Here is a 122,959-nt window from a genome sequence, read left to right as displayed (position 1 = left end):
GTGTCCGTCTTAGACCACCGCCCTACCTACCCGCCCGTAAAAGAGACTCTGAAGGTTAGAGAGTGTGAGGAAATAACTTCAGTGGTTACCGGTCACACCTACAGCGTGCTGCTGTATCCCTCATATGGCAATTTCCACCAAAATTTGACTGGAAACACTGTTGATGATGTTGCTCACCTGAAACTGCTACCTGTGAATGATTTATTGTGTAGAATGCTGGTTTATTGCGTAGAATGCAACCTTTGTGTTTCGAAATTGATCTGTGGAAGTAATAGGAAAATATTTTTTAACCCAGTTTTGGTTTTCATTGCCTACCAAAAAAGGCAGCAATATCAGTAGGTCTGAAATTAATGTTACTAACTAGTTCTTCACTAATAGCACAAACACTAAGTTTTCAGTATCTCTTGCTAAATCAAGCACTTGATACTTGGAAATCTGAACCAGATCTAATAGTGCAACAATATATTCTATTAAATATTACTGTTTAGCTCTCCTTTTGACACTAAAGGCTAGAGCAGGTCTGCCAGCACTTACTCGGCAACATAACCTATTTGGCAGCTACATGAATTGCCAGTTGCAAAAACCACCTCAGAATGTGACTAGTGCTGTGAAGTCAAAGCTGTGTTTGAATATCAGTCAGTTGGACTGCTGTGTCTGCAGATCCCCACTGCTTTTCAAATAAAGAGCCGCTACAGTTAGGATCCTGCCTAGTGGGTTGAAAGGTATAGGATTTGGAGGTGTGAAATGATAAAAAGTTCCTCCTCTTTCAGACATCACAATAAGCTTTGTCTATAATGGATTGGCTACTTAATCACTGTTTTGTTGTTTTGTTTTTTTTAAACCATCCAAACTTTTAGGAAATTTAGATCAATTAAATTCCCTTTAATGGGAAGAAGATAAAAAAATGCTTAACTGTGGTTAAGCTTTTTTACATTATCCAGCATAGATAATAATAAATATTTTGGCAATTTTGTCTGCAGAAACATCCTACAACACAACATTTTCTTGTCTACATGTAATGCAGTTGGTGCAGAAGCAGCACAGATTTGGACTTGCCAAAACAAGTGGATGAAGGTGAAGTATACAGGTAGAAGGATCGTGCTTTCCAAGTCCCTCTACAAGAAGTCCACAGGAAGGGAATGTTATCTTTTACTTGGTGATGATTAGCCATATTTATGGATAAACATTTTTGTGTTTCACACATACAGCCAAAGTAACTTCAGAACTATTCAGCGTTTCCTTCCTGTAGAAAAAAAAATGCACCTTTGAAAGCTTTAAGTATAAGTATGGTTGCAAAAGCTATTGTGTGTCACATCTGTGACTGTAATACTCAGATGCTCTCAAAATCTTTTCAGCGGAGTCTGCCTTGACCCCACAGCAAAGAGACAAGCTGCACCTAACAAGTGTGAGAGAATGCATCAGGCAGCTGTAAAACAAGCAGCATCTGGGGACATCTCCTTCATGAAGAAACAAGATCCAGGAGATAGGTTGGAGCATTAGTCCAACAGTTAAGCAACACCGTGACCAGCTTTCCTACTTGCTGTCAAGCCAGCAACCTGAAACAACTTCAGCAAAAGTCATCCTCTCTCTTCCATGGGCCAGTAAATTCAATGACCGAGTTGCAACTATACAACTCTTTGTGATCCTAACTTCAATCGATGTGCTGTTATGGCAGCTTCTTCAGCTGTTTTCTGCAATCTGTTCATATTGGTGGAAAACAATACAACCTCAAGTTACAGAACTAGCAAAGGACCAGTTCACAAACCCTTCTGAAGTGCATACTTAACAGTATTCACAATATTACCAGTAGCTCTGTTAAACTGTGCTTTAACATCTTGAAGTGTTGTAAATATGCTTCTACCAGTATTACTTCATGAAGGAAGATAAAGAGTCTGAGCACCCTTGAGCTTTTCAACAAGTTGTCAGGACTTTCTAACCAACAAATGTTGACAGCAGCAGACACAGCACAGACCACTTTTAGCAGCAATTTGAGCAAAGGTGGCTAAACCAGAACTGTGCCAGGACACCATCCACTGTGTCCAGTGTGGCTCCACTGTGGGGAAAGGTAACATCCAGCTGCAGAGAGAAAACAGCTTGAGGCTGCAATTTTTTCATACCACTTCCAGCTAGATTACCAAAAGTATATCCCAGTTATTAACTACTAGGTATTAAGTAAGTACTGAACTACTACGTCTGCCCTAAACTCTGACAATCAAAGTGGTGGAAAAGAACTGATCTTGTGCAGTGTGTCAGTGGAAAATGTCTGTATGTTCTTACTAGCAACAGTTCTGCTTATAAATATGCTTAGATTAAACTGTCATCAGCAGCACACTGAGGTCAAGAATGGGTTGGGGTTTTTTAACAGAGAAGTCCTACTGGTTAGGTTAATTCAGGTTCTGGGGAAGAACATAGATTGGAATTTAGCAAAATTTGGAATGAAATCTGCAGAACCAAGTCAGAATAAAAACTCTGTCTAGTCTACCGTTAACAGTGCCAGAAACTATTATAAAGGTTCTTCCTCGCTTTGGTCAGATGCCTTTGTAGAAAAACAACTCACATATTTCAAATTGCTTTTGGCATAGACCTTGATATGGAACTAAACAACTGATGCACACTGAATTGCTGCAACCTACATGATATTTTACATTATTGAAGTTAATGCTTTAGATAAATTAAATACACTTAAAATAAGCAAATACAGAATGTATCTCATTTGATATCACTAAGATTGTGCAGAAAATAACGTTACAGAAGTAATAAAAATAAGCTTCACTTATTACTCTTCTTATACGTGAATTCTCTTACAGCACCACCTAGTATTTCCAAACCGTTTCTCCTACATGTCAGCTGTGCTTCATGCTGTGAGGTCTGGATTATGCTGAACTAAACTTTCACTGGTTAACTAATTAAACCACTTTAATTAATATCAACAGCAGCAGAGGCTGAATTCTGCTGCGTCTTCCTGGTAACTGTCAGTGGAAAAGAACTCTGTAACATAGCCTGCTGGCTTTATCAACTGTTGGCTGATGTGAGAACCCTCTAGGGGTAGATGTTCCTCTACAGATTGTTTTCCTGTGTATGTGTGCTGGAACAAGACTTACTTAAGTCTTAGCAAGTCATCAGCTACGAAATTAAGTCTTAGTCTTCAGAGTGAACCAATTACGAGTATTCTGTAAACACAGGTGTGGCTAGCCATTGGTGTAGAAAATTTACGCTCTTGTTTGATAGAATGCATTGTAAGAACCAGCATTGTACTAAATCAAGCTTCTGGTCTTCATATGAAATTAAAGGATAGGCAATGTTAGGACCATAGCTTACAGCTGAATTTCCTAAGAAAAATAAGCTTTTGGATGGAGCTTTTTTGTCTTTACCACAGTTTTGAGTGGTATCCAATAGTAATTTTGATATTCTAGCACCTACTACGCAGTGGGTCCTCCCCAGTTAAAATAACATGCATTTCTTTAAATGAAACAGTGCCTCCAGCACATACTAAAGACCCATAAGAGATATGACGTGATAGGATTAGGCCTTTGTCTACATTTTGTGAAACTACCAAAACATCAATGCATTATTAGCATATTGCAGAATATTTTGAGCAAAACTTGCAGAAGGAGGTTATGCTGGTAATAAATTGACAGCACTGATTCCTGGAGACCAAAGTCCACATGCCCACCCCCTGCCACTGACAGCTGTTAATAAGCTGACTCTGTAATGGGAAATTACTGTTAATATTGAAATTATTAAGTATATTACTATCTGTATTTATGGCAATGTGATGGGTACGTAATTAACATTTCAAAATATTAGATTCTTTTGCAGTCTGAGACACACTCATCACTTAGTTTCACTGCTGCTAAACGAAAAATTAGTCTTATTTAAAAGGCATAATTTGAAATAAGTTTTCTCTCAAAATCAACAATACCACAATGCAATGTATCTGGTAGTATAAAAAGTGAAGCAATTCAGATGTGTTTGTAACAAGAAAACAAATTTATTGATTTTAAAAGACAAGACACAATTTCGTTTTGAAAAACACAAGAAAGCTAGCCTGAGTTCAAGTCTGAAATATTCAGAAAAATCCTACTGTCTTTAGTATGTTCCAGTCATTTTTTTAAACAACACACTAAAAGTTAATATATATTTTTATAATTATAAAAGGTCCCCAGTTGTTGTACAGTACACAATACAAATTGCCCACAAACTATTATTTAGCTCCTGCCAGTTTTGAGAGGACATGATATACTAAAAGATTTAGCATTTCTCACAAAAATCACATCAGGAAATACCTATTTACAAAATCAAATACATTATACAAAAAAACCATCACGTTATTCTGTAAAGATGTCTTCTTAAATAATTAAAAAGTATATCCAACTGTAGTCCAAAAACTGGAAAAGAACATTACATTATCTCACACATACAATCTACAAAAAGTTGCTTACCTCATTTACATAATATATTCAGTCAACTGGAAAATAAAGGTGTGAATATGTCCTAGTGTTACGATGTTTCTGTGCTGTGGGACTGAATAATGTAATCTGCCACTTACTAAGTGAAATTTAAATGATGGCACTTAAAAAAAAATACAGTATAAAATAAATTCAACAAAGGAAGTTTCCTAGAAGGTAAGAAAGCCCTGAGTGATGATAAAATTACTGATTGGTAGTTCTAGAATTAACCTAATTAAAGTTTACCACCTCAGGCACAATTTTCCAAGGTTTTCAAAGGCACTCAAAATTTCTTCAACAGCCTCATTGGTTATTAACTGTAAATCCAAATTTTCAGTGAAGATGAGTGGAGATGGGCAACTTACTTTGGTACAAAGTGGTATTTTTCTAGCATACTTTAAATTGTTTAATTGGGTTACTTTACGATGGATATTTAATATTTAAATACAAGGCAAACGTTAATATTGAAGGAAACTTGGGAAACCCTTTAAGCAGTCTTCGCGTAAAAAGCTCTTGCGAGTTTCAGTGAGTCAAAAAGAATTGAACTAAGTTCCTGGTAAATACCAATCTATGCGAGGTCATTCCTCTGAAGTCTAAATTCCTCTTTAAAAGATATTTATTATTTCAGAGTAAAATTAATCCAGAACTGAAAACTCCTGTAAGGTGTTTGCACCATAACCAAGAAAGTGCATAAGAACATAGAAAGAACATTTTCCTGATTTAGATTTAAGTGAGGCTTATTTGATGCTCATTGGCTTGTATCGGGCCTTCGTTTCTATAGTGAATTTCAGCCCTAATGAGCAATCTACAACAATAGTTCTTACCATATATTTAAGTACTCAGGGCTTCCAATCCTAAAACATTAATTTCTTTTTTTCAACACGAAAAGGTGGGGGGGGGGGGGGGGGGGGAGGGAAGAGAAGTTAAAATGATCATTTTCAAACTAAGGCATATTTTACTTCAAACAAACACTAGCAGTCACTTTGTAAGTGGCTTTTACTATTTCTTAGTTAAACTGGTAAATTAAACTCAGGTCTACTGGCACATAAAATCACTAGCAGCAATGATCAAGGCATGCAAACTCAGAAGCATTTACAGTAAATTATGAATAAAAAAAGATGTTAAATTAAAACCCTTTGAGTATTGCATTTATGTTAATCAATTATGCATAAATTTGCATTAACTGACTAAAAATGTTTACAACTTCCTTGCACTATACTACTGACATAATTCCATTGAATAACTTAAAATGAGACCCTTTTTTGTCCTCAGCTAGACTTAAAAGTCTTCTAGCTGAGACTAGAACAGCTGCACTTGGTGTTTGCTGACTGATTTACATTGCAAGAAACCACTAGAAAATGTATTGTACTCTTACTTAGTAAGGTGGTATTTCTATCTGTAAGTTTGAAGAATCTCTACTTGCTACTACACGTGTTCCCTTGTTCTTGTGAGCAGTATTTCTAAGAACAAAGGCGTTTTTTTAAATGGCAAAAGGCTTGTGCATTTTCTAGGTTGCTTTTAAAATTCTAACATTCAGTAGGGGCTGTCCAAACTGTACCCCTCTAGGCGAAAATGAATAAAATACCTTCATCTTTTAGCTAGCCATTACTGCAGTGACTTTTAGAAGGGATATCAATATAATTGTGCATTTTTTGTTCTAGTTTATTAATCACTGCCAAAAATTTCAATGCAAACATACCAAATATTCTGCAAAATTATTCTTCTTCACTAAGCCTTCTTTTATTTCTAAAGATTCTCTTTTACAGTACCAGAGTATTCCAAAACTAACCTACACCAGGAGATTTTCTGAATATATTTACTAAACCTTTATCTCCTAAAGGCATCTTATAGTAGACAACTTCTTATCTGTAGAAACATAAGTTTTATTTTCTTTATATATTTATGCAATTACGAAAACAAGAGAGCTGAAGTACTGTTTTCCATACGACAGTACACGTCAATGGCAGTGAATATTTTGCCTACATCTACTGAGCCTCCTATAACAAAACCATCCCCATATAGTATGCAAGTATTTACTTTAAACATAATTAAAAAAAAACCCTACACTATCAGCTATTTCAAAGTATATGCTCAGTGGATTAATTAAATTAGTTAAAAAGCTTTGTTCCCATCATGTTCCTTACAATGCTCAAAGGGTTAATGCAAGGCATTACATCAAATTAATTTCCTAATACTAGAACTAAGCACTGTGTGTTTATGCTTCTATTCCAGTTTTTATTGTTTGTTTGTCTTAAATCACCAAACAATTAGCAGAGATACTAGAATTCCACTTATTGATTTGTTTTAAACCATATACAAAGATGTCCTGTTAGAGAGACAAGGGCCCAATTTTCAGAAGTTCATACTGCTCTCTTGAATGAATGCTTTAAACTCTGAAATTACTGTTGTATCTTTATATGACTAATGTAACTATTTTTGTCAGCACTTTTATGGCTATCAGTAGTTGTTTTTGTTTTGTAAAAACATTCTGAATTAAACTGGACTGCAGCGCATCTCTAATACAATTTTTTTTTAAACAGTGCAGGTGTCAATTGGTGAGACTGAAAAAGACATGAGATCATTTCTCCTAGGGAAAACAAAGTGAACAAAGAAGTGTTCTAGATATTTTAAAATACCTCGCTTTAAATTAAATTTGTATATAGACCTATATATTCCTGAATGACAGAACATTTCTATTTTCTTATTTTTGAACTAAAGGCAGCAATGCTGTAAATCATCATTTTATAGGTAAATAATTTTAAATGTATTTTCCAATTTTTTATGGATTTTTTTTTTTAAAGAAGGTGCTTAGAACATGGTACAGTACAAGAGCAAAACACAGAAATAGCAACTGAAAACAGAAAAAAACCCCTTTCAATCTGATTTATCATGAGAAAGATGAAAATGTACCAATGAATTTTAATAAATACAAAACTTTTGAAAACTGGGCCCTTTTAAAAAGGTAGTTCAATTACCCATTCCCCCACAATGTTCACTGCGCTATTTGTGCTAATGGGGGAAATGCCTATAAAATAATTATTTTGGATCCTATGTCAATATCAGATAAAACACATAAACCATGTCAACTCTCATAATGTCTACCCTGTGGATACATGCTACACCTCTCAAGCACTAACAAAAGACTTCAGAGCTGGTGTGGCAATGCAACCGCATGCTATACATTACAGAATATGGACTGAGGTATTCGTATCTATGTAGTGTAATGATTACTAAACCCCAAATATTTAATAGCAAGAATGTGCAAAATGTTTTATCTAAGTGTTTGACTAAAATTTTACTAAATGTAAAACCAAAGCAGAAGACCCCCAAACCTGTAAGTATACAATGCAGTTTACGGTAACATAATATTTAAAAAAAAAAAAAAAATCTGGTAAAATGTCTAGAATTTAAGCACAGAACTACAGACTCCATTCAGTTTTCTGAACCCAGGATAGTTCCAATTTGTTTTGATAACTCACTGTTTTTTAGAAGCTATGAGATATGTTTAATTTTTGTATCAGATTTTTGTTCAGTTTTGTTTTGCACTTTGTGAACAGTGAACAACTGAGTGGAGTGGGGAGCTAAACAACAAAAGATAGTCAGGTCCCACCTTTTTTACTACTCTAGATTTACCTATTGAAATCGTACTCTTTTTCTCAGCAACAGCAAATCCAACATTAAACCAAAAAAGGACAATAATAAGAAAACATTACAGGTCAATCAACACAAAAATTGAAACAAGTACTACAGTACTAAAAATGCTGAAAATTAAAAAAATGTTGAATTACTTCACTTTATTTTACTTGTAAACATCTTATAATGCACAATGAAGGGGAGTAAATATTTATCACAGCTTAGTTTTAGCATTTTTGGTGAAGGGTACAGATGTGCTGATTTCCAAGGAAAAATCAGGACACACTGAGCAATATATGTGACAACAAAATCTATAACGATATTCAGTGCATTTATGAGTTTAGAAATAATGAATATAAACCTCACTTTCACTTCTTATTGAGGCAGAAGCCACGTACCGACATTAGTAAGGATTATGCCTACATAGAATGAGCAGGATGGGCTCACCTCCCAGTTCTGCAAAGGCATTAAAATTTAACTTTGTACACCAATAATCTTAGGACATTTCAGCTGATGTGCAGCTGTATTTGGAGCATATATAAACTCTAGCAACAAACTTGTTTGCTATAAATATGCTGTTCATTTTACAAGCTCTTCTCCCATTTGGTATATATGACTTTAAAGTCATTTTCAGACACAATAGATAAACCAAAATAAAAGAACCCTTAATTTTCTTACACAGTCTTTTCTGCAAAGTTGATCTTTTTGTGCTCTCCTTCACTTTTTGGCTTTTTTTTTTTTTTTTTATTTAATTCCACTATTTTAGTGTAGCAAATTCATGTGTCTGCATAATGAAGTGTTTAAGAAGAAAAATTTGAGTTTTTAATGTCAATTAATATGGTCTCTATGAACTGTCATTATTTAACCATTAAAATGTAGTATCTCGCTGATACGCCACAAAGTACAGAAATTGAAAACATGCACTGCATTATGTACCTGCTCATTTTTTATTTTTAGTTTTTAAAATTAAAAGTAGGCAAGGGTTTAGAAAATATATAATCATGCTTGGGACTATGGTCAATCTATTTTGACATTTTAAGTTGGTATTAAAGCTAGTTTTGCTTTCCAAATTCCCAAGCAAATTTTATTTGTAATAAAGTGAAATCCAGCTAGAAATGAGAAAAAATAGGTTTATTGTCATTCTAAGAGGGATATTAAAATCATTTAATAATAAAAAAGTCCTTTTATTCTTTTGAAGGCTATGTAACCTGTCCTTCTTAGAGAATTTGAAAATGACAGGCATACGTTGTTGAATTAATTTAAGAGTTAAGAATAACAAAAAGTTCTAAGTCTTAGCTTCAGTTCTGTTTAAGGCACCATGTAATAGCCGAGGTACAATGATCCCTGATGTACATTCTTAAATGGCAATGGTCCATCTAGCCACCTATTCAAATTCTACACAATTGGGAATAAGTACAAGTGAGGTGTGCCAGTTACACTGCCTTATCTAATTTGTAAAAATTTAAATCCACTTTAACAAGGTAATATTTCTGAAAGGAAAATGATGCAGGTTGCTACATTCCTTGCATTCTATAAATCATCTTTTCTAAGAGCAGCAGATTGAACCACTAGTAGGAAAAGACCTGGAATAGAAGAAAGTCATCCAAATGGAATGTTTTCCTGTATGTCCAGTTCAGCATAAGTAGCACATACACTTAAAATTAATAATAATAAAGTCACTTCTTTTTTAGCTTCAGTTTCTAACAACTACGGTACCACTCAACAGCCAAAAGCATCTGTTCAGTGGCCCTACATATAGAATCAGTAGTCTTCAAAACAGAGGACCTGGTATGCAAATAATATCTGGAACTGTTGATTTTAAAGGAAGCTTGCATTGTTTACATGATGGTCAGATAGTTAGGTAAGTTTATGACGTACACATTACCATATTCTGTTACAATTCTGTCATTTAAGCTTGCTTCTTGCTCACAGAAAGAAACTAGGAGATCTCCCCAACCCTCCAGCATTATTACAAAAAATCCCCCTGTGAATGCTCACAATTTTATCAAAATAGTGTCTTCTCGTTGTCCAATGAAAAGCACCTTTTATAACATATTTGATACATCTGCTGTCAAATAAGTATGCCTCCAGTGTAAATCAAAGAAAACAGTTCTTTTGATATTTCACAGAAGCGCATCAAATTAAAATCCCATCTATTTTAAATCATCATTGTAACTAATAATTAACATTAAAATATTTTTAAAAACTATGAAAAAAAATTAAATTATTGTAAGAGGACAAAAACATTAACATTAAGCTCTGCAAAAATTGTCCTTGCATTTGATATGAAGAAAACTCTTCATATTGAGCGGCCAATGTAAAATGATTGTTTACAAAATATTTTTTTTTTTTTTTTTTTTTAACAGATCTGGCAAAATACGTACACCCATTCCATTTAACAACTCCAATAAAATAATGTTCAGCACAGCTAAAATTTGACAACAGTCGTCCTTCGGACTTACTATCTTTATTTTTTTTATATTAAACCCAAAGGGTGTGTTGTGGGAAAAGGAGAGGTTTCATATTAGACTGCAGTATATGTATTTCCAGTAGCACTGCATTGTCTGATAGTCTGAGTAGTTGCAACAATGTGCTCATTATGAATTGGGTTCAGGAGGTTCTGCTGTACTCCACTCTCAAGCACTGGCTGCATGCAGCCCACCTGGAACGCTTGGTTTAGCTCTGTTTTCTCCCTCTTGGCTTGTGGCTCTCCATTTTCATCCAGCTCTTCATCTATTTCACTTTCAACTTCACTGCCCTCATCTGTACAAACAAACCACCATGAAACTAGCATGAAGAAAAAAGTCTAATACAAGGGCCTTTATTTTGCAAATAATAGTTGAAATACAAAAATACAGGGAAGATTAGGAATCTGGCAAAGTACAATCTGAAAAGTAAAATTTTAATGGAAAAGGTCAACGATTATCTCAAATAGGTAAACAAACTTTTAGCCTTGATCACTTGAGTTACACATTGTTGAAACAGTATGTCCGTGAAACGTCTGCAATCTCAAAAACAACCTCTAACAAACAATGCTAACTTCATAGTGCTAAGTGCCTCTCACCTCTAAGACATGATGAATAAAAAAGCTATTACTTTTAGTTACTGATATGGAAACTGAAGAGATTTGGAGCAACTTGGACGCAAATTTTGACAGACATTCTTATACTCATTAGTTGTGTGATCTGTGGTCAAGTTACCTCAGATCACTCAACTAGACACTCTAGGAACGCATGTCAAAATATGACATGAAGAAATTATAATGAACTGATTTCATTCTGTCCTTTTTACTGACAAGTTATCTGACAACTACGTGCATGCAATTCTGCCTTTTTCACTTAGCAAAACATTTACTACAGATAAAAGATATAAGCATACTCCTGTCTTTCTTCCCACATTACCCTCCTTTGTCCCATTAGATACAACTAAACTCTGTGTAAAAATACGAGTATTTCTTCTGTCAATTATAAGCATTTTTGAAATATCTTTATTTTCAAACAAATGTATAATATTCTAATGATTATTGTATGCTGCACATTACATAGGTAATTGTATCCATATAATTTATTAATGAATCCATGTAATATTTATATGTTCTTTAAAACATGATACAGCTCTAAATTCTGTTTTACTGTATTTTTAAAACATAAGAACTTATTTTGCTCATAGACACATTAGCTTTACACACAGGAGAGATTAAAATCCTTACCTTTATCCATATTTCCAGGGGACACAGCATTTATATCACCAAACTGCAAAAGAAATGATAAAAAATACCTGGACACAGTCTTAAGCAAATTGTGAACTTAGAGCACCCATGAATGGAGCAGATCTTCTCTGCAGCCACGTCCATTCTGCAGCAATTCATTTTCCATTTCTTCCTAGTCTTGTAGTTATTAAGACAATTATCACTAAGTAAACCCTCAAAAGTTAGAATGGGGGATGACAAATTTTTTTAAGATTACTTCATCATGGCCTTTGTTGCTTGAAGTGAGCTATTTATGCGTTGTATAAAGCCATAAATGATGATGGATATCCATTCTGAACTGTCAATATTTTAACAAAAACCTCTTTCTAAAGTTTCCCAGAGACAACTTTAATTGTCCTGGAACAAAAATGAAGGTATGTCAGAGTGTTGCAAATCTACCTGTAAGGCAGATGAAAGGTACTGCTGAAAAACGATTTGCAGTCTGGTAAGTGATTTTCCTTACATTAAAAAAACACGTTTTCAAAAAAGTTGCTCATAATCTAGATATACAACCTTCCTCCCTCTCCTCCCCTGAATCTTTTAAGTTTCTTTTAACTAAGAACTGGCAGAGCAAAATGCCATCAATGAATCTCAAATGAAAGGATTACATTATTTAGATAAATACATTTCCAACCATACATGATGATACCGGTCTTTCTCAGAGTTTTGCCAATATGTGCATCCAAAGCTGGGAGAAGAGGAAGGAAGACAAAGGACAATGTTTTGCTCAGCTGCAACACCAGTTTATACTGTCTTAACATGTTTGTTGGACCACATTCTTACAGCTCCTCATTTATTTCAATGTCAGTTATTGAATACACAGAAACATAAAACCACTAAATATTTAATGAATATTTATTCTGCCCCTTTCACATCCAAAAATTTTATATTACTTAATTCCTCATAATATTTCCACCATCAACCTATATAAACTTTTTAGAAGACTCTACACTACATTTATGTCCAACATATACAGTGTCTCTTAAGAGGACATGAATGTAGTAACTGCAGTACCGTAAACATAAGGCAGATATTCAGCAGATATACAATTAGTGGGTCACTAATGTTATCTAGATTTTCTGAAGCATGTTGTGACACAGAATATAAAATCTTTTGACAAATAAAGCTGAGATTTCCAATCTCTCTTCAAAGTATAGCATCTATTTACAGTATAAAATGAGCCTATCAGTGTACCTTGAGGGAAGAATGATAACCTGATGCTAAGTGAATCCACTATATGACTTGCAATTTAACAGTAATATAGAATAGTGACTTTCAAGTGTAAAAATTTAACAAATCTATGCCATTAACTATCTAGTGTATTTTAAAATATATCAATTTTCCAGCACTTTTGAAATGTAATTCTTCGATGACAATTCATCTATCACTCAAAATAAAAGGTTAGATGAACTAATGGAAAAGAGGGATGAGATGAACTTTGCCTTGCAGATGCCATAGATAAGTATGAGAAACTGGTTATGAATTGAATTGTTTTTTAAACCAATAATCTTTGAAACACATTTCTGAATATCAACTGTGTTGCAAACCTTTATGTAGGTCTGTGCTGGTTTTATTACATGTATGTAAACAGTACTGTACAAGCCAAAATTCTGCACGTAAGCCATCCTTCTGAAGTCAATGGGAGTACTCAGCTCTCTTGCAGAAATTCAAAATGTGTGCAAATACACATAAACAGATCCATGTAAGCAACAGTTTCCTACTACTTTTTTTTTTTTTTTTTTTTTAAATTTTCACATAAAATATTCAGTTCTCAAAAACTGGAAAAAGGTTGAATGTTGATCAACATTTTTCAAACTGTGTGTATGAATCTCTGTGCAGATTTGTAAAGGAGCAAGTTCATTCATAAATTACTATTAGAATCCAGTGTGATTTTAGGAGTCTGACAATCAACCAACAAGACAAGTCTGTAACTGTTGTTATGTATTTATAACCCAACCTACTGTTATATTGCAGAAAATCCTACAGTTCCAGATAAATGTTTAAAAAATTTGCAAAGACACATACCCAAATTCATCACTACATCTATGAACCTAGTCTCTTACATATTATCTTACCTCTCCCATAACTGCAATAGGTGTCTCTCCGGTTGCCTGAGCAACACGATGTTCTACTAAGTAAAACATGTATTCATCGTAAAGCAAGCGGATCAGATGAAAAGAGCCAAAGCTAGCAGCGCTGCGCAAGGTTAAATCTCGAATCACCATTGAGCTATTCAAAAATAGAAAAAAATATATATTTATGTATTATATGTCATAGTTATTTTAAGACTCATCCATGTAGACAGTTCAACTCAAAACCAATATTCTCAAAAATACTGTTACCCACAAATGTCTTATTTATAGTGTCTTCCGAAAGAGATGTTCAGGAAAGACAATTGTTCGCTTCTTTCTCTGAAGGAACTGTCAGACACCACATTACATAAGACATTACCAGACTGGTTTGTGTTTTCAGTTTTCCTCCATTTTTCCATTTTCATTTTCATTGTGTAATACTTGAGCATGTGTAAAACCTAACTTGAAGAAAAACTTTATTGAAAACTTAACTAAAATGGTAAAACAATTTACTAATGCTTAAGTACTGTCCATTGTGTCCACCTTCCCAGTACAGAGGTTTTAAATGCTATGATTTTAAAACTTTGAAACTTACGATTACAGAAAGATAGGCTGTGTGTACATATTATACTGGCAAATTCTGGTATCTTCAGCAACTAGTTGCTACAGTCATTTTTAACGAACAAGGTTTACTCTGGTAACTGTTTCAATATGCAGCTAATATGGAATGCTTGTCTTAATGTTCTTTTTACATATTAAAACCAGGTTTTGTTTCCTTATGTAAAAAACATAGATAAAAGAGTGTTTTAGTAAAGTTAAAAGTAGTGTATTAATTCTGTGCCCACAAAAATTAACCCTAAAAATAAATATTATGCTTCTAACTCAGGTCAAAATTCTACCTGCATTCATCTGCACATGGCCTTTAAAACAATAAGCAAGAATCATGTAAGTCCCTGTTGATTTGCAAGTATCCCCAAGTTCACAAGCACAGTGAGTATTCTGAAAAAAACACACACATTTTTCATGACCTAGTGACCCACTGTTTGATATTACATCTGTCAACGTTACTAGTGTGAAAAATGCAGCTAATAATAGAACAGTTAGAATATTTTAGAAGTCTATTAAATACTACCTGTAGAAAGACCATTTCAACAGAAACTGCCGTGCTGCTTTAGGAAAGCTGGGTCTTCCTTCATATGGTTTCAACGCTTGCATCATTACGTTATCAAGCCAGGCAGCCCACTGCTCCAGAGTGCTCTGCTGTTGAAGAGTCATCTTGAAATCTGTTTCTAATCTCTGAACCATGTTGTCATCACACTGGCATACCCAGGAAGCCTGCTCCTGTTACAATACATAGCAACTCTTGACTTAACAATACATAATCCAAAGCACAGAATGCAATTCTCTCTCGAAGATTAACCAGTTCATTGGATGAAAAGGACAAAATCCACTCACTAGACAAACTAAGAAGCATTTTTTATGTCTGTCATAATTTTGTTCAAAGCAAATGGGTGGGAAAAGCATAACACATAAGAGCATCAAATAAAGAATTGAGAACAAACAATAGAATGGACACAAGTATGTTGTCATTTTCCACATCAATTTTCGAAAAAGGTTTCTGCTTTCCTAGTTCATAATTTTTCTACTGAAATATTCAAGACCTGTCACATTTTTCTGGGACTAAAGGCAGAGCAAGCAGGAGGACTAGCTAAAAAAACAAGTAGCAAGTAATTAAGTGCAAGTTTCCTTTCATTCTGGAGAAGCTAAGCTTAGAGAAAATTTCTGTAACGCCATCTTATAGAAAAAAGCTTTGTATGTAAATATAGATTGTTCTGTTTGCTGACTACAGTCATTGATAAATTTCAGGTTACTTAAAGTACAGCACAAACATCACGCAAATGGAGAAATACACTTTGCATGACATAAAGCAATTTAGTCAGTGTTATCTAGTTTAAATAAGGCTAGCTTGTTAATTCAGAAAGTAAGAGACAAAAACAAGACTCACAAACCACAAGTTTTTTAAATTCTAGGCATCATCTGCCAAGTTAACACCTCACACCTCATTCACAGATCCTGTACCCATGTTAACATACTACAATTCTTGATATACTGTATCTTTGGTCAAGTACTCTTCACTGACTTTTGTTAAGATTTTTAACAATTATGTTGAAACACTCATTCACATGGCCAAACACAGAACTACCAGTAATCTATAACATTTCCCTTTCCTGGTCAAAAATTAAAAATACTTTTACCTCAGAGGAACAAAAACATGTGGAGGCTTAGTGAAAATATAAACTTCCATTCTCTAGCTAACTGGAAACTAGTTATAATCTGTACTAACCTAATCAATTACTCAGATCTTGTAAATTCAAGCATAGGCAATTAGCTGAAGTATACTAATGGTATTGTCTTTGAAGTACTGAAACAGTCTTTACTAAAACCAATGCTGTGCATTTAATAACTTTTAGAGACATTCAGAACCTATGCTATTATCTGAGATCTAATTCTAAAATATTATTTATGCTAAATATTATAAAACATTGTTATGTATTACTAAGACATCCTTCATGGTACCCATTCTAAGAATCTAGTTGCTCTGTATTTGCATAGAAGTTGAAAGAATATGTGCACTTCAAGACTGGAAATGGAAATGGATAACGGTTCTGACCTTTTACTTCCCTAAAGTGTAAGCTGCCATGGTTGGGCTGAATCACTGCATATATGAATCAGCAAAAAGTTCTCACCGCACTTTCTTGATAGAATAATGAGAACTAAAAGTGAAGTTCAAAATCAAAAAAGCAAGCAAGTTATTTAAAGCTAATTTTTACCTGAACATTGGCAAAATCAACACGGTTAAGATCGTTGAGCATCTGGTTGATTTGAGAAGTATTTTGAAGCACAGCACGGGCTGCTTGAGCCAGGTGATTAAGAGATGTGTATCTTCGCAGAGTCTGGGCAAAGGCACTTACAGCGGCAACCTATGAACAAATTAACTTATTTTTAAGTATTGTACTCTTTATCTGTAGATTAACTCTACAGACCTTCATTTTAATATTCTATATTAACAAGTGCTCATATACAACTTGTCCATGTAGCAGATCAAGTGTGTTCCTTATAATTTTTTTGACAAAACTACGTTATTTTCTCTTCCATTATTTGATACTTGATGCTAAACATGAAATTTAGCTTTGAAGTTAAAATGCTACTTCTTTTAGATGCTACTGCCCACTTGGTTTGCCACTGCAAGAACAATACTGAAACAATTTTAATTTTGTCTACCTTGGTTTGTATCATCCTCTGTGGAATATTGTTCATGGCATTTGAAAGCCAACCTTCAAGGCTTTTTGCAAAATTGCGAATGGCTTGGGTCAAGGCACCTGTGCATTAAAGAATAAAAACAGAATGAAAAGAAAGCAATGTACCTGTCTTGAAATGCTTTGCATCCTCAGGACTTACATACTCAGTGTTCAGTGCTTTTACTTACTAAAACACAAATCCAGCATAGGTTCAAAACGCCTTATTCAGATACAGATTATGCAATAATCATTTTAGGTTTTGTTTAATAAGAAGATCTAACTTCCTCATCTAACAATCTTTCAAGAAGTTTGTGACCAGCAATATTGTTTTGGGCACTCCTACAGAAGAACATCAGTAATTGCAGCTGTTGTCATAATGGAAATTTCCACCACAAACTTTCAGCTTTCCATTTCATGCAAGCACCTCTATTAAAGAGCAAAAGTCTGGAAAGAATTCCAGTTACTGAAATACTGCAGTTTCCTCAAATAAGCCCAAAATAACCTTAAGCTGTGCAAAGTATTCTTAAGCACATATAGTGCTTAAGTATATCACCAAGAAGTAAAATACAGGAGTGAAATATGGGATTCACTGACTGAAAATGAGAATATTCAAATGGCTGTGGAATCTGTGTGCATTTTTGTTTCTTTACTATAGCACTCACAGAACCAGTGAGTGGCTGACAGTGACTTAGAGAGAAACTGAAGTCCTTACAGCAATCTGCACTACTCAAAATATAAGTTTTAATTTTTCAAAGGAAGAGGACAGGCAGTATTTTCCCAAGGAACTGCATCTGGAAAAAAAGAAAATCCTACCTCCTGAGTAATAGAATCCTCACTTGGCATACCTGCCACTTGCTCACTGACATACTAGCATCCACTCAAACCATTGAAAAAAGGAGATAACCAAAAGAAAAAAACTATGTTTCTAAAGACTAGTAGAAAATGAATGCAACTAAAAAAAGTGAAGAATAAAAAAACTAGAAAGAGAAATATTTATTTTCAAACTATTTTAGCTACATGTGGGAAGAAACAGTCCAAGTAAAGATTGTTTATGTGGCTGAATACTCTGATAGAGTAAGAAATTGACACTGATAGACCTTATCTTTGATAAATGCTTTTTTCCCATTTGAATTATTGATGATCCCTTTTTAATGAAGCTTTCTACTAGCAGAGTAAGTTTACTAAAAGAAAAAATGTATTCTTTACGACATCTTTTTCACATCTTCAGTTTTGCATTGATAAGCAGTAGAATCCATGTCAGTAATTTATGTAACTGACCACACATTTGGATACTTTGTTGAACACAATTTTATCTCGCAAAGTATCTGTTTTAGCTGAACACACTATGGTAACCACTCTCCTCCTCCCTCTGCCTTGAGGTTTCCACATGAAGAATAAGCTTTTTCCTTCAATACTGTCAATCACCAATCAGCTCTCTTGTGCTGATTTGTAAATTATTTCTGTGCACTCACTAATTAACTACATATTCACTCACATTTTCTTACCTATAGAACATGAAAATGCAAAGCGGAAGGAATAATATAAACACTATATGAATGACACTTAGACATTTAAGGAAAATATCACTGCTTTTTTACTTTTAATTTCCTTTCCTTACTCTTTTTCACCCAACTATCTATTGGCATCACTGTAATGGTGATCTCCATGAAAAATAAATATGGAAAAGCAGCTCAGGCCTTAAGACCAGCCTTTAACTAGGAAGAAAAAGGAACAAATGAAAGAAATACTAAATTGAAGAAATAAAATAGCTAAACTAGTTAATCAGGCATCAGTATTGCACAGAACAACTATGAATTTCTAATGAGCTTTGGAGATATCATATTAAATATAGGTTTGTTTTTTTTCATACTCCATCTTTAAGCACATATCTAGCCATTACCAAAACTTCAAGTATCTACATCCTCAAAGCCTACTTTTAAATTCATCTGGTTACCATACAAAACCAAAAAATTACTTTCAAAGAATCACATGATGATACCGTGCAAAGTAAATGGCCTGAGATAGGTAAATGTTACTAGACACATAATAAATAATGTTGCAGTGGCAGTTACCAATAGAAAGTTTGATTTGGAAAGCACCTAAAAAGCTTGCAGTCCCAGCTGAAACCCCTTTAACATGTAAATCTCATGAAAAGAGGCTTTAGAGTCTTTCAGTACTTTAAAATTTTGTCTTCCTGGAATTGTGGAAGTATAGTATAAATTTCTCCACCTATGATACATACTAAGTTACAGGCAAGTTTGTTACTGTCCATCCTATCACTTGTAAAGGTGCAAAAAATCCATTCTAAGACATAATAGCTGTAGTCTATTGCCAAAGACATCAGATAATTATGGCCTTTATTCTGACTCAAAGGGACAGCATTTCATTTTTCTTAGCAAAAGGAATTTTGCTGTTTTATATACAGCAATTCTTGCATTCAGCGGGTGCTAAACATTTCAGATGACAGATTTCAGACAGGTTAAAACATAACAATTTTTCCTCAATGGTCATTCTTTCTCTACTCCAATAATATTTATCACACAGCTAGGTAGCACAGTAAGACATTGAAGATTTAGAAATGAAAAAAGATAAAACTTTAAAAATCATATGTTTACTTCAAGCTCTTTACAAATCAATGTATTTCCCTATTTTGAGCAGCTGCTCATGGTATCTTTCCATTTATTCAGGAAAAAAAATTATACGCATGCCTTTGATGAAGCATTTATAATCCCCTCTCCACTAAATAGTCCAAACTTCCCTATGAACTCCTATTTTCTCACAAAAGAGGATGAATTTGTCTACTTTACCAAGCTCCATAACTGTCAGACTCAACCATTAAGCACAACCAGTCTTTCCCTTTGTCTCTTGTAATGGCTGGAGATACTTGAATTCAAAATCAGGAGTTAAAAAACTACTATTATTTTAAATATTTAACAGTGAAGAGAGAACTTGCATGAACCGTCATTACAGGAAAGCGAACTGGAAAAAGCCATTTACTTAGGTAGTCCTAAAGATAAAATAAAAAAATAGATTAGCTGTCATCCAGAGGTAACTCAGTGGGTGTACTCCTGAGCAGAAAACAACTGCATGTTTCAAAAAATAGAGGCAGAAGTCTTTTGGGATGAATTTGTCCTGGGATTAGATGATATATTTGCATGAAGAAGTCTGATAATCATCCCAAAACCAGGAATGTCAAACACAGTAGGTATCAGCACTCAAATATGAATGCTAATTTACAAAGAAAGAAATAACATGAAAAGGACCTGATGCCTGCAATTACTGATATTATTTATTTGTGTCCCATTTTCTTGAAACCCTGTAACAAGGCAGGTGGACACCACACACTAAGGAAATATTATACAAAAATGCTAGAGACTGCTAGGCTGCGCAGGGGAACCAAGTGAAAAGAGCAAGGTGACAGCAGGTCTGATGAAAAATCATGTCGTACTGTCTTTTTATTAAGAAAGTGATGTGCTCTTTGAAGACGGTTTTAATTCAACCTATTAAATATTGTGATTAAATTTGTGGGGTTTTTATCATTACCTGTTCACTTCTGATAGATTATATTACTCTAAAATTAATATCCTACTTACTGGCATTGTCATTAGGCAGAAATGTAACACATTAAATATAAATCAATGCAAAATAATTTCTATAAGTAATGGTTGTCAATAACTGCATGTTTTTTGGAAAACATTCTTCCTTTATTCTGCTACATAGATGAAAGATAAATTATGTCAATCTTTAAGAATTTACTCTCTCCTTAAAAAGAGGTAAAACTAATTTTCAAATGACCGACCTTCAGATTTTATACATTTCCAGTTCCAAATATTTTTTGTATCACATGTCATTTACTAAAGCCTAATTTCATTTCACTGACAAGCAAAATGTCAGTAACACTTTTCTGCAAGGCAGTACCTGCAAATATTCTTATGGAGTGTTTATTACTGCTGGAGTCACTATATCAGAAGGGGTGTTCACAGCATAACAAAACAGCTTTGTTAGTTGCAAAGCTACTTAATGCCCTAATTTATTTATTTATCTATTTTTTAATATTAATCTAACTTTACAAAGTGACTACTGTTTTTTCATGGAGAGGATATAATATGTAGGAGTTATGAGGTGTATAGTGGGCTGCTAACATGATTTATTTTTAACATTTAGCACAGCAAGTGTGAGACAATAAATGCTTTACAAAGGAGTTAACTTCCTTCACATAGACTAATTTTCTACCAAAAATAGCCATAAAAATGCATTGCTGGAGTAATGATGGATTCTAACAAGAAAATAAAAGAAGAAAGTTGTTTGAATGGCAGGGCAGTTACTGACTCTTTCATGCACGTTGTATGTCAGAAAGAACAGTTAGATTGGAATAATAAATTGGATTAAAAATTTTGGAGTTAAGTTTTAATTGTCTAACAGTAACTAATATTGATTTCAGCACCTACTGATAAGGAACAAAGGACTTTTGTTAGTCCAAAAATGGAATTATAAAGATCATATACATTTTTTCCCAGAGTAATCAAAGATTAATATGTAATACTTTATGTAAAACCTGCTGAATTTAGTGGAAGGATCAACTGACATTAGCACACACTGGCTCAGGGCCACAGGGCTTATGTCTAAGCCTATCAGATAGCCTACAGCCAGCATAAAAGGAAAAACATTTTTATCCGGAAATGTAACATTCAAAGAAATACCTTTGATATAAAACTATACCTTGAAAACTAGATCTTCCAACTGTACTAATCTTTTCAGTTACTTTTAAAATACAAAGCATACATCAACTCTCAGCACAACTTCCTACACAATAAAATTAAGGATAATTGATACATAATACTTTCCGAACTTTCAAACTAATGCTGCCCTGTGAGGCAGAAGACCACCATCAGCATACCACACACACACACAAAAATCCTTATAAAATATTTCAAGTGTTCAACTTACTAGGAATAGGTCTAAGGACATCAGGAATGAGTATCTCCACCAAAGCCTGGTACATGACATGGTCACAGTTACACATCCACTTGAGAATAGATTCATTCTTGCACAGAGTAATCAACTTTGTTTTTGGAAGTCGACTTTCTATTTCACTCAGATTGCTGGTGTGAAAAAAATGTAGCAAGCATATAAACGATAATGCATTCACAGCAGGTAAAAACCTCCAATGCGTGTTAAAATGTATTTTTTTTAATTAAGATGTCACAGATGTCTCAAACGCACACAACAGAACTTCTTTACATCTCGTGTCATATGGAAATGGATTTAAAAAATGCCTCCATAGCTCTGCTATAGCTCAAAAATTATGAAAAGGTATGAATGATCTTTTTTGCATGGCGGGCTGGACGAGATGATCTCTAGAGGTCCCTTCCAGCCCTGACAATTCTATGATTCTGTGAAAAGACATTTTTAATGTAGCTGTCCAAGGACATTAAAATATGGATGACACAGCTGCACTTTGGCATACACTCCATCTATACAAAAATGCCAGACAAATTTAATTTGAAAAATTATAATATGAAACAAATTATTACTTTACAGGTAAAACAAGATTTATTCTTTTTTGACACTTATCATGGGAAGCAGTAAACAAAGAGAAATATTTACTGACCTTGTTTCAGTAATAGTGCCATCAGGTGGAGCAGAGGGAGAATAGCGCCAGAAAGTTTGCCACAATTTTTCAATCAGGCTGAATTGAAGATTCACAACCACATCCAGTATTGCCTGAGAAAATAAACCACAAATACAGGTTATCTCCCACCCAGGTTTCCCCCACTTCCAACTCGATCTAGACCTACAGCTTTTTTTTTCCTTCATCGATTAGTGGAACAAAGGCAAACTGTACATTCCTCAAGTTATAAACAATGTCCATTTAGATATCTTTGATATCCATAAATTATCCAGCAGTATAAACTAGCGTGCACAGAGACTTAAGTAAGGCAAAGTGCACATTCATGGAAGTCTCTAGAAATTAGCATGGATATCCAAACACACCAGAGGATTCACCAAAGAAAATATTCAATGCTACTGCAAATACAAAGGAAACCTGACATTTCATTAATAATTCAGCACAGATTTGAAAGCACCTTCAAAAATAAATTTTAAATAAATTTTTCAGTATCAAATGTGGCTTTAATATCTCAATGTTTCCTTCTAATTGAAAAAAAAAAAATCGCTGTTTTTAATATAAAATAAGAAATCATAATTTAACCTGATTTATATTGCTGTACTAGTTTTGGCTGGAGTGGAGTTTATTTTCTTCAAGGTAGCTGGTATGGGCTTATGTTCTAGATTTGTGCTGAAGACTGTTGATAAGACAGGGATGTTTTCATTACTGCTGAGCGGCACTTACACAATCAAGGCCTTTTCTGTAGGACTGTTCGGCGCCCAGATTTGAGGCCAACTTGGGCTTGAAGGCTTTTGAGATATCAAGTTTGACTGGAATTTGCTAGATTGGATTTACAGCTCTTACTGCTATTTAGCTATAAATCGGCAGGCTCCTGTGCTTACTTGCCTTACTGTGTATTAAGAGTCTACTGCTCATTAGTGGCTACTTTTTGCTTTTGGTGCTTGCCATACTGCTGATCATCCCACTCTGATGTGCCTGGGAACACTTTAATAACAATGGTGATGTAACTGGGCTGGCAGATGGCCAGGGCATCGCTGTTGTTTCTGCACTGATGTATTGGACAGGATGGAAATCCAGTGCAAACTGGAGTCAAACTGCGGATGAGTCCACATGGGAGCAGGGCACCTAAATCCTCTGTGGCTGTGAATCAGTCCACACCAGCACAGGTACATCTCAAAGCATCTGTGGCCGTGGTTACGTCTGTGCTGCAGAATGTATACCACTGAAAGACTGTGACCCAAGGATAAGGCCACAGTGGAGGAGGTACACCTCAAAGCAACTGTGGCTGTGGGTTAAGTTTACGCCACAGCAGGTTGATGAGGGAAAGGCTATGGACACTGTCTACTTGGACTTAAGTAAAGCATTAAGTAAACTTAAGTAAAGCAGGTCCTCTCCGGAAGCTATCAGGAGAAATGGCTACACAGGATTTGGAGAAGACTGAGGTTCTGAATGACTTCTTTGCCTCAGTGTTCACTGGCAAATGCCCTGACCACACCACCCAAGTCCTGGAAGGCAGACGCACGGACTGTGAGAATGAAGACCTTGGGCCCACTGTAGGAGAGGATCTGGTTCGAGACCATCTTAGAAAACTGAACGTACACAAGTCCATGGGACCTGATGAAATCCATCTGCAGGTCCTGAAGGAGCTGGCAAATGAAGTTGCTAAGCCACTGGCCATCACATTTGAAAAATCATGGCAGTCAGGTGAAGTTCCCGATGACTGGAAAAAGGGAAATATAACCCCCATTTTCAAGAAGGGGAAAATGGAAGACCTGGGGAATTACAGACCAGTCAGTCCCACCCCTGTGCCTGGCAAAATCTTGGAGCAGATTCTCCTGGAAGGCATGCTAAGGCACATGAAAAACAACAAGGTGCTTGGTGACAGCCAGCATGGCTTCACTAAGGGGAAATTCTGACTGACCAATTTGGTGGCCTTCTATGATGGGGCTACAGAACTGATGGACAGGGGCAGAGCAGCTGATGTCATCTACCCGAACTTGCACAAAGCGTTTGACACTGTCCCACACAACATCCTTGTCTCTAAATTGCAGAAACATCAGTTTGACAGGTGGACCACTTGGTGGTCCAGAGGGACCTTGACACGCTTGTGAGGTGGGCTGATGACAGCCTTACGAAGTTTAACCATGACAAGTGCAAAGTCCTACTCCTGGGTCGGAGCAATCCCAGGAACAGCTACAGGTTGGGCAAAGAAGAGATTCCGAGCAGCCCTGCAGAGAAGGACTTGGGGGTGCTGGTCAATGAGAAACTGAACATGAGCCGGCTTCAGCATGCACTCGCAGCCCAGAAACCAACTGTATCCTGGGCTGCATCAGAAGCAGCGTGACCAGCAGGTCAAAGGAGGAGATCCTGCCCCTCTACTCTGCTCTCGTGAAGTCTCACCTGGAGTATTGTGTGCAGTTCTGGTGTCCTCAACATAAAAAGGACATGGAACTGTTGGAACAAGTCCAGAGGAGGGCCACGAGGGTGATCAGGGGACTGGAGCACCTCCTGTATGAAGATAGGCTGAGAAAGTTGGGGCTGTTCAACCTGGAGAAGAGAAGGCTGCGTGGAGACCTCATAGCAGCCTTCCAGTATCTGAAGGGGGGCTATAGGGATGCTGGGAAGGGACTCTTCATTAGGGACTGTAGTGACAGGACAAGGGGTAACCGGTTAAAACTTAAACAGGGGAGGTTTAGATTGGATATAAGGAAGAAGTTCTTTACTGTAAGGGTGGTGAGGCACTGGAATGGGTTGCCCAAGGAAAAAGTGAATGTTCCATCTCTGGCGGTGCTCAAGGATAGGTTGGACAGAGCCTTGGGTGACAAGGTTTAGTGTGAGGTGTTCCTGCCCATGGCAGGGGCTTTGGAAATAGATTATCTTAAGATCCTTTCCAACCCTAACTGCTCTGATTCTGTGATTCTATGATTTGATATTGTCTCCCAAAGCAGTCCCCTGGAGAAATTGGCTGCTCATGGCCTGAATAGGAGGATTCATCCCTGGGCTGGAAACTGCCTGGATGGCTGAGCCCAAACAGTGATAGTAAATGGTATCACATCTAGTTGGTGACTGGTCACAACTGATGTCCCGCAAGGCTCAGTGTTAGGGCCAGTGTTGTTTAATATCTTCACTGATGATCTGGATTAGTGGTTCGATTGCAGACAACACTGGGAGTGTTGATCTGCTGAGGGTATGAAGGCTCTGCAAAAGGATCCAGACAGGCTGGATCAATGGGCTGTGGCCAGGTTCAACAAGGCAAAGTGCTGGGTCCTGCATCTGGGCCACAACAGCCCCATGCAATGCTCCAGGCTTGGGGAAGAGTGGCTGGAAAGCTGCTTGTTGGAAAAGGACCTGGGGGTGCTGACTGATGGAGCTCAACATGAGCCAGCTTGTGCCCAAGCAGCCAAGAAGGCCAGTGGCATCCAGGCCTGTATCAGCACTAGTGTGGCCAGCAGGGCCAGGGCAGTGATCATCCCCCTGTACTGGGCACTGGTGAGGCTGCACCTTGAATCCTGTGTTCAGTTCTGGGCCTATCACTTCGAGAGAGACAGCGAGGTGCTGGAGTGGGTCCAGAGAAGTGCAATGAAGCTGGTGAATGGTCTGGAGAATATGCTTTATCAGGAACAGCCAAGGGAACTGGAGTTGTTTAGTCTGGAGAAGAGTAGGTTCAGGGGTGACCATATTGGTCTCTACAACTACCTGAAAGGAGGATGTAGAGATGAAGCAGCTGGTCTCATTTCCCTAGTAAACCAGTGACAGGACAAGAGGTAATGGCCTCAAGCTGCACCAGGGGAAGCATGATGGAGCCCCGTTTTCCTGGGGATGGCTGAACACTTGCCTGCCCTGTCATCTCACTGGAGGCGGTGAATGGATTCCTTCTTTTGTTTTGTTTGTGTGTGTAGCTTTTGCTTTACTTATTTAATGTCTTTATCTCAACACATGAGCTTTCACATTTCCACCCTTCTGATTGTCTTCCCTAGCCCACTGTTGGGGAACCAGAGAGTGGCTGTGTGCGGCTTAGTTGCTGGCTGGGGTTAAACCACTGCAATTCCCTACTGACTAAACCAAAAATCTGTATGTATAATCTGAAGACTAGTTGCTCTAACATTCTGAAAACATACACATAACTACATTTCATTGTCAGCGTCTACTATATAATACTTTTTCTCCCCTGTAAAGAAAAACATTTTTATGAATGTTAATAACGGGGGGGGGGGGGTCGGGGGGGGGGGGGCTGGGCGGGGCGGGGGGCGGGGCAGGGAGGGAAGTCACATACTACCAACATGGCTGTAATAATATATGGCATTACTGTCTTGTACTTCACTAGAAGAGATGAACTTTAAAAAAATAATGATTTCCAGGAAATACCTCACAGTGCTCTCGATAAAGACTCTGCAGTGACTTGATGTCCTCAAAGGTAGTACCATCTGGGAGAGAAGATATTTCAATTTCTCCAAATTCTGGAAGTACTCGAGATGCATCTGTTTCCATGACAACACAATGAAAGAGGCTATTGTTAATAGTGCCAGATACAGTATGATTAAGGAAAAATTAAAAAAATTAACGGATGATACAAAGAAATAATTTCCAGAAGGTCATTATTTTCTAAGAGAAAAGTTTTTCATACCTGTCATTTGTTAAAAGTTATAAAGAATTTCAGCCACGTTTCTTAATGAGAAAAAAAATACAATTATTCTTAAAGACTTTAAAAAGATTTCATGTACATACCACACCTATAAAAAAGCTAACACACGTTTTCAGAATATTCTAGGATGGAGGAAAATATCTATGTCAGTGTATGAAAGATTAATCCTTTAACAGTTTTTTCTTGTTCAGCTGAAGAGTTTCTATGTAGCCAGGTATGATGGGGCTTAGTAGACTCAATATACATTTTTATTTGAAATTTACTAGACTTTCAAGTAGAGCCAGAGTCACAAATTGTTTCCAAGAGACAAGCTGATAAGAGAAAAATGCTGGACTGAAAGATACCTGGAAAGGAAGATGCAAAACATTTTAATGCTACCCTTATGTTCTCAAAGATTTCAATAACAACAAAATTAGGGCAGAAGATTTGGCACTTGAAAACCCAACCAAATAACCCTACATCCTCTCCAGTAGCACAGCCAAAGAGTCTTGCTACATAAACAAAGAATTTGCATATTTTATTCCTTTTATAGTTTTATGGTGTGTAATAAATATTATATAAAGCTCACAATATAGAACATGTAATTTAACTGCCTTTTTGAGCAGTTGTAAGAATTTTAAGGTGGGCATGATAACTTCAGAAGCAACTAATATACTTATGTGACTTCATATTCAAGTGATAATGAAGTTCATCTTACTTAATTATGCAGTACTATAAAACCTGCTTTCATACCTAAAAACTGTTGATGATGTTGACTTTGGGCAATTACAGTTTGTTCAACAGATGTGCCTGTCTGTTGACCACTTCCTGTGAAGCCATCTGCAACTCCATCCACTTTCTGCATAGGCTTATACCTATAAAAATATAATGTACAGAATTATCCCTTCTGTTCACTTCTTCATAAATAAGATCATACAATATATGTTCACTCTGATTTCTCCATCAGAATTTTGAGGAAAAGTAAAAAGAGAATTAAGACATTTTAATTTATTTTGTAAATAACAGAAGCAATTACTAAGGGAAGCAAGACCATTAACAGTGCATTAAAGAATACCTAAAGGTGATATTATAGCACCACTACCCATTTCCAATTTATTGCAGAATTTAGCATAGAAGCAGTATAACATAAGACCAGCTAATTTACACTTAAAGGAAACAAATGCTTCCCTTTCCAAACAATCTGGCTTCCCAGTAATTATGTAATTCAAAAATAATATTTCATTGCCGTAAGAAAAAACATCACTGTCTGAGGATAGTAAAGGCTTTTCAAACCCAACAAACTTCTCCCATAAGCACAGAAGGCTTCAGAAAGCTATTTGGAAACTTAAATTCTTCATTAGTCAGTTCTCACAATCTTTTATAGAGGAGAAAAATCACAGTGAAACAAACAGGAATGCTGATTTGGGTGGTCAAGTGTGGACAATCAATCTTACAGGCTGAAGAACATGCCTGTCACTTCCAACACAACTGAGAATTCACTCTGTTCCAGGTCTTAATGGCTACATCTTGGACACTGTAATTCTGGAAAATCAGTGTAACCACTGGAAAAGAGAAGTAAGAGAAACCCCAAAGCTGAGGTGTGTTTTAACAATCACTTAGATTGGAATTGTGCAGGCTATAAAAACTCCATGTTAACTTCAGAAATGTGACAAGAAATTTCACTCTTTATGCATTACTTTGGGAAAATTTCATTTTCTTTCCAGTAAATATAAACCGCCACTGTCTCATGTAATTACTGAGATTTTACGTTAAAAAGAAGTTCCTATGGAAAACATCCGTTCTAGGCATTCCTGACATGAACGTATGTATACAACAAAAGACAGACAGAAAACACACTTTTTACAGAAAGACTGGCCTGATTAACAAATAGTTTTGTAACTGCTGGAATTTCAGTGCTTGAGAAACAAGAAGACACCTATACCTACCCTATTATCTCTAGGACATTTGTAAAAAGTTTCACCTTCTGCAATGGCCCAGTGCAAAAGCCTTTGATGTTGAAGACAACAGTGAAACCCTCAGTAACTTTTCTAATAAAGAAAAAAATTACTCTCTGGTGTCACTGAACTCTTCTGGATAAACTCATTATTACTTGATGAATGCACCTGCAATCCAGGCGGTTCATCTGGGAAAAATGTTTAACCTCCCTCTCATTATACATTACATTTACAAATACCTGGCAGAAGATCAGCTTCTGGGAATATTTGTAAATCTGAACCTAGATTTTAATATAGTTTCAGTACTTTCTGCAAAATGTGCTATTTTACTGACCCTTCAGCTCCTGAAAGAGGGATTTGAATGTTTTGAATGCATCAGAATAATATGCCTCTAAGAGGTTCTCAGTTATGAAAAAAAAAAAAATATTAATAAATTAAAAGATAAAAGCCAACTTAATCCTTTGGTGCTAAGAATCAGGATTATCTACCTACTTAATCCACTGTGCTTTATATAAAATATGCTGGGCAAAATTCTTAATTCTGGCACTGTAACAGGTAACTTCTCTCAAGATCTAACCAGTTCAACAGCATTAGAAAATCACTTACAAAATGAAACCAAAGAATGAAAAAAAAGAAAAAAAATCTTTTTCAGGAACTTCAGATTAAACATAAGGAGATGGTGGTTAACAACTTTAGATCTGCTGTCTTTTACGTACAAGTAGAGCTTTGGCAGTTTAGACATCAAACAGTCCTCCAGAATTCTTTAGTTAAATTTGAGCCATATTTGGTACATGAAAAAAAAAATTATAATTTCCTAACTGATAAGAGTGACCAGATTTTTACTCTGTTTCTCTATTTTACTCACTACTAACCTATACCTTATTTAATCTTTCACCTTTTTATTTCAGATTACTAGGTTCTAGGAAACCGGGAGAAGAAAGTAAAATAAACTGACCTTCCATGAATATTACAGCTTCCTAATCATGCCTGACCCAGAAAGGACACCATTTGAATATTATATAGGTTAGCATAAACACAGCAAAAGATTGCAAAGTCTTTTATTAACAACATACATTTTTTCCATTTGTGCAAAGCTATAAAAATGAAAATAAAAATCCCTAACACTAAACCACTGAATTCAGAACACGGAATCAGGAAATTCAGAAATGACATTGAATGATACACTGGTCTCACTTTGCAGTTAATTTAGAATACAACTTAATTGAGTTCCACAGTCTAACTGTGACACAACTTCAGTAACAGAAACTTTCTCTCTTACTGCACAACAGATTAACCACTTCCCAGTTAAAATTCATGTGCAGCAAACAATCCATATTCCTCAACAAGTTAAAGCAGAAAGACAAAGTATAATAATGCCTGCTTGGTTTGAAATGCATACATGAAGTTAGTAAGGAAAAGAAACAGGCTGAAAACTACCAAAACTATGAGAGGTCAAAATGGATTAACTAAATCACAAGACAGCCAAAATCCAGACACTAACTTTTTCAGTCAAATTTTCTTCAAATTTTGTTGTTTGCTTGTACTGCCGCCACACTGACACTACTTGGATTTTACTCTAAATCTTAGAATTAGTATTTTTCTGAAAAATCTGACTCATGCTTTTATCCAATTTGTAATATTGTCTCTTTTCCTTAAAAACTAGGATTTCTACAAACAAACTGTAGGGGCTCTAGAAAGAAACAGAACTAAGTTCTTAAGCTTCTGTTTTATTTTTCTCTTAAATCTATTAATGTGATTTTTCACAAGGAGTTCACTAATATCTGTGAGAAGTGAGTTAATGTACCAAACTATGTAACAAAATGGTGACTACAATGCATAAAGTACGCTAATGCATTTTATTATTTTATGCAAATAAAATGTTGCCATTTACGCTATTAGGGGAGAAAAATCAGCTTTGAAAATCAGTAGACAGCAAAAGTTGATTCAGCTTGCAACACCACAGGCAACACATACTAAAGCTCTTAACTATAGGAAAATTGAAGAAACTCAAATGCTTTAAAAATTATTGAGAATGGAAAACCTGCAAGTAACGAAGATATACCTGAGAAGAATCTGGAAGCTATCAGAAAGTTTTGATGTGTAGATCAGATTTTTACTAATTACTTTCCAGTATATGAAGAAAATAAAGCCACTTCTAAATATACCGCTGTGAATACATCAGAACACCTCAAAAATAACGTAGAGCCTGTATTTCAACAAAAACATGTTTAACTGAAATCAAATATGGTAAAACCATAAAAAGATCTAAGGAATGCATATTTCATATGTGTGTGTTTTTAAATCATCTCTCCTCAGTCCAATAAGCATTGTTAAGATACGTCTAATCTAGAAGCCTAAGTAAAACCTATTTTTTTAAGCCACAATCACCTCACCCTAACCATACTATACACTAAACATCTGTTACAGACAAAGACTATGATTTTTTCCATTAGGAAGTTGTTTAGTAGTATATCATGTAAGTTATTATCATTTTAGGATATTGTGTCTTAAGAAACCTGTAGCCTGGTTTTATAGATGCCAGCATTTGTTGCTCTGTATCTTCAAAAAGAATACCATGATAAAAATGTGTAATTTCCATATTGTCCATAAACATAAGCCCCTTTTAAAAAGTTCTATCAATACATGATGCTTTGGACTCATAGTGTCTTGGTTTGAGGGTAAGGTTTGCCTGAAGAGTATATCCCAGAAACAGGAGAATATGGGAGAGAGAACAGTAGAAAAATACAGATTATTTTCTACAGAAGATAAATACATAGGTTAAACAGCATCCACAGGAAGTAGTGGTTCATGATTTCTGGTTAGAACAATAATATATGTGTTAGTTGAATGTTATAATGTACAGATTAACAATAGAGTTATTGTACATACTAAAAAGCAAAAAAAAAAAAAAATCTTAGCTGAATGTTTGTCCCCCATGAATGAAAGGAAGAAAGTATAATCATTATGTGCCAGAACTGGAAGATATATTTAACACTGGAGAGCTGGAGGTTTACTTATGGAAGTAGAATTTAAAACATATTGTTACAAACTCTCAAAAGACAAGTGTATCTGTATCAATTTCCCTAGACTAAGCTGTAAAGATAATTCAGCTTCTGAGCTATAAGCTTCTACTCATGAAGAGCCAAATAAAAACAGGCTAAAAATGGAACTTGACTTTAGGAGTTATATCTCTGATACATTTCCCTTAAATGGTCTGACAAGGAATGCTTATGGGAAAGAGGTTTCATAGTAAGATTGTACTTTAAAGTGTCAAGAGTTCAGTGCCAGACTTAAAACTGCAAATATATTTGGCACAGCATCTGGGTTGGTTGTTAAATTTATTTCTTCCTACCGATCTTTGTCTGACGTCCATTCACTGTTAGTCTGGCCCATGTTTGACCCAGAACTGCTGGATAATATAAACATTTAAATATCCTGGGTTTTCCTACCCTGGAAAACACAGAGGATCAGGATAACAAAGGCAAGCCAGGCCTTCCCTTGCAAGTCTAAGCCTCGCAGCAGGTCCAGCTGAAAGGCAGAGTGTTAGCTATTATCTTCCATCCAAGACAAGTCCTTAACTGTTAGTTTCTTCAGTTCAAAGATGCTTTAGGTCTCTTAATTGTCACCAAACCACTCTCAGATGGAAGATAGGTCAGCATCTGTGCTAACTTCTTACTAGAAAAAAAAAGAAGTACTCCCACAGCTCACGCTGACCACAGCCAAGACTAAGCAACTATCCGCAGTACCTTCTAACGGAAATTTATGTCTGATAAATCTCAGACCCTGGAATTCAAGTCCCAAACAAACTCTGAATGTGAACACAAAAAAAGCACTTTGGGACATCCAAGTTATGAAAATAGAAAAGGTGTGTGACCATCAAATTATGAAAAGGAATGAAAAAAAATTATTTGTAGCACACGTTCTAGTCCTTTTTTGCTAAAAAAGATTAGAAGTCTTTATCCAATTAGATACATCTGATAGAGGTGGTACAATTATATATAGAGGTGGTATATATATAGAGAGAGAGAGAGAGAGAGAGGTGGTAGAAATATATATATATATATATAGTTATTGGTATAACTACCAATTCTACAAAGAAAATATACAGACTGCAATTTGCAAGGTCAAAAGCCGCATTAGAAATATTAATAAAGCTGAAAAAAAGCAATGTTACTCTAATCATGCAAATTATAGTATTCGGATCTCTAGTTACCTTTTAATAAATCCTGCTAGAATTCTCCAGTATACTAGGATAATTGGCAAGAAATACATACAGACATATATAAAATATTGAAATTAGATACTAAGAGTACTACAGTATTTTTCCTGTAACAGCTATACACTCAGCATAATTATCCAGTGCCTTGCAGTTCGCATCCTTCATCAATATCTTTACAGATTCTTGCAGCAAAGCTTAAGATTGGTATGAATTGAGTCTGAATGGGAATGTGCTTACGCATGTATGTCTCTGCATGTGCAAAGCATGGTTAAAGGAAGGTATCCACTAACTGCTACACAATGCTGTACATGTGATTTCGTTCAAATATAATCAGGGAACATACTACATGAAGATAATGTTAAGGAAAGATCACCAAACACAACCTAGCTAAGGAAAATAAGGGAAACACGTAAGACATATGATGGTGCTAAAGAAAATAATAAAGCAAACAATAAAGAAAAGTAATATCCACTTCTAAGAATTCTAATAAGAATACTATGAATTCTAAAATAATTTTTTCACTGTGAATCAAGAAGATGACAAAAGAGGTGATTATGATTATATAACTGCAGAAATTTCTCCAGAGACAAGTTCATAGAAAATATTGTAGTCAAGACCATTGTGGCATACATCTTGGTGCATACATGTGATTTTGAATATGAATGAATGAAATCTCTAAGTGAATGAGTATAAGTGGGTAAAATAAGCTTGCTTGGACATTTTCTAAATATCTATCACCTTTTCTTACCATATAATCCTCTGATGATTTTTGTAACAAGAATTTCCCACATGATCATACTGGGACACATCTCATCATTTCCACACAAGATAGTAAAGACCATAGAATTTGCCACGAATATGTAGTTAGTGCTGTAACTACCTCTGGAAGTGATAGTAAAATCATTTCAGGTTAAAGTGGTATCCGAGTTTGAATTTAAAATCTAAGGTTGTGTTTTCCATGTCCCAGTTGTGCCCAAGGCCACAAATTATGCCTAGTACACTAATTGGATCTTTTTCAGGGGGGTAAAAGCTCTAAAGATGTCTTGCTTCATACACTACTGTTCTACATATGAGTTTTGTGAAATGACACATCTTAGATATTTCACTTTAGGGTAATATTGGAGGCTAGTGATATCAGCCTAATGAAAAGAAATTTCAAATAAATGCACTGATTTCCACTTCTTTCCTAAAATTTTCTGTTCAGGATAGTTTTTCATATGCATATTCATGTACTCTTTCACCACCAGAATAGCTCTTCTGTGCCACTGCTTTTCAATACTTCTGAGCTTTCACAGGATCCTCAAGAACAACAGATGCTGAAGGAAAATACTCAAAATCAACTTAGAGGAAAACCATTATGGTCACATTAATTGTTTGCAGGGAGAGGGGATAAACACCAATCTGAAATTAATAACAAGCTGTCTTATAAGCAGTTTATAAATAAAATTATATAGTAATTAAAACAAACAGCAAAAGTTGAAATTCAAATTCTCACTGCTTTTCTTCATCTTGTGGGATAAGAATTCAAGATACTGGAGTCTGTTCATACATCTCATTTTATTATTATTTATTCCAAATGTATGACATTTTCTAGGTACACAATCTTTCTTGTTGCCTGACACATAACTTCAGTGACATCAGCTGGCTATCTATCAAATTTTTGTTTTTCACAGCAGAGAAGCTTAACAAAAGTTGCATTAGAATTTCAACTTTTCATGTGAGGAAAAGTAAGGCACTATAATCTAGAAATATTGATAAGTACTCATGTCCATTTCATACTTTACCTCTGTTTCTGCTGCATCGGCTGCTGTCTCATAGCCATATATTGCATGTCCTCTTGTAGTCGATTAAGAGGAGAGTCTGGCTTGACGCGAATCCCATAATAATGATATTTGGAGTTCCCCCTTTATGAAAGAGCAAAAATTAAAAAAACCAGCAACACTAGTTTTATGCATCTACATCACATTAAATTCATAATTTACACTAACTGGAAAACATTATCCACAAATCAGGCCTGACCCTCTTATTACATCGGTTTTACATGGGTGTCATTTTACCGCCTTTGGGAAATTCATTCACTCTGTTAAACAAGTATTTTCCAGCATTATAACTCATAATCCACTTTAGTAAGAAAAATCAAATTCAAATACATACAATTTACATACCTAGTTATGAAGAAACACAATTCTTAGCAATTTCCAAACAAAACCCTACATTTTATTCGTACTGATAAGAATCTGCACTGCATTTATCAAAATGTAAACAGTCAAAACATATACAGAAGTACAATAACATGTGGAAAAGCATACAACTGTCTAACATTAAGAGACAGAACTAAGAGAAAACCACTGTAATATTTTATTTATTTTTTCAGTAGCAGACAGGTTTCTATACTCACAATTATTACTTGTTTTGTCTATTATTTTCATTATTTTCATTTGATTAACACAAACCTAGTTCCAAGTCTTCTGGTCCGTAATCCCATGAAGATTGATCGTATGAGTTTTCCAAAGGAGGCAGCATTTACTGGATCCAATTTGTGTTCCTGACAATGTCGTAAGTAATGGTTGTATAGGGTACTTCTTGGAAGGCTCACTCCTTCTGCAGTTTCATAGTTGTCTAAAAGCCACTGAAGCTATATCACATACAAAACAGAGAAAAAAACCCAAACATTCTTACTTTATTAAAAATATCTTAACCACACAACATGAACTTATGAAAGTTCTGAAAACACTCTTCAGGTCTATTAAACAATTACTTCTTCCTTCAGAGGTTCCTTAAATGCTAATTCTACCATATTGCTTTAGGATCTTTAGAATTACCAGGAAGTAGCAGAACTCACTGCATTTTGACCTCAGATAAGTGTCCACTTCTTAAAATATTTTTGATTCAGTAACACACACCAATATTTGATAAAGGTATCTATGCTTTGGAAACAAACTGTTGGCACTGCGAAGAAATACACTAATCATGTATGTAATTCACATAAACTGCAGAAAAAAAACTCCAAACTTTCTTTGCTTGATGCTAAAACACATTACAATACTTAACTGAATAGGATATTTTTTACTCTCAGATTCATATAAAAGTTATTACATATAAGTGAAAGAGCAACCTAGATAACATTGAAAACAGCTGGTACCTCTATGAGGCATTAGGGGTACCATCCCTTTTAGTTGTAGCCTGTTTGCCTTTGACTTCCAGAAGGAACACAACTATATTCTTGGAAAAATATTATCTTTCCATGTAACTGTGGTAGGTGTTTTTAGATACACACATGAAAAGTAGTGCACACTCATGTAACACCTCTAGTTGTCACTAATTTACAAAAAGATAAAAAGGACAATTTAAAACTTCTAGATTTAACATTATAGGAGAATGTCAAAATAGATACAAAATAATATAGGTTGAGGATGCATTAAAATTCCACTGTTTTAAGGTCTTGATATGCTAAGATTTTCCTTACGTTCCTCCAGAACTCGCCATGCTTTCAGTTCCCTGTAATTTTCCTTTAGATATAGCTCGAATGATTCACAAATCTAATTTTTTGTTTACATTTTTTTCACTGTTTTCCGAAGTATTTATACCAAAATCATACAGTGTTAGCATTCAACCTTGCTAGCATCACAGATCTTAACAAAACCTGGGATTTAACTCGATTATCCAGTGGAAATGCATACTGAGGATATTTTGTCTCCAAGACTTGCTACAAACTTTTAACCTGATGAGCTAGACATTCATACATATTTGTCATAATTTTCAACTTAGTCCACCAAATCAGTAACTAGTATTACCAGAACACAAATTCTTAAGCGACAATAAAAGATAAGTATGTTCCATGTATGTTCATTGCAGAAATATTTTATTTTAGAGCAGTGCATAAATTCTGTACTATCAATGTTTAGTGTAACTTACCATGCAAAGAATATTAATATTTTAGTGTGCAATAGCCATGAAATGTTTCAGTCCTGATCTGTATCACAAAACTGTTTTGTACTGAAGTACAGATGATAACAAATATATTGAATTCACAGCTATGTTTTAGTCAAAGTGAGAAATTCATCACTAAAAATGTAAAAAATTTTTTTACTATACAATTCACTCTAGAACATTCAAACACCATTTCCATATTTACTTTTTCTTGAAAACATGCTCATAACTTTTCCAAGTTTCTTAAAAGCAAGCTCTAGAAGAGGTATAAGTAAGATATAAATGCTTCCAAGGCACAAAATTCTTAGCTCGGTTTGCAGGTAATTTTGCATTTTAAATATACAAAATTTAAAAGTACACCTAATCATCTTTATATGAGTTATCATATTATTTTTCAAGTCTCAGCATTCACAAGTGCTTCCAAATTAAGCATCTGCCATTTTATAACAAAACTGAAGAAAAATAATAATAATAATAATCATAAACATTAACTTTTATCTGAATGTACTAAACTCACTCCACTAATGACCTGCAATAAGCCTGTCTGGGCTTAGAAACAAAAGTAATTACATCTTTCAACTATTTCATTTTATCTGTATTTAAAGATAAAAAGATGTATTTAACTTATTACATCTATATCTATATCTATATTATATGTATTTTAATAACATTTGTCATATATTAATAAATCTATAATTTAATCAGACCAGATACAGAATGTGAAGTATCACTGCCTTCCCTAAAGGGACAACTCTGTCAATCCTGAAACACTGACAAACAAAAAAATATGATTTTCCAATTAAGTTCTTTATGTAGCATTAAAGATATTTCCCTCCAGATGGCTTCTAACCTATTACGAATCACTTTAAGTGTACTTTAATAATGATATGAATTTATAAAAGATGCTATTTAAATCATAACTTCCATTACTCAATACCAAAAAAATCACAAATGAAACAAACAAAAACCAAAAGTACAATATGGGATTTTTTGCCTCATTCTATCGGGATGAAATATAATTCTAAAACTGAGCTGCTCAGGTTTGAATCCCAGCTTTTTAATTCATAATACTGTCCATATTGTATGGGTAAGATGGGTAAAGGTATGAAATATTTACAGAGTCAGACCTGTTAAATTGACTATGACCCCAATTAAGCAGCAGTGTTTATAAAATACTCAACTAGCAACTAATTAAGTAAATTTCATGCAGAAATAAATCAAGAAAGAAAAGAAAACAGAGGAGAAAGAATAAACTCCTTAAAATGAACACAGACGAATTAGGAAAAAAAAAAAAAATCCCAAACAACCTCACAGAGATATCATAGGCTGGAAATCTCAATTCCAAGCCCAGTATTAAAAAAAAAAAAAAAGAAGATAAATAATAATTATCAGTCAAAATCTAATTAAACACGCAAATTAAATTCTATTTTCAAGCCTATTAAACCCAATTACTGTTATAAATGCCTAACCAGTAGAAGAGTTTCAAGAGACAAAAAAACTTCCTCCAGACAAAAAACTTCCTCCATACTCACTCAGTTAAAGACAATAAGCATTGCTTTAAACACAGGTAAAATATCCACTAAGTTTGATCTAGATTGCTAACTTCTTCCAAAATGACCAAGCGTAGGAAAGACTTATTGAGACAAGAACCCGTACAGGTACTTCTGAGTTTTTTTCCCCCAGGGTCAAAGCTATAACACAATCAGAATGAATTTGAAAAAGACAGTCAAGAGAGAAATATCATGTAAAATTTCACAGTTGGATGTGACTCTCATTATTAGAAACACATTGTGAGCAATGCATAGCACCAGGTATGAGTGGGACGCAATTTACTGCAGCACAGCAGCTTACCTTGCAATTCTTCTTGGTTTTATACCAAGATTCCGGACTTCATATAGGATAAACACAAACTTAACAACAGTTCAAGTGTTTAAAGTCTTAACATAAATTTCTGACAGTTTGCCAAAAAATGTTATAGACCTTTAAAAAATTACATTTAAAAAATATTTTTTATATTATCTATTTCTATTTTCATAACAATTTTGATACTATTTCCAGAACAAGCATTTTGTAAGCATCCAAGGTGGAATTTAAAAGACTTTTTGTGTAACATTTTGTATGACTTTCTGTAATTTGATTTTCCTTTTTAACTTTTGGTGTTTATTCTAAAGAAAAAAAGGTAAGTTCGCTTAAAATTTCCAGAAAACAAAACTTTGACATAAATAGACCCATACAGAAAAAAGATCCAAACCCCAAACCTGTCAAAACATGTATTTTTATTTTGATTTCTGAGATACAGCCTCTATGACCACATTCTTACATTAAGACCACAAACCAAATCTAAATTTCTTCTGTAAAACTATAAAGGAATTTGAATGTATATAATTCGTAAACCTGAGAAGGAAATAAGAGGTAAGATGAATACAAACTAATCAGAGTGGCAAAATACAAAATATAAACCCACAAATACTAACAGGAAAAAAAAAATTCAAGAAAGACTAGCAACTTACAAATCAATATTGTTATTTATATATTAAAAATTAATTTGGGGCCTTTTTCAGTGATTTTAAAGTTACATATAATGGATTTATCACTGTATTACTGGGGATCATGTTTTTACCCAAATATATTTTGGCTTTGTATATTGAAAGTTCTTCACTGTAAGATTTGAGGAGTAAGAACAAAGCAAAAGGCAGCTGGATAATACATTTTTTCTGTACTTCAAATTAAGATAATGCATTCAATTTTTTTTCCAGTTCATCATAAAGAACTTCAGGACTCTTACGTAAGTCATTTCATAATAAACTCTCTATTCAGAATAAACAAAGAAACACCTAAAAATAAAGATATTACTTAGGCATGCTGTCTATTTCTTCTCTTCCTCTTCACATGCTCTAAAATTTTTATAGGGTACAGAGTCTTTGATTTGTAGATAACTTTATTTAAAATGTCAAAAGCCACTATTTGAGCTTTATTTTGACATTTACACCATAATCCGCAAAACAGTCAAATGTATTAACTTGTCTTAACATAGGTGTAGAGCATGGGAAACAGGTAACACTATGCAATATACCATAAAGACATTTCATCTGACAAAATAAAGCCATGGGAGATGTAGTAGAAATTACAAGCAACTAAGATGAGAAGATTAAGAACAAAAAATAGTAATAAAATAAAACAAACATTTAGAGGCAGGCTAAGCATGCAGAACAAGCAAGAGAGAGTGTATGTGAAGAAGAGACAACTTACATGGCTGTTGAGAAGAGAGCTTCTGTGAGTGGACAGACCATCAGACTTTTGCAGTGTCTCAATCGCCATTTCAATCTGATAATAGATGTCATTAAAAAAAGGACTCAAGACGAGATAGTAAAAAAGCCTGATCAGAGAAGTTTTGACAGATTGCTTACAGATCAATAGAAATGCCTGCGTTATGCCTAGCCAGGGCATATATTCTACCAAAAGGCTTTATTCCAGAGTCCCAGTAAACACAAACCTCCCCAATGAAGCTGGAAAGGCATTTTGCTTGCATATATACTGCAGGATCACAGCATCAAAGTCCATTTTACCTTTCAGCCTGCTCAGGAAATTAAAAGAGTAGATTTACTGGTGAGCTGCACTGAAACAAAAACAACCCCAACTGAACAAAAATATCATTAATGAAATTAAAAAAAAAAAAAAAAAAATCCCTAAACAGAATTTTAAGAAAGACCTCGTTATCTTTTCCCTTCAACTATGTTAGGAAGAGACATCCACAGCTTGCAATAAGAACTGAATTAGAAACAAAACTTCAGCTTTTTGGAATCAGAGAATCAAATCCTAAATCCAATTAATTCAACAGTTTTTTCACCATTAACTTCACTGGGACAGGACACCACCTTTACTACTGCCAGCACCCTCTGAACAACCCCAGCTGTCAAAGTAAATGGAAAGTCAGAAGTTACACAGACTGCAGGATCCAGCCTTTGGAAAAGCAGATTTGTTCAGATTTGCCTTTTAAAATAAAAAGCGAACACAGCACTGCTAAAATACAAAGTAGTATTTCTTCAAATACAAATGTATGAATACTATAACATCCATTCCCATTCTTTTCTTTTTTAATATCAATGGATATTTTGATTAGTTTGATAATGACAGCGTAAAGAAAAAAATTAGAACCCAAGCATAATTTAACTGTGCAGCTAGGAGAGCAAAAACAACAATGAAAATGACAGACAACAGGATGTGCAGTAAAAAAAGGGCATGCAATTAATTAGCTACATTAAATGGCCGAAATGAAAGCAATGGAAACCACCACTTACACTTTTAAAACCACTTATCATTCTCTGTGTAAACCTTTCTTTAATAAGCCCTTCCTATCTTACTTCAAATATCACACAGCAATATTAGTGTCACAATTTACCAACATTGGCTGAATTTACTCTCTGTATAGCAGAAACTGAAAAACACTACAGTTGATATTTGAATTTACTGCACATATGCAGTTAGATTCTCCCTTTTTTACAGGGCAACTGACAAACATTTTATTGTAGTAACTGTGAGGAATCACTTCTTATTTCTCTCTTACAGCTGTTCATTATTACCTACGGAAGCCTATTTAAAAAAAAAATACATTATTAAAAAATTAGTATGTAAAAAGTAAGAAAAGATACTCCTACATGGTAATATGATTTGGTTTTCTTCTTAATATTCTGATTTTGTCTTGCTTTGGTGGAAAATACTATGAGATCAAAGTAGTCAATCACACAAGATCAAATTTTAAGAACATGCCGCATGTTAAAAACTACACAGCTTAAAACTTGTAAAGTCAACTTACAACCACAGCCATAGAATTTCCCTTCTTAACATAATAGTAGGATCAAACTATGAATACTGTACATACATTTAAATCTTAATTCTGAATCTTGGATTACTTGTTCCACAATGCTTAGTCCACTGCACTACTACAGCACTGAAATTACATCCCCCACTGCGCATTTCCACTACTGCACTACACTCATTTTGTTGTTGCAGCTTGTGGCCTTGATTGTTCAGAGAATCAAACTGTTAAAAAGTAGTAGGAATTGCTCTTAAAAAGTGGCATCACGACACTCATTTCTTGCTGCCATACTGATTCAATGCATTTTGGTGCTAAACAGTGAGAATAAAAATACACAAACTTTCTTTTTCTGCCATCCAAGGAATTTTTGTTGTTGGGGTTTCTTTTAGATTTCACAAGTAGGACCACTGAACACAATGAATCTGTATTCACTTTTACAGCATAGCATAAGCCAAACAGTGTTAGTTACCACTAAAACATGTTAATTCTTCATCAAGCTCAAAAAAGTATGTCATCTATATTTAAAAGGAGTCTTCACCATACTGTACTATGGCAAGCTTCAGGAGAAATTGTTCTTACTACTAATTATTTTATTGGTTTTAATCTAAACTTTGACAAAACGAACTTTCTGCTTTATTTAACAGATACATATCTCTTAATGACAGAAACCTTCCTATGTAGGCTATATAATCACTTTTAACTATTTCTGAGCAGAAAATATATTTGATTTGATGACAGATTTTCTAGGGACTTAATTATTCATCTTGTCCTTTCTAAAAATTTCTGGCTACTGCTTGTTTTCCTCTATTGGTGATTTTCAGTGATCAGTTCTAGGGTCAGTTCTATTTAATATTTTAATCGATGATCTGGATGCAGGATTTGAATGCACCATAAGTAAGTTTGCTGATGATACTGAACTGGGAGGTGCTGTTGACTCTTGAGGGACAGGAGGCCTTGCAGGGGGATCTGGATAGACTGGATCATTGGACAATCATCAGTGCCATCAAATTTAACAAGAATAAATGCCAGATTCTGCAGATGGGACAGAGAAATGCCATTTCTCTGTTGCAAATCTAAATTGTGAGAGGAGTTGCTGGAAAGGAGCCCTGCAGAAAGGGATCTGAGGGCTGTGGTTAACAGCAGGATCTACACAAGTCACCAAAGTGTCCAGGAAGCCAAGAGGACAAACTGCACCAAACACAGCATGGCCAGCTGGTCAACAGAGGTGACTAGCTCTGTATTCAGCCTTTAGTGCAGCCTCATCTGGAATACTGTGTGCAGTTCTGGGTCCCACAATTTAAGATGGATATGAAGGTCCTTGAATGTGTCCAGGGGAGGGCAACAAAGCTGGTGAAAGAGTTGGAAGGCATGTCCTGGGAGGAATGGCTAAGGACTTAGGGCTTTTCCACTTTGGAGAAAAGGAGGCTGAGGGGCAACCTCATTGCTCCGTACAGCTGTTTCAGAAGGAGAAGTGGAGAGGGAGGTACTGAGCTCTTCTCCAGGTATCCAGTGACATGATGCATGGGAATGGTTCAAAGCCGCACCGGGAGGTTTAGACTGGGCATTAGGAAGCATTTCTGTACTGAGAGGGTAGTCAAACTTTGGAACAGGCTTCCCAGAGAGGCAGTTGGTGTCACAAGTCTGTCAGCATTAAAGACAATTTGGACAATGCCCTTAACAAACTGCTTTTAACTTTTGGTCAGCACTAAGGTGGTCAGGCAGCTGCGCTAGATGATTGTTGTAGGTACCTTCCAACTGAAGACTGGTAACGCAGTGGGCTTTCTTATGATATTTTGTAGATAGAATATGAGAGTAATTTTACCACTTAAAATTATATTCTGCATAAATACAAAAGGTAGACTGATGCCCTTGCATTTTTAGCAACATGCAGTGAGAGATTCCAGGCACAACTAACTACATGTACATCTGAAATGCTAAATGGCAACAAGAATTACACATTCGTTTATTTGAATATGTGACTATTCTTCTCTTAACAAGACTGAAAACTACTAAAATGTTCTGACTGATAACTGAAATGTGCACCCCCACTGCAACTCCAAGTAAACCATGACAAATGTTACACTATTTGTAGGAACAATAATCAGTTTGTATGGCAACATAAACATTATAAAATTAGAGCATGATAACTGAAAACTATGATTTCAGACTTCTCTTTCAATTAACTTGCCAACTGAAATACTGCCTTATACTCTGACACAGTTGTTAATAACTAAGGGTACTTCCTGGGGTTAAAAAATTCAACAGAATTATCCCAGTATACGCATCTGAAATCATACAATGTTCAGTCTTTAAGTGATCTACTGATTGGGAAGTTATTAACTGTTCCTAGTTTATATCTTAATACTCATTAACATGTTACAAGATAAAGAAATTATGCATAATAGTCTCTGATGTGTATAGCTAGGTGTAGCAAATACCTATCCCAAAGCCATGCTGAAAAAAGACCTGCCTTCCTTTGTGCATGAAGAAAGAAACAGTTGTGCTAATTAACTAACAATTCAACTAAATAACACAAAGTATTTACAGTATGTTGTTCTGAGGAGGTCAAGACGTAAGAAAACAATCTACAGAAGTTTACTTAGAGGGAAACTTAGAGGCAAAAAAGAGGCTTATAAAAGGCAGAGGCAAGGACAGGCAGCCTGGGAAGAATACAGGGATGTTGTCTGGGAAGCTAGGGACCAGGTTAGGAAAGCTAAGGCCCAGTTAGAATTAAACTTGGCTACAGATGAGAAAGATAACAGGAAGGGATTCTATAGGTACACTGTGAATAAAAGAAAGACTACAGACAACGTGGGCACCCTCTGGAAGCTATCAAGAGAACTGGCTACCTTGGATTTGGAGAAGGCTGAGGTTCTGAATGACTTCTTTGACACAGTCTTCACTGACAAATGCTCTGACCACACCACCCAAGTACTGGAAGGCGGATGCACGGACTGTGAGAATGAATACCTTGGGCCCTCTCTGTAGGAGAGGATCTGGTTCGAGACCATCTTAAGAACCTGAACATTGCACAAGTCCAAGGGACCCGATGAAATCCATTCGTGGGTCCTGAAGGAGCTCTGGTGAATGAAGTTGCTAAGCCACTGTCCATCATATTTGAAAAATCATTACAGTCAGGTGAAGTTCCCGATGACTGGAAAAAGGGAAATATAACCCCCATTTTCAAGAAGGGGAAAATGGAAGACCCGGGGAATTACAGAGCAGTCAGTCTCACCTCTGTGCCCGGCAAAATCTTGGAGCAGATTCTCCTGGAAGGCATGCTAAGGCACATGAAAAATAACAAGGTGATTGGTGACAGCCAGCATGGCTTCACTAAAGGGAAATCCTGCCTAACCAATTTGGTGGCCGTCTACGAGGGGGCTACAGAGTTGATGGACAGGGGCAGAGCAGTTGATATCATCTACCTGGACTTGTGCAAAGCGTTTGACGCTATCCCAAATGACATCCTTCTCTCTAAATTGGAGAGACATCAATTTGATAGGTGGACAACTCAGTGGATAAAGAACTGGCTGGATGGTGGCACACAAAGAGTTGTGGTCAAGGGCTCAGTGTCCAGCAGGAGACCAGTAACGAGTGGCGTCCCTCAGGGATCGGTGTTGGGACTGCTCTTGTTCAACATCTTTGTCACTGACATGGACAGTGGGATTGAGTGCGCCCTCAGCAAGTTTGCCGATGACACCAAGCTGTGTGGTTCGGTTGATATGCTGGAGGGAAGGGATGCCATCCAGAGGGACCTTGACACACTTGTGAGGTGGGCTGATGCCAACCTTATGAAGTTTAACCATGCCAAGTGCAAAGTCCTACACCTGAGTCAGAGCAATCCCAGGCACAGCCACAGGTTGGGCAGAGAAGAGATTCAGAGCGGGCCTGCAGAGAAGGACTTGGGGGTGTTGCTCAATGAGGAAATGAACATGAGCTGGCTTCAGCATGCACCCGCAGCCCAGAAACCAACTGTATCACAGAATCACAGAATCCCAAGGGTTGGAAGGGACCTAAAAAGATCATCTAGTCCAACCCCCCCACAAGAGCAGGGTAACCTACAGTACATCACACAGGAACTTGTCCAGGCGGGCCTTGAATATCTCCAGTGTAGGAGACTCCACAGCCCCCCTGGGCAACCTGTTCCAGTGCTCTGTCACTCTTACAGTAAAGAAGTTCTTCCTGATGTTAACGTGGAACTTCCTATGCTCCAGTTTACACCCATTGCCCCTTGTCCTATCACTGGATATCACTGAAAAAAGCCTAGCTCCATCATCCTGACACCCACCCTTTACATATTTGTAAACATTGATGAGGTCACCCCTCAGTCTCCTCTTCTCCAAGCTAAAGAGACCCAGCTCCCTCAGCCTCTCCTCATAAGGGAGATGTTCCACTCCCTTAATCATCTTTGTGGCTCCGCGCTGGACTCCTTCAAGCAATTCCCTGTCCTTCTTGAACAGAGGGGCCCAGAACTGGACGCAATATTCCAGATGCAACTGTATCCTGGGCTGCATCAAAAGGAGCGTGACCAGCAGGTCCAAGGAGGTGATCCTGCCCCTCTGCTCTTGTGAGATCTCACTTGGAGTATTGTGTGCAGTTCTGGTGTCCTCAACACAAAAAGGACATGGAACTGCTGGAACAAGTCCAGAGAAGGGCCACTGGAGGATGATCAGGGGACTGGAGCACCTCCTGTATGAAGATAGGCTGAGAAAGTTGGGGCTGTTCAGCCTGGAGAAGAGAAGGCTGCGTGGAGACCTCATAGCAGCCTTCCAGTATCTGAAGGGGGGCTATAGGGATGCTGGGAAGGGACTCTTCATGAGGGACTGTAGTGACAGGACAAGGGGTAACCGGTTAAAACTTAAACAGGGGAGGTTTAGATTGGATATAAGGAGGAAATTCTTTACTGTTAGGGCCGTGATGCACTGGAATGGGCTGCCCAGGGAACTTGTGAATGCTCCATCCCTGGCGGCGTTCAAGGCCAGGTTGGATGAAGCCTTGTGTGGGATGGTTTAGTGTGCGGTGTCCCTGCCCATGGCAGAGGGGTTGGAACTAGATGATCTTGAGGTCCTTTCCAACCCTAACTATTCTACCATTCTATGATTCTAAATAAAATCTCATCTCAAACTATTATCCAAATGATAACCCATCCACTTCTAATGGACTATTTAAACATTTGTTACTTTTTGTTCTTAATAATAATTCTTCCACTAGAATTATATTATCAGGATATTATATTTACATTGAGGCTTGCTGTTGTTGCTGTTCTCCCTCCTTTAATTACAACACATCTTGAACAAGTACCATCCCTCCCTTAAAGTTAAGAGCAAATTTTGCACACTGTGCTTACTACCAGAAGTTATAACTTGTGTTGATACATTATGCCCATATTAAGTTTGCTTTTAGTCTCATGCACATTTAGATTTGCACTGAAATAGGGTAAATTTCTCCAGCAGCATGATTGGAGACCTCCTGTGGCTGTTGATGGTGGATGAATGGCAACTGTAATTGCAGATCAGTTGTAAAGCTTGTTAGAAAACAAGACTAATAGATGGGAGCCTTTTACCAGCTGACAAGTACACCACCACATTTATTATTAGAAACTAAACTATGTGAATTTTTAAACTTTGTGATATTATGAAATATATTGATTAGATAAACCTGTTTCATGAACAATCTTTAGACATTTACATATGAAAAAAATTAAAAAAAAATTAAGGTGGTTTAGATTTCACTATTAACACAGCAGTCCATTCTGCAGTTAGTCTTTTAAATATAGCTACCCCTTCTTTATTGATAGCTGCCAATAAACCTAACAGATGACTCTTTTATAGAGGTTTCAACATGCAAAATCATTTCAAATAGACATCCAGCTAGGGTAAATCACTTGTTGTTCAATGCAATTACAATTTATTCTTATCAATCCACATATATTTACATGAAAATGGTTGTTTTGGAAAGCTATTTATCTACCTAATAACTTATACAGAATGCCTTAACATCTGAATGCCTTTCTGTTTTAGTGAAAAAATCCTGTTTAGTAGGTAGAGAAGTAGTTTAATAGGCTAGCAAAGGATATCGTACAATTATTGTATGAAAAAAGGAAGAAGCAATGAAATCAATGGAAATGAAGTAAAGAAAATACTAACAAATGTTCTAACATAAACCATGACTGTATATATGTTGGAATAGTTTTGATAGTGCACCATTCTTAATATTTTGGCTATAAATATGCTGCTATTGCCTGCTATAGCTTAAGCAGGACAGCTTTCTTGTATGAATGTTTGACAGAAATTGAAATTAATTAAATCTTATGATCAAAGTATTAGCTCTTTATTAAACCCGAAGCTGAACTCAGAATTTCATTAAACCATGAAGACAATGAAGACTTAAAAAGTCTCCGAGTCTCTTTTATTGAATTCTGTATAAACCAAATAGCAAACCTGGTGAAAAGTCAATTAATTTTAAATTCTGGGTTTATCTAAGACAAAGTTAATGAAATTTACTTATTTTATATATTTGACCTGGAACTGTTTTGCTTGTTTAACTTAAGCTAGATGTATCAGAAATAGGTAACATCAATAATATAATTAATTTACTTGTTACAGAAGGCAATGATTTGATCAGTAAAGGTGAATAACAACAAAACAAATGAAGCTAGCAGTTGAAAAGACTGAAAAGGACTACTACCTCTATGGCAAAAGAAAAGAAAGCTTACGATGATCACAAGTGTTAATAAGTAAATTCTTATTAATTTCTATAGTCTTTGTCTCCATATGAAAATTCTCCAAACTAATTAAAAATTTAGAAATATTTTCAGAGTATTATAATAGCAAACCAGCCTGGATACATTATTTTGATGACTCCAATAAATCTGCTGTACAAAAATGAAAAATACTGTGATGGTTAAGATCAAGTGAGAATCACAAGTGAAACAAGCTCTACTTATCTAAAGTGCAATCCGAGTAAGACACTATGTTGCTCTATTCTGTTTAATTATGCCATCTAGTAAAATGAAAACAGACTTGGTTACCAAAAGCCTAAAACTATAAAATCTAAAATCATGTTGTGTCCCACTTCCTTAACAAGAAACGTATTTCTAATATATTCTAATGTCTCATACTTACAGAACTATACCATATATAAAATAGCACCTTAAAAAACAGAGGATGCTATTTTAATATTAAAAATGCAATTTAATACTTGTAATTTAGTAAGCAGTATTTTTTCCTATCCTAAAGGCAAGCTGATACAGCAGTATAAAAGTTACTTGGAACGACTAAACCAGGTTGTTTCATTGGCACATGAAGCAAGAGAAAGATGTTGCTGAAAGCATGAACCTTAGATATTGATAAATTTTGATAAATTGTAACTCTATTTTGAAAAAAAACCCAACATTTTGAAGTTGAAAAATATAGCTTGGAGTTTTGATATAATTCAAATAATTCTAGGACACCCAACTTCAAGGTACATCTACTGCTCTTCATTTGTGTTTACTTGGGGCATTTAAGCCTCACTTGATTTCATATTCAGTTAAGTATTTCCACTGACTGAATTGTGTTGCTCATGAATAAAGGAAATCTTAGAGCATGGTAATCAAAACACAAAAACACATTTGTTCTTATCTGATTGAGGAGAAAACTAGCATGATCTCTAAACCAGGAAATATTTGTACTGAAATCTAGAATAATTTAAAACAACTAAGAAAAATAGGAATATTGTTATCATTTAAGTATGGTAATTTCAAATTTTTAAGAATGGCAATTTCAAATTTCAGCCAAGACCTATTCCTTACTTAGAATCATAAAAATCACAGAATGGTTTGTGTTGTAAGGGACCTTAAAGATCATATAGTTCCAATCCCCTGCCATGGGCAGGGCCACCTTCCACTAGATCAGGTTGCTCAAAGCCCCACCAAACCTGGCCTTGAGCACTGACAGGGATGGAGCATTTACCACTTCTTTTGGGCAACCTGTTCCAGTGCCTCACCACTTCTGCCTATAGAAAATTATCTGTTTTGCCTGCGCTTGGCAATCATAAAGTCAGGGGAAAAGCTACTGAAATATCTTCCAAATAAGTAAAATGACAAAGTACTTTAAAGGAAAAAAAGAAAACAATCAACTTAAAATCTTGGTTTTCACTGAACAAATCTGAAAGAGGAATGATTTTTTTTTTTCAGCAACTCTGTTCTACTATTAAAATAATGTAAAATACATCCAGAGGTTAATATACACTTTTTTTATTTTGTAACTTTAAGATAAGATTCTCTATTGCTAGCTGAAAGATCCCACTATGTTACTGGTTTTTATACAATTCATAAATTGCAACCTTTCACAATATATATTTTCAGAAAATAATGTTACACAGGTTTTGGATTAAATAATACTTTTTATATTGTACAGAAACCTTGTATTTATCCATACCACCTTTGTATTTATTCATACCACCTTAAAAATCAAAATAGCGACTTTGTCTGATCATCCAAATTATCCAACGCTATCATAAACATTCATCATAATTACAAATAGAAGAACATTAGATTTTTACTCATTACCTTTGGTAAAAATAAAGTCCCCTTTGGGCAGTCATGGATCTGTATTGTTAATGACACTTTATCCCCTCACTATGTTTTCCAATTCTTCCTACCATTATGTTTCACAGTTCTCTTCCCTATTACTTCCAAGTCTCTACATTGAGACTAGAATACCCAGAAGAATTAGGTAAAAGTATTCATTAGTGCTACGCAGCAAAGCTAGCCTAGGTATAAGCCCATTTTCCTAACTGAAATACAGGCTGACTGATTAAGTAAGCTTTTAAGGGCAAGTTTTGTGTTTAAGTGATATTATCTATCACAGTTTTAACAGAATGCATCTTCCCACAGTACTGTAAGACACTTCCCCCATAGATTTTTAATCTGGAATAGACTTTGGAGACATACCATAGGTTAAGTAAGAACAAATTGTTAAAAGGTAGTATCTGAGTATTCTGAACAATTGGAAATATTTTGGAATAAGCCACCAAGCCTACACTAATATTATGCAAGCAAACCAAACAAATGCAGGGGAGTTAGGCATGTAACATTCATGATTTATCATTTACATCTAACATAGTTGTACTCAACAACACAGTGGTTTTCTTAAGTTTCCAGAATAAATACAAAATCTTAGTTCCTAACCTGCAAATATTCAGCTCAGACAAACTATTATGTGAGCATTCCCAAAGCATTCACTGATATTACATGAATGTAAAAATTTAACCTGTGAAATGTAAATATCTGCAAGCTGTCAAGAGAAAGGCCTGCCTTCATGTTTAAATTTGCACAATATTTTTACTCCTGTATCTTACTTTATATTCATAATATTAATTTTACAAAAAGTACTATGTACTACTTATTCTGAGAACTCAATAGTGCTATACATTCTGTCACAAAAACCTTGACAGTCTGCAAGAACATCTGAGTAGCTAAGAAATTAGTCTCAAAGATTTTGCATTAGTCTCAAATACTTACTGTTGCTGGGGAGGCCCGTGTTGTATGAGTCACTGAATGACCAGAATTTTCCATTGAATTGCCAATCAGATAGGTCCCTCCTGAGCTGCTAATGAGCTGTCCTCCTGTGACACCCATTTGAATCCCTCCAGTGCCCACCATGCTATGAGACGAGACCACTGTTGTCACCTGTGCAGAACTTCCTTGAGTATCAAAATAATTTCCGCCAGTGTTTTGGCTGTACATCTGGGTTTCTGTGTAAGGATAAGTTGTTGATCGGCTTCAAGAAAAGAAAACAAAAGGAAAAGAAGTTATTTGTATTGTTCATTTAGCTGAGAGAAATGTTATAATTCTAGAAACGTGTGTAAAATAGCTATAACCAAATTAAGTAAGATTGGCAAACAATCCCTGCCTCCTCAGAGAAAAACATTTAATCAAGTCAAAACACTAAATAAATAATTCAGTGTCAATGTTATACCATGTATCCCCCAAACCTTCCAGAAAAATTTGTCAGTCTTACATTGAAGTGAAGAAGGTAATGGAAGTATGACAAAAATTGAGGACACTGTTTAAGAAAGAGCTCATATGACTACTAATATACTGCAAAGCAATTTATAAAGTCCCATACTTTTTATCCAACAATAAAACTGAATTTTAGTCAGATGTCATATATTTTGCATACTGTGCATGTTGCAGCATTTCAAAAAATTGATAAAAATGTCAGCCAAGAGAACCAAATGTTCGAGCATCCTACATGATCTATTGTTTTTAAATTCATGAAAGTTCTTGGCTGAAACTTGAAATTCTGAGTTCACTGGTATTTTTGGAAATGCAATTATTTTTACAAGGTGAATTGAAAATAGGATATGAATTCACGTTGTGATGAAGGAAAAGAAAATATTTTAGAAATAAAACCAAACCAGAACTATGACTTAGAAAAAGGTCACAAACATGAAATAAATTAAGAGTATGCATTAGTAACATTTTTAAATCACTTTAAACTCTGAAACATTAATGCCACATTAAGCAGTTTACCCTAACAAACTATTCAGCTATTGAAAGCTTCTATCATTCTTTCATATTCTTAATCATGTATCTCGAATCACTACTCTTCATAGTTTATAATCAATTTACAGTTTTTGAATGTGTATTTGTTGCCATGTACTAAATTTTTATCTTCAAATCAACATATTTCAGATTTGTTAAGTAAATAGCATTCATTATTTCAAAGGCCAAATTCCTCATTTTGGAAAAGCCTGTTTGAAAGTTTTATCCTGTTTTGTGACTGCTAAGCTTTGTATCTTGGCAAGCATAATGATAGAAAGGTCAAAATGTAAAACAAGTCAGTTTACTCGACCAACAATTTTCTTTTTTAAGCATAAAAACCCGTAATACTGCTTGCAATCAACAGGTAACACCATTTTCAAATTCAAAGTTTTCTAAACTTGGAGCTGCATATGTTGAGATGCACTTAGTCCAAGTAAATAAATTTTAAAAGTATGATTCAGAGAAAACAGAGAGGTGACCAGTTTCTCTGTAAGTCTCCATTTTCTTTAGTATAACCAAACAAAACACAAAATCACGCCACACCATGCAATTCAACAAGTTCAACAAAAATTTCACTTTTGTCCCAAAACACAACAAAAGAAGGAAGCAGCACCCAACTTTTATGCAGTAAGCTCGTGATTAATATACCTATCCAGGAATTTGAAGTCAGTCTTTTTCTTTTTTCCCTTTATATAGACAGGGATTAATTAGTTTCTTATCTATATATAGAAAAGGCCATGGCAATTTACTATTTGTTGTTATGGCTTTTTAATTATGAAAACTTACACTAGAGTAATTAGTACACAATGGGCTCAGAGAGAACAATTACTTCTTTAGCTCTAGTAAACTTTTAAAAAAATCAAGAAGATACAGTACCTTATCAACAACCAAAGTCAGAACTTTAGTTGTATTCACATACAGTTTCTCCCTCTCTCTTCAGAGACTTTTGGAATGTCAAAAACTTTAATCTTAAAATACCTAAAAGTTTCATAAGCACCATACTACATTATTTGCTCTCAGCCCTCCTCAAGCTACTTAAAAATTTTCCTTTTTATTCTGAGTATTTCAGAAGCCTCAAGGTCAGATGCAGAAATGCCTTTCAGTCTACTGAAAAAAAAAAGGGACTAATGCCCAAACAGACAGCTTAATTCATTAACATTTACTTAGGAGAGTTAAAATTAGTTATCTGTGCTTTGTAATAACCTCTGTATACATTTGGGTAACTTTCAGGTTCCAATTAATGTGTTTTATCGAGCCAAGGTATCATTGTGATACCTTTTGATATCATTGTGGTATTGTTTATCTTATGATGAGCAAGGTAACTGCTAGCAAAGCTGGTGTTGCATCTGTCTCAGAATTACACAGTATATGGAATGTGAACAGAGCTATGCAGCAGAGGGCAATTTAGGAAAATGTAATGTTGGAAGGTCAAGGGAAGCAATTCATGCAAATGATTATCAAAGGACTGTACATTGTAATTTCTGCCAAAAGAGGAAAGAAAAACTTGATATCAGTATCAGGTATCATTAAGGAAAGGAGCAAAAGACAACATATCCTATGGCTTGAGATACAAGGTAGACAACAGAATAATTGTTTTGGTAGAGAACAGGTAGTTCCTCCCATCAAAATGCTGTGAAAGTTAGTGTTTACTAGAACATGGCATTAGAATGTTCATCACAGTTATTAATAAGTTTGAAATCTAAGTAATTAGGCTGCAAAATCCTAGGTTTCTAGAAGCTTGCACAAACCAGATGATGTTTACCCTGAAAACAAGTCAAACAAAGTCAGATACTGTGCAAACTCAAGATTAAGCAAGCCCAGAACATGTGTCCAGTGTTAAGATCCCCCACTGGAAATTAATTGGATCAGCATGAGTTGGGAGTAGGATTGCAAGGCATCACCTATTATGCCTTATTGCTTACATACATTTTATAACAATGTGACACCCCAGCACTACCCTGTAAATTAAGTGCAACATTTTGCGCTATATTACAGACATTAATGTAATGTTATGGAGCTTAACTTTTAGATATACTTTTGACTCTTCAAAGAAAGGTGACAAAAACAATGGCACAGAGTTAACCTTGTTGTTGCCCTCCCTTAGTTTTCAGTGTGAACATGCATACATTCACACAGAAGAAATAATTCACAATCTATGTAAATGTAAAGAGTCTGATTTGTTGACTACTATAAATCAGTCTTCCTGCCATGCCACCGTGTCTCTAGCTTTTAACATAGGCTGATCATGGCCACAGATTTTCTCTGAGCAAGCAGTTGATGGGACACTTACCTTTCCTATATTTATATTTGCCTAGTCCCCTGCAGGCTTAGGGTAGTTTTATTCATGTCTTAGAAATATTGTTGAAATGCCTTGTTGAAAAATTTTTGCATCATTCTGTGTTTTAGACAAAAAAAAACAACCAAACCCTAAAGAGATTTATTTCCTTTTCCAGGAAATTCATTGAGAAATTCAGAGTATATTTAAAGAAAAAATCTCAAATCAGGTTAGAAGTTCAGGCAGTGCAGTTTCTATTTGTTTTAATTAGGTTTTAACTTGAAATTATATTCTAGTAACTTCTGTGTCTTGCAAAATAAGTAATTAACTACTGAATTCTAATCACTAGCTGTAGGCACTGACTTGGAAAATTCAAGTCTTGGGTAAAATGCACATAAATCTATTTTTTTACTTGAACTTATATACATATAAGTACGTATATACTTATATACATGTAAGTACATATAAGTACGTATATGTATACGTATACGTATATTATAGTGCAAGTTGAAATACCAGCATCCGTTTACAGTGGCTGTACAAGAAGAGCATCTTAATTCAAACAATAAAACCATTCACCATAATTAGTGTGATTTTTTATTATTTTTCTGTAATTCTAATTCAAACAAGCAAGTTACATAATAATTATTATCTTCTTCCTCAAGTAATAACCTCAGAATTACTCTTGTGGGTTTCAGTACGGATTACCTACATAGATCAGCAGGCAGGCATATAAGTATTTTTTTGCTGTCATTTCGGTATTGAAAGTTAGCCTTTTATGATACTTGATTAACTGAGGAATTATTTCATGGAATATAAATATGATAAACACTAGATGAAAACAAACATTTCCAGGAACTCTGTTATTTATATGCACAGTAGCTAATGCTCATGATAATGCTGTGTAGTATTGGAATATGGTAGAAAATCTCCATGCATAAAAACCAAGAAAAGTCTTTCACAACAGAAAAACATCCTTGAACTCCTTTAAGATTTCGGTTCAACCCTGTCGGCATAAAGCTGATAGTGAGCTTCACAGAAACTAGAGAGAAGAGAATCTTTTTTCTAATATTGACTGAAGGCCTTATCACAGCCAATGCATTGGTGCAGACTCTGGAAGTGTTATATCATAAGCAATGGGAAGAAAAGGAAGTGCCATATGCCCTAACACTGACACAACAGAACATGATAAAGCAGTCAAATGATAATGGAGAAAGCTAAATCATCTGTCTCACACAGCCCCCTTCCTCCCACAAAGAAATCTACTCATGCACCTAGAATATTTATTCAGGGCTTTTTAATAACAGATTAAATCCCAATAAAGTAATAACCTTCTTCCACAAAAGCCTCCTCAATTGACCTAAAGACAAAGATGGAAGAACTGTCAAGACAGCAAGTCATTGTTTCCTTTCACTTATCCTTGCTTATCAACTGAAACTGCTAAAATCAAAGATCAAAACCTACACTAAGAAAGGGCAATTGATGCATCTATAACCAGGGAACAAAAATTCAAAGTAAGTAATTTCCTTCATAACAGTGAATAGCTGACCTGCCTTATACATACACATTTTTTTTCTATATGGACAACTTAAAACATATCAGCCAGAAAAAATGCTTTAAAAAAGCTTTCTAAAATTTACCTAAAATACAGTTGCATTATTCCATACAAAGAAACTCTTACTAGTCATATTCAAAAAATTAAAGTATGTTACTGACAGTAATTCATGATCAATAACAAAGAACTGAGATCTTCAACACTCAGTCCAAAATATTTTTCCACATGGAAACAAAGCATTAAAAGCACACTCAATGCACAGCTGCACGAAAACCCAGTAAACCAAGGAACAAAGTAAATGACAATAGAAGAGAAATCTTATGAATTATATTCTCAGGACCTGTATATTAGACAGGTAAGTGAACCTTAGCAACAGACCTCTAAAAATTCTGCTGAAGTACTGCAGACCTGTAATCCAAATAACATGGTATTGCTACTGTTACGAACCTGTTACAGCGTTTGTACTAAATCTGCAAGATCTCAAGACTTGGGTTTGTCAGGCTTCCTTTTTTCTAGACTTGTCTGTGCTAGCCTAGAGCTTTGTCCTAGCTTAGCTGTAATAGTAACTGTTGAACAATCACATAAATGTTACTTAAACTGTCTCCATTTTAGATCTGCTTTCTACGATTGTGTGGTATAAAATGCCTTGTTAAAATGCTAATACAGTCTTCTAACTAACAGACAGTAATATCAAATAGCTATTATGTGCAGAATAAACAATGACCCTCGATTAAAAATGTAGCAGAGGTTCATGAGCTGGAGTGACAGTATTCAAGAAGTGCCCAGCAAATGTAAAACACGCTATATACAGTAAATTCAAATGTAACATGAAAATGGAAACTAGTGAAGAATAATGTGAGGACTGTGACAGGAAACATATTAACATAGCTGCAAGTGGACATAGTGTGAGTACAGAAACCCCCAAAACACATCATACTTCTCCAGGCACAAGACCTGTGATGGCTGTAACTTGCTGTAACTCCTTCTCAGATGGAAGCTATTGGCCTTAGTAAAAAGAGGGGTAGTAAAAGGGTAAGCATAATGTCAGAGAAAAAGAGATGGATACTAGAAGTCCCAGGAAGATAATAACTTTATCGACAATGATTCTTTGATTTGACTGTTAAGATTTTAATTAAAGTAATAGCAAATTCTTGGTTCAAGATGTCTTTTGCCACATAAACCACACAAATGGTAGCAAAAAAATCTGTGAAGAATGTGATTTGGGCACAACAGCAATTCTTGGACAATCTCAGCAATTAAAATCCTCTTGGCCACACCAGAATTATCAAGTAAATGGCTACATTTGACTAAAAGATTATAATTAGAAGAAAGTTCATGTCTAGCAGAGGGGACTCACTTGGCTTCTTAATATAGGTACAGCCATAATACTATCTATTCTGAACTGACAGATAAGCCTGTACATGCCATTGCAATAACGGTGCGTTTTTGTTTCAGTATAGGGTGACATGCTTGACAAGTAAAATTGTTATTAACCAAGGAACAAATGTAGATAACATAATTCAAATATCCTCATATTATGCAATAAATGTGACAAGTTGCAGGTTACACCCCCTGAATTACCATTATGCCTCCAATAGTACTAACAACAAGTAATTTTTAAGTGTAGACAAATTATGCTATAAAATGCGTGGGAAGATTTGTGTTACAAGAATGCAACAGTTACATTTGATGAAGACTGTGAAAACAGACAAACTTCATATCTTTGGGCTCAAAAGATTCAGGTAACTTTCCTGATATATATTGTAACTGCATCCTTTGTTGCTATCATATATGGACTTTTATCAGTGCTGGTTTGCACGTGCTTTTTTGACATTAAAAAATAAGCCTTTCATTAGATATGCTGTAACTTTTATTCCAGAGATGCCTGTACACTGAATTAACGTCTTCACCCTAACTATTGGTCGCAGCCTTCTTATTCCATTGCCAGAGCTGTACTGTCAACTTTATAGATTATGGAAGCACCCTATATCTGATTTTGAGTTATAATTAAGATTTTGATTTAGCATTATCATAAAATAAATCAAATTATAGGAAACCAACCCAAAAGAGAAACGAGTGATCACTCTAGTCAATCACATAATTTACAAACCTAATTCTATTTTCTGAAAGTGAAACAGACAATTTCTGGAGTGGGAGTAACCGGACAAACTGCCTGATATGCAATTCTGTGAATCTGTCAGGATCTACAAGGCTCATCGTTCACAGATTTCAACATGAGGGGTCCCTGCCCATGGCAGGGGGGTTGGAACTAGATAGTCCTTTCCAACCCTAACTATTCTATGATTCTATGAAGATTAGAAAAAGATGAATTGCAGTCTGAAAACTTGCCTAAATATTTAAGCATGAGAGTCTGGCCTCTGTGTTTTCTATCACAACAGGACTCAACAGCAAAAAGAAAAACAATTCTTCAATTTCTGAAGGAAGCTAGCCATCAGCAACCTAAAAGGACATTCTCCTTCACCTATTAAATAAATACCACTATGGCATGTAATACATAGAGTCAGAGAATCATAGAATCATAGAACGGTTTGGTTTAGAAGGGAATTTAAAGATCACCCAGTTCCACACCCCCTACACCCCACCATAGGACACCCTCCACTACAGCAGGTTGCTCAAACCCTCATCCAACCTGGCCTTCAACACTGTCAGGGATGGAGCACCCACAGCTTCTCTGGGCAACTTATGCCAGCAACTCACCATCATCAGAGTGAAGATTTTTTCCCTAATGTCTAATCTATTCAAAAACTTCAATTAATTTATATAAATTGATTTTTTCCATTATTAATCTGGAGTATAAAAGTATATGAGAAAATGTTTCACAATATATAGTCTTCAGAATTCTGAGTAGAAACACAGACTTGTCTGATTCTCCACAAATGAAACTATAATCTTTAGAGAGGTTAATGTTCTCAAAATAATTAAACAATTTGGCTGTTCACAAAGTTGCTGTTCACAACAACACAGGCAAATTTTTCTTGTATAGTAGGGAAAGACGAAAGCAGCTCACTTGCTAAGGAGAGCTTTCTTACTGTCTTTTGTATCCCATTGACTGATTTTGAGGAAACTGACAAAGTGATTTCTGATTTAGATTTAGAAACACATTAAAATCATTGAAACCTGAAGGTTTGTACAAAGCAGCCAGTAACATCTGGTTCTAGTTTTACGAAGGACTGTAAATAGTCATGTAGTTCATATCTCAAACAGTGCCAAAAGTGTGTGGGTCCCCAGCTCACATAAGAACTTAAAAGTGGTGACTGGAAAGAGAAACCTGAATAATAGCCTTTTTAAGAATGACCCCTTTTGTAGGCTAACTGTTGTGGTCACAATGAACTCATGCTGCCACTGAGCGCTGTTTTGTGAGACATGCTAAATTTCAGTCGAAGTCAAATGCAGCAAATGGTATATTATGATTGATACCCCTAACACATTCTTCTTCATCCCTTTGGCAGCAGCAGAGTGCAGGCTGCAGTTTTCTTTCACTTGGAGGGGTATCTAGTATACCTGGAATTGACTGGCCCCGGAATGGAAACAGCCCTAGTATTTGCCATGCTCCCTTTTTTCCTGTACATGTTAAAAACCAGTTTTGGCTTTTGCAGTTACAAAAATCAAGTAGCAAATACTCTAACCAGGAATAAAGGGGCCCTGCCTCCAGTCAGGTGGAGGAAAGGGACAGCTGGGTTTGCTGTACTGTGTGAACTTGACTGCCTGGCATATCAGCCCCACAGGACACAGCTCAGACCATAGCATTTGAGCTGGTCTGAAAGGGTCAAAGTGTGAAAAAATAAGCTTTACACCACAGTCAGGGACCACATTCCCATACTGGGTGCCAAAAATGACTGTTGTGGTTTAATCCCAGCTGGCAACTAAGCCCCAAACAGCCGCTTGCTACCTTCTGCTCTGGTAGGATGGGGGAAGAATCAGAAGGGTAAAAGAGAAAACTCATGCACTGAGATGAAGACAGTTTTGCAAGTCATGCATGTAAGTAAAGCAAAAGAAGGAATTAATTCACTGCCTCCATGAGGTAGGAGGGGCAGGGCAGTGTTCAGCCACTTCCAGGAAAGCAGGGCTCCATCACATGTAATGGTTACTTGGGAAGACATCACTCCAAACATTCTCCTTTCTTTCTTCTTCCCCCAGCTTTCATTATTGAGCATAACATCCTGTGCTCTTAGACACCCCTTTGGTGTATCCCCAGGATATCACTTCCAGGGTAGTATGTGAAGCAGAAAAGGCCTTGGCTATGTGTAAGCAGTGCTCAGCAAGAACTAAAACATCGCTATTACTATCAAGGCTGTTTGTAGCACAAGTCCAAAATATAAATACAGTACAAAACACAAGGCCAATAGCAAGGGCTATGAAAAAAATTCTCTCTGTCAAAACCAGTACAACGAGGAAGTCTAATGCCTATTTAAGATACATTGTTTAGGATTTAAAAGTTAAAAGAAAACAGACAAGAAAGTAAGTGAAAAATTCAGTATGCAAAATGTGCTAGTAGAAATGACCAAAGTACGCTTCCAGTGTTAACATCAGAAGTCTCTGATCCAAATAATATTGCTCCTTTGAATCACTTTTGGATTACCATCAACAAATAAGTACCTGCAGAGAATAAAGAAGCTTTCCAAATTTATTTCTTTCCAAAGCCAGTAACAAGGCAAAAATGGTAAACGAAAAAGAGAGGTAGAGAAGCTTCTTCCAAAGCAACACAATCCTACTTTGATGTCTGAGCCAACTTCAAAGCTGGTGCTGCTCCAAGTTAGGGATTAGACTAGATAATCTCCAGAGGTCTGGTCAAGACTAGATTATTTAATATTTCTAAGCTTGGATATTGGAGAAAGGAACATGATTATTCAAAAGCATGTTCAAGGAAGCAGGAAATGCACAATAATGTGCAGAAAAGAGGCTACTGAACAGCAAAAGGAGACAGCATTACTCTCCTTCTGCCTCTTCTCCCTGCTTCGGAAAAAAACAATTATATTAGTACTTTCTTTAAAGAATAATAACAGCTGCTGCACCTTTCTATGCATTTGCCACTAGGATTGCAGCCAGGAAGACAGAAGGACTTGCCTTCTGTCCTCAGGACAGAAGTTAGCAGAGTACATCCTACAGGCAGAATCACAGAATCAACTAGGTTGGAAAAGACATTTAGGATCATCAACCGTTCCCCAGCATAGACAAGGCCATAAACTGAAAGGTACTGTTGTATCTTTCAAACACAATGCTGTACATGTAATTTCATGCAAGTACAATTAAAACAATCACAAGAATTCTACCTACACAAAAAATACGCCTCAACAAATTAATATTAATAAACACTTCATAAACAGTGTGAATTCATGTTTTCATTCAAAAAATTATTTTGACAATAAAAGAGCTTTGATTGAGTCATTTTTACTTCCACCTTAGAATACACTAGTTGGTAGAACGTAACTGAAAATACATATTTAACTTCACAGTTTAATAAACATTCAAATTCTGATCATTTGCCAACTTACATAGCTCCATTAGTGTAGACTGTGTCACTTCCCTCCACATACTGAACCTGGGCTGGGTAGACATGCTGTACCTGTTGCACAGGCTGCACTTGCTGTACCTGAAAAAAAAAACAGCAGAAATTTGGACTATTGTAAAGAAGGACTGATGCTTCAAGTGCACCTAATGGCTTCTAAACAATATAGAATAACCCTGTTCTCATAATTACTAAATGTATGTTATAGCAATAGCAAAGAAAGTTAACTTTTCTTCCACAATATCTGTGCCATAAGACTGGTAAATGGAGCCCTAACACTCAAGATGCCCACTCATGGAGCATACACACCTTCAGTGTCAAAGACACAACTGACTGGAATGCATAATAAGGATGAAATGAAGTATAGCTACGTTTTGCACCAAGCTGAAGAATTACACTTACTACAGAATAAGGTATTACCTGGCCACATGTGTGACTTTCCTTTCATTTCAGTCCTGCACAGGACAAACCTTAAACTAAGTTAAACCTTAAATTAAATTAAAAACGCTCAGAAGTGTTGTAGAAAGTTTAGAATAAAGGTTTGCATTAATATAATTCAGGTCTTGTGTAAGAGCTTTTGACCTTTGTACACTACAGTGATATGAGCTTTTTGTCCAGTAATGTTTTGATCCAATGTAAAATTATGGATCATAGCATTACAGAATCATAGAATCACGTAGGTTGGAAAACACCTTTAAGATCATCAAGTCCAACTGTTACCCTAGCAATGCCAAGTCCACCACTAAACCATATCACTGGGGGCCTCATCAAAACACTCAAACTGAGTAACCACTTCCACCAAATATTATCAGCTATAACAAACTCTGCCAACACCTGGTTTTACATCACTGAGCTAAAGAACAGAAGGCATTAAGGGATGAATTATCTTCATATATATTGCTGAGATGGCACACCTGTTTTGTAAAAGCACACATAGTCATAAACCATAGAATCACAGAATCATAGAATAGCTAGAGCTGGAAAGGACCTTAAGATCATCAAGTTCCAACCCTCCTGCCATGGGCAGGGACACCTCACGCTAAAGCATGTCACCCAAGGCTCTGTCCAACCTGGCCTTGAACACCGCCAGGGATTGAGCATTCACAATTTCCTTGGGCAAACCATTCCAGTGCCTCACCACCCTACCAGGAAAGAATTTCCTCCTTATATCCAATCTAAACTTCCCCTGTTGAAGTTGTAACCCGTTACCCCTTCTCCTATCACTACAGTCCCTAATGAAGAGTCCAGCATCCTTATAGCCCCCCTTCAGATACTGGAAGGCTGCTATGAGGTCTCCATGCAACCTTCTCTTCTCCAGGCTGAACAGCCCCAACTTTCTCAGCCTATCTTCATACAGGAGGTGCTCCAGTCCCCTGATCATCCTCGTGGCCCTCCTCTGGACTTGTTCCAACAGTTCCATGTCCTTTTGATGTTGAGGACACCAGAGAACTGTGCACAATAATCCAAGTACAGTCTCACGAGAGCAGAGTAGAGGGGCAGGATCACCTCCTTCCACCTGCTGGTCATGCTCCTTTTGATGCAGCCCAGGACACAGTTGGCTTTCTGGGCTGCAAGCACACACTGAAGCCGGCTCATGTTCATTTTCTCATCAACCAGCACCCCCAAGTCCTTCTCCACAGGGCCACTCTGAATCTCTTCTCTGCCCAACCTGTAGCTGTGCCTGGGATTGCTCTGACTCAGGTGTAGGACCTTGCACTTGTCATGGTTGAACTTCCTAAGCTTGGCATCAGCCCACCTCACAAGCGTGTCAAGGTCCCTCTGGATGGCATCCCTTCCCTCCAGTGTATCAAGTGAACCACACAGCTTGGTGTCATCAGCAAACTTGCTGAGGGCGCACTCAATCCCACTGTCCATGTCACCAACAAAGATGTTGAACAAGACCAGTCCCAATATAAATCAGTTCCTTTGGTTTATGTACTACATAAGGAAGCTCCAGGTTATGCAGATTTTCTCTCCATTATTAATGTTTTTGTCTTCTGCCACTGTAACAGTTAAGAATTCCATATTTTACCCTGCCATCACTTACAGACACCATACTTCTGTTCAAGAGCAGGCCAGAATCTGGAAATATAAAAGGACTTCAGAGATTTCACAAACCAGCACAATTCTACCCAAGGAACTGAATTAAGAAAGTGACAATGCACATATTTAGTAAACAGATTTAACATAAACTACTCTTACATGACTGTCACTGATTTTCTTATCAATTAACTTCAGCATTATCAAGTTGGTCCTAACAACTGCAAACACCCAATGAATCTGAGTTTCATACATTTGATGGATCATCTCCAAGACCTCTTTGGGAATACCTTGTTTTAATATCTTCAATTTTGCTGTATTTTTAAAAGTTCTGTAAATAACCACATTTTTCCTAGTCTTATACAGTATTGACTGAGACTGTGAAAGAAGAATCCAGATTTTCATGGAAAGCCTGAATTCTGAAAGAAACCCAAAACACCCAAGGTTTTGAATGCAGCTGTACCGGAATGATAGAAAACCAGATTTTTCTATCCATTAACAGCAATGAAACACAACATGATGGTTGAAATATTTATTAAAATCCAAAGTTTTATGATTTCCCACATGAAGCACTACATGTGTTGGGGGCCTACAAGAAATCTGGAGAGGGCCCTCTTACAAGGACATGTAGTGACATGACAAGGGAGAACAGCTTTAAACTGAAAGAGGGGAGATTTAGATTACGTATTAGGAAAAAATTCTTCTCTGTGAGGGTGGTGAGACACTGGCACAGGTTATCCAGAGAACCTGTAGATGCACCATTCCTGGCAATGTTCAAGACCAGGTTGGACGGGCTTTGAGCAACCTGGTCTAGTGGAAGGTGTCCCTGCCTGTGGCAGTGGGGTTGGAACCTCAGATGATGTTTAAGGTCCCTTCCAATCCAAACCATTCAATGGTTATATGACGAATCTATATCATAGAATAATAGAATAGTTAGGGTTAGAAAGTATGCAAGCTACTACCATTTCAAAGCCAGGTTCAGCATAGTGCAAGACCCTTACCATAGAACTGAGAGGATACTGCAGGGAAAAAGTGGTATAAAGTGTTATCAAATCTCAATGTCTATTGGACAGGAAACTGAAAAATTCCAAAATGTGTTTAGTCTCTGGTTTGGAACAAGAAGAATAAATTAATTTCATCCACCACTACTACTGTAAAGGTCATGACTCTTTATGCAAATAAAGTAACCCATCTTTTAAGGCAACATTCAAGAATGGATAGACTAAGTGCTATTATAGTATCTTATAATACTTCTGTAGATCAAAATGTTTTTCCTTAAAATTTTAATGATGAAGTTCAATACAAAAAAGCCACTGAATTAGGTTAATTTTTCCAATAATAAAAGAAAGCAGTTTATACAAAAAGTTATTTTGCATCAGCTTCTCTGAAACTCAGTAATGCTATAGTTAAACTGATTATAGTGCCCAAGGAAGCTTTAGTCAATACATTGTATTGCAATGTACATAACATCCTTAAGGTAGAGAAAGTTAGAGGCAAAGCTATGACAAATAAGTTAGAGGTAAAGCTATGACAAATTAAAAAAGTGGCCTTTAGGATGGCCTTGTATACGAAAATTCTCCCATGTGGAAAATCTTTGTTATATCTCCATTACTAATTTTATTTCCTACTTTACTTCATCTGGGGAAAAATATTTTAATGGGAATTATTTCTACTGCCTCTAGATTTTCTTTTTATTCTCCAATGTCAGGAAGAAATTAACTGCAGCTATCTACTTTCTTTGATTATACAAATTACTTGAAAAGAACTTGGTTTTGACGAAACAAAACACCACCAAAAAACCCCCCAACATTTTTTGTGGAAATTGTGGGAAAAAAATAAAATTCTTCCTTCCTGTTTTATTTATAATTTTCCTTGCATCTTTTGTTAAACTGTTAAAGAAATTGTATGAGGTATCTAGTTTTGGTGGCAAAGCAGAAATTTGAGACCACAGAGAGAATATTCAACAGAGATCTAAATCTAAATAGCCTTCTTGTATTAAAAAATACAGCAAGAAATAAATGATTTGGGGTGAAAATACAATGAATCAGTTATTAAAATGGACAGTATGCAAGTTCAAAAATTGTATGGTTTTGGGGAGACTGATGAGCTAGTCATGGTAAGTGTTGTTACTGTTTGGCTGGAAAACATACTGACATGTATAAGAAATGAGTTAAGTAGGGTCCGACAGCAGATTTTTTGTTACTTTTGCTTCAGTGATTGTAGCCTGAAACAAATAACTACAATAGGATTAGAAGTAAGCAGCTGAAATGTTCCAGAAGAACAAGAGGCAAATGAAAACTCATTTCACTATACATGTGTAATTATAATTACTAGTTGAAGGGGAAAAAAAAGGAAAATAAATGGTATTATTAACTATACTACCTCAGAGGAGAATTGAGGAACTAAGATAATTTGTATCAATGAGATTTTGTAAACAAATTAAAGTGCATAAAAGCATACTGAAATGCAAAAATTGCATTGAAGCACAGACAGAAGATTTAAGATAGAATTTTGATTTGTAATAAAAAGTTTTTATATTCAAAGCAAAGAACAGAACAAAGGGCAAAACATTTAAGGATTTTTAAACTCAGTTTTAAAAAGAACATAAAATTATCCACAGTGCAAATGATGCAAATGATTTAGATGTGCATTGTTTTCTGTTCTCAGAGATGAAAAATAATTTTTGTAGCTTCATTAGTCTGGATTAGTTTTGCCAAGTAACATATAAATAGCACATGCTGTAATACTCTAAGCACATTCATATTTATATTATGGCTAATGTCAGTTCATGATTATGTTTTTCATATGCTAAACATGATTTTGCATTAAGGACAATTTTGATTAGCAGAAGTGTCTCCATCTCCAGCAAATGAATGCTTTGTGAACGTGATGGCCATTATCTATAGTGAATACAAAGAAATGATTTGCTCAACTTCCGATGCATGGATATATTTCTATGAAATAAATTATATGACTATTTTTAGTTTTATTTCTCCAATTCTTCCACATTGCATGGCACAAAATACAAACTGAGTTTTGAATCCTTAGAAGTTTACTGCACTGTGTTTAAGAGTGCTTGTGGAAAAAGTGATGATACATTAGTGGAAAATCCTTGTATCTGAGGAAACAAACGACTCGGGCTGTTAGAACGTCATTAAATTATACTTCCACATTTTTGGTCTTATTCTTGATGCTTTTTGCTTACATGTGGATGTGTTTGTTCCCTTACCATTCCCATCTATCCCATCTCAACACTGACAGCTGCTGCGCTGCATGAATCCCACTGCCAACAGCGCCATTTTTACAAGAGGGGAAGCCCAGGTTTTCATCAATAGTACCCTTTTTTCCCTAGGCTTGAAGTATCACAGCAGACTTTTATGAGCTCCATATTTATATCAGCTATATGCAAATTAGAGATCTGTTTTATCTGAAAATATCAGAAGTTACTCTTTCACTGTTTGCTCAGAAGACAAGATGCTTCAGTAGAAACACAGCTATAGAAAAAAGGCTCTTAGTCCACCATTCCACTTATTCAGCTTAGTCTTCTTCAGGGCAAAACGGTTTCATTTTGAAAAAGATACAACTTTTGTGCGAATAAATAAAACACTGATGCCTTGTAAACAATCCCAAATTGATGCTTGCATTTAAGTATGGTGCATATACGGGAATGGAAACATAGGAAACAAAGACCTCACTAGGAAAACCTAAATACTATACAATACTTTAATATTAATATATAAAAATTCCCTCCTAAATGGCATTTTTCACTAAAAAGTACTAATAAACTACTGTAAATATCATATAGATGTTTCAGCACATGCAAATTTGCATGTGCACAGACATTTGCGTTACAGTATCTTTGAGTTTAACCAAATTCAAGAAATGCTCTATTGTTTTAATAAATCATATTCACAAGAGAATATAACCCTAATGTGAGTGTTCACAGGTATTTTGGATACAGCTGGCATTATTATGTCTTTCATAAACAACAGAAAAAAGTTAAAGCGTATGTTTTACACTATGCACCAAAAACTTTCCCTCCAACTTTCTACATTGGTAACTTTTAATGTTCAGAAATAGTAAGCTCCTCGTCTGCCATCAGAAGAATGACTTGATGAAATTACCACTCTTTCTCCTGATTTTCTTTAGGCAAATTAGCCCTACCAAATCTACATAAAGCCGATATTAACATCAGGCAAATGCAATCTATAAGCACATAATTCCTGAGGGCAGATCACACCTACAGTTTCCTCAACACACTGATTGTTTCAATGTTTAATATTCCTTCCTTTTTTTAATCCTACAATTAAAATTAGCTATCCCACCCACATTCTTCATCTCATTTCCTGCTGGCATATCGCATTCACATCTTCACACTTCCTTTCCTCCTTGCCACACATCCACTTCCATAATCTGTCCTCTCTCCATATAGATCTCCTATGCATGCCATGTTTTAATCATTGCAATACACTCTGCATTGGGTTTCCCAACATTCTTGTTGCATCTTCAATCCCTGCAAAATTTCATAGAATCTCCTCTTCCTTGGCTGGGTTGATCCCTTAGCTTTCCTTTCTGAAACATTATTCTTAATCCTATGAGCAATGTTCAGAGTCGAGAGATATAATCTAACATCCCCACAGGGACAATAATAAAATAAAAAAAGTCCAGAACAATGATAGAGTATTCAATGAAAGGGAGTACTCAGAAGCAGCAGTACTAAAAGAGATGAATGCAAGGTTTTACAGGGACAGTTTTACATATTCAGTGCAACAACAAAAAAATCAGTTTTCTATTCTCATTAAGTTGTAATCAAGCAAGAAAAAAACCACAATATAACCCTGGGCTTCTGTGTTTTGACACAAGTACTACATTAATAAAGGACAACTGGAATACCAGTCTTCAATGAGTCACACTTATCAGTACTTCACATGGATAAAACTCAATATGTAATATTAGACCATCAAAAGTATATCCTGTTTGCTTAAAACAAGCAAATGTGCAGCATACCAAATTGCCATCTTTTATCTGAAAAGCTAAAATACAGGAAACACAAAGAATAAATCACATAAACTACATCTATTAAACATCTGTTGTCATGAAAGAACATAAAAATCAGATAAATTATCCAAATGGTATTTCATGAAGAATTTTTCAGCTTCCTAAATGCTACAAAATAGTTAACCAGACAAAATTTCCTACAAAGGCTAGCTAAGTTAAAGGAAGCTGCAATTAAAACCTAACATAGTATTCAAAAGCCTTCATCCTAATCCGCATTCATATAAAAAGACAGTAAGCTATTTAACTCTCTGAACTCAGGAGAAAATATTTCAGACAATTCTTGATTCACTAGTGGTACATTCTGAGCAAATACACAAAAGCAAGCATTTAAATAAAATTTTAATTCAATTTCAATGCTTTTCTGAATATTTATTGTTTTTAAAAAAGCTTGCATCCTAAAAGATACATGAAGATATAAGCAGAAATGATAGGAATGAAACTACGAGACATTCTAAATTGAGTCTGTGCATCAGGGAAATAATGTTACTGAAATGTATGAGACCGTGGAACACAGCGAAAAAATAAAAATGTATCACCTGGAATTTTAGAACTGAACTTAATATATGCTGAAGAATTAAATTTAGAGAAAAGTGCTTCACTGGCACAGAAACAAATACATTATTTAATAAACTATGTACTGTTCTCATACCCTTCGGAAACTTTAAAGGCAGTTTTTGATTAAAAACAACATCAGATATCACCCAGAGTACTAAACACATGGACAGCTGATTTCTGTGTATTCCAGAAAAGTCTTGGGACAGCTGAAATCCTGTTTTCTACCCCTATACTTTTCCTTTTTTTCTCCCTATTTTCTTCTGCAACCACACCTTCCAAAGCCTGTGTGTGGTGCATACATACATGAGTGACTGTGTCATGTAACAGGTGTGAACTGCTACAAAACTCTTCTTACATCCCTGGCAAATTCACATCATGAACTACACCACAAGCACTTTCATGAGATTATGCAAAGATCTACAGGGATTCAAGCCTAGTGACGCAAAGGACAGTGCTTTTCTTTTTACATTTGTATTGCACTTACTTAGATGTCCAAATGAAAGGAGGAATTATATAGCTAATAATATCAGAAACATATTCATTGCTCATTGCTTAATGAAAAAAAATATTCAGTAACATAAATGAAAGTAAATTTCTATGAGCTATTATGCAAATTCCACAATAACCTACATTAGAATCATGTATGTGTACTACTCGTGCTTGTCAGATGCTCTAGGTAACAAACAGATCCTGAAAAGAGCTTGCCTTTCTAAGGCTACTTTAATTCCAGGTAAATAAAATTGATAAAAGCAGAGCAGAAGAGTTCATTTAGCAGCACTGTACAAAATAAGAGTTCTTTAATACATTGTGAAGAATCATCTGTCCTGATTTTTTTCCCCAAAAATAACAGCCACCTACCTGTTGCTGAACTGGTACTTGCTGAACTACCTGTGTGGGCACTGCTGCCTGGCCAGCCACAGATGTCTGTAAAGTCACAGTTGAACTTGTATCCGCCCCAGTCTCTGATGTCTGCATTGTGATCTCTGAATAAAATTAAGACATAAAATTAAAATGTTAGTGCTTTGGTGGTTGGTTGTTTTTTTTTTTTTTGGCACTTTTATTAGGGTACTAATTTGTTGCTTATCTCTATTTGGATCTTAAAATTAGCTAATACCAATCTTGGTATAAACCAAAGGGTTTTTACCCCTACTAGCATGTGAGTTGGTGCAAATGGATCTTTATTTTATCTTACTTATATTCAACATTTTTATTTACATGTGCAGAAACACATCATTTCTCTGAGTTTCATCACTTTAGGAATAACTCAAAAAATCAACAGCAAATCTTCTCTCAGTGTGAAAATAATCGGTCATAATTCAAAACTTTTTCTCTGTCCTACTGAATTATGCTAAAAACATCATACATTCAAATTCAAAGTTAAACTTCTAGAAGGCCACAGAATGAAGGGCTGTAATCTGGAAAGCAAGCTCTGAAGAGCATTTAATGAGTCGTGAAAAAGCAACTCAAATAACTTTCAGTAAAAAGTATTAAAGCAACTACTAAAGTTAAAATCTGAGAAGAAACTTTTGACATAAAACCTTATAGAAATACGCAGATGGTAGACAAGTGTCTAAGATCCTGACCCTGACATTTGAAGGGAACAGTGGAAACCTAAGCAGAATACAGAAATGGTTCAAGAAACAAGGGAAATGCCTTACAAAGAAAACTCATCAGAAAGACAACCAAGGATCACTTCTGATTTCGTAGGAAACATAGACTGCGAACTACGGGATTCCTCAATTTTACACAGGAGAAATGACAATAAAATTGACTGGGTGACAAACCAAACTTAATTCAAAAACAGGAGTTAGACTTTTAAAATTATTATTATTACTTCTAAGCAGTGGATGATTAATCAGTGAAAAGGATAGTCAAATTGAGGCAGAGTCTTCTGATTATTCTGCTGCAAAAATTGATTTCTGGAAATTTTTGTCATCTTCCCGGTCATTTATAATAGTCTTAACTGAGTATATATGAATTTACAATTTTGTATATGAGCAATATTATTTCCTTTGCTTTTGCTTTTACTCCACATAGCTCTAGATCAGGTTGTGAGAATGTGATTTACTCCACAGCAGCTGTGGGGATGAATACAGTCTGATTTAACACTGCCATTAATTAATAAAGGCCTACAGAGAGGCACAGATAGAACTGAATCTGGGTGGGTTCCAATATTTAAAAAAAAAAAAAAAAAAAAAAAGTCAAAAGAAGTCACTAGTGGGAAAACAGGCAAAGGAGATGAGACTCATCCTAGAAAAACTCAGGCTAGTACCACACGAGTAAAATAATTGGAGTTATCCAAATGGAGACCAAGGATGAGTGGTGTTCCGCAGGGGACCATTTTGGGACAATCTCTGTCATTCATCAGTGACAGAAACAGTGGGATCAAACACACCATCAGCAGGTTTGCAGACAACACCAAGCTGAGTGGTGCAGCTGACGTGCTTGAGGGACAGGACGCCATTCAGAGGGACCTTGATAAGCTTCAGAAGTGGGCCCAGGGTAACATCATGAGGTTCAACAAGGCCAAGTGCAACGTCCCTAGTGCACCTGGATTGGGGCAACCACCAGAATCAATACAGGCTCGGGTATGAAGGGACTGAGGGTACCCCTGAGGAGGACTTGGGGGTAGTGAGTGATGAAAAAAGCTGGAGATAGTACAGCAACATGCACTTACACCACAGAAATCCAACCATATGCAGGGCTGAATGACAAGAAGTATGCAAGCAAGTCGAAGGAGGTGATTCTCCCCCTCTACTCTGCTCTCATGAGACCCCACCAGGAGTACTGCATTCACTTCTGGAGTCCTCAGAACAGGAAAAATATGGACCTGCTTCAGTAAGCCCAGAGGTGGGCCACAAAAATTATCAGAGGCCTGGTGCACCTCTCCTATGGAGACAGGATGAGACAGTTGGGCTTGTTCAGCCTGCAGAAGAGAAGGCTCAGGGGAGACCTCGTTGTGGGCTTTTAATAACTAAAGAGGCTTATAAGAAAGACTGGGGGAGACTTTTTAGCAGGGCCTTTTCTGACAGGACAGTGGGTAATGGTTTTAAACCAAAGGAGGGTAGATTCAGACTCAATATAAGGAAAAGATTTTTTATTATGAGGGTGGTGAAATACTGGAGAACAGGTTGCCCAGACAAGTTATGGATGCCTCATCCATAGAACCACTCATGGTCAGGTTGGCAGGGGTTCTGAGCAACCTGCTTTGGTTGAAAATGTCCCTGCTCATTGCAGGGGTGTTGGACTAGATGACATGTAAAGGTTTCTTCCAACCCTAACTATTCTACAATTCTGTGATTCTGTGTTTACTGTAAAGTAGTAAATTTCCTACCTTTTTTTTTTTTGCCTATAGAAAAATACTGTATATAATCCAGAATAAAGTTATTTCATGCTAAAATCAATATCACAGTTCTGGTATCAGACCGCCCCAACTGAAAACCAACAGTTCTTCCCTTCATTCCAATATTAACAGGAATATTCAACTTCCAGTAATAACATCCTGAAAGAGTATGTTAGTTACTTTCCGAGTAACGAATGATATGCAATCATCTTAAATTTCTGTAGATAAATTAACAAGACATTTTTCCACATAAGACATCCTTAAATGTGCTAGACCAAAGTCATGCATGACGTAAATGTGTGAGCTTAAATAAATCGAGTCAGATTCAGAAAACTACTTTTTTGCAAACAAAGGCAAAGGGGGCCTATACTTTGTACATCTATGAACAAACATATATATATGGAAATAATAGATATATAAAAAATAATAATCACCATAGCATATATTTCTTTTACTGCGATTTTGAAGGAATTTTCTTGGTCAAAAGTAACAGATTGAGAAAAAAGTAAAGGTGATTACTTAGTTAAGGTGAAGATATATACATAAGAAATAATAATCACCATAATAGTGATCATTGTACGTTTTATTGAAGAGTATCACAGCACAGCTCAAGGAGATATCAAGTACTTTCTGGAGTCTCCAGAACATAACAAATGACATAAACAATGGTAACTAACACTCCTAATGTTATACGAATGAGACAGCATTTTAGTTTTCAACTACATTTGAATAATTCATGTTTTACTCACTTCTTACCCAGCACAAAGTCACTGCAAAGAAAACCTAAGTTGTAAAAATACTAACACTCTTAAAGGAAGAAATGCAATGAAACTGGCTTTTAAGTGAAATTGTGAACTTCAAACTACATTTAACTAACTTGTAAATTATCTTTCACTTGATGACATTTTAATAAATAAATACGCTTCCTATTTAGAGTGCAAAGCTAACTATTATTTAAGAAAGGCTAATTTCATCATATTGAAATTGCTGGGAAAATAATCTCCTTTTTAACTGCTATTTTCCACAATCACACATAAAAGTCATTGGACAATGTTTCATGCACAAATATCGAAAAATACAGAAAAGAAAAAAAGTGCAGTCTCGACAGTGCTGTTTGGGCAGCAAAACTTTCAAAAGCATAAGAATAATCCTACGTATATGTCTACTTACTTGGGCATGTACCTTCACCTTAACTAATTAATCACCTTTACTTTTTTCTCAGTCCATTACCTTTGAAAATTCTTTCTAAATTGAAGTAAAAAACCAACCAGTTTTAGCAAGCCTGCTCTCACTTGTATATATAACCCTGACAAAAACATTGGCAAGCTGGCAGAATAGTGGAAATCAAAAGCTAAGCACTGAGTAACTTCCTAAGCCACCTCTTTGTTATAAAACCACTTCCAGTCAGTTTCAGAGCACAATTCAACAGGTTATTTTAAGCCAGCAATTCCAACAAACTATCATTTAAGATACTATAGCTCCTATGCAAAGCAAACCTGAACAGCTGAAAGGAATTAAAAGGCTTAGTTTTATACCTGCCCTTAGCTTTACTTGACTATATATTGTTTCATGGTTACAGTGTACAAACATGTCAATCACTGCAAGGGGAAGAAATGCTACTGCAGTCAAATACACTTTTGACTGGTGAGAGACTGTTCCATACTGCCATGTATCTGTTAACTGCTCTGTCATACTTCAAGCAGTACTTGATCATTGCAGCTGCAATTCAAGACGCTTGAGATACCAGAGCCAGGTACTTTCATCTAAGTGAGGAACAGGATGTGTTCATTTCCTTGCAGCAGTCATCATGGATTGTGCCTGGCTGACACAAGCACTAGCAATTTAATAAAAAGGGAGCAGCTTCATTGTAAGAACAGAGGATACTTTGGCTGAAAACCAGATGTCAGTGGTGTGGAGAAGCTTTGAGAAAGGCAGACCACCAGTGCCCATTGTCTGCTGCTAGGCACTGAGGGGTGCTGATAGGGATAGTCAAGGAATCAGATATTCTCTGCCCACTCCTGGAACTGACAATGTCCAGAGACATATCATAGAATCACAGAATCAATCAGGTTGAAAAAGACCTTTAAGATCTTCTCCTATGAGAAAAGGGGAGAGTTGAAAGAGTTGGGTTGTTGAGCCTGGAGGAGACTCTTGGCAGACATTCTTGCGGCCTTTCAGTTCTTTAAAGGGGCCTGTAAGAAAGATTTGGAGAGACTTTTTATCACAGTCTGTTGCAACAGGACAAGGGGTGATGGTTCTAAACTGAAAGAGAGGCAATTCAGACTGGATGTGTGGAAGAAATTCTTTACAATGTGGGTGGTAAACCACCGGCACAGGTGGCCCAGAGAGGTGCCATGCCTGGAGACATTCAAGACCAGGCTGGATGGTTCTGGGCAACCTGATCTCATTGAAGATGTCCCTGCTCATTGCAGGGGAGTGGACTAGATGACATTTGAAGATGCTTCCAAACCAAATTATTCTATGAATCTATGCCAAGTCTGCTAAACCATGTCACTAAGGGCCTCATTGTCACTGTTTGTGAACACTGCCAGGGATAGTGATCCCACCACTTCCCTGGGAAGCCTGTTCTAATACCTGATCATGCTTTTGTGAAGAAATTTTTCCTAATATCCAGTCTAAACCTGCCCTGGCACAGCTTGAGGCCATTACCTCTTGTTCTATCACTGGTTACTTGGAGAAGAGACCAGCCACCTCCTCTCTCTATCCTCCTTTCAGGTAATTGCAGAGACCAATATGGTTGCCCCTGAGCTTCCTCTTCTCCAGACTAAACAACCCCAGTTCCCTCAGCTGCTCCTCATCAGACTTGTGCTCTAAACCCTTCACCAGCTTCATTGCCCTTCTCTGGACCTGCTCCAGCACCTCAATGTCTCTTTCGTTACGAGGGGCCCAGAACTGAACACAGTATTCAAGGTGCAGCTTCACCAGTGCCCAGTACAGGGGGATGATCCCTGCCCTGGCCCTGCTGGCCACACTATTGCTGATACAGGCCAGGATGCTGCTGGCCTTCTTGGCTGCCTGGGCACAAGCTGGCTCATGTTCAGCTCTGTCAGTCAGCACCCCAGGCCCTTTTCCTCAGTGCAGCTTTCCAGCCACTCTTCCCCAAGCCTGGAGCACTGCATGGGGCTGTTGTGGCCCAAATGCAGGACCCAGCACTTTGCCTTGTTGAGCCTCATACCACTGGCCGCAGCCCATTGATCCAGCCCATCCAGATCCCTCTGCAGAGACTTCCTACAGTTAAGGTGATCAACACTCCCACCCAAATTGGAGTTGTCTGAAAATTACTGAGGGTGCATTCAAGTCCCTCATCCAGATCACCAATAAAGATATTAAACAGAACTGGCCCAAATAACTGAGGGGTGCCCTGTGGGACACCACTAGTGACCAGTCGCCAACTACATGTGATACCATTTACCACCACTCTTAGGGTTTGGCCATCCAGCCGGTTTCCAACCCAGCAGTGAATCCTCCTATCCAGGCCATGAGCAGCCAATTTCTCCAGAAGAATGCTGTGGGAGACTGTCAAATGCTTTACTTAAGTCCAAATAGACAATGTCCACACCCTTTCCCTCATCAACCAAGTGGGTCACCTTATCATAGGAGATTAGGTTGGTCAAACAGGACCTGCCATTCATGAACCCATGCTGACTGGACCTGATCCCTTCATTTTCCCACATGTGATTTATGATTTCATTCAGGATCATCTACTCCATGACCTCCCTCGGCACTGCGCTCAGGCTGACAGGCCTGTAGCTCCCAGGGTCATCCTTCCTGCCCTTTTTGTAGAGAGGTGTCATGTTGTTCAGCCTCCAACCCTCTGGGGCCTCACCACTAGATCAGGACTGATGATGGAGAGTGGCTTAGCAAGCTCCTCTGCCAGCTTCTTCAGCACTCTTTGTGGAACCCATCTGGCCCTATAGACTTGTATATGCCTAAGTGGAGCAGGAGGTCGCTAACCATTTCTTCCTGAATTATGGTGACCTCTATCAGTTCCCCATTTGCCATCCAGCGCAGAGAACTGAGTAACCTGAGGATGTCTGGTGTGACTATTAAAGACTGAGGCAAAAGCAGCATTAAGTACCTCAGCCTTTTCCTCATCCTCTGTCACTAGGTTCCCCTCAGTGTCCAGTACAAGACGGAGGTTCTCCTTGGCCCTCCTTTTGCTGCTAATATATCTGTAAAAGTACTTACTATCTTTTATGGCAGTGGCCAGATTTAGTTCCATCTGTGCCTTCACCTTTCTAACTTTCTCTCTACATAACAACATCCTTGTACTTTTCATAGGGTGACAGTCCCTTCTTCCACAGGTGATAAATTCTCTTGTTTCTCCTGAGTTCCAGCAGTATCTCCCTGTTCAGCCACATTGGTTTCTTCCCCGCCAGTCTGACTGTCAGCCCATGGGGACCGCCTGCTGCTGTGCCTTAAGGATTTCGCTCTTGAAGAGTGTCAGGCCTTCCTGGACCCTGTGTCCTTCAGTAATATTTCCCAAGGGATTCTGCCAACCAGCATCCTAAACAGGCCATAGTCAGCCCTCCGGAAGTCTAAGGTGGAGGTTTTGCTGACCTTCTTCCTGACTTCTCCAAGGACGGATAATTCAGTCATTTAGTGACGGGTTTGCCCAAGGTGGCCTCCAACCATCTATCACATCACCCACCAGTCCTTCTCTGCAAACAGCAAATCTAGCCAGGCATCTCCCCTAGTCGGCTCACTAACCAGCTGTGTTAGGAAGTTATCTTCCACACCTCCAAGAACCTCCTGGATTGTTTCTCCTCTGCTGTGTTGTGCTTCCAGCAGACATCTGGTAGATTGAAGTCCCCCATGAGAACAAGGGCAAGCGATCCTGAAACTTGTCCCAGTTGTTTGCAGAGCACTTCATCTGTAGCTTCATCCTGACCAGGTGGTCTATAACAGACTCCAACCAGGACATCAGCTTTGTTTGGCCTCCCCCCTGATCTTCACCCGCAAACATTCAGCCTTCTCACTCACAACATTGAGTTCCAGGCACTTGATGCATTCCCTGACATACAACACACCACCACCACCTCTTTCTCCTTGCTCATCTCTCCTGAAGAGCCTGTTGCCATCCACTGCAGCACTCCAATCATGTAAATCATTCCATCGTGTTTCTGTGATGGTGACTGTGTCATTGTTTTCCTACTGAAAAATGGCTTCCAGCTTCTCCTGTCTGTTGCCCTGCACAGATGCATTTAAGTTGCCCTATGGATCTGGACTCCAACAGTGACACGCTATTCGCGGCTTATGTCTAGCGAGCTTGGTGTTATCCCCTTCAAACCTAGTTTAAAGCTCTCTCTATAAGCCTTGCTAGCTCTGGGGCTAGAATCCTTTTCCCCCTTTGGGACAGGCATACCCCACCTGCTGCCAGCATGACAAGTGCTGTGTAAACCGACTCATGGTCAAAACCCCAAAATTCTGATGCTGATAGCAGTCACGGAGCCCGGTATTAATTAGTGAGATCTTCCTGATGTAACCATTGTCACTGATTGTGACTTTGTCACATTGATTGTGAAATTGTCATTAATTGTGACAAAAGAGAAAACTATTTGGGCTCCTGAACCCTGAACTAGTCACTCCAAGAACCTGAAGCTCTTCTTTAGTCCCCTCAGGTTTCTTGTTGATGAGACTTCCTCCTTGCCCACCTGAAAGTCTAGTAAAGGACAGTAATCATTAGGCCATATCAGATGAGAGAGTTTTATGGTGAAATCCCTTACCCTGGCCCCAAGGAGGCAGACTTCCCTGTGAGTTGGGTCAGGTCAGCACATTGGAACCTCTGTTCCTCTCATGGTGGAGTCACCAATCACAACCCTCTTCTGTTTTTCCTAGTAGAGTTGGTCATGATACAAGGCATTGTCTGACTCACGTGGGGACGGACTTCTAACCTGGATGATCCCTTATCTATTTCATCATCTTCCTCATACTCAAATACCAAGGCCTCCAAAATTGTACCCCTTGTAGATACCCTTGTAGAAAGATACTTGGGAAAATGACATAAACTGGGAGATAATACACCATCTAATCTGAGGAGTAACCTGTTTCCAACCTCTCCTGTCTCTTAGGTCCCATCCATCTGCATGGTGGCAAGAGGGTAAGGGACTCCTAATTTATTTTAGGTAGCTGGCTTGCTTCACCCAGGGATGGCAGAGTGCAGCTCCAACAATCAGTCTTCTCCTCTGATTCCCTTAAGTTCGTTAGGTGTCCCACTTCTTCCTGTAGCTCTGCCACCATGCAGAGCAAATCATCAGCCTGGTCATACCTTGCATTACTACCACCTAACATCACTGACAGGCTTTGGAACTCACTACAGCCAGATGCCCAAACAGCTACATATTTTGCAGGATCTCTGTCTGGGTCACCATGTACTTTTCTCTGACAGAGAGAACTTCATTTTTTTCGCCCTTCTGCCACAAGATTACCACTCTTGAGCACACTGAAACACATGAGCAAGAATCCAGGGTTCTGTGGGAGAGAACCCCCAGAGAGAACTGAAAAGAACCCAGAGGACCCCATGGCCCAGCCTAGAACTACCCACTGTTTAGCTGGCACTGCTACACTGACTTACCAAACTTCAGACTATGCTGTGCCATCCACAGGACAGCAAAGCCACATTATATGTAAACCTCACATACACTTCTGACTGAAAAGTTTTGGTGACTAAGTTCACTTTATTTCCACACTGTTAATTTGGTGACAGCCCTATATTTAAGCATAGAATCCAATGTGCTTATCTACCTCAGAACTGTAACACACTTTTATTATCAATCTGATAGGGTAACTGGCTGCTCTATAGACTGATTTATCATTGGTTAAACTAAGATAGCTCAAGTATGGTTGTGAAACATTTTTAAAACTTTACCATCAATTTTGCCTAAACAGAAATAAACCAAATGACCTAATATCAATGTATTCTAGTGTTTAGGTTGCTTCTATTATTCTGCTTGAAATCAATAACCTAAACACAATTATTTTCTATAGCTTACTACGCAGTATTGATTTTTCCTTGTAGATGCCATACAGTACGTTTGATAGTCAACCTTTATCACCTTCATATTCACTGAAAGTTTTTCTAGAACCACATTAGTGAGGCGTCAGTATTGAGCAGTTACATTGATGCATTTTTATAAGCTAAACAAAGCCTCTCAATTTTTCACTGGTACTGCATATGAAATAAAAGAACTGCATATTACAGCAGAAAAGACTTCATCCTTGCCTAATGGGACTGTCAGGTGTATCTCATGCAACAGATGAATGTTTGATAAAGATCCTTTTTATTCTGGCTAATTAAGCAGTTGGGCACACCCATCTGTTAATGGATTTCCTTTGAATAGCCAGTGCTTGTTGCATGATGTGAATCTAAGCTAAACAGGCCACATTCTGAAAGAAGGCTAATTAACCCCTCCAACTGGGAAGAAGATATTGCGAAGCCCAGCTGCTGCATGTGAAAAGATTAATATTTCTTCAGTCTAACTGGCAGAACACAGGCAAAGTTCTGATTACCCCTTTCCTGTTCAATTAGCCCTTTCCTGTACATTCTATGCAATTTCGTATTGTCTGTTAAGTTGCCGAAAGAGTTCTTAATACACTTAAATTCTCAGCTGGAATCCTTCTGTTTCCTAGACTTGAAATACCAAGACTGAATGGTTTAAGTCTAATTTGATCAACTACTTATCCAATGAGACTGTTAAAATGTGTCAGATTAATGATTACTGTATTTTTTGTTCCTGGACTACTTCACCCTGAACTAATTTACTTTTTTTAAGCTACCACAGTTTGCAAAGTTTTGTTCAGCTACATATATCTTATTGTCTAGATCAAAGAATGCAGCAGGCTTTAATTCAACGCAGAAAATAAACTCCTGTAATTTACTTTCTATTGCAGCAGGAAGCTTCTTTTTTCTCTTCTAGAAAGCTAAACAAAACATCACAGAAGGTAAAGTGATGTAGATCTCGTAATCATATGCAGTAATGGCAGGCTTTTAATAGTCAGAATAAAAGGCTAATCTTAAGATCTTATTTATTTATAATGATGAATCACCAATACACTCATTAAGAATTTCTGGCAACATAATGTGTTTCACAATAAAGGAAAATTTCTTAGAACATCAAGTTTCAACAAGTAATACAGAATGCTTGGTTCCTGCACAACAGTATAAATGGAAACAAGTTTCAGTAATACCTTAGTTTCAAATAAGCATTCCTTTTCAATTTTTATGTTAACAAAAGTTCAATAAATAATTGCCTTAAAAAAGTATTGTTATGAATTTGAAGGAACCATTTAGATGTGCTAGCAGTAAAGCAAAAGGCACATGATATTCTGGGGAGGGGAAAGAATAATACAAACAGTTTCTAGATATAAACATATTTTTATGTTAGAACACCAGTTTCGCACTAAACATTATTTGTTTGTCCTGTCTCAAGGTTTTTAGGAATACCAAAGCAGGCAGCTAAACTTGGCTGATACAAGGACTAGTTGATAAATCTTTCAGTTAGCAACATGAATTTAATTATTTATTTTTTTTTTAGCTTTTCACAGATTTATGGGATGAAGAACAGTTAACTGAATGGCACAGAATGAAGTATAGAAACAGATTGTCTGGATTCATATATACTCTCCAACAGCAAAATTTTACAACAGCAGAAAAACAGAAGGGGGAAGTGCAGGGAGATACATGCTGTAACAGAACAATGCAAGTGGTAACTCCGTACTCCTTCAAAATTCATAGATCAAAAAGCAATGTCTTGGCAATAAAATTATTAAGTACCTAAGAGCAGTACTGGTCAACAACTGCCATAGTTGAATTCCATTATTTTCAGATCACAGACAGCACATGGATGCTTAGTCTGAATGACTACTTCATGACTCTCTTACTTTGTACTATTTTTACCTGCAAAAACTTAAAAATTCTATTTACTCTTGGTGGACAATGTATCAGTACTACGTATCAGCCCTACCTATCAATACACATCAGTAACAAGATTACATTCACAAATAACAGGACAAAACAAAACTTCTGAGGTTTTGCTGTGACAAGACTAGCAACTGCAACTGTTAAATGAAACAAAACTAGCAAACCATAAAACAATTCTATCCATGCCATTCCAAGGCATGAGTTTGACTACTGGAGATTCTGCAAGTGAAAAAGCCCTGGTGATGTTCTTCATCCTGGGTGAAGGGGTGTGAAGAGGAGGGCACTGATACTATGTGTCAATAATTGTCTGGGGAACTGGCACCCGCAACAGGGCTTTGGTTTCTATGACCACAGGATCTTCTTTGAGTGTAATGTCTGCTTAGGAGAGGTAGTATCCACCTGACCAAGTGCAGTAGAGGTTCCCTTTGCCAGCAGGATGGCTGCTGCCTTAAACCAGGAACAACGAGGGGAGGGAAAGAGTTGACAGCAGCCCTGTGAAGGAGGGTGGACAGCACTGACAAGCAAAGGGCCTGGGGTCATGTGACTGAAAGAAGAACACATAATCAACAAAAGGAGGCTTAAGCACGGTCACCTCAAGCATCTGTATCAGAGCAAGTCAGTAGCTACAAGGCATCGTATGAAGTGAACACCCAGCCCCTCTCTGGGAGATCAGTATGCCAAGGTGCCTCTCTAAAGCGCTGATACATCAATTGGTGTACAAATGGCTCACACACAACATGGTGAATAAACAAAAATTAGAGACCTGTGTACATTTGCATTTACAGGACCTGTAATCCTGTAGGGATCATAGAGATGTGGTGGCATGGCTCACACAACTGGAGTGCAGCAATGGACGAATACAAGCTATCTGAAATAACAGTGTGTTCCTTTTAGAAATTAAAATGCCTTCAGGAAACAATCTTCACATGGAAAAAGTTCATGGGACCTTCTTTGTTGGGATGGATAGCTTCTTGTGTTTAACCAGAAACAAGTATGGATAAAACAAATTACAGAACATTTCTGTAAATTCAGTGTGTTTTCTAAGTTAATGTTTACACTGCTAAGTCAAATACATTGTGACTTTTAAGTCAGTTATTCACATCTGTCTACCTTAAATGACATTCAGGTACTTTTCCTATACTGAGGCACCTGTTTTCAGTATAGCAATATAACTTTCATGGGCTGGGACAAGCATGTTCACTAACTCCCGAAAGTATCTCCATGCAGAATGATAACTACAATATCAAACGAAACTTCTAGCTTGAGTCAAGATCTTAACTCTACTGCACAACTAATATAAGCAGAATTAAAGTCTAACATGTATAATGCTACTTCTTCACACTTTTCAAAATACCTGATGTCCTTCCCAGTATCTGGTGCAGTGCTGTGTTTTGGATTTAGTCTGAGAACACGCTGATAACACACTGACGTTTTAGTTGTTGTTCAGTAGCGCTTACTCCCATTCAAGGACTTTTCAGTCTCTCGTACTCTGCCAGTGGGGAAGGCCACGAGAAGCTGGGAGGAAGCAGAGACAGGACACCTGACCCGAACTAGCCAAAGGGGTATTCCACACCACAGCACGTCATGCCCAGTATATAAACAGGGGGCACTGGCTGTGAGGGGCTAATCAACTGTCTCAGGACTTGGCCTCCATCAGCAGAAGGTGAGCAATTATACTGTGCATCACTTGTCTTTCTTGAATTTTATTCCTCTCTTTCTGTTCTCTCACTTTTCATTACAATCATTATTAATTTTTACTTTATTTCAATACTTAAACTGTTCTTAATGGCCCTTTTTTCCAGTTCTCCCCATCCTATGGTGGATTGGAGGAGGAGGGGGGGGGGGTAAGTGAGCAGCTGATGGTACTTAATTGCTGGCTGGGGTTAAAGCACAACACAGCAAAATGCTATTTTATGATTCATTCTGGATTTGCCTGTTGGTACAAGCCAGAGTGGAAAGAGGACAAAGTGCAATAGTTGAAGCACCGGCAATCACCCCTCAAGGCACTTTGCTTAATAGCCAGTGCTTTCTAAGGAGGAACATGCAAGCAAGGACCACCACCTGTACAAAACATCTTCTGTTAGTTCTGCATCAGTCATACAGTTCTGAAAGTAGATCTAGATTTTGCTTCAGAAGTGAGTTCTGTTGCTTGCATTTTGTTGTTTGCTCTTTTTTCCCCCTAAGATTATACTGTGCTACAGTTCTTTCGTAAAAAGAGTAACTGTGAACTCAATACTAACAAAACAAGTTAAAACATTACAGCTGGAGACATCTGCTTTATTAATAGAAAGAATAATATTTATAGAAAATATTTTCTGTTCTCTGTATGTTACCCCTGTGTTACAAATTTTCTGTTTGTGATGCTTCCTGGGTTACTTTCACAGGATCACTGTGAATCACAGTTGCTGTCCCAGAGGTTGAAAGGGAACTGGTCAAGCAGGGCTACTACCCACAGCCTTCTGCCCAGGACCATGTCCCGAACTGAGACTCACAACCTCTCTGGACAATCTGCACCCATGCTTGGTCACCCTCACTAAGAAAGTTTTTGCCCGTGTTCAAAGGGCTATTTTCTCACCAGTTTCTCCCATTACTTTCTTTCTCAACCTGCAATGTTATTTTGCAAGACAAGGATGTATGTCATTTTGCTCAGCGAATGAGTTAGTGATTACTCCTGCTAAAGAAGGAGAGACTGGATAAACCTTTCACTGGAGCTTTCCTTTTCTGTAGGAAGACCTATTTGTGAAACATACCTTTTAGTCTCGCTCTCAGACATAATGCTGCTGGCTTTGAAAGCTGTGTTAAGAAAACCAAAATAATCTTGTTTGCCTTACACCCAGGCACCTAAAATGACTATTTGAATTAGATTTAGAAGTATAGTATTTTGTCATATTTGCTTGCTTGGCATAGTCTGCATCTATCTGAAGGAAAAAGATAACTGGAAAGCAGTCAGCAAAAAGGTAATATCCCTCTGAAAAAAAAAAAAAACCAGAATGACCAACAGCCATGAGGTTACTGTTGGACCAGATTGAGCTTGGCCCACCACAAGTGTTAAACTCTAGTGACACCCAGTGGAGTGAAAAAGCAGTAACACAGCTCATGGCATTCCCATACTTGGAAGATGTTCAAAAGCCATCTCTGCAGGTTTCCCACTACAGACAAGGGGCGAGCCCTTCTCCTCTGGCAGCTCTTGGAGGAGCCAAGTCAGGATGCTCTATTGGCACTAAGGATTCCTCACCTGCGTTGCTGCGCTGCCCATTGCTGGGTCTTTGTGCTCAAGCACAACAATCCCTTCCCCAGAAATCACCAAAACATGGCAAACAACCCATTAAGCAGGGGCTTTCCCAACCTGGGGTGCTTGCTGTCCTCACTAGGTGCTGGCTAGGGTGCAGCCTGGAGACTCCTGTAATGACCCCAGTGTTACTGCTCTGCAGCACCTGCAGGCTCTGTCCCAATGTGCTTGGTCTAGGTCCCCTGAGCATGCAAACACAGAGCATGCAAACAACCTCCTGTGTGTGGTCTTCCACCTGAAGTGCTGTGCTCCTGCAGAGACTTGGCTAGCATGGGTGCTGCAAATCCTGCACAGCTGCTGACCCAGGTCTGTTGGCTTGAGGGCGCAGGGGCTCTTGATGCCACTGAAGGCTCCCAGCCAGTTCCTCCATGTTCTGCTTCCTGCAGGTACATTATTAGCATGAGTCATGCTAGCTGTCTGGGGGAAGAGTGCAAGGGGTGGAGATCCTGGAATGGGGGACAGCATGCTTGGGAGATGGTGGGAGAGGCAGGCACATGTAGAAGGCAGCCCATGGGGCTGGCTGGCCGGCCACTTTCCAGCCTGCTAGGAGACCCTTCAGGGGGCACTACCTCCCCTCTCTCACCACTCTCCGGGCATTTCTTTGCTGTTCCACTCCTGGTGCATGAAAAGTCCAAGCACTTCGTATGTCTCTTGGCAGGACATAGCGTCGGGTGCTGAGAAGGACAGTGACTCTGCTACAATGGCCGACATAAAGCTGCCGCAGCAGGAGACTGAAACAAATGGCCTGTGCCCCATCTGCCTGGACCCCATTGAGGACACAGCCTACATCGACCCCTGCTTTCATGCCTTCTGCTTTCACTGCATCAAGCAGTGGGCTGAAACGGCAGCTACCTGTCCACTCTGCAGGTGGCCAATGAAGACCATCCTGCACATGGTGAGGTCGGACGACGAGGACTAGGAGTCCGTGGCCAGCTTGCACACCTGCTGAACGCAGTGGCCGACCACGCAGAGGGCGTACAGCAGGTCCTCACAGCAGCGCCATCACCTACTCCCAAGGCTCAGCAACAAATACCCTGCCACCGCTAAAAGGGGGCCCCTGACAAAGAATTATGCTCCAGGGACCTCCACTCCCACGCTTCTCCCCAACAGGCCGCAAGGGGTGCACCTGGCCAACGCTAATGATAGATATGCTCATCCTCAATGTGCTAGAGATGGAAACTCGCTTCACAGATATTGAATAAAGATACAACAGCTTTTAGAGTTTGTTTTTAAAAAAAGATCTGGTACTCTCAGTATGTGAACATACTAATTTTAGAGAATGTGTAATGTTATCTCCCCTTCTAAAGCTTCTAAAGGTAAAAGTTGGATTTGCGCTATGTAAACTATTGTAGAAATAAAAGCTGTTGCTTTGCTATGAGAGAGACTGGGAAAAAAAATCACCTTGCACAGTGTAACTCTACACCTTTTAAAATGAGTCATAAAGAGCAGAATCAACACATGCAACAGTCCTAATGCTTGTAACACAGCAACCTGCCAAGATCCAGTACACTCTGCAAACTCCATAGAGTCTACTGCTTTTATGTGTCCATTCTGAATGGGAAGTTTATAACAAAGCAGATACGTAAATTAAACCAGGTTTACAAATGCACCCATTTTATCAGTGAAATTAGTTATTGTAATGACCCGTGAAAGCCATTTGGCTCAGGCAGTGTGCAGTGCACTACTTCTAAATCAATAAACATCCCACACCTTTAGCTTGTCTCCTTCACACAGCAGCCACGTGGTCAGGAAAGGCAAGACAATGAAATCCCCTTGAGGGGGTCAGGGAAGTGCCAAAGCACAACTCCAGGACTGTACCCAAAGAAAAGCATGACAGCCAGCATCAGGGAGTGTCCTGAAAGCTCAGGAAAGGAAAAGGATGCAGGAGGGTTGGAGAGACGTATACAAGCAGTACAAGGATGGTGCTCATCCTGGAACAGACATACCGCACCACAGCAACCCAAAAGGAGATCTGTCCCCTCCACCTGTCACCAGCACCACTTGGCCCAAAACTCCCTCACCTTCTGTGAATGTCACTAGCTTTTCTCCCTCCACCCTTTTTGACCACAATTTTGCCATTGCTATCTCCCTGCAACTACGCAGAGCACCCTGGGTGTGTCTGGAGCAGCTGCACCCAATGGTTTGCCCAAAGCTCCTTTAAGATTGAAAATAACAATGTTGAAATGTTTTACTAATACCCTGGCTGTAGTGAATGTAACACAGGTAACACAGCAAAACAGGATCTCTTAGAACAACTAAGGTGAATGAGAACTGAGAAGCACCATACACACCATGTTTCAAAAGAAAGCTACCTAAAAAGCTCGATGCCTTACCCTGTAGTATTTAGTGTAATACTTACCACAAAAACTTTCAACTTTGATGTCTATATTGCCCATTTTTAAAACAACTGGAGGAATAGTTGAAGAACACACACATAAACTTTGAGTCGGGTTCTAAGCTTTATTCACACCATGCACTTATGAATAGCATTACAAGAGATAAAGACAAGGATTTTCATCCATTTTATGCTGTTTTCTTTATGACATAATACAGGCAACGGTAACAGCTGAAGAGCTGATAGCTGAAGCTCTATTGTGGAGGTTAGTAAAAAGGTTAGTACACTACACCAACACCCGACGGATGGCAATAACAGGATTTCTGCAAAGTATGCTGCCATGCATTATCCAGCCATGTCTTGCCTTGCTATTTCAAAGATGTTGTCCTCACTGAGGTTATTCCTTCTGTGCACGTACTGCATTTTTGCCAACTTCCCATCCTACTTGCTGAAGAGTCCAGGAGCCCCACCATATCTATGGTGAGGTTACTTCTGTGAGAAAATTCTGATTTTTGGTGGCTAGCATAAGGTAGAAACTGCCACCTGCCACCCTTATTTTACCCCCACTCCCAACTCTAACCACTACATGTCCTGGATATGGGCTGCTGCTTCTTTCTTACTTTCAACTTTTGCAGCAATGATTTTGTCAGTTTTGTAGATTCTTGTCCTCCCTGTCCTCCCCTGAAGTTCTTCATGGTCAAAGGTCCCCTCCATTGCTTTACAACCACAGCATATAAAACTGCATGGGTGGCTACCTACTCCCTTCCCACAGTTTCTGCTATTGAGAAGACTTGACTCAAAAATATCTGATGACAGCCTCTCTCAAATATCTGTTACAAACACTGTGATATAGTCTCACTTTTTGAGCAAAGGCACATATTCTTTGATTTTAAAATAAATTTTGGGATTTTCCAAACCTTCACAGAGTTTAAAGGGGTCACATCCACAGGCCTGGCTCTGATAGCTGTGTGGAAGCTATAGTTATATAGGCCTTTAAAAAACCTGGTAACATGTCAATCAACAAAACACAATGCACACTAAAATATTTCCATATTTTAGTTTTAAGCAACACTCTCAGCACACTGCAAAAAGTAAACTTTTGGTTTGTTGCTAGTAACAAGATGGTGACCACTGAACAAGCTGTTAAAGCAGTATAAAGGCTGGCTTAAAAAAAAAAAAATCTTTCCACCATCAGTCTATAATTTCTGACATGTGCACTGCCTGCTAAAATTCACTTTAAAAGCCCCCGGTATATCAGAACTCATTCTGCCATGGCAGAGACATTCTTCTGTAGTATGTCTAGCACAGTACTTAAGGTGTACTTAACAGCAGTGTCTTGTTTGGAAAACTACTGCACATACACCAAGTCTGCTAATACTGAGCAGCCACCTCTGCCACAACCACCTTGTCTCATAAAGTATTTTCTTTGGTGGCTTGCATACGGTCCAGGTATCCTGGTTTGCAAAATAAGTTGTCACTTAGCTCCAGTTCGTATCAACAGCTGGGCTCTTAGCAGCTTCTAAAAAGGTATTTCTATCTCTGAAGCTTCCCACCTCCCCAGGAGTGTAACAAATGCACTTACAGAGAAGTGGTATCATGGATATCTCTATTGACATACCATCATTACACACACAAGAAATTAACACTTCACCATGATTCAATTAATGCAAAAAGATACTTTATTAGCTGGTTATGATGGGTGTCAGTCATTAGTCAGGCTTTTCTAAGGATTTTGTTGTTTGGGTTTTTTTACCTCACTCTTCCACGAAAGCCACTGTCCTCCCTCTGATCACTCTTTAACTGCTGCACGCCTGTATGGGAACACTTCTGTCTTCTACCTCCTCAGCTAGTCGGCTGGAGCTTTTTAAATGTCCTCTAAGGACATTAACCTAAGGATAAAGAAACAGATATAGCTCAAGCCTGTACCTCACAGTGATACAAAAGGTACTGCAAAGTTTCCCCAAAGCAGTGGGCAAAGGCAACTCCCACTAGCACTTCTTTTTCTGTGAAACTTACTTGGTAACTGTTTCCTGATTCACAGGCCTATCAGACGGCTGTTCTGCTTCATGTGGTCTTTTTTCAGGAGTCCTGCTGGGGTTTGTCCTCATTGTCTCCACACCCATTTCTTCTGAAGTCGGACATTTGTTCTGGATTTCCACTTTTGCAGACAGCAATGCCTGTGTCTTGCAACACAGTGGAAAGCCTCAAAGCTGCACCAGCAATAAACAGATTGCTTGATGCCAAATGTGGGGCTCCACGATTGGGCTCCTCTTTGTACTTTGCAGGGGACACACAGGGGCCCCTTGGTGGGCAATCTCTGAAGACAGGCAAGTAGTTCCACTTGACTGTACCCCTGTCCTCACCCCCCCCCCCCCCCACCTTGTCCTCTTGTACCTCCCTCCACCCAAACATGTCAAGATTTGTTTACTAGACTTGTGAAGTAGAGGGTGCCAACCTACTTTACCAGAGAATCACAGAATGGTTAGAGTTGGAAAGGACCTTAGAGATCATCTAGTTCCAAACCCTTTTCATACGCAGGGACACCTTTCACTAGTTCAGGTATGTTGTTACTGAATTACTTTATATTCACATATAAATTTTAATTTCATTAGCTCTAAATATTTTTCATACATTTCACACATACACTTTTAGGTAGAGAGATATATATTTAATTTATGTATCTACACTATATGAAGTATATAGATCTATATTGTATATAATACTTCTGTAAAGCTACATATAAGGTTTATCAAAGTATAACTAAAATACATAGTTTTACTTCTTCATAAAGGATTTTATATCTAGATTTACTACACATATACAGACATAAAAATGCACATATATTTGTATCTGGCAATTTTCTGGTCCAATGGAAGTTAAGCAGCCAGCTGGAAAGTATGCTCAGGTCATGTGCCTTTGATGCTGTCAGTGCTGGTTGCCAGGTGCAGGGCAGTATGTAAGCATGTGGGTTACACAGTAGCCAAACATGATGTCTTCCCACCACCAGATGACAGCCAAAGCAAAATGGCCCCAACTCTGCAGTGGGAGGTGACCTCCAGTTCCACCCTGCGTTAGACAAATCATTGCGGGTGGCTGCTCCAGCTGGTCCCAGGGTACTCTGTGCGCATATGGGGCACAACAGCAATGACGAAATGGCGGCTCCCAGGGGCAACAAGGAGGGGTGGGGTAAAACAGTAAGCTAATTTTTAGAGGGCACATTAATCCTTGGCAACAATTTTGGTCTGTCTGCTAAAAGAGCTTCCTATGGACTCCAGATACTGAAACTAATTGCACTTCAATGACAACTTTTCTCTTTTAAATACATGCTCTTTCCTTTGCATTACGTTGCTGCATGCAGATAAATGACACAGTTTAAAAAGCACTCGGATGGTTTTTATTGTTTTCTGGTTTAGTGAGTTTACTATACAAGATGCAAAAGTAGAAACTGACCTCAAGAAAATAGAGGTACACTCCCTTTAGCAAGCTATCATAAATTAAATGGTTTCTGTTACTGTTCTCTGCAACAAATGCCAGATAAAAATACATTCAGGAGTTATGACATCAGTCACAACATATTAACATTTTACCATTTCAACTTTTGAGAGTTGTCTAACTTTTCTATGAAAATTGATGTACCGTTATGATAATCAAATTGTTATTGTTGTGTATTAGTTTATGACAAGCAGTACATTACTTGAAGCATTACTCTTGTATTACAGCCAGAAAACAGACTGAGATAACAGAAGGAGAAGGTAAATATCAACAAACACAGATTCTGAAACTGGCAAGGAGCAATGCATCCTTTGCAGTGTGTCTCATGTACTAAAGAACACAAAGTAAACTTTACCCAGATTCTTCCAGCTTGTACAGGCAGAACAAAGGCACAATAAAATATAACAACTTAAAGAGTTGATTCTATCATCATGTTTCTAGGATGTTCGGTCACTACCAGCAATTTATTGAGACTGGACTCTTCTCAAAGCTTAGATCCCATCTGAATTTGCGATTCACTCCAACATGATGTAGTGAAAGCTTCCAAAATAAGAAATGGGAATGAGGTTGAGAAAGAATTTACGTAATTCCACTCATGATTTTAAAGTACATGAAAAAAATACCTAATAATTAAACAATAAAAAAATTGGAAAAATACTACTACTGACAAAAGCATAAGCAAGGAAAGTGAAAGTTAATTAAAGGGCTCTGTCCAACCTGATTAGGAAATGGATTTGCGTACTTAAAAACTCGTCAAAAACCCAAAGATTTAGGACTCCCTGTTCCTGTCCTGCCCCAAAAGGAAACAGTTACTTTGGTGAAACACCTGAAACTTGGTGCCACCACACTATCAGAAACACAGTAGCATAGCCATCATTACAGAAAAAAAAAAAGGGGGGGGGGGGATTGTTTCAACAATTGTGTTGCTTAGTTAAAAGGAAATCTCTTTTAATCAAAAGCATAACAGGTTAAGAACTGCACGAATAAACTAATCTGTGGCATATAAGAGAGACAAATACTATGGGAAAAGTTAATGATAACAAGACACTAATTCTTGAGTTGTAGCTCAGAAACTTTTCTTACAAATTACACATAAGGTTCAGATACCCATAGATATCATAACTGCCATGTTTCTTTACTAAGTAGTTCTTTATCTGTTTGAAGCATCTCATGCTACTATCCCTAATGGTCTGCAGTATACTGTTTTATGTCACTGAAGGCTAAGAGGATTTAGCTAACAGAATCATCACAACACATTATTATAAACGTTAACACATTTATAGAGATGCCCATCATGCAATCCTTATGAACCAGTCACTGAACCAGAACGTAAACACACCTTCAAGTATCTCCTGTGGGTGACAGGTATTTTGTGTAAGAGAGGAGCAACAGTAATGCCCAAGGGAGAATCCTGCACTACTAATGACCTCTTATGACTAGAAACTGTGTCTTCAAGTCTGCAAAATTCTGAAAGATGTATCTGGTGGTACACATAGTTCAGAAGAAGAATTCTAAATGATTTTTTACAATACAAGAGGGTTGTCATCAATGCCACAAAGTCCGGCTGGAGGCAAGTAATTCGTTGAGTACCCATGAGGATTGATACTGGGTACAGTACCATTTAATGTCTTCATTATAGATCGTGGAACAGAGTACATCTTGGCAAGCTTGTAGGTGATACAGAACTGTGAGAACTGGTTGACAGAGCCTACAAGCCATAATACAATCTATCTGCTTCTGAATTACTTTCAAAATTTACATTCTTCCATTGACCAGCAATCGTAAGGATCAGTGTTTGTGAAATAAATGGATAACTGATACTCAAGTTCCAAAAACTGATATATGCTAAACAATTTCAGTCCTCAGTTTAGCCTCATTTCTTCTCTATTGATTAAGCTGTTGTCAACTTTGTGCCAACATATTATTTTCCTCAAATGGAAGCTCTTCAAACTCATTAAAAAAAAAAAAAAAAACCAAAACAAAGCAAAACAAAAAAACCCCACCATGAAATAAGTACCGAAGAAAGAAAAGGTGGTGATGCAAGACACATCTCTCAAATCCTAGCCATTTCCTTTTAAATTCAGCAACATGTGAGCTGCTAAATCACAAAATGAAATTATGTCAAGTGTATTGACAAAATTTAAAAAAACAAAAAAAGAACAAAAAAAAACAACCAACCAACCAACCGAAACCACAATTATTTTTATTTTTGTCTTCTTTTTTTTTTTTTTTGGGGGGGGGGGGGGAAATCACAAAAAACACTAACTATACTAATAATCTGACTGATGATTAGTTAGCTAAAAGCAATTAGATACCTAAATACTTTTGGGTACATAGGCCTAACATTTTGTTCTAGACAACACAAAATTAGCATAACAGGGAACAGGCTACAAGTTCCTAGACTAACACCCTTATTTTGGATCTTCCTTTGTCTTCAAATAGACGCAAAACATACTAGAGCTAAGCTCGTAACTCACAAACATACATCAACGTAAAACCATTTCTCACAAAATAAATCCACAAGTCCTCAATTATTTAATTTCAAAATGGGATGTTTTTAATACATCAGTTTACGTTCCTGTGCTTTCCAGAGTACATATCTGGATTAGTTTTGACTTTGCTATTGGGTTTCCTTCAAATGGGGTGAAAATGTTATTTCAGAGTATAAAATACATACTCTTTATTCTTATAATTTCCATTACTGGGAGTGCCTATGAATTTCTAAAAAGAACTAATTTTCAAAGTTTTATTTTAACCATTGTTTCCACACTGAACTAGAACTAGAGCTGGAACTAGATGATCTTTAAGGTCCCTTCCAACCCAAACCATTCTATGATTCTATGAAAAACAACTGAAGTGGTAATCTAACTAACTTCTAAAAACTAACTTCTAAAACTAACTTCTGAAGTCTGAATTTTTAAGGATTATACATTTAGAACATTTTTTAGGCTCTGCAACACAGCTGTTCCTTATAGGGAGGAATGTAGCTGTCAATCATTCCTTCTCTTGCAGCACAAATATGCTTTGCAGCTTTTTACTTGTCACTCCCATTACATGTAACTTAAAGTAACTTAGCACTAAAAGAATGCAAGAAACTCCAGAAGTTAAACACAAATTACTGTGATGATGACAGAAAAGGGAATGAATGTCTTGCAGCTCCATTTGCTTTCTTTGTTAAGGAAGAAAAAGCTAATTATCTGCAGCTGTCAACAATGAAGACCTAGACCTACTTAGGTCAACATAAGCCCTGGACAAGCTAAAGTATTTTTCAAGTTTAAACTCCACATTTTTTTCCCCCTTTGTGGAAAACAGAGTCAGTAAGTAGCTACACAAGAGTGAATGAAGACACATCAGGCATAAAAATACAGATTTCATTTTTCATAATAAATTCCCTGTATCATTTATAAGATGCACATGCCATATAAAATGAGAATATTCATTCTTTTCATTATCACATCTCGAATTTTGACAGTTGTAAAGAATTTTTCTGTATAAAAAAAATCTAAAAAACACTAGAAGAGTTGTGGTTGCAAATGTAAACTATGTGGTACTGCTCAGTTTTTAGACTAGAAGTGTCTGGTATCTCACAAACATAAAGAATATTACAATTTATATTTCAATCCAATCTTTAAAGAGAAACCTAAAGTCTTCTGAAACAATGAAATTTATGTAGAATACCTCCTTTACAAAATTTTAAGGACAGTCACCCTAGGTGTGAGCTGTTAAAACTCTCTTCCTTTACAATCTACTATCACAATTTCTCATCCAGCAAAATGTAAGAAAGGGAAAAAAGCACAAAAGGGGAGAAAGGGAGGGGGAAGGAAGGGAAGTGAGGAAAAGACAAAAAAGCATACTTTCTATTCTTACTTTGCTTGAACTACAGGAGTTGCTACATTTAAGACTTTCAGGAAACCTTATTTATATTTCCCTACATACCTGTCAAAACCAAAGGATTAATATATTTTGTAAGAATCCATCTATGCTGCAATATTTCTCAAACTTTTCCTTTTATCCTTTCATAATGAATGTCTTGATCCTTCCCCAATTTCATCTATAGCGCATACTTGTCAACACATGATTTCTCAATTCTCCATGATGTATTCAAAGTTTAACCAATTATGACCCTCTTCCACAGATGACAAGCCATACTTGACCCAGGCTTTCCTACTGGTCTCATGTATCTGCAACTATGAATGTAGGTCTTACAAAAAAACACGCAAACAAACAAAGAAAAAACCCACAACCCAAGGTCAAGAAAATGCATTGGTTACCTTGGCCTTTTCCATGTCCTTTTCCACCACACCTGCACCAAATTTCACCAACAGACCTTACCTTCAATTACTGTCTAGACATTTAATTCTCTCTTCTCCCTTCTATACATTTCAAGTAGTCCCTGAAGAGAGTGTTTAAGTAACTTATTTCTTAGAATGATCTGCTGTTCCCTTGTGATCAGACTCACTGCAGGGTATGGAGGATTGTGACATCATAACAATTTTAGTCATACAGATACAGTTTAAATTATATTTTACTTATTCAACTCAAAACTAAACAACATTACACATTTGTCTCACATACTGAAGAAGAAATACAGACTGAAATTGCAGGACAAGTGCAAGAAAGAATTGTAGTATGTAACCAGAAGTGACTAACCATACAACCTGGGAGACTAACATAAACATTCAGGGCATCAGTACCTGGTAAAAGTTCTTTTTCCAACACCACAATAGTTTTATTTCACCTGTGAAAAACAGCACTAACAAAAAAAAAAAGCTGAAATAATACTGGAACTTATTTGGGGACAAAAAAACACAAAAAACCCAAACAAACAAAAGAAAACCAAAAAACCAAAACAAAACCAAACAAACCACAAAACACAAACTCAAACACACAGCATAACGGACATGTTAATAAATTTTGGTACTATAACTTAGGCAAACAATGTAAGGAATTATAAGTTGTTTAAAAGGACTGACATATATCTGAATACAATTTATTTTACAGCCCCAAACCTGTGCTGGTATTTGGCATTCTTCCTCCCCAGGTGCAGCACCCTATACTTGCCCTTGTTAAACCTCATTAGGTTTCTCTCCACTCAATTCTCCAAACCTGTCCAACTTGAACATAACAATAAATTGGCTTCACACAGAGAAGAGAAAATTTAACTGTACACATAGCAAGTACATTAACTCACATAATGTTCACATTTCATTAAGTCATATGATATATACCCATACAATGGAAAGGAGTTTTTGTCTTTGAAGTTTAAAAAGTGTTTAAAACTAAGATAATTTCACGAATAATTTTTTAATAGTTCTCTATTGTTTTATTTATTAATAGTTATTTCTGTATTAATAGTTCTCTACTGTTGGACATGCACACATATCCAACAGTGTCCTGAAAATTCTTCATCCTTCCTGTACTTGTCCCAAGGAAACTCATGTTGTTTTGTCCATTTCCTGAAACATTATCTTTAATTTTTGAAGTAACAGACAGGAATCTACCAGTTTGAAAATTCCACCTGCCTCATCAGAAGGTCATCAAGAAAGATCATTTTTGTATACCTTTGTCCTCTCTAGATAAAAGCAGGGCTGATACATAAGAATACTGCATTGTAGCTTCCTACAACTACCATTCACATACAAATCACTTCAAAATTGTCACAGGCTTATCAAGATGATGCTGACAAACACAAATATAGCTGCAATGCAAACAGTATTCTGTACTTATATCTAATTAAATGCTATGTTTACATGATGTAGGCCCATTAAGTTGAGTCTTAAGTATTCAATTAAGCAGAAAATAGCTCACTGACGTTCTTCACTCTTCTTGACAGATAATTGTACTATAAATACAGTATATGATCCCACAGTGAACATTGCATATTGGTAAATTCATTCAAGAAGAGTATCATCCATGCTTTAGCAGCATATAAATAGCAGATGGGTCCCAGAAAACTTATTATATCTTGTAGCCATTCACATAACAAGTACATTTACTGAAAATACAGGTTTTAGCTTGAAAACATTCAGTACTTAAAACTCTTTGCCCATTAAAAAGAACTCTATTTTTAAACATCTTGTAATTTTACAGAGCACTTCAATAACACAACATAAACTAACATTATTGTTTGGATTTGTTATTTTAGCCATGGTTACCATATTGAAGAAAGGAAGACATCACTATGAAAGTTAAGCAGCAGATGAAGTTTGTTTCAGAATTGGTGTCTGTCTGATTATTTCAAGCTATGCTTTTCAACATAAAGACATTAAATAAAAAAAGGATAAACGATTGTTTCAACTTCAATACAACTGTGCTTACACTAAAGCAGTATGCAAATAAAACATGTTTACATGAAATGAAAAATTCTGGAAATCAATATGCGTATCAACAGAAGTAATTAAGAAAGAAGTTAGGAGTAAACACAGTGTGATGACACAACATTTTAAACTGCATGGAAGTTCAGTTGGAGGGACACATGCACAGACTACAGCTTTTTTGCCAAATTTCTTGGTTTGTATTGTCTTTTGAACTTTAGTGATCTACTTCCATCCAGCCTATTTTTCTACATTTTCAAACATTTGAACAGATCTTCTAAACTTACACTGTTATATAGCATAACATAGTCATATTACAAATAAACAAATAGATTCAGAAATAAAATTATTTTCTTGTTGCTTACCTTCCTTTTTGTTTCTCAGTCCCTAAGATTTTCCATTGTCTCATGCTACAACACTACATACAATCGTTTTTCTGACCTCTCAGGTTGGTTTTTTTTTGGGTGGGAGGCATTATTGTGGGAAGGCTATTTCACTTTTATAAAAATGGTAAAGTTTGAAAAAATTACATCTTTCAGATGTAATTTTAATTTGAACTTCACTGAGAACATGAAACACTTACTACTATCATACTGGCACAGCACATTATCTAAGAGAAGGGGGGTTTTTTTGGTTGGCTGGTTTTGTTTGGGGGGAGGAGTCTAGGGGAGCACTGGTCCAGTTTGTTTTGGCTTTTTTTTTTTGTTTGTGTTTTGGGTTGGGTGGTTTGTTTTGGGGTTTTTTTTGAATAGTTGCTTTGGGTTTTGTCTGATTTGGGGGGGGGGGAGGGTTGGTTGGTTTTTTTGTTCACTTTTGTGGGGTTTGTTTTTGGGTTTGTGTGGTTTTTTGTTTGTTTGCTTTTCTGGTGTTTTTTTGTGGTTGTTGTTTTTTGGTATTTTTTAAAATCATGAATCAAGCAGCCCAGTAGGTTATGTCTGGATGCAATAGAAGAATTAACCTGCAAATTCTGGTTTTTTGGTTTTGTCCACTAAGAAAAATATTAAGAAGTAACTACTCTAAGCAACATCATCTAGTCTAGAAATACAGACAAGCACCAATATAATGTACAGAAATCCAGCTATTTGGGAAAAGGGGCATAGGCAGCTAAACAAAGATAATGACTGCAGTTCTAGAAAGTAAATCACATCCTTACTGAAATTCTGAAAGTAATCCTCATCATTTGAGAATATGTATTTGCCATAATAAACACTGGATGCTATTTTTTATAGTGTAAGGCTAAAATGCTTCAGGGTCCTCTGAAAAAGTCACAACTGTGTGTGCGTGCGTGTGTGTGTGTGTAAGTAACGACTCTTAGTAAAAAGACTTTTAAAAGGATATAATTTATGAATCTGAAAACCATAAAAGTATATTCTCGGTTTTTTTTTTAAATTTCTGCTTTCTATATCATATATAAAATTTCATTATCAGATTTTAACTTCTTCATAAGTTTCCAGTTTTACCAAACCTTTCAAACTCTCCTAGTTCTCCAGCTCAAATGCTTTTGAGTAGATATCATAGTCAGACTAGGTCACACTGCTAAATCAGTTTTTTTAATTTTTTAAATTCTGGAGTTTAAATGAGTTGATACTCTAAATTAGGAACATCACAAAAATAAAAAAGTTGTTCAGACTAGCACTTAACTTAGATTTAAACTAACAGAACTCACATACCTGAAAATCAGCACCAGCTGAGCAGTTTGCCTGAATATTGCTCAGACGAATCAAACTACCTTTTTAAGATTTTTTCTAATTTGGATTTATATATACCACAATATAATTTTAAAATAAAATCATATAAAGCCATCTTGTTTCATTGAATATATACAAAATATCTTTCTTTCACCATACCACAATAACTTTTGCAGTGAGGATTCCAGTGTTACATGATGTAGAGGAAAAACATTGAGATGAATAGTTAAGTTGGAGGATACCACCTATGCTGTCAGACCCAAGAGTTTCATTTAAAAGAAAAGCTTTTTTCAGACTTACTGTTTTTAAATTTCTGTGATAAAAGAAAGCACTATCAATCAACATCTGAATCTACTGAAACAGTGATATCCAATGAAAAAACCCAAGTCAAGATTGCAGCATCTAGGTGTTTATATTTTACGAGTTTCTCCTTCTACATTGTGTAGCTAGCCCTGGACTTGCCTATTTTTTCAGTAACTGAACATGTGAAGTCTCAGACTCTTCGAATAGTTCTCACCTATTCAGTAAATATAGTGCCACCTTAATGGAATACAACAGGTTACAACTGACTTGAGCTTTCTGTTAATGTAACTAGCCTTTACCACAGTGACACTTCAACCATCATTCCTAAAAGCAGACACAGGAAGATGGGTGTTTATCTAATGTAGATCTACATCATTGCTTAACAATCAGTGTTTCAATTTTCAACTTGGTCAGCCAGGTCAAAATCTTTAAACTCAAATGTAATCCTCCAGAACTATATCTATTACTATTTTGTGAGACAATTTCTGTCTCTCATCCTAAATCATGTGCTTGCCTATATATTTCTACTTTTCGCATATAACAGTTCTTGAAAACATGAAATCCTGACAGATTGGTATGACATAAAATAAACTTGCCTGGCACTTAACTCAGTTTTATTCACTATCCCTTTTTACACTATCTTCACAAGACATTTCTAAACTTTTCTAAATAACATGTTAGAATTCAAACGATTTAAAATAAGCTATTTTATGATGCATCTTACAAAACAGTATCTTTGTACATAGATTTTTGTACCAATATATATCTTCAAAAAGAAAAAAAAGAGAACTGCTGCACAGTATCTGATAGCTGAATCAAGGGAAGATAACAAACATCAACTTTAGAAAAGCCTTACAATAACTAGTATCCACTCTCCAGTAGTAGTTGATACCACATACTTCAAAGGTAGACACTGCAGATGCAAATAGTAGCCAGTTACAGAATGACCTCCTTTGGGGAAGTCTCTTCTAAACTTCATCAATGCAAGTGTGACCAACCATACTTCTTCCATAATATGCATCTACCTGTGTAGCTAGGGACTTCTATGAAGTTCCAGTATAGATCAATTTATAAAAGAAGCTGAGATTTACAAGCCATTTATAGAGAGCATTAAATACTCTCTTTCCTTGATAACTCAATTCAGTGTTTCATTGTTCTCTCCTGTGTCTCAAACTACAAGACTTCAGAGTCACTCATTCTAACTAGCTTTGTCAGAGATTCAGTACCACAAGTTTTCAAAAGTGTCTCCATTTCACAAAGAGGTTTGCCACTTTGAGGAAGAGAATCTTCCCAAATTCAGACTAGTTTGTCATGAAAAGAAGACCATGACAACTGTTTGTACTCTTGTTTTATTATTACATCCGGCCTGGTCACTACTGGAAATTCAATCTACTGTGGTTGCTAGGAGCCTGTTGCTATGCAACCTAAAAGGGTTATGCAGCGCTTTCAGGCTGAAAAGCATTGAAAACACCACAGGCCTTCTCTTATGGCTCTAACCAGTTTATTTAAATAGATTAACACTCTCCTCAGTCAACCCCCAACTCCCCAAGTTAAAATCTGTGAACTTCAAAACCCTCCAAAGTTTCACTTTCAAAACCTCTTATAGTGGAGTTGCACAACATGGTCTGCACAGATATTTTACAATAAACTTGGACAGAATAATTCATTAGGCTTCATAATCTGGATCATAAGGCAGAAACTTTGAGAAAACAAACCAAACAAAAAAAAACGTAACTAAAAATAGCTTTCAAATGGCAGAATAATACTTACTATTTATTCTCTGTATCCAAAGATGTACAACAAGCCTATAAACTTAAGACTTTGCAGTCAAACTGCTTTCTGCCTTTGTGTGTCTGTCACCTTTACATATTATGCAAGCCAAATGAGACATCTACATACATGTCTGCAGATTCCTTTCTTTTGCCAGTATTTTTGTAAATTTACTGGGGAACGGTTCAGAAATGACAGGCAGAAGAGCTGAATATTACTGCTTTGCTCCACACTAATAATCTGAGGCTGTTCCAGCCTGCACCAAAGCATAAATTGCTCTACAACACCAGAACTAAGTAAGCCGTATTTCCTCCAGCTTGGTCCTTTAATTATTTTGGACTTTGGCAAAGACAGCAGAGATCCAAAGCTATATCCATCTACCATTTTTCTTTAAACAACCTTACATAAGTCAACATCACCGAAGCAAACGAAGCTTGTGGACAACAAGATTCTGTTTACAAAAAACAGAATAGGGCCTTCATTTATCAAATTAGGTGAGTCACCCTGATTGTCTTCACTGATTGCTCGAGAGTAAAAGAGATTTGACCAGAATCTGGCCACAAGGAGCTTAACACCAAGCCTAGCATTTCTCCGTCCTTTATTACAGAAGATAGCTCACCTGTAGGACTGTCCATTCAAGGAAGCTGTACAAGCTGAATGTTCCTTTAGCAAGTAGCAAATTAGCTCTAGGAGACAGTCCTACATTACCAATCTGATTTAAGAAGTTAATGTTTCCCGTAACTCTAGAATTCCTATTCTTAATATATAGTTCACTACTACCACAATTATACTGGAGGAAATAAACACAGAACTGCTTCTCTGTGTTTCCTGTTCAGATGAAAAAAATCCAAATGAATTACATGAAATCGGTAAGCTGTAACTACTGCTACAGGCAAAAAAGCCTGAAGTAATTTTTAAGGTGCTTAGAAAGGTTGCTTCAGCCTTCAGAAACAGTGCATGGCAGTAGGGATCCCGCAGTCTTCTCCTAGTTTCTTCCAGATGTCAAATCACTTAATGTAGATGGACTACACTTGGTTCTACATACATCATATACATGCATACACAGTCACTCTGCATACACATATACTGTACATGTAAATTTATATAAACATACCTCTACAAAACAGCTGCTTCATCCATGAAATACACATACATCCTCCCATCTAAACTAAATGGCATACATGTTATTATCCATACTTCACATTTTTATACATTTTCCATTATACTAGTTCTCATTTTATTGTATCTTAAAAAAAAAAAAAAAATACATATTTTGTTACATAGTTCCTCTCACACATAAGTAGTTTCAGAAGATCAAAGTTTTCAGCAATGCTAAGAATAAGATAGAGGGAAAAAAGTTATTTGCCTGTACGTACTGAAATACATGCCAAATTTCTCTGGAGATTCTGTTTAAAAACGCAAAAATTGATCACATAATCATCTTCCACATACAGATTTCTGACATGACACACTTAGGTCAGTGAAGACACCACTCGGAAGCTATGATTCTCCTAAACTGCTGTCTTACAAATTCATTAAGGTGTTTAGTCCCAAAGTCAATAATTAAGAAATTGTTGTTCCTTTATCCCAAACACTCACACAGCTAATATGGAAGCAGCATGAAGAAGGGGAAGACAAAGAACAAAGGCAGAATCAGTGACTGTAAAAGGCCAAGCACGTAAGACAGTTATCAGGAGAACGGATATAAAGTATGTGTAGAAGAACAGCCATGAGCTGGTACACAAATAAAAGCTAATAGTGAAAAGCAGGGAAGACAGGCTGGAATTAACGCATATAAATTAATGGTTCTCAGCTTTCTGAGAATCTCATCTTTCCTGCTGTAAACCTAAAAAGAATCAAAACCACTTTTGAAGACACTGTCCATACATCCTCAAAATTATTGTAAAATTGGTGAACTGTAGACAAGAAAAAAGCAGACACATTGCAGGTCCAAACTTGTTTACCCCTAATACAAAGAATACAATGACCATAGAGAGTGGTCAGAAATGTACGAAATTTACAATAATAAACCTATCTTTTGCTTAAAATAAACAAGACTAGATATGTTTCTCTAAATTGTTTACAATTCTTACTGAAATCTAATACATTCTTAATATCTTCATTTATCAAAACTATATTCTGTATTCAATCACATCATTTATTATTTGCAATAGGTATTAAATTTTCAGGATTATGAGAGCTGCAAATTTCATATTCACAAATAACAGGAGAACATAAGACCAAGTGGTATGGAACAGTGACCATACATAAATAAAAACTATGCCCTTTCACTTCGTATGTACAAATGGCTGCAAAGTACAAATGTACAAAATACAATGTACTAAAAATTTTGTCAAAATTTAAATGAGAATGTTTATAGTATTATAATGAATTACATGAAAGGAGATGGCATTCTTTTTATATCTCAAAACATAAAAGGATGACCTTAAATAAGACTGGTATATTCTATAAACAATAACAAAGCTAATTCTGTTATAGTTCTACTGAAACCTTTAATTTGTCATTGTACTAATGAAAGTCATAGTCTGAATACTGACACAATAACATTATTGAAATAATATACTCTGAAGTTAAATGAAAATTATGATTGTAAATTATAAAAAGAAAATCTTCATACCTCTGTGTACAGATAATGCACTCAAATACAAAAACAGATTAAAATTTTTCACATATAAAGGATTATGAACATGTATATGACTAGAAAAATATAAAGGATTGCGAGAATCCAGAACAATTCTTAAACCTGAATCCAGAACAATTCTTAAACCTGAATCTCTAAACATACAGCTTCTCATTCTATTAAAGAGCTCTAAACTGAAAACTAATTCAAAACTAATTGAAAACTGAAAACTCAGTCAAAATATTTCAAATCCTAAACCTCAGTTTTTCTTGAACTAAGCAATACCAAGCTAGTACCTTAAAGATGATAATATTTAAAAACTACTGTGGATGAACTGTTCAAAACAGTGAACAAGAAATAACTGTGTGTGGAAAGAAGTGTAGAAAATCATGGCTGTAAAGACCATAACAAATGATGATACTCTGGGATTAATCACACAGATTTTTCAAAGGTTAGCCTTCAATTGCTTTGGAGGCCTGTATGAATGCTTTTCAGGACAGACTGTGACAAACCCGAGCAAGCAGCAGCTCCTTGGTCAGCCCTATTAGCTGTGGGAGCTTGGCTTTGCCATTCCACAAAGGTAGCAAGTATCAATAGGCTCTGCAGAAAAAGCTTAGTATGTTTCAAGTGAGAACACTTCGAAAGGTTCAAAGTGAATTAAAAAAAAACAAACCCACAAAACAAGTAAAAGAAAAAGAAGAAAAGAAGGCAGGGGGGATAAAAACAAAACAAACAAATTAAAAAAACCCAACCATAACTCCAAAACAACAGCAAAAACAACCAGCAACCAAACAAAACCCAAATAACTCCTACATGCCATAATTTTTTTTTCCCCCGAAGTCTGGAGATTCACCTATTCTTAGGTTGCTGGTAAAAGAAGTAGATTCCGAAGTTCTCAATACATATTTTTTCCAATTATATAAAATTGGTTAAAAGAATGTTCCTCAGAATATATCTTTAAAGTGTCAATTTTGCGTACATTGACATGAAGTAGACTAAAGCACCCTGAGAGAAAACTAGAGATAGGCAGATACGAAAGCGAAGTGGCTTCTGGCAAAGAAAAAAATCATTCAGTCCCTGGAAGCAGAGATCAGTAGCGGTAGGCTGTCTATACAATCCGGCCTTGTAGGGATAGCAATATGTCAGCAATGTATGATCCTTAGCAGCCTTGTCCTAGCCAATTATCTCAGGTAAACTGTTAAATATTAAACCATATGCAAGCCAGGCATCCACAAGGAACAGGGTGGGGAGGGTGAAAACTAGCCGAACAGTGGATACTAAACTGCATGCAGTTTAATAACTAAAACAAGTGCCAAAAAATATTGAAAATACATCTGCAATTACAAAACATATGTGAACAGATTATGTTCATATGTGATGATTACTGCCATCAATGTTAATATAGTACGGCAGAAAAAAAGAACATCATAGAAGAAAAAAATGTTGACATGAAGGGAGACTTAAAGAGTGGTGTATACTTCAATTTCCTGTCTAGGAAAAAGAAATAAAAGAAATGAACAATCAATCTTTAAGTACATATACTTCAGAAAGAAAACTTTCAAACAAGTGTTCACAGAGAAATTACAAAATTGGGTACACACATTTAGAAGAAGCTACCTGATTTTAAAATACTGCTTTCTGTCCTAAAGATATCCTTCACGTTGCCCCATTGCCACCTGAATCTTTAGTATCTTTTTAAAAATCTACCACTTTACTTTTTATATATTTAAAGTACAGTAATTTTAAAATTAAATTATCATTTTGCTAATAATGTATTAAAGCTAGTTCAAAAGAAATCAATCTCATTCTGCTTTGTAAAAAATATTAAAAAAAAAGACATACAGTAACTGATAAAAGGATCCATGTCCTTTGCCATCTGAGTATAGCTTTATGCGGTGACTAATATTTCATTGTGCTTATCAAGATGTTTCTTTACTTTTTAAGCAATAAATATTGAAGTTAATAGCAAATCCAGTAATTCTACAGGAAATACATAAGAAATGTATTCTGTTGGAAGCAATAACAAAGAAATACTCTTACTGTAAAAATACTGTTTTACCAAACATGCTTGAAATTCAGTATTACACTGGGCAACATTTAAGATACTCATTTCAACCCTGTTTCCTTTCTCATATGACTTTTTCCAGTATGTTAGCTTTCACAAGCATACATTTATTCACAAGTCACTTTTTATTATCATGGGGTGGGAGTGAGGGGAGAAAAGCAGCTTGATTTTGGTGTCTCACAAAATCATGAAATATTTCCAATGTAAAAACATACACAAATTCATACACACAGAAATAAACCAAAAAACTCTGTTAACTCAAACACACCAAAAATCTCCCACATGGCTTTCTGTCCACCTTGCACTTAAGAGAGTTGCAAACAGTGCATTCTGTTCTGCTTTTTCCAACCTAAGTACTGAGCACCCTAAAAGACAGTGATTTGAACAAAGTCTTAACTTGTATTTCCTGGATGGAAATCCATACTTTTATTTTTGTTTCATGTGTGACCTAAAACTAACCACCCCAACATTTGCGTTTAGATTACAGGCACATATTTACAAATGATACCCTGAAATTATCAAATCCTCCTTACTTAACATTGCATTTCTCTCTGAAACAGTCCTCTAAGCTCTTAGCTAAGATTGACTTTAGAAAGCATGTGAAAACACGAAATTGTGAAATAAAAGCATGCATAATGGTGCTTATTAGCTAGGATTATCTGGCATACCATTTTTCCCCCTCAAAAGAAAAATCAGCAAGATAGAAAAAATAGGAAGTACAGTGTAAAATCAAAGTAGTGAATACTGAACAACAGAGTCACACAGACATAAAATTAGGAAAAGTACATTAATTCTAAAAAAACAAATGATTAATCAATCTAGTACTGTACAATAGTGAATTGTTAACAAATCACTATGTTTATGGCTATAGCACTTACAATACAAATGCAATATCAATAATCGCACAATTGGATCTGAAGCATATTTGTTTGTTTGCTTTCTAGCTTCTAAGGTTACAGTATATTCCTGACAGAAATTTTCATAATATCTGACAAAAACCTTGATGTTTGCGTAATGTAAATTACTTTTGAAAGACAGTTTAATAAAAGATAATGTTAACTGATTTCTATAATTATTTAGTAAGATTTATGAGGCTCCACCCTACTGCACACACATCGAATAACAATGCAAATATGTTCAGTGACAATATTTATTAAAGGTATATGTCATGAACAGCAGAAATTGAATTTGATTTCTAAGTCTTAAAATAAAAATCTATGACTATGTAACTTCCATAATTTCATTGCTTTTCATAATTGCCAAGTAACAGTTAATTAATATTATTAAATGGATATCATAAGCTATCTGATTTATCATACAAGAACATAAATATCTAAACTATGACACATGCAACACCAACACTGAATACTACTTATGGAGTTTCTGAGATATGCTAAATACTATTCTATTTAATTTTCTTCTCAAAGCTCATTGTTTTGCTCAGTAAAACTTGTATCAGAAATTTTCTTGGTGCTCATTTTTATCACTTCCAAAATTCAGGTATGTACCCTACTTGACAGGAATGTTCTTAAAGACAAGCACAGTAGAATAGAGATACTTGAAAAAAGTAATGATTGTGTTATGGTGATGGATCTTTTAGGACATTTCAAGTTTCACTGTGCATTCAGTTATTTAGCTCAACTTGGAAAAGGATTTTTCCCAAGAAAAAATGCACTGCAAACACTTTATGGAAATCTTATGTCCCTCTCCACTGAAATTCTCAAATTCGAGGGAGGTAAGTTTAACAATTTATGAATAAAATCAAAATGCAGGTTCTGAATAATGCATTTGCTTGTTTACACCTTAGTCATTGAATTTGATTGAGACAAGAATGAAACATCTGAATTTAAATAAAGAGATTACTTTCTGGTACAACCTTGATTATCAAGACTGTATCACAATTAGTGCTATATACATTATGTCTCTGCTCATCCTTCAAGCTGTGTTGAGCAACAGTAAGAGATACATTAATTTTGCTATGGACTTTGGCATCTGGATGCCCCAAAGTGATCAAACCCCAGCCAAAAAAAAAAAACAAAACAAAAACAAACCAACCAAAAAACAAACCAAACCAGAACCAGTACAATCAATAGAAGTACTGATCACAAAAATACTTTCACCAATAGCAGTTACTGCCATATACACTTCCTTACACCATTGCTCTTCATCTCCATCATTGCTATTCATTTGATATTTGCATCTACATGATTAAAGGAACATTTTTTTCTAGACAAACACTTCCTTGCAGACACTCAGAAATGATCATCTGTATGGAAAGTATTTTAGATATCCTCATTACTGGTGGAAAAAAGAAAAAAAAAAACCACCCCACAACAAAAAACAACAAACAAACCAACCAACAAAAAAAAAAAAAAAACAAACAACCCAAAACCCCAAACCCCAAACATGCTAACAAAAAAAGACAAAGCAAAAATAAAAAGAAATGAAAAAAAAAACCACAAAAAAAAAACCCAAAAAACCAACCATCACCACCACACCCCCCCACACCCCCCAAGAAGCATAACAGTTTTCAGATTCCTGGCCTTTGTTTCTTGAATAGCACTTACAAACCAGTCAGTCAGCAAAGAACAGAATGCTTCATCAATACCCATGAACTGTTCTCCATGAAGCAAAGAAATATCAAATTAATTTTAATTTTTTAAATAAAATCCAATAAAAATTTTGGTTGCAGTTTTCTTTTTATTTTCCTGTTTTACTACAATGAAAGGATTAAGAAATGAAATTTAAGACCCTAACAAATACACACAAATAAAAGTCCATGGAAATCAACAACTGGGGTTTGGCTTTGTCATGTATTCACCCAAGCTCTTTCCTTCTTGCTTTTTTAGATCCATAGTTGCCGTTTCCTGAAGAGACTAACAAATTAGTTTTTCTTCTATTGCAGCTTTTTATATGGTTGTTACTTTTGCTGCTGCAGGGCTCCAGTGAGAATTCTCAAGGTTTCATTGTAAACTGTTTCATAAGTAAATGCATGGAACCCAGTCTATGTCCAGTCCTAAGTTTGTGAAATCCAGAGAATAAAGTGTTGGACCAAAATAACATAACTGTAGTAATGCACTGAAGGAAAAATGAACGTAAGAGTTCTGTGATCTTAGGGACATCATCTCTTGGGCACCCAAATGATATCTTTGTGATAAGTCTCAGACAACTATTTTGTGATTTTGGCTCTAGATACTATCACTCCTCTTTTACCTCCAGAGATGACGATTCAGCTGCAGGCCTAAGAAAAGGAACTGACCAACATGAAAAAGATGACAAACTAATTACAGCCTAGGAACTTCTGTAAAGTCAGTGTCACAAGAAAAACCATAGTATCATTCAGGTTGCCGAGGATTTCAGGTGCTCTCAAGTCAAACTTCTTTCCCAAAGCAGGCTCAGACTTGGCATCTGAGGGGCTTTATACAGTCAGGGCTTCAAAATCTCTAAGGACAGAGATGACAAAGCCTTGCTTGGCCCCAGCTGCATTGCTGGGCTGTCCTCATAGGGAAAAGGATTTTCCTTATCTCCAGTGTAAAGCTTTTGATTTATCTTGGGAACATTGTCTCTCATCCTTCCACCATGCACCACTGTGAAAAACTGGCTCCATCTTCTTGATGATCTCTTGCAGGTACTAGGCAAAGCTGCTGTTAGGACCATGAAGCTCTTCTCCAGACTGAACCAGCCCAGGTCCCTCAGTGTCTCCTCCTAGACGTTTGCTCTCCCAGCTCCCGACTATCTTAGTTGCCCTCTGCTACACTCCAGTTTACCAACATTTTTCACATAATGGCAGGATGGTGAGGGCAAAACTAAACATGGATGTAGATGTTGCCTAGTAACTCCAGAGAAGGGTGGGATAATAATTTCCCTCAATTTCCTTCCTGTACACTTGTTCATACATTCCAAGAAATACTGCTGATCTCTACTACCAAGGAACACTGTTGGCTCACGTTCAGCTTATTGCCAACCGGGGACCTTAGGGTCTCCTCTACAGCCCTGCTTTCCAAGCACTCTGTCCCCAGCCCATAGTCTACAAACTACTGGCTGAGGGTCTTGTGGAGACCTAGAACAGCTGCACAGGACTGGTATTCCTCTCCCTTCTGGCAAGTAGATTACTGTAAAAGTAAGCTAAAAGAGAATCCTTTCTTCAGTGTCAGCTTTTGTACTAGATTTCACCAAGTAGCACAAAGGAATCCCACGATTACAACAGATAATCTATACATTTGTTGTAAGAGAAAATGCACTAACACTCTGTGTTAACAGACTATTTGAGAAAACACGCTTTATACATAAACAGCAGAGACGTGCAAAACCACCAGTTTTACCCACTTCCATAATGTAATTCCATTTAACAAGGTTGAACCACCTAGATTAAAAGGTGATGCCCTACTAGATGATTCTTATTCCTATGAAATTATCTGCCACATATCTTTTGCTCTTCGAGAAAAAAAACAACAACCAAAGGACACAGCACTGAATGCCCTAAGCATCTTCTGTTCCTTTGGTTTTATGGCAAACTTAACCATTTCCATACTAGTAAATTAAATGCTGTATCTAGAGTATGTAAAAAGTTTTTGAATCAGTACATGAAAGACACAAGTACTTCATGTAGAATATATTTTTTAAAACAGAATATAAGTATTAGCCGATGAAAGCAGATCACTGGAAGTTCAGAAGCACAGCTATAAAGCAGTTTCACTTGTGACTAGGCAGTTTGGTTTATGGAGATGACACAGCTGATTTTATTAGAGGACTTTACATATTATTAATCAACGTGTCTATACCCACTATTAACATCCAATTACAACTTCAAGCCATTTTTAATGGCGAAATCCTGCTATGTTGCTCTTCCTATACAACAGATTTGGACTACGTACATTAGGATTTCTGGTCAAAACTTCCCCCAGACACTCTTTGCTTTGTTATAGATGACCAAAACTTAATTTCTAATCTCCTCTCAGATACATCTGTTTTTCTGCTTTGGACATTATACCTTTTCCAATACTATAAGGTGTGAGAAGAAAATTTTATACTTTAATAAAAACATTAGGTATTTTCAGTACAGGTAAAAAATAAAAACAAAACAACACAAACAAACAAACAAAAAACCCAAATCAAACAACAACAAGAAAACCACCACAAAAACAAAGACCAAAAAAAAAAACAAAAACAAAAACAAAAACCACAAACCAAAACAAAACCATGAACTGCTAGCTCCAGCTTAATCTTGTTTCAGTAGGCTACAGATGGCCAGCCTGTTGATGTTAAGCTTTCAAGAAATTCAGCCAAAGAGTAACCATCCTTCAATTGTGTTCGATAACACAATTATGCTGACACAGGAACTTTTGAGTATCCCAAGCTTATGACTGTGCTGAGGACACAAGTCATTAAAAGCTGCTGAGATTTACAGCACTCGGTTGTCCCAGATCCCAATCATTTAAGCCAGTATATCATCCTCAAATCAAGCAGTAGGAGTCCTTAAAAGGCAGTCCTCCATATGCAAAGCAATCCTAAAACTCACCTTCATCTCAGCTATCTGAAAAACGTTTGTGATGTATAATTTATGACTTAAGACCACGTGAAGACTATGTCTTTCTTAAATGATGAAAGTTGGTCACCACATCACTTATAATCCTGTGCCTAGCTCTTCCCATAAGTCAAGAAATGTCAGTTTCTTCAGAAGTCAATCAGAAAAAAATCTATAGTATAGAAAAGACTGAAGATACTGAACACCTTCAAACCCCATTAAAGACAGAAAACGACTTGGTGTCTCAAATCAGGATCATGGCAAGCAATTTTAGTACCCGAAATTTAAATCTTAGCAAGATCTGCCTCCCCAAACAACTACTGATATATAAGATGGTAATTGAAATCTGAATAACCCAGACCACATAAGTTCATAAGGTCACACTCTCCAACTACTGACCATCTGGATGACTTGAAACAACAGCATGGAAAACCACACACCAAACAGCTGCAATTGAACCGGCATAGAAACACAACCTTTAAAATACTAGAAGCTCTGTTCCACAAAACAGAATCACTACTTGCATGATAAATTATACTACTGCTTTGTATGACCAATTCTAATTCTCAGTCTGTTGTAAATAAACCTTGCCCTTAATTTGGCGTAAGTTCACTAGTGAAGTGTACTTCAGTTACAAAACCTGAACTCTGTGATCCAGCCTGAGGTTTGGAAAGCCCTAAGCCTTTCTTATCTCCACATAATTACACACCCAGTGCACCAAAACCGCTACAAATTTATCTGCCCACTACTGTTCCTTGAAATACCATGTCAGGATTATGCTCCTTACAGTACAAACGAGCTTCAGAGAGCTGGAGAAAAACTCAAGAGAGCAACTCAGGACAGTCTTCAGTTGGAAAGTACCTGGAAAACTGGAAAGAGACAATACCACGTAGAGTTTCACATTAGCTCATTCTCACTTGCCTCACTTCAAAACCTAGAATCTGAGCACAAGAGGATTTCCACAGAATAAGAGAATGCAGCCATACTTCTGTGATACATACCTCTATTCTAAAACTAAGCATGTTTTAATCCCTAAAACAACCATAAGGATGATACAGTTTACAGAAGAGTTTTCCAAATAATAGTCTTCCTAGAAGTTACACAGAATTGCTACTATTATTACACAGAATCAACTCTTCAAAGTCTGCTGGATTCTACTTTTTCCATTTACTAAATCTGATACAAAACAATAAAATAAATTTGGAAGAGTTATTTACTGACTCTTTAGCACACTGCAACTCAGCTGAAGTGGTTTAACATAGAGTGGGCCAAATGAAATAGGAGTGAACTAAATACTACATGCAAACCAACATGTTGACATGACCTTAGCTACAAATGTTCAACAAACTAGGACATGAGTTTTACCTCATGGCTAACAGTTAATTCGGTAAATCAGCTACTATGCAGGTAGTTCAACTGCTCCTCACCAGCCAAGGCTAACGTAACTTTGAATATAGCCAGACCTTCACAGAATCAGAGAATTGTGAGGGCTGCAGTGGACCTCTGGAGATCAGTTAGTCCAACCTTTCTGCCAAGGGAGGGCCACCTAGAGCAGGTTACACAGGAATGCGTCCAAGCAGACCTTTCTGCAGAAATAATCTAAATAGTTTTCATAAATCATATGTTAATTTTATAAATGGGTATAATAGTCTGTGGACCTATAGATATCTAAACGTGAACTTCCTATAATTAACTGTAAACTGTGTGTGATCTGATCATTAATTTAGGGGTTTTAATTAGAAATGTTGAGTAAATTTAGTTTTAAAATGGTGATTATAGAACAATTCTTTTCCTAAAAAAAGATTTTAAAAAGTAAGCACAGGTTTTTAATTAAAGCAAGTAGTTTTAAGGCAAGTTTATTTTCTTTACAAATTCTCAAAGAGACCCAAAGCCATTAACATTGAATCACCGTAATAAACATAGGACGTAAAAACTTCACTAGAAATACAAATTAACAATACTTTGTGTACAGCTACATATTCTTCCTAATGGAAGAACTCCTCAACAAGAATGTGGAGTAGGAAAATAACTACCTTCACTAAACCTGTACATCTACCATCTCTCCTGCTCATGTAAAAAACGAAATATCAAAGAGGTAAGAATACAGCACAGACTTGGGGAGGGTGAAGGGGGAGGGAGAGAGAGAGCAGAAAAGTAGTTGGGGCTTTAGATGGAGAATTCTGAAAACTTTTTGCAGCAGTTAAATAGAAGGTGAATCTTCACATTTCAGACATTTAACATGAAGACAGAAATCCTGACATCTACCACTCGTTCCAATGGCAAGAGAATTACAATTAATTTGTTATTTTTGCTTTCACCTACCTTTAATGAGTAGACTTAGTCCTCCCTAATAAATACTAGTTACTTTTTGCAGTACAACTCATCTAAGACTTGCACTGTCAAAATGCACTCTCAGCTGCTCACAGTGCAGAATGCTACAAAGAGATAGGAAAGAAAAAAAGGTGATAGAATCTCATTTTTTATAGATGAGGCTACACAGACCAGTAGCCGTCTTTGTAAATGCTTTGTGGATAATCTTCAACAGATCACACTGAAAGACACTAGCTCAAATTGGCAATCCTGGTCATCTAATACACTAGCAAGCAAACCTTTCAGATAGCCTACAAATATCCAATACCATTGTCAGATTAATGGAGCTACATAACCAAACAGTGCTCCCTTTCACCCCTTGGATTTTGGTACGTTAAGGGTGGAGGTGGTGTGGGGCAGGAGAAGGAGAAAATCAGACCAAAGTTACTCTGGAAGCAATGTAAAATGCATCACCTGAAAATTCAGCAGACATGAACTAGCTTATTGGAGCTAAATATGTATTTCTGAATTTTAGCTCCACATAAGCATAATACATAGCTATATATAACCTTAACGATTGTATTGTATGTACCTCTGGCTCAGAATGCTGTTACGTTTCTTCAGTTCTTCATAAGGGAAGTATAGGTAAGCAACACAGAAAAAGAAGCTATCAAAAAAGAAAACACAACACCTTGACTGAAGCAGACTAAAGTGATTCAATGGCACCTGAAAAGTGACATACTGAAGCTTTTAACAGATTTGCCAGTTTCTACTTCTACTTTGCAATGTTGTATGATTTAACTACAGTGACTTTAAGTGTTCAAAACACATCCCTGAGGTAGTATGTAAGAGAAAACACAGATTAATTATCACAAGGTAATAAAACAGAAGAGAGAAGCCATTTACTTGGCAAATCCTCAATAAATGCGGCTATGAGTCATTAGTCGTAGTGGTAGCATCCAAAGCCTGAACAAAATCTAAATACATGGCTCTTGCCTCAAAGACCTTATAAACCTATCTGAAATAAGATTTCAATAAGATGAAAATGAAAGAACTAAAGAAACTCTTTCCTCGAAGGAAGTCTAAGAAGTTGATATATACTCAATGTACTGGGTCCATGGGTGGATGAAATGACCTTTAAAAACATGCTAGGTATTTTTTTTCCTCTTATCAATGAATGAATAAAAACCACTCAAATTTAGCAATTAATATATACTCTTTGGTGTTCCCACAGCATTGTTACAGATGCCACTAAAGAATTTAAACAAGTAAGACAAGTCAGAAGTTACAAATTTACAGAGGAAGTCTGAATTGCCAAAATTTAAACTTCCAAGCCTCATTAAAATGTATTAAAATTGTAACACAGGCATTATTATTTTTATTACTTTTTTTTTTTTTAATACAACCGATAGTATAGTCCATCCACTGCCTTTTGATTTTGGGCCACTATATCTGAAGCTAGGAAACTAAAGACAAACAATTTACCACAGTGGAACAGTAAAAACAACCTGCACCTTTCCACATGTTTGCAATGGAAAATTGTACTGCACTAGACACCATTATCCATATGCACAGAAGAAACATTAACTTATTAATCTTATGGTGTATGGAAAAACAATAGATATTATTAAGCTATGGAAGTTACAACAGTGAAATTCTAATCTGTTAGGTTCATATACACATAGAGAAATTTTTGCAATGTAACACAGTGATACTCAAATATGCAGAGGATACTACTTTAATGCTGGTTTTCTTTCATTATGTTTTTTGGGGGGTTGAGGGTTTTAGTGGGGTTATTGGGGTTTTTTTCTTTCCCATAACTGATGATCAGTTGAGAAAGATACCTATCCTAATCAACTAGAGCCCATGTGTCTTTTGCAATTTGGAAGTAAACAGGTAAACTTCAACCTCAGTTTCACCCAGGAAGAATTCCAGCAACAAAGGAAAAACAAAACAGAACAAAAACAACTATAAACAGCAATCAATTTTTTTAGAAAGAATTCAGCTATAAATGTACAAGTTACATAAAATATGAATACAGATTATAAATGAAAAAATATAACCTACAATAAAAGTCACTCCAAAATGCATTTGTTTCTTAAGTAAGTTCATCTAACTTTTCAGATGAGCAATAATTTACTTCAGTAAGCATACACTATTTCAGCTATATGCTATATAGCCATAATTTACACATAAATATTTGGTCTCTTTCAATGAACAGCGATTGTATTTTAAGTGTGTGTGTATGTACCCACACACAGAGATATACTCAGCTATGAACAGCCAATTTCTCCCATGCTTTTTAGCATAATACTGCCAAAATAGGAAGGTTGATATATTGCAATGAACAGAAAAAAGCAGAAAAAAAAATGTAAGATACACTGATAACATATATGTGATTTGAGTATATCTGAAAGATTTTTTTTAGAATTTTCTTTTCTTTTTGTATTTCAAATAGCATAGCACCCTCTGGTGCATCTATTAGAAAGAAAACAACTATGAATAAACACCAGTCATTATTATGAGAAAGAAAACAAGAAAAAAAGAAAAAAAAAAAGAGGAAAATCCTTAGAAACAAAAAATGCCTAAGAATTATTAGAAATCAAATTCCAATTTCATTGCTTCTAATAAAATGTTTTATAACTGGGGAAATTACAACTATTAAAGAACAAAATAATTTTACAAAAGGAAAACTGCAGGCGTGCTAATATGGGGGAAAAAAAGTTTGAAATTTACCCTAAGTTCTTAATAGGTCATTTTTATTAAAAATAATGTTAAACATTATTTAAGAAAAAAAGGTAATTCAGTAAAAAAATGTTTACATCAAGCAATGTATCTGCTCCAGGTTTTGAAAGAAAGCAAATTATTATCACACAGTTGCAAACTGCTAAATTTCACACCCAAATAGTCACACCTCTTTAAAAGTCCAATGAGAACAGAATTAAAAACATAACATGATTATACTATATGGAACACCTCAAACTCTGATATGACATGTTAACTACTGTAACACTCCTACTCACCGGTAAAATAATTTCCTACAAAAGTACATTTTCCTAACCACAAAAGCAGAGATCACCACCTGCTTTAAGCAGCTCTTTTGTAAACCTCTGGAAGTCTCAACACAACACACAAGAACTGGAAGTGACACCTGTTTAAATCAGCCATCTGTCCCTAACAAAGTAGATTTAGCCAAACAGTATATGCACAGCTCCCTAAATTTCAAAAATACTGGGACTGTGAGAAAACAGAAGTCCTGTTGCGATTGACAACGAACGTTACCAGAAATACGTAGATAAACTTGTGGTGAACAGAAAAACAGGATTTAAGCATTAGCCTATTCATTTTAAAAGCCTCATTAATTTTTCAGCTCTCATTATTAGTAATAAAATAAGTAGCTTCATTCATAATTTAAAAACATACTGCTTTTGGTATTGTAATAACATTCATTTAACAAAGAGCTTGATTTTGAAATGGAACTCCAACTACAAGGGCACTTCAGTACCTCTGAAAGCTTATTTTTTATTCTGTATTTGTGATGCACTCACAACATGTTGTTTCAGGTGAAAATAATTTTTAAAAAGGACTTCAAGAGTCATACAACTTATATTGTTAAAAACCTATTCATTTTACTGCAGGTAAAAATACAACTAATTCAGAGTACCTTAAGAGGGAAGGAAACCTTTCATAAGAGGACAAAGTGAAGCTAGAAACACTAGCTAGAAGTGCAATGATAAAAGATTATTGCATTTTAGATACTTGCTTACATTGCAAGAAGAGAGGGAAATAATAACAGCCTTCCTTCTCAATGTAAAGTGTAGTAAATGAAAAAAAAAATTACAGAAATTTATTCTTTAGACAATTTTGTGATTAGCAAACTACCCTATCAAGTGGGAACAAGAAACAGGATAATGCTAACAAAGCCAAACCTAATTATCAAATAAAGCACTCTGACTTTAAACTCCTTAACAGCACTGTATCTTTGATTTCCATTTCATTTACCTACATTACATTACTGAAACAGTTTCTCCAGAGTAGCACAATGTAGGGTTATTCAGTAATAACAGAATAGAGCATATGATCCATTGAGGCTCATGAGGATACATTAAAACACAATTAGACAGTTACAAAGTCTAAGCCGTAAAAACCAATGGGGAAAAAAAAATAAATCAGAAGCCACCTCATTTTCAAACACTGGTTACCATCACAAGCATCAGCTATTTGACAACTGACAGCATTAGGAAATAGAACGCATAATGCAGATCTTGTAATCATTACTATATTTTAGAGAACAAAAAGTCAACACCTTTCTCAGTAAAGTCCGTAACATTAAAGCAGGTGATTACAGTTGCATAATTATTTTTCAAATTGCAGTCACTTTCTAAAGAACATATGGCTAAATAGTACTAAAAAAGTCTTTGTTTTTAGACAAAATCATATACTTTTAATCTGATTTATTAAGAAACATATGCATGTCTCCTCACAAAGTTAAAACAGAAAGTTTGTCTAAGAGCCTACGCATGCACTTTCCATTGTTACCAGATGTCTGAATACATGTTCTGCAAAGAGATTCAACACCTAGGAAGGATTCCATCCCAAGCAGTATTCTGTCCTGCTGTAAGAGGGCTACTCAAGAAAGGCATGGAGCAGAATGAGTATCCTCTCTTCTCAACAACAGTGGATGGCCAGGAAAGATTTTACAACCAATGAATCATATAATTTACCCAATAAAATGACAAATACTTTATGATTTAACTGTGTCATATAACTGATACAGTACTGTAAGTCCCACTGAGAATTCTTACTGTCTTTAGAGCTTATTTAACATCAAGACCTAGAAAATCAGTACTCAGTGGTTTCATCTTTGAGTGAAATCACAAAAAGATGATGATGTAGAAAACTTTGGTCATTACTGAAATAATATATTTTCAAAGTTCTTGCTGGCCCATGAAACATACATAAAAAAAAAAAAAGACACATCCAATATGCCTTAGCCTAAGAAATATTCATATCGACAGTGCACTAACAGCTTAGCATGGTTTTTTTTGATAGCTGCTTGGAAAAATTGCCCATGTCACAATCATTTGTGGTTCAAATGTGAGACAAACAAATATATTATTGCTGAAATTGCAGTGAGAAACCCTGCATTTTATACCAGCTTCTACAGATATAAACCCAGAAAAAGTGTACATACAATTATAATGGTAGGGTTTACATTAAAATCAAGAACATCTTTTTTCCTATTTTACTAAATAAAGCAATAAGGAAATAAATAAGTTATCATTCAGCTTGCCACACACGATTTTACAAGTCTAACGGGAGAGTGCAATATGGATATGGAGATTTTATAAGAGAATTTTGTTGCCATAATAGATGCCAAAAATTCACTGTATCTAACAGAATTTAAGAAGTATATAAAGTATAATTTGGTATCACTGATGACGCAGATCTCGATATCTTAATAAGCAGACACAAAAAGGATGAAGAAAACAAGCATTCTGGATTTTAAAAAAAAAAAAAAAAACAACAAATGTAAACCATCCTCATTAATAACAATTTCCACTACTGCTCCTTGCGAGGTATAAAGTTGCCTCATCCCTCTTTCCCAAAGGTACTCATGAAATACGGTGGCAATTATGAAATCACAAAGACTTTTTTTAGTACTGTTTCTTGTTTTCTCCCTTCTTTGTGTTGCTCAGCACACAAACTCACAGTCAGTATCCTGAATTTCCTGTATTGTGGAGAGTTTAAGGAAAATGAAATAAATTCTCTACAGATGAACATAATTCACTGTGCATAAACCAGATCTGCACATGCACTGGCAGTATGAAAGCATCATTTAAAAAATAATCCCCTGCAGAAGGAGTGCAGAAAGGAAAAAACCCTTTCTGCTCTGTGTGAGTATGGGGGGTGGGGGTGGTACTGAATAAGCAGAAAAACGCTTCACAATACAAAGAAAATACAGCTTGCACTAAAATAAGCAGCAACATTAATTATGAATAAAAGAAAAAAATACATGGCTACATAAAGCACAAAAAAGTGATTGATACGATCGATAGCACAAGAGTACCATTATAAGACACGTCAAGTTTACAAAAATCTGCAACAATTAGTCGCGTCAAATCAGAACAAGGCCCCTGTAAGTAAAAAGGAAAAAACACCCCCTGCCTCTTGGTGTGCTACAGGATCCGCGTCTGGCTGCATCTTTCCTCCCTCCCCACTGTTTTTTTCGGGTTTCAACTAAGTAACCTTAGAATGTGGCCGGAGCCTCGTTCCCCAATTTCTACGTTCCCTCATCCATGCAAACGAGAGACCAAGTAAGATGCATACCCACCGCATCCATGCAATTGTCCTGGAGGTCCCAGAAGCGTGCCTCCGTCCCCATCACCGCCAAGCCACTCTTCCTCCTCACTTCGCACCGCGGCCAGCTCCCCTCCCCGCCCAACAGGCACCCCCATCCCAAGCGCCCCTCTCAAGAACGCACTCCCCACCCAACCGCAAAGTACACCCAGGGACAGCGGGGCGGGGAGTGGGGGGGGGGGGGGGAGGAAAGGCACAGGGGAGAGGGACGGAGACGGGTGGCGGCAGGGAAAAGCGGGGGAGCCGTGAGGGCGACCCACGTACCCCTCGCTGCGCCGAAGCCAACGGCGCTGCCCAAGGGAGCACCCCGGCCCGGATGCTGCGAAAACTGGGGAAGCAGCGGCTGGGGGAGGGAGAGCGGGGGGAGGGCCGGCGTGCGCCCGACAAGCGTATTCACCTGGGCTGAGGCGGGCTGTGGTGGTGTTCCCGCTGTCGTTGCTGCTGGAGGTGGCTGTTGTTGTTGTTGTTGTGGGTGACGATGAGGAAGGGGGTGAGGAGCAGCAGCAGGAGGAGGAGGAGGAGCAGGAGAGGTGCGGTTGTTGTTGATGGGTAACAGTCGCCAGGACTACGGTGACTATGGCGCTTGATTCACAAGGCAACGGTTGCTATAACTCACAAAAGGGAGAGCGAGCGAGGGAGGAGGAGGCGGCGGCCCAGCCAGAGAGTCCCGGAAGAGGCGGGGCCTGCCCTAACGGACGGAGCCGGGCTGCCGGGGCGGCTCCCGCAGCCGGGCCGGGTCCCACGCGGCTCTCCGGCCGCACGGGGGCTGCCGGCGCGGACGGAAGCGCGGAGGCAGCGGCAGCGGAGGCGCGATGGGGCAGCTGGCGGCCGGTGGCGGCGCGGGGCCCGCGGCGAGGGGCGTGGCCGTGCGGGTGCTGCCTGGGCCGGGCCCGCGGCCGCTTGACGCCACTTCCGGCGGGAGGGGAGCCGCTGGTCGGGCTGCGGCGCGCTTGCCGGTGGAGGGCTCTCAGAGCGCCCGCCCGCGGGCAAGGGGCTCGCCGCTGGGCGGGACGGGCAGGAAGTGGGGCCCAGCGGCGGCTTTTCTCCCCCTCCCACCGCCGCCTGTCACAGGCGACCCACGCCTCTTTCCCTCGGAAAATGGCAGCGAGGAGCCCCCGGCGGTGGGGGAGCGACGCGGCTGCCGCCATTTTAAGGCGGGAGTGAACGGCTGCACCCGGGCACGCAGCCGCGTGGCTCAGCGATGGCCCTGTCCTCCTGCGGTATTCCGGTGAGGAGGCACAAGGCCGTGCTGTGGCCGAGCCAAGGCACCGGGGCGCCTGGTGGCTTGCTTGGGTCCCCTTGGCTATGCCGCGCCGACGGGCCGCAGTTACCTCGACCCTGTGCAGGTAGTGGGGCCGAGGTGCGGTGCTGACACGCAGCTGTGAAAAGCGGCTGCTGTCTTTGTGGCAGTTGGTGTCTGTTCATTCTAGATGTGTTTCTGGGGGACGAGTGACGTGGCGGAGCAGGTGGCTTTCTGGATGCATTAATGGCCACGACGGTGTCTCTGTAGTCCCAGTGTACCCCCATCTGCAGCTCTTTACTAACCTGCAAAGTGCCTCCACAGCTCTGTACACAGCTGCTGTTATAGCTAGTAATGTTTGCCTGTAATGTATGTAAGCCACCTAATTTTCTCATGACTGCTTCCTGTGTGCTGGTTTGTATCCTCACATGTTCTGTTACCAGCACATGGTTTAACAATCTCGACACCTTTTGCATACCTGTCACTGTACGTACCTGACATTAGCTTCATGTACCCTATGAGCACGCTACTACACCTGTCCCTACAGGAACAGATTGCGTTAAATTGCTCTTCCATACCACAGAAGTGTTTGCAAAACATTGATTATAGTTTACTGTGATTTTCAGGGCTCCATGTAACCATCACAGCCATAATAACCATTTACCAAAAAACCCTGAAAAATCTGTAAGTATATAAAAATAAAGTCTTTACTGATGGAGCTCTAAGTCTATGACAGAACAATCTTGAATTAATAAAACTGCACTTCTACAGCTGAAGTCCTACTACTTCCAGCTGTGAAACCTGATCTTCTTGAGAAGCTAAACTGGTAACTGCTCTACTGCAGTCTTCAACCTCAGTGATAATCTGTGTGTTTTAATAGCTCACACTTATTTGCAATAATAGCTTTGTCAATCAGAAGCACTAAGATAAGGTACAACTGTAAACGATCTATTGTAATGATAATACATAGCAATGTATTTAAGCAGTCAGTTTGTTTAAAGGTAAAAGATATTTTGATAAACATCTTTTATTCTGTCCAGCAATTCAGGTAGTTGTAGTTAGCTGGTAACATGTTGAAAGGTTTGAGAATTTGTGTTTTCTTATAAATTTCATATGAACGATGTAGAGGATAAAAAAGGTGTTGGACACCAGGTAGTTTTACCAGAAAATTGTTGCTAGAGCAATGTGGCTTGATTCCATGGTAGAGCTTTAGTGACATTGATAGAGAAAGTGTTGATCTTAATTTTTTTTATTTCTTGATACTGTGCGGTCTTTTCTGTAGTGTTGGTTGTCACTGGCATGCTTATTTGCTTGGCAGAATGAATAGGGTAAGATACAAATGTCATAAAGTTGAAGGATAAAAACACTGGGCTGTTGGTTTGTGTTCTCATCATGGCATTTTGTGTTTGTGTGGGAAAAAAGCAAATCTAAAT

The 122,959-nt window shown here is 36.9% G+C and overlaps 1 protein-coding gene across 1 annotated transcript; it reads right to left on the bottom strand.

Moving 5' to 3' along the window:
• Positions 1-10,515: 10,515 nt before the first annotated feature.
• Positions 10,516-120,932, bottom strand: RFX3 (regulatory factor X3). Its single transcript, XM_065662814.1, has 17 exons — positions 120,684-120,932; positions 70,770-70,894; positions 62,245-62,342; positions 51,876-52,134; positions 40,804-40,878; positions 36,078-36,259; positions 35,409-35,528; positions 28,204-28,325; positions 27,195-27,307; positions 22,812-22,924; positions 22,148-22,302; positions 17,184-17,281; positions 16,733-16,882; positions 15,034-15,242; positions 13,905-14,058; positions 11,791-11,833; positions 10,516-10,844 (listed from the first exon to the last, which is right to left on the bottom strand). Exons 2-17 carry the CDS (start codon positions 70,884-70,886, stop codon positions 10,606-10,608), a joined length of 2,247 nt encoding a protein of 748 aa, XP_065518886.1. The 5' UTR covers positions 70,887-70,894; positions 120,684-120,932; the 3' UTR covers positions 10,516-10,605.
• Positions 120,933-122,959: the final 2,027 nt, after the last annotated feature.

The sequence above is a fragment of the Lathamus discolor genome, chromosome Z (genome assembly GCF_037157495.1).
Source record: "Lathamus discolor isolate bLatDis1 chromosome Z, bLatDis1.hap1, whole genome shotgun sequence".
Lineage (NCBI taxonomy): Eukaryota > Metazoa > Chordata > Aves > Psittaciformes > Psittacidae > Lathamus > Lathamus discolor.
This window is presented reverse-complemented; position numbering and strand designations above follow the sequence as displayed.

Bases quoted from the DNA above. Each gene is read 5' to 3' on its own strand.
- RFX3 (XM_065662814.1), bottom strand. From the start codon at position 70,886: ATGCAGACATCAGAGACTGGGGCGGATACAAGTTCAACTGTGACTTTA. The intron at 16,883-17,183 runs GTAGACAAAATT...ATTTGTTCATAG, and splicing joins AGAGGATGATACAAACCAAG to GTTGCCGCTGTAAGTGCCTT. The intron at 10,845-11,790 runs GTAAGGATTTTA...TTGTTTGTACAG, and splicing joins CCCTGGAAATATGGATAAAG to ATGAGGGCAGTGAAGTTGAA.